Raw genomic sequence first — 144,179 nt, forward strand, 5'->3', positions numbered from 1 at the left:
CATCCAGCCATCTCATTTTCTGTCACCCCCTTCTCCTTTTGCCTTCAATCTTTCCCAGCATCAGGATTTTTTCCAATGAATTGGCTCTTCACATCAGGTGGCCAAAGTATTGGAGCTTTAGCTTCAACATCAGTCCTTCCAGTGAATATTCAGGGTTGATTTCCTTTAGGTTTGACTGGTTTGATCTTCTTGCAGTCCAAGGGACTCTCAAGAGTCTTCTCCAGCACCACAATTCGAGAGCATCAATTCTTCAGTGCTCAGCCTTCTTTATGGTTCAACTCTCATATTTGTATATGACTATTGGAAAAACCATAGCTTTGACTAGACAGACCTTTTATGGCAAAGTGATATCTATGCTCTTTAATATGCTGTCTAGGTTTGTCATAGCATTCCTTCCAAGAAGCAAGCATCTTTTTATTTTACGGCTGCAGTCACTGTCCACAGTGATTTTGAAGCCCAAGAAAATAAAATCTGCCACTGTTTCCACTTCTTCCCCTTCTATTTGCCATGAAGTGATGGCACCAGATACCATGATCTTAGTTTTTTGAATGTTGAGTTTCAAGCCAGCTTTTTCACTCTCCTCTTTCAGGCTCATCAAGAGGCTCTTTAGTTCCTCTTCACTTTCTGCTATGTTAATGAGACTGGAAAGAAAGCATATAGTCCAGTGCCTGACACATATTAAAAAGCTTAATATATTTCTTTCTGATGACTGAAGAGTAAACTGAGTAGCATGTGAATGAAATGATTTGCCTGCAGTCAGTGAGTGTTGTCTTTGCTTTCCATTAAATTATATTAGAATTCTTTGAACTCTGAAAGCAATATACCCTAGTTTTTAAATGGATATAGTCATTATTCAGTAGGCCAGAGTTCAACCTTTAACTTGTCACTGCAAAAGTCTTTAAGCTCTGGTGTTTCTTCAATTATTCATTTTCACTAAATTTTTAATAAAAGAAATGTAAATACAGAACCGGCTTGACCGAATTATAGTGCTTATGTTTTGTACCAATTATTACGTGTAGGTTTTAAATATTAAACAACAGGATTACAGAGAAGGACTTTATGAAATCAGATCTTACTAGAGGTTTCATCTGCCTTGAGTTCTTAGTATAGATTCTAGATCAAAGTCCTGTTTTCTCTTAGCAGCTCATACTTTTGTGTGTTTTGGAATACTTTCAAATACGACTCTTGGGTGAAAATAACCGTATCCTTAGACAATAGTTAGTTCACAACTCGCAGAATAAGAAGCATTCCATAGGAAATGGAGACTAGTTCTTGACACGCAACCAGAACCAGCTGTGCACTTGAGGAGGCCACCTTCCACGTCACATGGCCACACTAGTGATAGCGGTGGACAGTCCCTGTCGCCCATTGGCGACCATTGCCACCACTGCCAACAAACGACTTCCAAAACTAGATCCCAGCCTAGAACTCTCTTCTTTCTTCCCACACCCACCTGCCCATCTCGTTGATTGGCTTTTCCACCATGATGTCACAGGTGCCTTGATAACATGCTCCGAAACAAACACGGTCTTTCTCCCAATATCTGTTCTTTCTTCTGTTAGGATGTAAATGGCATGACCATCCATCCACTATGCAGCTAAGCTCTATTACTGGTATTAGTTAGTGGTTTAAAACCTAGACTCAAGGGGAAAACTATTCATTCATGGGATGTGGGCCTTGGGTAAAAGACTTATCCTGTCTGTGTCATATTCATCTCATCCATTGCATAGAATAGGATAATAATTCTAACATTGTAGTTTTGATGTGATGATTAAACAAGATAATATTTTTGAGGGCTTAGAATAGGGCTTGGCACATAGTAAATGCTATGTAAATGTTTGTTAAGTAAATAAATCACACATCACATTCCCTGAAAGGCTGTTAACTTCACACATTCCTCTTCATCTCCATGGAGGCTGCCTTCATTGACTCTAACTCCTCTGGCATCATACAGTGATCCTTGAGCTCCTGCCCACAGGCCTGGGCTCCTCCTGGCTATAGTCCCTAGGGTAACCAGAGTGACATTTACTGAATGCAGAGCTAATCATTTTTCTCCCCTGTCTACAGCTCTGAGTGACTTTTGGTCATCTCACCCAGGCTGACTTGGCTCTGCATAGCCTGGCTCCTGCCTGCATCTCCAGGAGCCATTGCCCTTTCTCATCATCCAGGTTTCTAAACATTACCAACTAAGTCTGTTTCCTGAAGCCTGTCTTCATTCGTTCTGCTCCCTGTTGGGGGGAAGAGCCCCTCAGCTTTAGTCATCTTTAGATCCAACTTAAGCATTTATTTTTCTCTAAGACTCTCTGACCTTCCACCAGAAAGAATTCCTCCTCTTGCATTTCCCCTCTATAGATGATGATTATTGCATAGTGCATTTATTTGTTTGCACATCTATCTTCCCAACCATAATGTGAACTCCTCTCTGTCTTTCTCACATTTAATTTTAGTTAACATAAACACAATTTTATTCCAGTGTCTTTCACCATATCTGCCATAGGGTAAATGTTCAACCAACGTGCAATGGTTGAATAACCAATAAATGGAATGGCATCTTATTGACCATCTAACCAAAATCTTAATTTTCTAATGCCAGAATAGATCTCAAAGAAGTTAGTCACCTTGTTCTAGGTTACCAATCTGGGCAGTGTTAGGATCTAGACTAAAATAAACTTTTCAGTTTTTACCATTACCACATAGCCTCAGTGATTAAGGCCCTTTTGGATCAATTACACCATTTAGAATTCTAAACTGAGGAAGCCAAGTTCTCTCTAACCCCGTTCTACTCACATATCCCCAGTTAGAGATACCTCTGTGGACCAGAATGTTAGGTGAATTCCCAAATCTCTCAGGACTTTTAGGGTAGGAGTAAGATTTGCCTACTCTCCAGGCACCACAAGTGACCTACCATTTTAGTTTGGGTTGGGGTTGTGTAGCTGACTCCTTTTGAAATTTAAATGTGGGAACTCTCATAGGAAGAATTATTTTGTCTTTGACAAAATGTGTGTGTGTGTATGTGTGTGTGTGTGGTGTGGTGAGCAAGGGGTGACAGGTTACTGGAAAGACTGGTTCAGAGATGAGAACATGGGGCTGCTTGAATTTTGCCTTCCAGTTGAAAAGTCATCAGAAAAGTGTAAGGTCAACTCTGCATTCTGCCAAGTTTTGCCTTTAGTTCTACAGAATGAAATGAGGTAATGTACTTTATGAGCTGTGAAGAGCTGCAGAAATGTGAGGCATTTTTAGAAGTGTTGATTTATGGAAGAGAAAGGCATTTAGAAATGAGGTAGCCCTCCCACTTCCTTACTTCACAGAGAGGGGAAGTGACTCTCCCAAGGTCATTGCTAAGAAGGTAGAAGAGCTGGGCCTTGCTTCCTTTTTGGCCCATAGCTCACCCCTCTCCCCAGGCACTCTCTTCTTTCACCAACTAACACTTTGGTGGGTCACTCAAATTTTCTGTGCTTTTGCATTTCCCAATGCTGGGATATTATTTCTTTCATAGCTGCTTGGGATACCTCCTCATCCACTGAGATTCTGCCTCATCAGATACCCATCTAGTCTCTCAGTTCTGTACTCTGAAAGCCTGGTCACAATATAATCATCCAAGTCAGGGGAGTTTAAAAAAAAGCAGTTACCTTGGGGTCTTATGACCTTTAAGCTTCTATCTGGCTCTGAGGTTCTTGATTCAATGGCAGAGCGCCCATCCCATCTCCAGTTCTGGGTCCTGATCCCACACAGTGAAGAAGGGTTTTTCCTGTGGACCTCCAGAAGAATGGTGTTTTAATCAAGATTGGAATGACAAAGTGAAGGTCCTTTGAAATGTGAAAAGTCATAAGTGTGGTTTATATATGCATCTGACTATGGTTATATAACTTTTATCTCCCTCCTCTTTTCCAACCATTGACAATTCTGTGAAAACCAACTCAACACACATATATTGAGCATACCTTCTGTATCTCAGTCTCTAAGCTAGATACTGGGGCTACGGATTAAAAGATGAATAAAATTTGGACATTGTTCTCAATTTTCTCAGCTTAGTGGGGAAAGAGAGCCTCCTCACCTCTCTCAGGCAGCTCTGAGCTGGTTTAACACCTCAATATGTCCTTGTCAAAATAGCCCTAACAAAATATATTCATTATTCCTGCATCTAAAAATGAATTCCCATGTCAACACACTTATTTAGAGTTCCTTGACTCATTGGAAAAGACTCTGATGCTGGGAGGGATTGGGGGCAGGAGGAGAAGGGGACGACAGAGGATGAGATGGCTGGATGGCATCACTGACTCAATGGACGTGAGTCTGAGTGAACTCCGGGAGTTGGTGATGGACAGGGAGGCCTGGCGTGCTGCGATTCATGGGGTCGCAAAGAGTCGGACACGACTGAGCGACTGAACTGAACTGAACTTGTAGGACCGACAAGTTCAGAGTTCCAGAAAGAATAGATAGTGTACTCAAACCAAGTGATTATAGAAGAATTGAATCAAAGATTCATTTACAAAGGTGAGGGGGGTCTGTTGTATGGAAACCACAAGATAATATAGGTCCTGGGGCTTGTAGCAACTGCCTGTTTTTATCCTGGTATGTGAGGGATAAAAGGAGGGGGCTGCTACCAGGATCTAGAGATATGGAAAATGGAGAGAGAGGGCCACTTGGCAGGAGTTGTGCCCTTCTGCCAAGGGTGTGGCAGCCCAAGATGACTGCAGAGGAGGGAGCATAAACTGACTCTTGTGTCTGATCTATGATGTTCTTTGTTGTGGGCCCTAGCTAGAACTCAGCAAGGGAGCTCTCTGTTAGAGTCCAAACAGGCCAGTCTCCCAGGACACGAGGCTGGTGACAAGGGGTCATGAGTGGTTCTGGGGGAACAAATTGGAGATGGATAGTTCATTATATTAGATTAGGCAAGTCTTCAGTCTTACAAAGACACACACTCAGGGGCTCTTCTCTGATCATACCCAGACATATTCTCCAATGTCTCCAAGTTGATGAAAACTTGGTGTCAGATACCATTTGAAACGCATCATCCATTTTCTCATTTCACCTTCTTAATCATGCCTCAAAGTAGATGAAGAGACAGGAAAAAATTGGGAGAAAAGTTGTCTGACTCCAAAATACATGCTGCATGCTGAGTTTCTAAGTAGTATGAGCACGTTGGTTTTGGACAGCGTCTTTGGGAGACAAAGTCCCTTCTGTCTGGATACCCTTCCAACCCCACTCTCCTTGATCAGCCATGATTCTTCACCCGACCCAGGTTGGTTTTGTCTTCTAGGAAGCTTTTCTAGAAGTTCATCGCTGGCGGCGCGTCCCTCTTTCGTGCTCCCTGTGTCCACTGACCTCACTTCCCAGGTGACACTGATCGTATTGAATTTAATCACTCTGATTGGTTTTCTTGTGAGACTGTTAGGTCTCTGGCATCAGGGCTCATTTCTTTTCATTTACATGTCTGTACAAAGCACAGTGTCAGCCGTGCACTAGGGCTCAGTAAATATTTCTTAACTAAGTGACTAAAAAATAAGGACTTTGTCTCTAACTAAAAAAGATCAGGTGCAGGGGAGCTAGGAAGATAAAGTACAGAATATTCTGAATTCCTCAATGTTACAGGAACATTCAAAACTCAGGAAACCTAGCAGGTTCTGTAACCAGATAGACCAAAGTGATGTTATGAAAATCCCACTATTTTCACCCATGAGAACACCACTCTATTGCAGTTAATGGAAATAAGTGTACCATTTAGTACTTTAAATCACAAAGCAGCATAGTTGCTTCCTATTTGTGGTGACCTTCTGGTGCCCTCATTGTTTCCTCACTGGGGATGCCTGTACCTGATCTTGTTGATTCAGCACAAGGGGGTGCATCATAAGGTGATTCAGCATAAGCTGAGCTTCGAGAGGTGGGAGAGCGGAGGAAGGAGGGATGCAGAGTCCTTTGAGGAGCCATGAAGGACCACCCATGCTCCCTCCATCTTCACGCGCATGCATCCATCCCAGCTTTCAGCACATTCATTGCAGGGTTTTTCATGCGTCCCCACTGGATTGTGAGCATCCTGATGGCTGGTATCACATTGAACTCATCTCTGGGTCCTCAGGCTCTGCATTGTGTGTTGGGGAAAGGAGATGTTCGGTGTGTATGCTGTGTAAATGACAAATGAGTGAGAAGATCAATGGTTAGAGGAAGGACTAGGTTCTTTCTAGCCTTTACTAAAGGTTCAGAAGAATGGCTGAAAGTGTGAGAGGGAGTTAAGACTCTGTGAAGAAGATAACTATTGAATTTGGGGGGAGCCCCCTAACAGGGAGCCATTTGCTCTTCTCCTGGCACCCTTCTCTTTCTCTCTGACAGCCCCCTTACTCCTTGGTGCTGACGTCTACCAGTGTCAGATTTGGCACCGTAAGCACCGCAACTACTTGGTTCATTGGACTCTCACTGCTTTGCACAGCTGTACACAGTTGTACATTCCAATTGTACATTTCATTCCAATCCCAAAGAAAGGCAATGCCAGAGAATGCTCAAACTACCGCACAATTGCACTCATCTCACACGCGAGTAAAGTAATGCTCAAAATTCTCCAAGCCAGGCTTCAGCAATACGTGAACTGTGAAATTCCTAATGTTCAAGCTGGTTTTAGAAAAGGCAGAGGAACCAGAGATCAAATTGCCAGCATCCTCTGGATCATCGAAAAAGCAAGAGAGTTCCAGAAAAACATTTCTGCTTTATTGACGATGCCAAAGCCTTTGACTGTGTGGATCACAATAAACTGTGGAAAATTCTGAAAGAGATGGGAATACCAGACCACCTGACCTGCCTCTTGAGAAATCTGTATGCAGGTAAGGAAGCAACAGTTAGAACTGGACATGGAACAACAGACTGGTTCCAAATAGGAAAAGGAGTATGTCAACGCTGTATATTGTCACCCTGCTTATTTAACTTATATGCAGAGTACATCATGAGAAACGCTGGGCTGGAAGAAGCACAAGCTGGAATCGAGATTTCCGGGAGAAATATCAATAACCTCAGATATGCAGATGACACCACCCTTATGGCAGAAAGTGAAGAGGATCTCAAAAGCGTCTTGATGAAAGTGAAAGAGGACAGTAAAAAAGTTGGCTTAAAACTCAACATTCAGAAAACGAAGATCATGTCTTCTGGTCCCATCACTTCATGGGAAATAGATGGGGAAACAGTGGAAACAGTGTCAGACTTTATTTTTTTGGGCTCCAAAATCACTGCAGATGGTGACTGCAGTCATGAAATTAAAAGACGCTTACTCCTTGGAAGGAAAGTTATGACCAACCTAGATAGCATATTCAAAAGCAGAGACATTACTTTGCCAACAAAGGTCCATCTAGTCAAGGCTATGGTTTTTCCTGTGGTCGTGTATGGATGTGAGAGTTGGACTGTGAAGAAGGCTGAGCGCCAAAGAATTGATGCTTTTGAACTGTGGTGTTGGAGAAGATTCTTGAGAGTCCCTTGGACTGCAAGGAGATCCAACCAGTCCATTCTGAAGGAGATCAGCCCTGGGATTTCTTTGGAAGGACTGATGCTAAAGCTGAAACTCCAGTACTTTGGCCACCTCATGTGAAGGGTTGACTCCTTGGAAAAGACTCTGATGCTGGGAGGGATTGGGGGCAGGAGGAGAAGGGGACAACAGAGGATGAGATGGCTGGATGGCATCACTGACTTGATGGATGTGAGTCTGGGTGAACTCCGGGAGTTGGTGATGGACAGGGAGGCCTGGTGTGCTGCGATTCATGGGGTCGCCAAGAGTTGGACACGACTGAGAGACTGAACTGAACTGAACTGACACAGTTGTAGCTCAACAAATATTTTTTAAAAATAAAGTTAAAACCTCCCTCTTGGGGCCTTCATTCCTCCTTTCTGTGAGAGGAGTCCATCCTACCTTCCCTGTCTCCATCTGCAATACTGAGTGGACACCCCGAATGACCTTGACCAGTGGATCTTCTAATGCAAAATAGGAAGAAAACTAAGCTCTGATGGCATTACACTTTCCATTTTACAGACAAAGAAAATGAGGCCTAAAAGCGAAAAATACTCACCCCAAGTCATAAGTAGCAGACAGCATTAGAAAATAAATCTGCTTTGTTTGCCATCATATGTTATAACACCCAAGTTCAGTTTTGATTTAGTGGCTTTCAACCTTGTTTTTTTATTAAATGAGGGAGCTCTTTTTTCAAAGAAAATCTTATCTAAAGCTCAGTATGTTAAACAGGTAAGATCAGTGCTGCTTTGGTTAGAGGAGTAACAGAGACTCCTCCAAAACTCAAACACAAATGGCTCCTAGGGAGCTTGCAAGAGCACAGTTGGAAAACCAGTGATGTAACAGGATGCATGAATCTTTATTCAGAGCATTCTGGTGTGGGCAAAAGGAAAGGTCGATTGAGACTGGGTTATTCTGCATAGTTTCTTGGGAGCCTATGTAATCACAGTGGCAGATATGAAATAGCTATGCCCAATAGAGGGGAATCAAGCCAATAAGGACCTGTTGTGTTGCACAGGGAACTCTGCTCAATGTTATTTGCAGTCTGGATGGGAGAGGAGTCTGGGGGAGAACAGATACATGTATATGTGTGGCTGAGTCCCTTTGCTGTCCACCTGAAACTATCACATTTGTCACGGCTTATGAAAGTGAAAAGTGAAAGTGTTAATTGCTCAGTTATGTCCGATTCTTTTCAACCTCATGGATTGTAGACTACCAGGCTCCTCTGTCCATGGAGTTCTCCAGGCAAGAATACTGGAGTGGATAGCCTTTCCTTTCTCCAGGGGATCTCCCTGACCCAAGGATTGAAGCCAGGTCTCCTGTGTTGCAGGTGGATTCTATACTGTCTGAGCCATTGAGAAGCCCTTTGCTAACTGCTTATACTGCAATAGAAAATTCAGGATGGGGAACACATGTATACCTGTGGTGGATTCATTTTGATATTTGGCAAAACTAATACAATTATGTAAAGTTTAAAAATAAAATAAAATTAATTAAAAAACAAAACAAACAAAAAAAAAAAAAAAGTTCTTTAAAAATAAATAAAATAAAAGATTATTTAGGTAATTAAACCCCCCTCCAAAGGTGATGGGGAGGCAGGACAACTTGGAACAGAGGTTCCAGGTTCAAGGCTCAGAACTATGAGTTACTAAGGGCAAAAGTTCTCTTTTTTTCCTCCAATTCATTCTTGATTTCTTCAAGAAGATATAAGTGAAACTTCGTAATATCAGTGGTGAAAAGCTATTCATCTTCTAATGCTGATTAATTCAGGAAATAAAAAATGTTTAAGTGCCACTTATTTTAAAAAATCCAAAGTGAAAATAACTTTATTGAGTTCTACAGAAAAATTATATTCTTATAGCCTATATTGCCTCCTTTATTAAATAGGAGACTTTCAATGAGAAACTTGAAAGCTCTTTAAACCACTAAAATTAAATCTTAGCATACTTGAGAAATGGCAATATAGAGACAAGTTCGTAATATTCCATCCTGAAGTTGTAATTTAGCATTCACATTTGTTCATATGCATTATCTCTATTCATTAACGAAAAATCCTGCAATGGTGGTATAATGGATAGGAAGACTTGGAGAGATAAAGTGATTTTCTCTAAGTCATCTAGCAAGTTTACCACAGAGCCAGGACTCAGAGTAGTTAATTCCAGTTAATGCAATGTTTACTAACATTATTAATGAAGGCAGATATAACATGTGTAATAAGTAAACCTCCAAAATTTAATGCTTAACACTATATAAGTGTTTTTTCCCCCTAATCTGAGAGCCCATCATGTGTGCTTGTGGTTAGTGGGTCTCTTTAAGCCGTGATTCAGGGAGCCAGGCTCCTTCCATCTGTGGTTCTACAATTTTAAACACATGGCCTCCCAGTTACCTGGGGGGCCATCTCAGTTCCATTCAGCTGAAAGGGGAGAAGCACACAGAGGATTGCATGAGAACATTTTAATGGAGCAGGTCTGGAAATGACACACCATTTTCCAGTAGTTATAAGTCAATCACATGACCATTGCTAACCACAAGTAATGTGGGAAATACACCCTGACTGTGTGTCTAGTAAGGAAAGGAGCATGATGATCTGCCACACTGTTACTGTGAGAACTTTAAGGACTAGTGATGGGGGATCTTATCCACCTCTCAGGCTTGCATATAAATTGTTCTTGCATGTAAATAATGTGTCGAAAGGGCTTCCCTGGTGGCTCAGCAGTAAAGGATCTGCCTGAAGTACAGGAGATGAGGGATTGATCCCTAGGTCAGGGAGAGATCCCCTGGAGGAAGAGACAGCAACCCACTCCAGTATTCTTGCCAGAAAAAGTCCCACGGACAGAGGAGCCTGGTGGGCTATGGTCCATGGGGTCTCAGTTGGACATGACTGAAACAGCTGATCACGCAGGCACCCTATGTGTTGCAAATCTTCCCATTGTCAAAATCTCTCTCTGCCTTTGTTGAGGGGTCTTATTTCTGTTGGTGAGATAGAGTGTAAAATCCTAAGTCCTCTCCCTTCTTCTAGTGGTACTCCCCTCTTTTCACAGGGATCTAGTTGGGGTTGCCATACCATTGAACATAACGCTTTTCCTGTAGACACAGTTGTTTGGTAAAGGGGTAGGCACCACCCCACTCTCAACCAAGCAGAATTCTCCATATACGCCTTCCCCTGGAACTTTTTTCAAGTTATAAACTTACTTCTCTGGAGGTAGGACCTGTTGGTGGCTGTGTTTTTCACCTTGCAGCAGAAGGCAGTCTGCAGTGATTTACAAGGAAACTAACAGTGCAAAACCAGGGAGGTACAGAAAAGAGAGGAGACACTTCCTTCTGGTTCGTATCCCTGAGTCCAGCTGCCCCACGGCCCAGCTACAAGCACACGTTCCTGCCATTTGGTCCAACACTTCCATCCACGTGAAATAACCCCATTATCCTTCCAATAAATTCTCCCTTTGCTGACCTAGTATGAGTTGGGCATATATCTAAGCAGTCCCTAGAGGCCTGATCACCAGGCAGGTGATTTTCCAGCACAGCTGTTTTCCAGAGAGGCTTTTTCACTCTAGTGGGCAGCAGTGAGCTCATTCCCCTTCCTGCAGGCCTTTCAGCCTCAGCAGGGAAAGCCATTGTCCCTCCCACGGCCTCTCAGGATGATGCGTGCCTGACAATCCTAAGAAAGTGTTCTGTGCAATTGCCTGGGAGGTTTCCTTTTCTGTTTCATCTGCTTTGTACAACTGTAATGGACAAGTTTCCAAGTAGACTGAAGATCTGTGGAAGCTAGGTGGGCTGAGGGTGGAAAAAAAAGAGTGATTTCTGAAGTGTCTCTTCTTACAGAGCAGTTCCCCCATCCTTTTCTCTTTTATGCCTCTAAGGGGATAAATGACTCCATCACATATGAGCTTGGTAGTCTAGTGACCTTTAGGATTTCTGTCTTCTCATTTGTGGAATTAGTGATTAGCAAGTATTACCTTGTATGAATATATTCAAAATACTCAGCACAGGGACAGGAACTTGCAATGTGCCAGTTTCTCCCTCTCATCGCACATACCTATCTCTACACTCAGGGTTCTGAGCAGTGGAGAGAGCGTAAGACAAGAGGGTTACAGTGGTTTTGCCTAAATTCTCTCGTGAACCACCTCTTATCCCCCTAACCCACTCCCCTTGGCCCTCCTTTCCTTCCTCCCTCCACAACGCCTCTTTTTCTCCTGTCCTCTCCTTGCAGTGTCCTTGTTTTCTCCCTGGAGCTCCTTCCCCGTCTCCCCCGCGACCCCCTCCTCCCACCCACCCGCCCCAGCTGCTGGTGTGGCTGGCTGTTCTGAAGCTATTGATTTTGCTCTAGAAAAGATTGCTCAATTCATTTTCCCCACTGCGGCCCAGTGCCAGACCTCAGGGTAGGGCCCACAATGACCGAGTGGATTATGCACACTGCTTCCCCTGAAGGGCAGCAACCACATTCCCTCTCCATGCCCAGGCCAGATAAGACAGTGAAGGTGAATGTGATTCATAAACTCCAAAGAGCCAAACAGAGCAGTGGACCCTGACCTCTGCATCTCCATATTTGCAAGGTTAGCAAGGGACTGGCACCCAGTCGCTGTTGATAATGTTGGTTGAAATTAAATGAATCTTTTAGCTTCATAGCATTCAAAAGTGAAAAGAGTCTCTCCATTGACTTCTGATTGCCTGCAGCAGTGATTTGCAGCCCTGGAGGCACACTGGAATCACCTGCTAAGCTGCTAAGTCACTTCAGTCGTGTCCGACTCTGTGCGACCTGATAGACAGCAGCCCACCAGGCTCTGCCGTCCCTGGGATTCTCCAGGCCAGAACACTGGAGTGGGTTGCCATTTCCTCTCCCATGCATGAAAGTGAAAAGTGAAAGTGAAATCGCTCAGTCGTGTCCAACTCTTTGCGACCCCATGGACTGCAGCCTACTAGGCTCCTCCATCCATGGGATTTTCCAGGCAAGAGCACTGGAGTGGGGTGCCATTGCCTTCTCCAGGAATCACCTGGGGAGATGTTAAAAACACTCATGACCATGTCTTACTCAAGACCAATTAACTGAGAATTGCCCCGTGCATTGGCAGCTTGTCAGAGCTGGACTGGTGACTCTGACAGGCACCCGTGTGGGCCTCCAGGATGAGACTAGTTTCCCTGGCCTGGCACTCCAGGCCTTTCGTGCCTCAGCGCCTGACAGTCTCCAGCCTCACCTCCTCTCACTGTGTTCTAGGCACTCAAGGTCCCAGCTACTTGATTTTCTTACTCTTCACTTCGGACATCAATGTGCATTTGCCCACGCTCTTTCCCCTTTCAAGACATGCCTCTCAGGACATCCCTTCCCTTGCCTCTCTTCCTTGCAATTTCCTCCTCATCTTTTAAGACCAAAATCAAACACCATCTCAGCTGAGTAGAGTTTTCCAGCCTTTTCCAGACTCCGGTACTCCAGACTGTCACTCTGCATTGTGTTCTCTCTTCTGATTGGGTTTTGCCTGATACCTCCAATTTCTGTCCTGTTGCCCTGGATTTAGTTTCTTTCACTATAGCCCCTCCTGCCTGATAGTCCAGGCAGATCTGATCTGTCACTTGGCTTTGTACTCCAGCTTTAGTCCCTGGACATGGCTCATTGGGAATCTTCTTCAGCTCTAAGCTTTGAAGTCCACTAGCTGCCCTCCTGTCCCCTCATCCCTTCTCTGCTTCCAAAACTCCTGCCTGGATGCAGTGGCTGGGACCCTACAGCTCTGGGAGAGGTATTTGAATACAAAGTGTGCTGGGTAACAGTGGTCCAGATTTATTGAGTGTTTATCACACGCCCTGTTACAGTGCTTCACTGCAGTATTTCACATAACCTTATACCAATGAATCACTGGGCCTTAAAGATCTTAAATGAACTGTCCAAAAGCAAACAGGCAGCTGGATTTCCCCGAGGCTAAGTCTCCCAAGTCCACAAGCTTCATGCCTGTGTGATACTTTAATGCTGCTTCTTTTGTGCACTTGATTTTTAACTCTGCTCCTACGCTCTCAGTGCTGTATTGTAATTTATTGGTTTGTATGTCTTGTCTACCCCACTAAACTATGACCTTCTCAAGGTGAGAGATTGAGTTGTTCAGGTCTATATTCTTAGCACTTAGCAAATTGCCTGGCATGGAACAGAGGCTCGGAAAATGCTTGTGGCCTGAATAAATAAATGGCCATTATAGCCCAAAGGGAGACTGGTAGGGAAAAGGAGACAGAGCCATCTAGATCACGGTCTGAAAAAGCCCGTTCTCCTATGGCCCTGATTAGGGAGATCTGTGCCAGCCAGGGAAGGCAGATGGGTGGACGAGTAGGGGCAACAAGCCCCAGGGCGCATTTCCCTGGTTTCCTTGAAATCCGGCGTCTGCCCTGTCCTGTCACCCAGCAGCCAGAGAACATTTGTTCCCCAAAGGGCCGGCACTGTGCCAGCAGCAGGTGGTGGCCCGTCCACTGGGAGGGAGGGAGGCAGCCGGCGGGAGCACTGATGTGTGCTGGAGACAAGATGCTGTGAGTCTGCTGCGGCACGCTGGTGACAGCAGCTGGGCCAGGGCTGCGAGTCACCATTCTGTAACCATTAAAAACCAGTTGCTGTCCCTCTCATAATAATAAATTAAAACATAACTCCATATCGTGCTATTTTCAGGGAGCAAAAAGAAAAAAAAACCCAAAAGACAGAAAAAAAAAGGAAGAAAAGAATAGGAAACAACAATGTTGGACAATATGTTATCAGTCGGGTTGTCTATAAAACTGATAGATTTCTAGGTTATTACAGAAAAGCTTCATGGCTGCTTTTAAGATGCATTTTTTTCATTTCTTTACAGAAAAAAGAAACGACAACCTATAAGCAACCAACAGCATATACATTTGGAAATAAGAAGATGAGGAGAACAGAGGCAACATATTTCTGTCTGCTTATCTGGTTGCTCAAAGAACTTAAGTGTTATTATGAAGCCGAGTAATCAGTATCCTTCTTCACAGCTGTATGAAAACATGCAGGTTTGATATCAGCCGGACCTGAATAGAAGCCTGTGATGTTGACCTTGATAGACCCTGTGTATTGGCCTTCTGCAGGCTACTTTTTACTTTTATGACCAGATACAGTGACCTGGAGCAGCACTTCCCTCTGTAATGGGCAATCCAGTGCCCTCAAGAAGATTGAAGAGGATTCATGACACTCACCCAATGATCTCTTGGAGCCTCTTGCTGTGAATTTCGGCTTCTTGATCGACCAGCTCACATTTTTGTCTCTTGTGGCTGTCCTGCTGCCTCTCTCCCATCTGTCTCATTCATTGATGGGAGTTTTCTCCTTCATTCTCGAAAGCATCACTGACACAAGGAAGTTATATGCAACAGACTTTTACTAAAAATTTAAGGATGGCTCCAGGGATTAGAGCACAGAGCAGGAACCAACCCAAAATGCAAAACTAGATTACTAGACATCTTGGAAACTGCCAGCCCTCCTTCCTGCAGGGAAAGCCTCACTTGCTCTGTTTATGTTCAGGTCCTGCTTGTAGACTTGTCTCATTAGACCACAGCTACAAAATTTCTATTCCTAATCATATCCTTTTTTATTTTTGTAAATTATTACCCACCCAGAACAATATAAGAGGCCTCGTTGTATACAAGGCTTGTTTTTGTTTTTTGTTTTTGTTTTTTTTAACAGTACACAGTCTCTAAATTTTATTCTCAAATAAATGATTGTTGTTTAGTCACTAAGTTGTGTCTGACTCTTTTGTGACCCCATGGACAATAATCTGCCAGGCTTCTCTGTCCTGGAATTTTCCAGGCAGGAGTACTGGACAAGGTTGCCATTTCCTTTTCCAGGGGATCTTCCCAATCCAGGGATCGAACCCATGTCTGCTGCCTTGACAAGTGGATTCTATACCACTGAGCCACTGGGGAAACCCCAAGAAATAGGAATCTAGCTTTTATCATACTAAGAGAGAAAGTCTAATTGGTTAAGTTTGATATCAATTCTTACTATAAAATATTGATACTACTCTTACTATTAAAACTACCATGACTGTAAATGAAAAAAATTGAGAAGTTTTTTGCCACTTTAGCTTTGAGGCTCTGAGCTCATGCTCTGAGCCCTGATCCAAGCAGTCTGAGGAGGGCAGCAGGGTAGCACTGTGGCTATCATTGAAATGTCATGCACGATGTGCTTGGAGTGATTTCCTTAAAAGGGGCCCTGAGGATGGCAGATATTTAAATCTTCAGCCTGTTCTCAGTAGGGTAAACCTGGGCCTTTGAGTGAAGTGGTGGACTGACATCCTGGCTGTGGGCTTAATCGTTGGTTTAAGAAATGGAAGGAGGAGCATTACTTAGTGTCTAAAAAGGCCTATTTCACATTTGAAATCATGCCAAACATAGATTATTTATGAGATTATTTGTGAGGTCTTGTTCTTGATGGATCAAAATAAGTTATCCGAGGCAATGGCAGTAGACTGTGGGGTTTTGCCTTATCTCTACAGAGACTTGCAGAATACATCCCATGGAGAAGGAAATGGCAAGCCACTCCAGTATTCTTGCCGGAGAATTTCATGGACAGAGGAGCCTGGTGGGCTACAGTCCATGGGGTCGCAAAGAGTTGGATATTCCTGAGCAACTAACACTTTCTGGCACATACTGGGCACTCTTATTTGCTAACTCAGTAATGCAGCAAATGGGGTTATTCCACCAAAGAATAACCCTGACATAGGTTATTGCTGCACCCTGGAATGCCTCCTGTGAATATCTCTGTCAGGGACACACACACACATAGACATACATACACATCTTTCTAGCTTAACTTGGTTGATTTTTACGCGCCTAGTTCCTTGTTACCTATGTCATAATAAATTGTTAAATTTACCCCTTGCACCCTCTGCTCTCATCACATTTGCAATGGTATTGTTTAAATACATGTGTTCATGATTAGTTGTTGAAGCTCTTGATTTTTCTTCATACTTTTGGCTTCCCAAGGGAGGCCACATCTGTGTTGTAACTGCTTTCTTTTCAGTGCATGACCCAAAGCCTGGGACCAAGTAGGCACTTCTGGCAGAAACAAAGTAGCTTTCACTGAACTTGTTTCCTCTTATTCATGGGCATGAGCCAGCTGACACTTCCTCATCTCACTTGCTGATAAGAATGGCAATCTGATGGAGTTCCGGCCAGTGGAACGAGAGAAGTGTGTACCCCTTCCTAGGCTTGCCTTTTAAGACCCCTGTGTGAGACCGTCCATGCTTTTTCCTCTTACCACTGGCTTATGGGAAACAAGGGAAGTGATTTGGGCAGCTGCATGTGGAGGTTGGTGGGGTCCACAGAGGGCAGGAAATACCTGAGATTTGGGGGCTTTTCTCCTACAGTAACAGCCTGGCCTGCACTAATCAGTCAATTTTCAAAACTTGCCTAGTTCACAAAACCAACAATTTGTAAAGCTGCTATTTAATCTTTTCTATTTTCATCAGTGTTCTACTGAACCCAGTTTGTAATCACTCCATATGGTTTTCTGCTTGATGCTACTGATGGCCCTCTAGGAGAATCACCTGCCACAACTGTATTCTTAAAAGCTGAAGAAGGAAGCATTGATTTCCAGTTCTGTGGCCACCTTGGTGGCAGGGCTAGGTTGTCATGGTACTCCACCTGTTTCCAGCCTCTCATGTTAACGCGACAGCTCCTGTTTTGTGGCTTCCTTGTTGCTGTGGAGATAGGGAACAACACAGAGCTCTGAGCTTCTGAGCGATGCTTATGTGCTGGCTCGCTGTGGCTCAGCTCCCCCAGTGGGCTCCTTCCACTGTCCAGTGACTCACAACCCAGCTACTGCTGGGAGCTGGCTCCCTTGAGGTTGCCAAGGGGCTGGGTAATGCAAGTTGTACTTCTGAGACAGTTGCCCCCGTGAGATTAACTGCACCAGTGGGATCATTCTCTCTTTTCCTCCGTATTTGGCTTGCATGGAGAGGAAATACTTCCATAGGATCTCTCCAAAGACCAGGGATGGGGTTGGGAACAGTAATGCCTTCCTCACACTTGATTTTCTTTCTTCCCATCCCCACTTCCCTTTTCCCCTCTTCTGCTTCCTCAAGACAGTACTGTCTAATAAACCTTTCTAAAAGGCTTTTATCTGGATCTGAGACTTAAGGAATCCAGACTAAGATAAAAAGCCTCATGTAGGCTAAGAGTATGCAAGCCTACCTATATTGGGATATTTGAGCTGCCTGAAAAAAATGAATATAATTATCAGAATACTGGGGTGAAAATGTTTAATATATTTATTTTTTCAAATTATGAGAGTAATATATTTTTATAGAAAATTCAGAAGATAGACTATTAAAATGGATTCATTTTCTCTCTCTCCAACCTTTCCTCACTCACTCACAAATTCAAGCACTCATTCCTCTTATTAATGAAGGAAAAGTTTGAGAAATTCATTCCTAAAGAGGCATTATATAATTTCTTCATTACCTTTTTCAGGGAGAAGCTCAATCTGTTTAGAAATACTAACCTCTAGAACTGGAACTGAATCTGTCAGGTAGAGAACGAGAGTAAAGGATTTCTTGAATCATGAGAATAGAACATAGGAATACAGATGTGGGGGACATGGAGTGATTTGTTTGGAGCATAGAGAGGTACCCAATGGAGTAGGTGAGATTATTGGGCAGATGCAAAGATGGGCAAGAACCATGCCATCAAGGACTAGGGAAGCAGTGTTGGCACCCAGTGTCTTGTACTGGGAAGATGCTGACCACTGGTGCAGAACTAGCCCTCCAAAAGTCTGTCTCCAGACTTGTTATCTTCAAATCTCAGAGGTGAGCATATGATTCCCCAGATAGAGCTCTCCATGTCTCTCCATTTCCACAGGACAGTAAAGGACAGAAATGGTATAGACCTAAAAGAAGCAGAAGATATTAAGAAGAGGAGGCAAGAATACACAGAACTGTACAAAAAATATCTTCATGACCCAGATAATCACGATGGTGTGATCACTCACCTAGAGCCAACATCCTGGAATGTAAAGTCAAGTGGGCCTTAGGAAGTATCACTATGAACAAAGCTAGTGGAGGAGATGGAATTCCAGTTGAACTATTTCAAATCCTGAAAGATGATGCTGTGAAAGTGCTGCATTCATATGCCAGCAAATTTGGAAAACTCAGTAGTAGCCACAGGACTGGAAAAGGTCAGTTATCATTCCAATCCCAAAGAAAGGCAATGCCAGAGAATGCTCAAACTACCGCGCAATTGCACTCATCTCACACACTAGTAAAGTCATGCTCAAAATTCTCCAAGCCAGGCTTCAACAATACATGAACTGTGAACTTCCAAATGTTCAAGCTGGTTTTAGAAAAGGCAGAGGAACCAGAGATCAAATTGCCAACATCCGCTGAATCATCGAAAAAGCAAGAGAGTTCCAGAAAAACATTTCTGCTTTATTGACGATGCCAAAGCCTTTGACTGTGTGGATCACAATAAACTGTGGAAAATTCTGAAAGAGATGGGAATATCAGACCACCTGAGCTGCCTCTTGAGAAATCTGTATGCAGGTCAGGAAGCAACAGTTAGAACTGGACATGGAACAACAGACTGGTTCCAAATAGGAAAAGAAGTAAGTCAAGGCTGTATATTGTCACCCTGCTTATTTAACTTATATGCAGAGTATATCATGAGAAATGCTGGGCTAGATGAAGCACAAGCTGGAATCAAGATTGCCAGGAGAAATATCAATAACCTCAGATATGCAGATGACACTACCCTTATGGCAGAATATGAGGAAGAACTAAAGAGCCTCTTGATGAAAGTGAAAGAGGAGAGTGAAAAAATTGGCTTAAAGCTCAACATTCAGAAAACTAAGATCATGGCATCCAGTCCCATCACTTCATGGCAAACAGATGGGGAAATGGTAGAAACAGTGGCTGTCTTTATTTTTCTGGGCTCCAAAATCACTGCAGATGGTGATTGTAGCCATGAAATTAAAAGACGCTTACTCCTTGGAAGGAAAGTCATGACCAACCTAGACAGCATATTAAAAAGCAGAGATATTACTTTGCTAACAAATGTCCATCTAGTCAATGCTACGGTTTTTCCAGTGGTCATGTATGGATGTAAGAGTTGGACTATAAAGAAAGCTGAGCACCCAAGAATTGATGCTTTTGAACTGCGGTGTTGGAGAAGACTCTTGAGAGCCCCTTGGACTGCAAGGAGATCTAACCAGTCCATCCTAAAGGAGATCAGTCCTGAGTGTTCATTGGAAGGACAGATATTGAAGCTGAAACTCCAATCCTTTGGCTACCTGATGTGAAGAAACTGACTCATTTGAAAAGACCCTGATGCTGGGAAAGACTGAAATCAGGAGTAGAAGGGGCCAACAAAGGATGACATGGTTGGATGGCATCACTGACTCGATGGACGTGAGTCTGAGTGAACTCCGGGAGTTGGTGATGGACAGGGAGGCCTGGCATGCTGCGGTCCATGGTGTGGCAAAGAGTCAGACTCTATTGAGAGACTGAACTGAACTGAAAGCCCAAGCCCTTAGCATGGCATCCAAGGCTCTCGTGATAATTCCAGGACCCTGTTTGTCTCTGCTGCCACAGCTGCGCTGCAAAGAAACAAATTTCCATTCCTGCTGCTTTGTTTCTCCAGCTGTAGTCAGAGCCTTGGAAAGGGAAAGCGACAGATGGAGAGCAGGTTATGTGTCAGCACCTCAGCTGCAGGCAGCTGGGAAAGGGAAAACCTCCATTCCCATCTTTCAGGAAAGCATGAGATGTGAATCACTTTTTCCATATTCCAGCTATAAATGGTGTTGCCCTTTCCAGGGGTGCTTGTATTTGAATGAAGCTGGAAATTTTTGCCACGTTGTATTGGCTTCACAGATATTTCACCTCCTTTTGTTTCCTATTTGCCTTTACAAAGGAATAAAGATACATTATTTTACATCTAATTTATATGGAATCTTAATTTTAGAAGTAATAAGAACTTAGCAGAAAATTAGCAATGACTAAGACTTTGTATGATTAAATATGTTCGGTTCAGTTCAGTTGCTCAGTCGTGTCTGACTCTGTGACCCCATGGACTGCAGCACACCAGGTTTCCCTGTGCAACACCAGATCCTGCAGCTTACTCAAACTCATGTCCATCGAGTTTGTGACACCATTCAATCATCTCATCCTCTTTCATCCCCTTCTCCTCCCACCTTCAATCAGGGTCTTTTCCAGTGAGTCAGTTCTTCACATCAGGTGGCCAAAGTACTGAAATTTCAACTTCAGCATCAGTCCTTCCAATGAACATTCAGGACTGATAGGATTAACTATGTTACAGGTAGAAAAATAGGTAAAAGTGCAAATGTAAACATTAACTGGGAAGATAATAGTTTCCAGAAAAATAACCCCCAAAGCCATCACAGACGGAAACTTGCTAATGTAAAGATGTTATCAAGATATTAATGGGTAAATAAAATAATTTAGGCAAAATTTATAAATGCAAAATTAAGAAAATTAGACTTTATGGAAATAATAACCCCTAAAGAAAACTTCCCATGGCAGAAGTTATTATGATCATTCAATTTAGTGTGGATGAGAAAGTTAAATAACTACAAATTCTATTATAAAATATACATGGAACATGGTGGATACTCATGAAAATCATTGAAGTAATATAGAAAAAAAGATGGAAAATATGAGTAAATATAAAATTGGTCAAAGAATTAAAATGATTGAATCATACCAGAGAACTATACATTTTCCCCTTAAAGAAGATTCATCGATATTAGTATAGTTCTTGGGACATGTTTGTATTTGTGAATATTGACTTTAATTGAGGGTTGCTACAATTTGACTGAATTGTCAACCAGAAATTATAGCACTTATTTATTGGCAATGGCACTGTAAAACTACTTATTAGAAAAACAACTTTTGGCTGAAATATTTCTCTGAACCCAAGGTAGAAGGCAAGGACTTAGGCATTTCTTCTGAGTTGATAATTAGATTCTAGGAGCAAGCTGCCATGCGATGTACTACTAATCTGAGACGGTTCTCATTGGGGAGGACAGCAACTGTCACTCTGTGCTTCATGGAAAAGTCTGTGCTCATCAAAGGCACCGGCTGGTGAACAACCCAATACAGCTCAGATTGAGCTTCTCAGAGTGCCCTCAAGGGGTCTCCAACTCTCATAGTCTCTTTTGTTATCTCCGCAAATAATTTCCTTTCTCTGTTTCTGGGACATGAACAGGACTAAGGGATCCCAGGTCTTGCTTCTTACACTTGGCAATGCCTTGCCATGCATTTAATGTGGGGCTTTACTGTTTAGAAATAGGCCATGTGGGATATTTCCTCAACGTAGCCCCATGGATGCTATCGGCTGAGATCTGTTTCTGCATCCGTTATCAGCAACTGAGAGCATCACTAAGATCTCTCTGTGCATGTTTCACTGTGACACTGGATGCAATAAGGGGAACAGATGTGGTGGGCTACCTCCAGGGGTTTGTAATCCAAGGCAGAAGGACAGACAGTGCAAACACAGATGAGCGCTCAGGCATAACCTGCGAGCCAGGACACAGGTATGACAGTTGGGACTGACACAGCCCTGGAACCTCCCTTTACATAAGGATGCTTCTTCTTATCACAGGGGTCTCTCTGGGGTGCCTTTGAACAGCCGGCTCTCTTTGTGCATTTCTAATAAGATCTGATTTACAGAAAGTCTCGGAAACAACTTATGCAGGAACATATTGACTGCATACAGCTTGTGATGTTGATGCAAAGCCAGTATCAGACAGGAAGGTAAAGAAAATGTAAACTTGCATTTACATTATAAACAATCTGAGGGGCTCCTTCCGATGTGTATGAACAACAAAAACCCTGGTTTATTCCTGTGCCTAGTCTAACGCCTGGTATGTGGTGGATGGTCAACTAATATCTATTAAATGAATGGATTTAAAACAAATACACCATTGTGTCATAGGGAAGATAGATACAACTCATTTCCATTTTCTGCTTTTTTTCTTCTCCATTCTCTTCCCCTTTCTCTGGCTTTCCTCCTCCTCTTCTTTTTTTCCCCCTATTTCTCTTAACACTTATTTTACTGTGTGTGTGTGTCTGTATGCATGTATGTGTACACTCAGTCATGTCTGATTCTTTGTGAACCCATGGGCTGTAGCCTGCCAGGCCCCTCTGTCCATGGGATTCTCCAGGCAAGAATACTGGAACAGGTTGCTATTTCCTCCTCCAGGGGATCTTCCCAACCCAGGGATCAAACCCAGGTCTCTTGTATCTCCTGCATGGACAGGTGTGTTCTTCACCAGCTGAGCCACCAGGGAAGCTTTGTCATTTTACTAAATATGTCATTTCTTTTGGTATAGGCTATCAGGAGAGCCTTTATATATTCTCCCCAGAATATCAATAAATTCCTAATGACATTCACTAAATAGTCCTTCCTTTGCTTGCTAACTTAAGCTCCTTCAGGACACTGATCTTTACTGATCTTTATGTTTCTAGAGAGGCTGCAGGGCCTGTAAGATATTATGCTTTTATTAGGTGTATGATGTATTTGTATGCCACACTTAGCACCTGTTATGAGCTGAATTGTGACCCTTCAAAATTCATATGTTGAAACCCTAACCCTTTAGAATGGGACTGCATTTGGAGATTGTGTCTTGAAGAGGCAACTAATTTAAAATGAGGTCGCTAGTCAGTCATTTCAGTCACTCAGTTGTGTCCGACTCTTTGCAACCCCATGGACTTCAGCATACCAGTCTTCCCTGTCCATCATCAACTCCCAGAGTCTACTCAAATTCATGTCCATCGTGTTGGTGATGTCATCCAACCATCTCATCCTCTGTTGGCCCCTTCTCCTCCTGCCTTCGATCTTTCCCAGCATCAGGGTCTTTTCAAATGAGTCAGTTCTTTGCATCAGGTGGCCAAAGGATTGGAGTTTCAGCTTCAGCATCAGTCCTTCCAGTGAACATTCAGGACAGATCTCCTTTAGGATGTACTGGTTGGATTTCTTTGCAGTCCAAGGGACTCTCAAGAGTCTTCTCTAACACCACAGTTCAAAAGCATCCCTTCTTTGGCGCTCAGCTTTCTTTATAGTCCAACTCTCAGATCCATACATGACCACTAGAAAAACCATAGCTTTGACTAGATGGACCTTTGTTGTTAAAGTCGGTAAAAAACTTGGACCTTTGTAGATAAAGTTGGACTTTTGTTGGTAAAGTCCAATATGACTGGTCTCATTATAAAAAGAGGAAATATGGACACAGGCATACATAGAGGAAAGACTATATGAAGACAGAGAGATCATTATCTACAACCCAAGGGGAGAGGTTTCAAAAGAAATCAATCCTCCATTCACCTTGATTTTAGGAAAAATCAAGCCTCCTAGACTCCAGAACTGTGAGAAAAGAAATTTCTGTTATTTAAGCCACCTAATCCATGCTCCTTTTTTATGACACCCTAGGAAACTAATAAAGTGCCTATAAAAGTACATATTTTTATATTAGGAACTATTTATGGGTTATCTACCTTATTACTTTGAGCTATCTGAATTATTGTTCATTTCAAATACGTAACATATATGTAGGAGAGAAAACAATGGAGATTAGTCAAATTTTTAACCAGAGTTATCTCTGGGTGTAGATTTTAGGTTAAAGTATGCTTTTTCTTTGTGTCTTTTAATATTTTCCAGAACTTGTGTAATGATCATGAGTTACACTTCTACCTAGGGAACTGTGCTTAATTGCTCAGTAAAGTCTGCCTCTTTGCGACCCCACGGACTGTAGCCCACCAGGCTCCTCTGTCGATGGGGATTCTCCAGGCAAGAATATTGGAGTGGTTTGCCATGTCCTTTTCCAGGGGTCTGCATAGGGAAAGAAGCCATTTAAAATTTTTATGAGCGTGCTAGTGTGATTATAGATTGATGATCCTGCTGTGATACCCAGGTGAGGTTTGTGTGTAGATGAGTTTTGCAGTTTCTGATGCTCCTTATCTATTTTTGAATTGCTGTATCCTAGGCTTATTCTGGAAAACATGCTTGTTTCTGAAAATAATGATTTGTTTGCATGATCCATTTGCCTCTTTTTGTCTTTTGTGCAATTGTAGTGAGAAGGCATTGTTCGCACAGACTAGCAGATTTCATACTATTCCTGTCACTGACAGTATTATTTGCAACTGCTTTTTTTTTTCGCCTCTTCTAATTTCCATGCTACCACTTACTGTATTTCATTAAAACTGGTTTAGAAATGCAAGGCATATAATTAGATTGAGAAATATGCTATCGATTTAGTTTTCCATTATGATGTTATCACATGCACCAAAAAAAGCCATTTGGTACAATTGTTATGATTAAAACCACAAAAGAGATCTATTACATCAGACTTAGTTTTCAGTGCTTGATGCAGTGTAAACTATGAAAGAGAGGGGTTAATCTGTTTTTATTAGAGCTGCATATGTCATGTATCCATAAATGCCTATAGGCTAATAATTTCAATTGAATCTTCAGTAGACCAGAGGTTTTTTCAGGAAGTCATATTAAATAAAAATAAATCAATAGTTAAGTACTTCATTTTTAAGGTCGCTGGGGATCATAATCCTTTTCCAGCTCTGCACTGCACAAAAACACATGGGCCAAATCTACACAAGATGGCTTTCTATTTCAGGAAGGCTTACAAAGGGCAAAGAGCATGGATTTTAAAGTCGGACAGAAGTGGAGTCAAATCACAGTCCCACTGCTCTCTGGGAGAAAGTGGGATCACTGTTTAAAAAGTATGTACCATGTGCCAGGCTGATGGAGACATCATTTTAGTCAGTTCCTACAGAGCTGTTAAATTACTGGTTCAAGTTCATAGCCAGTAATTTATATGATTTTAGTTCGTTTCACCTCCAAATCCATGCACTTTCTGCAGTAATATTTCTCCTTTGCTAAACAAGGATAATAATGTTTCTTCATAAGGTAGTTTTAATGATCAAACAAGTTAATATCTGTATAAAATTGAGCATCCTACTTGGAATGTAATGCCAGTGAACACACTTACCCTTTCCCACTGATAATCTGAGTGAACCTAGAGGGTGTGCTAGTTTGGAAGAGAGATACTGTTACTCCTTACCCTCGCATGCATAGGTAAGGAAAATGTGGGTTGAAAAAAGTTATGATTACTGATATAGAAAAATCTTACTTATTAGAATAGCTTGGGAAATAGCTATAAATATTATCATATGGTAATTTTTAAAGTTTTTGTTAAAATAATCTTTATTTTTAGAGCAATTTTAAGTTTATAGCCAAATTGAGAATTGGTACAGAGTTTTCCTGTATTTCCCTTGCCCCAACACATGCATAGCTTCCCCCATTGTCAACACTGCCCACCAGAGTAGTACATCTGTTAAAAATGATCAACCTATATTGAACATCATTATCACCCAGAGTCCATAGTTTTCATAGTTTACTCTTGAGTTGTACATTTTATGAATTGGGAGAAATTTACAGTGACATGTATCCATCATCACAGAACCATACAGGGTAGTTTCACTTCTCCAAGAATCCTTTGGGCTTTATCTATTTATCACTCCCTCCCTCTTAACCCCTAGTAGCCACTGATATTTTTATCTTTTTTCTGTTTCCACAGTCTCACCTTTAGCTGGATGCCATGTTGTTCAAATCATATAGAATGTAACCTTTTTAGATTGCTTTCCGTTACTTAATAATATGTGTTTAAGGTTCCCTCATCTCTTTTCATGGCTTGATAGCTTATCTCTTTTTAGTGCTGAATAATATTCCATTGTCTGTATGTAACATAGTTTATTTATCCAGTCACCTACTAATGGACATCTTGCAAATTCAGTTATGATAAAAGCTGCTATCAACATCCATGTGCAGGTGTTTACATGAACATACTTCAACTCCTTTGGATAAATACCGAAGAGTGTGATTACTGGATCGTTCGATTAGAGTATGTTCAGTTTTATAAGAACCACCAAACAGTTTTCCGAAGTGGCTGTACCATTTTGCACCCCCACCAGCAAGGAACGAGAGCTCTTGTTGTTCCACATCCTCACCAACATTTGGTGAAGTCAGTGTTCTGAATTTTGGACATGGTAATAGCTGTGTAATGGTATTTCACTGTTGTTTTAATTTGTGCTTTTCTGATAAACCATAATGTGGAATGTTACATATGCTTATTTGCCATCTGCTTGTTTTCTTTGGTGAGGTGTCTTTTAAGGTCTTTGGTCTATTTTTAATTAGGTTGTTTATTTTCTCATTATTAGGTTTTATGTCTGTTCTTTATATCTTCTTTGTATATAGTTTGTATATTTCTGACAACAATCCTTTATTAGATACGTATTTTGCAAATGTTTTCTTCCAGTCCGTGGTTTATTTTTTCATACTTTTGACAGCATCCTTGGTTCATGATCTATTTCTGGGGAATCTAACTTAGGATATTTCATTGGTCAACTGTTGTTGCAATAGTCCTAGATAGAAGAGGTCATCATAATCTCAGGGGCTTACCACATCAAATATTTTATTTTTACTAACAAGTTGGCTAGAGAAGCTCTACTTAGTCTACGGATTAAGTATAAGCCTCATGTCTTCTCCTGTGGGACCAGGAGTTATCCAGGGCATCCCCTTCTCAAGACAAAGCCAAGCCAAACAAGCACATTCAAAGCCTTTGCTCACATTATATTTATTGCAAAACATTTCATTTACCAAAGTAAATGACCTGTACCAAAGGCTGAAGAATATCACTCTTTTTCTTTAGACACATGGCAAAAAGCATGGATAGAAAATTCTATCACCAGAGCAGGATAAGGAAGAGAGCAAAGGATATGCTGTGCAGGCAAAACCAACAATTTTGTACTCAAATTTACAATAAGCCAGGTGTGATACATTGAATAATGGCCCATTAGGTGGCCATGTTATAATTCCTGGAACTTCTGAATATAGCAAAAGTGACTTTGCAAGTGTGATTAAATTAAGGGTTTTGAGATAGGGAGATTTCCAAGATTATATAGGTAAGGATAATGGAATTACATGGGTCCTTATAAGAGGCAGGAAGAAAGTCAGAAAGTAGAGAAGATGCTGCTCTGCCGACTTTGAAGATGTAAGCAGCCATGAGCAAAGGAATATCAGCAACCTCTAGAAGCTAGTAAAGGCAAGGAATGGATTAACCCCTGGAATATCCAGAAGGAAATAGTCCTGCCAACATTTTGATTTTAGTCCTGTAATATTCATCCGATTTCTGACTTCCAGAACTGTAAGAGAATAAATGCATGTTGTTTAAAATTACTAAGTTTGTGATAATACTATCTGTATGAAACTAATATACCGTATGATTTATTTACGTATTTTTCCCTAACACTTTAACCCTATACAGTATGCATTGTTCTTCCTATTTTTAAAGAGGAGCATCCTGAAGTTCCAAAACATTAAATAATTGGCCCAAGATCATACAGCTGACAAGTTATCAGAGTCACCACTGAAGCTTGGGTCAAACTTCAGTATCAATGTCCTTGCTGTCAAAACATTAGTTCAGCTTCTGTTTTATGTTAATGGATAAATTAAAGAATAAACACAATAAATGCTAGATCCTTCATAATTCAGCAGGAGGAGATGGAGAAAATAAAGTTTCTTTAACAATTGCCTCTCCCCACTGCAGCTTTATTGATGTATAACTGACATATAACATTCTGTAACTTTAAGACACACACATTTATTTCATATACATATGCATTACTAAATGACTTCCCCAAAAACATTAGTTAACACAACCATCAACTCACATGATTACTGTTTTGTGGGGGAGTAAGAAAAATTAAGATCCACTTTCTCAGCAACTTTCAAGTATATTATATAGTATTGTTTACTGTGGTTACTATGCTGTCCATTGGATCCCCAAAACTTATTTATCTTATAACTTGAAGTTTATATTTTGAGACCAAAATCCCACTACTTCCCCCACTATCCATTCCTTGGCAACCATCATTTTACTCTCTGTTTCTATAAATTTGAAGTTTTTAGATTTCATGTATAAGTGATATTACACAGTATTTATTTTTCTCTGACTTATTTCACTTGGCATAATGCCTTTAAATTCCATCCATGTTTCAAGGGGCAAGATTGCATTCTTTTTTATGGCTGAAGTCCATTTTTATATATATATATATACATATATATATCAGATCAGATCAGATCAGTCGCTCAGTTGTGTCCGACTCTGCGACCCCATGAATCGCAGCACGCCAGGCCTCCCTGTCCAACACCAACTCCTGGAGTTCACTGAGACTTACATCCATCGAGTCAGTGATGCCATCCAGCCATCTCATCCTCTGTCATCCCCTTCTCCTCTTGCCCCCAATCCCTCCCAGCATCAGAGTCTTTTCCAATGAGTCAACTCTTCGCATGAGGTGGCCAAAGTAGGAAGCAACCTTAGCCTCCATCAGTAAATGAATGGATAAAGAAAATGTGGTATATATATCCATTCATTTACTGATGGAAACTAAGGTTGCTTCCTCGTCTTGACTATTGTGAAAATGCTGGAGTGAATTTGGGGATACAGATGTCTTTTTGAGATAATGATTTAAGTTCCTTTGTATATATTCCCAGAAGTGGGAACATACAGTAGTCCAACATTTGATTTGTTGAGGAACCTCCATATTGTTTCCATAGTGTATTTCTCCAAGTTTGTATTCCTTCCAACAGTGCATCCACATTCTTGCCAACATTTATCTATTGTCATTTTGACTATAGCCATTTTATCTGGTGTGAGATGATAGCTTATTCTGGCTTTAATTTGCATTTCCCTGATAATTAGTTATGCTGAAATCTTTTCATGTACCTGTTGGCAATTTAGGTGTCTTCTTTGGAAAAATGTCTATTTAGGTCCTCTGCCCAGTTTTTAATCAGATTATTTGTGTTTTTCTATGGGAATTGAATGAAATCCTTCATCAGATACGTGGTTTCCAAATATTTTCTCTCATTGCACAAGTTATCTTATTATTGTTTTCCTTGTTTGTTTCTTTGGCTAGGCAGAAGCTTTTTAGTTCTATGTCCTGTTTTACTTTCATTGCTTTTGCTTTTGGTGTCATAGCCAAAAAACCCATTGCCAAGACCGTTGTCAAGGAGCTCTTTTCCTATGTTTCCATCAAAAGTTCTACAGTTTCATGTCTTCCATTTAAGTCTTTAATCCATTTGAATTAATTTTTGTGTTTGGTATAAAATAAGGGTCCAGTTTCATTTTTTAGTTTTTTTTCCTGCCTGAATACCTAATTTTCCCAGCACAATTTATTGAAGAGACTACCCTTTCCTCATTCAGTCTTCTTGTCTCCCTTTAAAAATGTAAGTTGAACATATAAGTTTGGGTTTATTTCTGGGTTATTGATTCTGTTTCATTGGTCTATGTGTCTGTTTTTCTATGCCATTAAATGCTGTTTTCAATACTGCAGTTTTTGTGTTATAGTTTAAAATACAGATTGCAATGTCTTCATCTCTATTATTCTCTCTCAGGATTAATTTAGTTATTTCAGGTCTTTTGTTGCTCCCTATGAATTTTAGGATTGTTTGTTCTATTTCTGTGAAAAATGCCATTGGAATTTTGGTAGGGATTCAACTGAATCTTTGGATGACTTTGGGTAATATGACACCTTAACAATATTAATTCTTCTGATCCATGAACATGGATCTTTCCATTTATTTATATCTTCTTATTCATAAATTTCTTTCACCACAGTCTTAAGAGTTTTTAGGTTACAAATCTTTAATCTCCTGGATTCAATTTATTCCTTTTATTGTTTTTGATACGACTATAAACAGGATTATTTTCTTTCTTTTTCAGATAGTTTGTTGATAGGGTATAGAAACACAGCTGACTTTTGTTTCATATCCTGTAACTTTACTCAACGTTTTATTAGTTCTAACAGGTGTTTTTTTTTTTGTTGTTGTTGTTGTTTTTTATCTGTATAAGATCATGTATCTGCAAATATAGACAATTTTACATCTTTCTTTCCAATTTGTATGTTTTAATTTCTTTTTCTTGACCAATTGCTCTCACTGGAACTTCTAGTACTTTGTTGAATACTAGGTGTCTTATGGGCAGCATATAATAGGATCTTATATTTTATCCATTTAAAGTAGACATCCTTGTCTTATTCCTGATCTTAGAGGAAAATTTTTTAATCTTTCAATTATGAGTATGACATTAGCTGTGGGCTTGTTTCATATTTGGTCCTTATTTTGTTGAGGTATGTTCCTTTTGTACACAATTTATTGAGAATTTTTATCATGAAAGGATGTTAAATTTTGTCAGATGCTCTTCATGCATCTATTGAGATGATCATACATTTTTTTTTGATCATACATTTTAATATTTCATTCTGTCAATGTGGTGTATCACATTTATTGACTTGCAGATATCAAACCATCTTTGCATCTCAGGGATAAATTTTACTTGATCATGGTGTATGATCTTTTTTTTTCTTTCATTTTATTTAGTTTTAATTGAAGGATAACTGCTTTACAATATTGTGTTGGCTTCTGCCATATATCAACATGAATCAGCCATTGGTATACACATGGCCCCTCCCTTTTGAATCTCCTCCACCTCCCACGCCATCACACTCTTCTGTGTTGTTATAGAGCACCAGTTTGAGCTCCCTGAGTCATGCAGCAAATTCCCACTGGCTATCTATTTTACATATGGTTGCTGTTGAATCTGTTGCTAGTATTTGTTGAGAATTTTTGCATCTATATTTATCAGGGATATTGGCTTTTATATCAGGATAATACTAGACTCATAAAATGAGTTTGAGAGTGTTTCTCCTCATTTTTTTTTTTATGAAATTGGTGAAAATCTGTTAGCATTTGCTTAATATACTTAGGTGCTTTGATGTGGATAAATATATATTTACAACTGTTTATTCTCTTGATGAATTGACCCCTTTTGCATTACATAATGACCTTATTTCCCCTTTATAATTTTTGACTCAAAATTTATTTTTATGATAAATATAGATACTCCTACTCTCTTTTGGTTTCTATTTGAATGGAATATTGTTTTTACATCCCTTCACTCTAAGTTTAAAGGTTAAGTGGGTGTCTTGTAGGCAGCATATAGTTGGATCTTATATTTTATCTATTTAGACACTCTGTGTCTTTTTATTGGAGAATTTAATACATTTACAGTTAAATGGATTATTTAATGTAATTATTTAAAGTACTTACTATCAAGTGAAGAGTTGCGGTGAGATTTTACTAATTCTTTTCTGGCTGTTTTGTAGCCCCTTATTCCTTCCTTTTTGAACTGATGATTCTCTGTAATAGTTTGCTTTGATTTCTAATCTTAATCTCTTGTGTATCTGCTATAAATTTTTGCTTTGTAGTTAGCAAGAGACTTACATAAAACATCTCAAAGATGTAAGTCATTTTAAGCTGATACCAACTTAACTTTGATCACATACAAAAACCTTATCATTTTACTCCCCTTTCCACATTTTATGTTTTTGATATCACAATTTACATGTGCATCAACAAGTTATTGTAGCTAATACTTTGCCTTCTAATTTTATACTAGAGGTAAGTGATTAATATATCACCATATTACTCTATTAAAATATTCTGAATTTGACTGTACACTCATTTTATCATTGTGTTTTATATTTTCTTATGTTTTCATGTTACTAATTAGCATTCTTTCATTTCAGCCTGAATATTTCTTGATAAATTTCTTCAGATTTTGTTTATCTGAGAAAGTCTTTATTTCTCCTTCATTTCTGAAAAATAGCTTTTCTGGGTAAAGTATTCTTTGTTGGACACTTTTTCCTTCCTTTCAGCATTTTGAATAAATCATCCTACTTTTTCCTGGCTTGCAATGTTTCTGCTGATAAACCAGTCTTATGGGGGTTCTTTTGTATTGGAGAAGTTTTTTTCTCTTGCTGCTTTAAAAATTCTCTTTTCATCTTTGATTTGACAGTTTTATTATAATATGTCTTAGAGAGGATTTCTTTGAATTGAATATGTTTAGAAATCTATGAATTTCATTAATTTGGATATCAAGTCTTTCCCTAGATTTGTTTAGTTTTCAGCCATTATTTCTTTAAATAAACATTACTCCCCTCTCTATTTACCTTCCTTTTCCCCTTTCTCCTCAGACTTAATAAATACATAAATTATATCTTTTCATGATATCCCACAGTTTACATAGGCTTTTTTTTCCCACTCATTTTAATTATTTTTTTCTTTGATCTCTTTTGGTAAGATAATTTCAAATTATCTTCTACCTTATCATTTTTTTTTCTAATTTTATTTTATTTTTAAACTTTACATAATTGTATTAGTTTTGCCAAATATCAAAATGAATCCGCCACAGGTATACATGTGTTCCCCATCCTGAACCCTCCTCCCTCCTCCCTCCCCATACCATCCCTCTGGGCTGTCCCAGTGCACCTACCTTATCATTTTTTGGTGTGTGTGTGGTTAATCACATCTGATGTTGATTTTTCAGTTTATACATTTTATTCTTTAGCTCCAGAAATTCTGTGATTTATTTTTTATTTTTTTGGTAATAATTTCTACCTCTAAGTTAAACGTCTAATTTTATTTGTGTATTGTTTACTTGATTTTGTTGAATGGTATTTCTGCATTTTCTTAGCTCACTGAGCTTTCATAAAACAACTATTGGGCAAATGGCAGATCTCCATTTCTTTGAGGTCAGTTACTGGAAAGTTAACGTGTACTTTTAGTGTGTCATGTTCCCTTGAATTTTCATGCTTCTTGAAGTCATGCATTGTTTTCTTTACATTGAAAACAGAGTCACCTCCTCCAGTCTTTATAGACTGGTGTCAGGAGGGAAATATCTTCCATGAGCCCTGTTGGGGATTCTGAAGTGAAGTGAAGTGAAGTGAAGTCGCTCAGTCGTGTTGGACTCTTTGCGACCCCATGGACGGTAGCCTACCAGGCTCCTCCCTCCATGGGATTCTCCAGGCAACAGTACTGGAGTGGGTTGTCATTTCCTTCTCCAGGGGATCTTCCCAACCCAGGGATTGAACCCTGGTCTCCCGCATTCTAGGCAGACACTTTAACCTCTGAGCCACCCTTCAAGCCTTTCCAATATGCCTACTCCATACTTCTTATTCCCTCTTGTGAAGGAATTCTTAGGATTGTGTATGTTCTCTTGATCCTGCAGAACCAGCTCAGGAGCTGATGGGCTCCCTCCCATTTGTTTCCCTAGAGTGGTGCTCAGTGCTCAAATTTGTAGACTTTCTCCCAATCTTGGGGAATTTGGCTAGCTTTTTATACACACTCACAGGCTGCTTGCAAAGGCTTACTCTTTTTCTCCTCAAGGACCTGCATCAGGAGCCAACCATGTGGTGGGGGTGTGGTAGGTGGTGGATGAGACACACGGAACATTGGGGGAGTTTAGGCTTCTTGATGGAGTCTGCTTTGCAATTACTCAGATCTACATCCCTTTGATGTCCTCTGGCTGTTGTTCTCCCAGTGGTTCTCCACCCCTTAGTTGTGCAGCACACAATATTCTAAGTGGGGCAAGAGACAAGTGGGTATTTTTGGCAGCGTCTTTTACAGCTGAGGAAGCCAGGTGCTCACTGACATTCTCTTACTTTCTTTTGCGGGAGAAATTAAGAGCCTAACTGGTTTTTTTTTGAGGTCCGTTATTAGAAAGTTGGGCATCCCTGGTGGCTCAGATGGTAAAGAATCTGCCTACAATGTGGGAGACTTGGGTTTGATCCCTGGGTTGGGAAGACCCCCTGGAGGAGGGCATGGCAACCCACTCCAGGATTCTTGCCTGGAGAATCCCCATGGACAGAGGAGCCTGGTGGGCTGCAGTCCATGTGATGGCAAAGAGTTGGACATGACTGAGCAACTAAATATATTAGAAAGTTATGTTTCTTTGGTACTAAACTCTACCACCTTTAGTTGAGGGTGATGCAGGTAAAGTGGAATTGTTTCTCTTGCCCTCTTCAGTATGTCCAGAATTATTTTTCCCCCAGTTTTGTGCTAGAGTTTCTCTGCTGGACTACTATATTGTCTAAAGACACTCTTTTCCATGGACAGTTGTCAGAATCAAGGTTCTTTGTGGGTGAGATGGTAGAAAATTCCTATTTTGCCATTTTGATGATGTTACTTTCTAACAATCACCTTTGCTTTTGTGGTAGAGCTATAGATTTCACATCAACCAGTTTAGCAGACACAGTGATGGGCTCCTTGGAATAAAAGTATCTTACTGCTGCTTCTTCTTTTTTTAATTTATACTGAATTCTCAGTTTATTCATCTTACAAATGATAGTATTTACCCTTTGAACAGTATATCCCCATATCCCTCCTCACACCTCTCACAGCCACCTTTTTGTTATTAGGAGTTCAACTCTTTTTTTTTTTTTTTCTGTTCTTGAGTAACTAATAATTATCAAAGATTATAACTGTACAGTATTGAGAAGCATAGAACAAACTATTCTGCTATAAAAAAGAACACATTTGAGTTTTTCCACCTAATGAGATGGATGAACCTAGAGCCTATTATACAAAGTGAAGTCAGAAAGAGAAAAATATTGTATATTAATGCGTATACATATGGAGAAGGCAATGGCAACCCACTCTAGTACTCTTGCCTGGAAAATCCCATGGACGGAGGAGCCTGGTAGGCTACAGTCCATGGGGTCACTGAGAGTTGGACACGACTGAGCGACTTCCCTTTCACTTTTCACTTTCATGCATCGGAGAAGGAAATGGCAACCCACTCCAGTGTTCTTGCCTGGAGAATCCCAGGGACGGGGGAGCCTGGTGGGCTGCCGTCTATGGGGTCACTAGGAGTTGGACACGACTGAAGCGACTTAGCAGCGGCAGCAGATACACATGGACTCAAAAAGATGGTACTGATGAACCTATTCGTAGGGCAGCAGTAGAGACGAAGACGTAGAGAACAGACTTATGGACGCAGTGGGGAAAGGAAAGATTGGGACAAACTGAGAAAATACCATGGAAACGTGCATTACCATATGTAAAACAGGTAGCACGTGAGAATTTGCTGTAAAAGAGGGAGCTCAATCCAGTGTTCTGTGATAGGTATTGTGCTTCTAAGTATGATGTTGTGGTCTGAATTGTGTTCTCCTCTTAAATTCATCTTTTGAAGTTTTAATCTCCAATGTAATTAGATTCTGAGATAGGATCTTTCAGGAGATAGTTAAGACTAAATGAGATCATCAGGATGAAGTTAAATTCAGTAGGGACTGGTTTCCTAATGAGAAGTGGAAGACACTAGAAGCATACACAGAGAAAATGCCATGTCAAGACACAGTGAGAAGGCATTTATCTGAAAATTAAAGAGAGCCCTCAAGAGAAAACAACACTGCCAGCACCTTGATCTTGAATTTCTAGCCTCAAGAACTGTGAAAAAATTAATGTATGTTGTTTAAGCTACCTAGTCTGTGGTATTTTGTTATGGCAGCACTTACAGACTAATAGAGACAACATCTGGCCTCTTTTACCTTTATGGAGGCTTCAAATAATATTTGATTTGTTGTCAAAAGTTTCAATAATTCATACCTTTTATAATGGTAACTAATAATTTTTATTTAAAGAAACAGTTGTTGTGTAAATTAAGCTGTTGGGATTTAAAAGCAGTATGTCTTTTTATACCATACAAAAGATCTAGAGAAGAAGAGTTCTGAAAAATGGGCAGGCAAGGAGGAAAATTTGCAGTTGAGCAAGTCCCAGGTTTTTCTTTCCGATGCTAAGTGCAAACCTGATATATTTTCTATTATGCACATACATATGAATAGCAGCAGAGCCACAGTCACAGCCTGAGGACCTCTGAAAGAAAATGTGTAGGGAGTCATTTACTCAGAAAGAAAATCACACACTCACAAAAAGGACATTAAAGAAATTGCAAATAGGCAAGCATATATTATTTATTGAACTCTAAGCTCTATGTTATGCAAGATGCTGAGCCATTTATAGAGTTACATACATTATTTCACAAGTTGGATTTCATTTTACTGCACTCATTTATTTGTATGTTGGTCTTCCTTCTTGAAATGTGAGCTCTTGTCCTCAGGATTCGTGTCCAACTTGTTCCTGTATCTTTGGTGCCTGGTACAGTGCATGACACATAGCAAGGGCTAAGAGTCTATTGACTGAATACATGCATGGACAGGTAGATGGATAAATATCAGTTGGTATCAGTATGGTTAGGCACATGACATATGGAGCAGAGGGGCAAAACAGAGTAGAAGAAAGAAGGGTTTGGGAAATAGATGTATATTCTAGGTAGGAGATAGGCTAGGTGCGAGATAATAAACTGATCTTCAGTTCAGTTCAGTTCAGTTGCTCAGTCATGTCTGACTCTGCAACCCCATGGACTGCAGCATGCCAGGCCTCCCTGTCTATCACCAACTCCCGGAGTTTACCCAAACCCATGTCCATTGAGTCAGTGATGCCATCGAACCATCTCATCCTCTGTCGTCCCCTTCTCCTCCTGCCCTCAATCTTTCCCAGCATCAGGATCTTTTCAAATGAGTCATCTCTTTGCATCAGGTGGCCAAAGTATTGGAGTTTCAGCTTCAACAGAAGTTCTAGTTAATAAATTCAAGGACGGATCAGAAATGTTTGGGTTGGTGCTATACTTCAAGCAAGTGGTGAGGAGTTCTCCAGAGTTAAAGGATCTGTGAGCTGTCCTTCAGATGTTCTAGGCAGGTACTCATGATCTGTTGGGCTAGACATTTCTGGTCTACAAAGTTGCTGATTTAGTAAAACAAAAAAACAAACCAAAAAAAACAAAAACAAAAAACACCCAAGAAAAATATGTATCTAAAATGTTTAGTTACCTAAGATTGAAGAGTAATCAGAATTTTCTGGCTAATGTCAGCACTTTTTTTTTTTTTTAATCAACAGATGCACAGGTTTCGCTAATCATCCTCCTCAGTCTGGTTGACTCTCATCATCAGACTTTGTAGGTGCCCTTTTTCCTTCTGTTAATTTTTGTACTCTCTCCCTTCATTCTCTTTCCATACCCTACTGTTTTTCCTCCCTCTCCAAGTTACCACACAAATGGTGTATTTGATATATGCCCTTCTGAATCCCCTGCCACACAAGAGGCAACATCACACACTGTTTAAGAATGGAGGCATTGGAACCTCAGTTCCATCCCTCACTCTACCAGTGTGACCTTAGCAAGCTGTTTAGCATCTCCATTCTTCAGTTTCCTAATTTATGTCTCATTATTGGGTGATTAAATTAGTTGATATATAATACAGCATAAAATTAGTGCCTGGAATAAAGTAAGTGCTTGTAAACCCTTGAAAACATACATACAGTCTGTGTTTTAAACGGATATATTTACAAACTAGTAAAAAAGCAAAATGGCTGTCTGGGGAGGCCTTACAAATAGCTGTGAAATGAAGAGAAGTGAAAAGCAAAGGACAAAAGGAAAGATATAAGCATCTGAATGCAGAGTTCCAAAGAATAGCAAGAAGAGATAAGAAAGCCTTCTTCAGCGATCAATGCAAAGAAATAGAAGAAAACAACAGAATGGAAAAGACTAGAGATCTCTTCAAGAAAATTAGAGATACCAAGGGAACATTTCATGCAAAGATGGACTCGATAAAGGACAGAAATGGTATGGACCTAACAGAAGCAGAAGATGTTAAGAAGAGATGGCAAGAATACACAGAAGAACTGTACAAAAAAGAGCTTCACAACCCAGATAATCACGATGGTGTGATCACTGACCTAGAGCCAGACATCCTGGAATGTGAAGTCAAGTGGGCCTTAGAAAGCATCACTACGAACAAAGCTAGTGGAGGTGATGGAATTCCAGTTGAGCTATTTCAAATTCTGAAAGATGATGCTGTGAAAGTGCTGCACTCAATATGCCAGCAAATTTGGAAAACTCAGCAGTGGCCACAGGACTGGAAAAGGTCAGTTTTCATTCCAATCCCAAAGAAAGGAAATGCCAAAGAATGTGCAAACTACCACACAATTGCACTCATCTCACACACTAGTAAAGTAATGCTCAAAATTCTCCAAGCCAGGCTTCAGCAGTACGTGAACTGTGAACTTCCTGATGTTCAAGCTGGTTTTAGAAAAGGCAGAGGAACCAGAGATCAAATTGCCAACTCAGCTGGATCATGGAAAAAGCAAGAGAGTTCCAGAAAAACATCTAATTCTGCTTTATTGACTATGCCAAAGCCTTTGACTGTGTGGATCACAATAAACTGTGGAAAATTCTGAAAGACATGGGAATACCAGACCACCTGATCTGCCTCTTGAGAAACCTATATACAGGTCAGGAAGCAACAGTTAGAACTGGACATGGAACAACAGACTGGTTCCAAATAGGAAAAGGAGTTCATCAAGGCTGTACATTGTCACCCTGCTTATTTAACTTATATGCAGAGTATATCCTGAGAAGTGCTGGGCTGGAAGAAGCACAAGCTGGAATCAAGATTGTTGGGAGAAATATCAATAACCTCAGATATATAGATGACACCACCCTTATGGCAGAATGTGAAGAGGAACTCAAAAGCCTCTTGATGAAAGTGAAAGAGGAGAGTGGAAAAAGTTGGCTTAAAGCTCAACATTCAGAAAATGAAGATCATGGCATCTGGTCCCATAACTTCATGGCAAATAGATGGGGAAACAGTGGAAACAGTGTCAGACTTTATTTTTGGGGGCTCCAAAATCACTGAAGATGGTGACTGCAGCCATGAAATTAAAAGACGCTTACTCCTTGGAAGGAAAGTTATGACCAGCCTAGATAGCATATTCAAAAGCAGAGACATTACTTTGCCAACAAAGGTCTGTCTAGTCAAGGCTATGGTTTTTCCAGTGGTCATGTATGGATGTGAGAGTTGAACTGTGAAGAAGGCTGAGCGCCGAAGAATTGATGCTTTTGAACTGTGGTGTTGGAGAAGACTCTTGAGAGTCCCTTGGACTGCAAGGAGATCCAATCAGTCCATTCTGAAGGAGATCAGCCCTGGGATTTCTTTGGAAGGAATGATGCTAAAGCTGAAACTCCAGTCCTTTGGCCACCTCATGCGAAGAGTTGACTCATTGGAAAAGACTCTGATGCTGGGAGGGACTGGGGGCAGGAGGAGAAGGGCATGACAGAGGATGAGATGGCTGGATGGCATCTCTGACTTGATGGACATGAGTTTGAGTGAACTTCGGGAGTTGGTGATGGACAGGGAGGCCTAGCGTGCTGTGATTCATGGGGTTGCAAAGAGTTGGACATGACTGAGCGACTGAACTGAACTGAACTGAAGTTATATTTAGTTTACTTTCATTGCTGTTAAGGTCTATGAGTATTGACAACTCATGGTGGCAGGAATCTACTACCATAGTACCACACACAAAAGTATCATTGCCCTAAAAATCCTGGTGCTTCCCCTAATTAACGCTTTTCCTCTACAACTCCCTCATCTGTTCTCTATCTCTATCATTTTGCCTTTTCTGAAATGTCATATAAATGAAATTATAGAGTATGTAATCTTTTGAACTGACTCCTTTCATATAACAGTATGCACGTAAGATTCATGGGTGTTGTTGCATGAATTAATAGCTTAATTCTTTTCTATCACTGACTTGTGTTCCATTTTATGAATTGGCACAATTTGGTTACCATTCATCTATTGAAGGACATCTTGGTTGCTTCCAAGTTTGGGCAATTATAAATAAAGTTTCTAAAAACATTTCCATGCTGCTTTTTGTGCAAACATTGTTCCTAGCTTTATCAGGTGTAAGATGGATACAGCTTACAGCTGGTAAGAAGTTGCTGTGTACCATAGGGAGCCTAGTCTGGTGTTCTGTGATGACCTGGAGGGATGAGATGGGGGGAGGGGAGGGAGGGGATGTACGTATAATTATGGCTGGAGGCTAGGAGGAAGGGAATGTATGTATAATCATGGCTTATTTGCACCATTGTGTGTCAGGAATCAACACAACAGTGTAAAAAAATTTTTTTTTAATGTATTTAAAAAGAGAAAACGAAAAATGAAATTGGCTAGTATTTTATTTTCTCATGTTGATATGTGAATTTGGTAACAAGTATGTATTAGTTTCCTAAAATGAATAGAGTTGTTTTACTGTTTTATTTTTCTATCCATAAAAGTACTTGTTTAAGATTGGAATATTTATTTCTTAAAAATTTGGTTTATTTCATCTGAAAATCTGTCTATACTGTGGCTATTTAGGTAAACAGAGGTTTTTGGTTACCATTTCATTTTTAAAAATATTTACTGATTCATTAAAATTTATAATTTTAGGTACCAGTTTTAGCATTCTATATTTTTCTGGAAACACATACATTTTGTGTAGGTTCTCAGAAGTATTATTGTTTTATAAAAACGTCTGTTATATCTCTATTTCTCTTTTTCCTTCTCTCCCTGTGTGTGTCTGTACGTGTGCCTGTACATGTATTTTCTTCTATGTCAGTTTGTCCTTGATAGAGATTTATTTATATTATTGATATTTTTTAAAAATGCAGTGCTATTTATCTGTTTTTTTCTTTTTCATCTATTTCTGTTCTTTATTATTATTTTTTTGTTTCTTTGTGTTTATCTTAATATTCTTTTTCTAACTTTTCTTTTTTTGTAATTCTGCAACAAAAATCCAGGTAACATAGCATTTATCCTCTTAACATATTTTTAAACTTATAGTATAGTACTGTTAGCTATATGCATATATGATATGTATTTGCATATTCTTGTACAGCAGATTTCTAGAACTTTTTCATCTTGCATGACTAAGATTCTATACTCATTGAGCAGCAACTCCCCAGTTCCCTCTCTCCCTAGCCCCTGGCAACCACCACTGTATTTACTGCTTCTATGAGTGACTAGTTTAGACACCTCATTTAAGTGGAATCATATAGCACTTGTCTTTTGTGATTGACTTTTTTCACTTAGTATAAGGTCTACAGTGTTGTAGTGTATGACAGAACTTCCTTCTCTGTTAAGGCTGAATAACATTTCATTGTGTGTTTATATTACATTTTTCTTATTCATTCATCCTAATGGATATTTACATTTTTTCTACCCTTGGCTATTGTAAGCAGTGCTGCAATGGGCATGGAGGTACAAATATCTCTTCAAGATAGTGTTTTCAATTCTTTTGGGTAAATACCCAGAAATGAGATTGCTGGATCATATTGTAGTTCTATTTTAATTTTTTATAGAAACTCTGTACTATTTTCTGTACTGACTGAAACATTTTATATTCCCATCAACAGTGCACAAAGGTTTCAATTTTTACAATCCATGTCCAAGTTTGTTATATTTTTCCTCTCTTTTTTCTTTCTTCTCTTTCCTTTTAATAATGGCCACCCTAAGAATGGTAAAGTAATATTTTATTGTGTCTTTTATTTGCATCTTCCTGATGATAGGTTATGTTGAATATCTTGTTATATATCCATCGGCCACTCGTATGTCATCTTTGGAGAAATGTCTATTTAAGTTCTTCGCCCATTTTTTAATCGATTTTTTTTCCTGCTATTCAGTTGTAATTTTTTTTTAAAGCTTACTGTTGAATGATTCTTTTATTTGTTTTCAGTCTTCTTTATTTTTTAATAAATGTATTCAGAACTAAAATTTTCCTTTTAAATACTGCTATAATTGTATCTCACAAAATTTGTCATATAGTTCTTTTATTATTTTTCAACTCTAAATTGTAATAGTTTCCTTCTGCTGTAATTTTAACCCATGGATTATTTAGTAGTATTATTTAATTGTTAGATATATGAAATTTCAAAGTTATCTTTTTATTTAACTATGACATTACAGTATGGCAATTAGAAGACCTAATTTGTTTAATTTCTATTCTCTGCTTCCTACTGGGCATTCAATATTTGTCTGAATTCTGTGAACATTTCAAGCATGTTGAAAAACAAAAATGTAGTCTTTATTCAATCAGTGTAAAGCTATTTACATTAGTTCATATTGGTCATGTGCTTTTTTTCCCCAGAGTGTATTAAAAAATATTATTTTACTGAAGTTTAGTTGATTTACAATGTTGTGTTATTTCCTGGTGCACAGCAAAGTTTTTTCTTTTCCATTATGGTTTATTATAAGATATTGATATATATATGTATTTTTTTTCCAGGTGGTTGAAAACACTTATTAAAAAAGAAAACTTTGACACTCTTAGAAGAAAAATGTCACAAAGGATAAGAACTAAAACTAAACTAAAATATTACAATTCATAAAAGAAAAAATGGATATATTTGAATGCACTAAAATTTTAAAACTTAAAAAACACCATAAACAAACCATAGACACAGGAATAATACATGCAACACAATAAAGAACAAAGAATTAATATTTAGAATATATAAAGGAAACAGTCAAAAATATACACAAAGATCTATTTTCAAGGATGTTCATATTAGAACCTTTTCTTATTGAAAGGAAACTGGCAACAACTTATATGTCAAAGGCCAGATTAGTCAAATAATTTATAATATGTGCACTCACAAAAATGCTACAGTGCAACTAAAAACCATGTGAAAGAAATTTTATTAAAATAGGAAAGTACTCATAACATACTACTAAATGAGGAGGTAAAAAAATTTCATCTCAAAAATTAACTTATGTTAAGCAAATACAAGCATAGAAGACAAGGTACACATAGAGCTAAATAGTACTAATAACCATTTTTTAATTTTATTTTTTAACTTTACAATATTGTATTGGTTTTGCCATATATCAACATGAATCCGCCACAGGTATACACGTGTTCCCCATCCTGAATCCTCTTCCCTCCTCCCTCCCCGTACCATCCTTCTGGGTCGTTCCAGTGCACCAGCCCCAAGCATCCAGTATCGTGCATTGAAGCTGAACTGGCGACTCGTTTCATATATGATATTATACATGTTTCAATGCCATTCTCCCAAATCATCCCACCCTCTCCCTCTCCCACAGAGTCCAAAAGACTATTCTATACATCAGTGTCTCTTTGCTGTCTCAAAAAACAAGACCAGGAGCTGACTGTGGCTCAGATCATGAACTCCTTATTGCCAAATTCAGACTTAAATTGAAGAAAGTAGGGAAAACCACTAGACCATACAGGTATGACCTAAATCAAATCCCTTATGATTACACAGTGGAAGTGAGAAATAGATTTAAGGGCCTAGATCTGATAGATAGAGTGCCTGATGAACTGTGGAATGAGGTTTGTGATATTGTACAGGAGACAGGGAGCAAGACCATCCCCATGGAAAAGAAATGCAAAACAGCAAAATGGCTGTCTGGGGAGGCCTTAAAAATAGCTGTGAAATGAAGAGAAGTGAAAAGCAAAGGACAAAAGGAAAGATATAAGCATCTGAATGCAGAGTTCCAAAGAATAGCAAGAAGAGATAAGAAAGCCTTCTTCAGCGATCAATGCAAAGAAATAGAGGAAAACAACAACAGAATGGGAAAGACTAGAGATCTCTTCAAGAAAATTAGAGATACCAAGGGAACATTTCATGCAAAGATGGGCTCAATAAAGGACAGAAATGGTATGGACCTAACAGAAACAGAAGATATTAAGAAGAGATGGCAAGAATACACAGAAGAACTGTACAAAAAAGAGCTTCACAACCCAGATAATCATGATGGTGTGATCACTGACCTAGAGCCAGACATCCTGGAATGTGAAGTCAAGTGGGACTTAGAAAGCATCACTACGAACAAAGCTAGTGGAGGTGATGGAATTCCAGTTGAGCTATTTCAAATTCTGAAAGATGATGCTGTGAAAATGCTGCACTCAATATGCCAGCAAATTTGGAAAACTCAGCAGTGGCCACAGGACTGGAAAAGGTCAGTTTACATTCCAATCCCAAAGAAAGGCAATGCCAAAGAATGCTCAAACTACTGCACAATTGCATTCATCTTACACGCTAGTAAAGTAATGCTCAAAATTCTCCAAGCCAGGCTTCAGCAATACGTGAACTGTGAACTTCCTGATGTTCAAGCTGGTTTTAGAAAAGGCAGAGGAACCAGAGAGCAAATTGCCAACATCCGCTGGATCATCGAAAAAGAAAGAGAGTTCCAGAAAAACATCTAATTCTGCTTTATTGACTATGTCAAAGCCTTTGACTGTGTGGATCACAATAAACTGTGGAATATTCTGAAAGAGATGGGAATACCAGACCACCTGATCTGCCTCTTGAGAAACCTATATGCAGGTCAGGAAGCAACAGTTAGAACTGGACATGGAACAACAGACTGGTTTCAAATAGGAAAAGGAGTACGTCAAGGCTGTATATTGTCACCCTGCTTATTTAACTTATATGCAGAGTACATCAGGAGAAATGCTGGACTGGAAGAAGCACAAGCTGGAATCAAGATTGCCAGGAGAAATATCAATAACCTCAGATATGCAGATGACACCACCCTTATGGCAGAATGTGAAGAGGAACTAAAAAGCCTCTTGATGAAAGTGAAAGTGGAGAGTGAAAAGTTGGCTTAAAGCTCAACATTCAGAAAACGAAGATCATGGCATCTGGTCCCATTACTTCATGGGAAATAGATGGGGAAACAGTGGAAACAGTGTCAGACTTTATTTTTCTGGGCTCCAAAATCACTACAGATGGTGACTGCAGCCATGAAATTAAAAGACGCTTACCCCTTGGAAGGAAAGTTATGACCAACCTAGATAGCATATTCAAAAGCAGAGACATTACTTTGCCAACAAAGTTCTGTCTAGTCAAGGCTGTGGTTTTTCCTGTGGTCATGTATGGATGTGAGAGATGGACTGTGAAGAAGGCTGAGCGCCAAAGAATTGATGCTTTTGAACTTGGTGGTGTTGGAGATGACTCTTGAGAGTCCTTGGACTGCAAGGAGATCCAACCAGTCCATTCTGAAGGAGATCAGCCCTGGGATTTCTTTGGAAGGACTGATGCTAAAGCTGAAACTCCAGTACTTTGGCCACCTCATGCAAAGAGTTGACTCATTGCAACAGACTCTGATGCTGGGAGGGTTTGGGGGCAGGAGGAGAAGGGCATGACAGAGGATGAGATGGCTGGATGGCATCACTGACTCGATTGACGTGAGTCTGGGTGAACTCCGGGAGTTGGTGATGGACAGGGAGGCCTGGCGTGCTGCGATTCATGGGGTCGCGAAGAGTCGGACACGACTGAGCGACTGAACTGAACTGATACAGGGTTATTGTTACCATCTTTCTAAATTCCATATATATGCGTTAGTATACTGTATTGGTGTTTTTCTTTCTGTAGTTCCCTGTGCTACACAGTATAATTTTGTTATCTATTTTATACATAGTAGTTCATGTATGCTAATCCCAATCGATCTCCTAATTTATCTCTCCCCAACCCTCCTTCTCTTTGGTTACCATACATTTTTTTCTATATCTGTGAGCCTGTTTCTGTAAATCAGTTTATCTGTGTTATATTTTAGATTTCACATACAGGTGATATCGTGTTGTATTTGTCTCTCTCTCTGACGTGCTTCACCTAGTAGGACAAATCTCAGTCCATCTATGTTGCTGCAGATGGCATCATTTCACTCCTTTCATTACTGAGTACTATTCCACTGTATATATGCACCACATCTTGCTTATCTACTCAATTGTACGTGGACATTTAGGTTGCTTCCATGTCTTGACTACTGCATATAATGCTGCTGTGAATATTGGGGTTCATGGATCTTTTTGAATTAGAGTTTTCTCTGGATATATGCCCTGGTGTGGGATTGTTGGGTCATATGGCAAGTCTATTTTTACTTTTTTAACTAAAAAAACTATTTTCCTTCATACTGTTTTCCATAGTGGCTATACCGATTTACATTTCCGCCAAAATGTAGAATGGTTCCTTTTTCTCCACATCCTATCCAGCATTTGTTATTTGTAGACTTTTTAACGATGGCCATTCTGACCCATGTGAGGAGATACCTCATTGTAGTTTTGATTTGCATTTCTCTAACAATTAGTGATTTTAAGCATCTTTTCATGTGCCTATTGGCCATCTGTATATCTTCTTTTGGAGAAATGTCTATTTAGTTCTTCTGCCCGTTTTTTGATTGGGTTCCTTGTTTTTTGTTATTGAGTTGTATGAGCTGTTTGTATATTTTGGTAGGGTATCTTCTAATCCCTGCTAGTTTTCAGGGATTAGGGAGATGAAAACACAGTGAGGAGATCTTGAATTTAAGAAAATAAAACAGGCAGAGGAAATACTTAGAATGATCACAATGCCACTAGTAGTGCCGGGTATATCAGAACAGACCTGTGGTTGGCCTTTGGCTGTGGCTATTTCCCAGCCCAATTTTTCACCCAGGCTCTCATGGGAGTCTGTGAACCTTGTTTTATCTGTTTATCATCTAATCGATCATCATCTATCTAATTTGTTTGTTTAGGAAAAGAAGAGTAATTATCTTTTGAAAGCACCCATAAATTCTGGCTAGAACACTATGTGCTTTAACCTTTTAAAATGTACTAAATTTATAAATTAATGAGAACATACACTCCATGGACTTGTCAAATCAAATAAATGTTTATATGCTGTAAAAGATTAAAACGTAGTTTTTTATGCTGTAAAAGAAGGAAACAATTGAATTTGTGAATCTAGTGCTGGCAAATGATGATTTTGAGTAAGATATGAAGAACTGATTATAAATAAGGTTTTAGGAACAAATGTTATTTCGAAAGCAGATGTCATTTACCACTCCTTTCCCTAGTGAGTACAATTACTTGGTTTCCAGTGGAGCTTCTGCTTCCCAAGTGAAAAGTGAAATTTAAGACATTTTAAAGAGTTTAGCTGTTTATTTTATTTATTTACCTCTTGGTTGTCTTTCCTAATCATGGAGAAACCTCTTTCTGATTAATGAACAATTTCTGGCTCTGTTTCAGTATCTGGCTGCAGTACATTTGCTATTTGATATCTGAGAGATGTACAACATGTTCACAGTGAATTCTCCAACTGAAAACAGTAGAGTTCAAATAAAGTCAATTAATTCACAGAGTGAATGGATTGAAGCCCAGAATCGCGTGTCTTGTGGAGGCCTTTTTGATTCACTTGCCAAAAGATATCTGTTTATAAATGCAGAAACGTAACTCTTTGGTACTATGGCAGTTACAACCTGATCTGATTCCCCCCTCCCCCACCCTGCATGTGTGGTGGATGATCTCAGACAATTAAGTTATATTTCACCTACATTTCAAACATTTGTTGCATCCTCTCTCTCCCAATAATTCAGTCATGTCTTCTGCTTTAAGATATAGATCTTCGCCTCATTTTCTGTCAGTCTCTTCCACACTTCCAGTTTCCACTTTTATTTCCTTTCTGTTTTCTTCCTTTCCCCCTACATTTTCTTCCAGTTCTCCTACTCTCCATGGTTTCTTTCTCTCTCTTACCTGCTTATTCTTCCTGAGACAGGCTGGGACCTTTGCTGCAGCACTGTCACCTGGACAAACATCTCCTTGAGCAACAAAATACAAAGAAACTATAATGAACTATAAATAACTATGTGCTCCTGCAGTTGGGGTAAATTATGGACAAGATACAAAAAGACCAATAACCCAGCTGTCACTTCTAAAGAGCCAGGAGCAAAAGAAGGGGGTTGGGAGCAAAAGCAGGGTACAGCACATGCCCCCCTGCACACACGACCACCAAACAGGCGGGTAAACCACCAAAGCCACCCCTCCGGCCGACTCCTGGACCCACCCCTACACTCATCCCGTGTAGAACCAGCTTGCCTTGCCTGAGGAGCGAGAAAGCTAGCAGGGAAAACTGTTACTTGTTTTCACTCCCTCCTACTATAGCAGGAGACCAAATAAAGCCTTGCATTAATTTCTTGTTTGGCCTCATCAATATCTATTGATTAAGGAGGCCAAGAGCCCTGGCAGGTAAGGTTTCCTTTCCTCTTTCTCTCCCTTCCTTCTTCCAGCCCCCTCAGCCCGGATCCCTGAGATGGCTTCTCTGCAGGCTCGTGAACACAGTCTCTCCCAGCAATTAGGAGCCTCATTCTCCTCGCATTTTGATTCCATTATTCTCTCACACAGTGTGTCTGGGGACTGGCTGTCAACATTGAAGCTCTCGCTCTCGCCTAACTTGCCTATAGATCTTGACCCTGTACCTTTAGTTGCTTTGTTGCTATTTATTTTACACTGGATTTCTCTTTTTTGCTCGAGTTCTATGCTGTATGCTCGCTCTGGCTTAACTCAGCTTGGCTAGTGATCAAACATCTCTTTTTAGGTCTCATGTTTTAAATTGGGTGCAGTCCCTGATACAAAAAAATAACGAGTAGTATCATATTCTGAAAGGTCTGGTAACCAGGATTCTGAATAAGACTTTACTTTGACTTCAAGGATAACAACCTAACTGGGGATTCCCATAGCTGTGTTCTTCCCATGATATTGCATGAGATTGGATACCATCTTATATATCAGGTCTAGCCCCCTCCTGGCCTTGTTACATCCTGTCAGACACTCTATACTGAACTGTGGGATACTCTACCTAGAAACTACTGAACAAGATGTTTCTGTTCATTCCTGCATTAACAAAACCCTATTTCCCTCCTTTAACAAATTATGTTGTCCATATTCCTTCCACCCTGTTTTTAATCTTGAATGTTGTGTGCTTCTTCCTCCTTCAGCAGGGGGATTAGAATTTTCCAGAGAATAATTGACCCTCCTTTCTTGAAATACAATTTTCTTTTGGTGCTTTGACAAAACTTTATTTTTTTCCAACCTCATTACTCTTTTCTTTTTAGTATTGCTTACACACACCTTTGTGTGGATCACAATCAACTGTGGAAAATTCTTGAAGAGATGGGAGTACCAAACCACCTGACCTGCCTCCTGAGAAATCTGTATGCAGGTCAGGAAGCAACAGTTAGAACTGGACATGGAACAACAGACTGGTTCCAAATAGGAAAAGGAGTACGTCAAGGCTGTATACTGTCACCCTGCTTATTTAACTTATATGCAGAGTACATCATGAGAAACACTGGACTGGATGAAGCACAAACTGGAATCAAGATTGCCAGGAGAAATATCAATAACCTCAGATATGCAGATGACACCACCCTTATGGCAGAAAGCAAAGAAGAAATAAAAAGCCTCTTGATGAAAGTGAAAGAGGAGAGTGAAAATGTTGGGTTAAAACTCAACATTCAGAAAACTAAGATCATGACATCCAATCCCATTACTTCATGGGAAATAGATGGGGAAACAGTGGAAATAGTGACAGACTTTATTTTTTGGGCTCCAAAATCACTGCAGATGGTGACTGCAGCCATGAAATTAAAAGACACTTGCTCCTTGGAAAGAAAGTTATGACCAACCTAGACAGCATTTTAAAAAGCAGAGACATTACTTTGCCAACAAAGTTCCATCTAGTCAAGGCTATGGTTTTTCCAGTAATCATGTATGGATGTGAAAGTTGGACTATAAAGAAAGCTGAGCACCAAAGAATTGATGCTTTTGAACTGTGGTGTTGGAGAAGACTCTTGAGAGTCCCTTGGACTGCAAGGAGATCCAACCAGTCTATCCTATCCTAAAGGAAAACAGTGCTGAATATTCATTGGAAGGACTGATGCTGAAGTTGAAACTCCAATACTTTGGCCACCTGATGTGAAGAACTGACTCATTTGGAAAGACCCTGATGATGGGAAAGATTGAAGGCAGGAGGAGAAGGGGCTGACAGAGGATGAGATGGTTGGATGGCATCACCGACTCAATGGACATAAGTTTGAGTAAACTCCGGAAGAAGTTGGTGATGGACAGGGAGGCCTGGCGTGTTGCAGTCCATGGGGTTGTAAAGAGTTGGACATGACTGAGCAACTGAACTGAACTGACACACATCTCATCCTTACTGGAACTGGTAAACCTATTGATCTCCATGAGAACTTGGAGCCCTATTCTCACTTACACTCTTTCTTGTACTGATCTCATCCCATCTTAATGGTAATTTTGCCTAGTGATTTTCTCAGAACATCTGGCTTTGTTCATTCTATATGCCTAATGTTAATGGATATGTGTTCATAAATTAGTAAAAGTTGTATCTTTTTCAAGTGTGGTTGAGAGCTTTCAATGATATAGTGTTTTCAAAATTTTCATGTAAAAATAAACACTAAATGTGTTTATTATTATTTATTTTTTTATTTATTATTTCATGTAAAAAAAAACACTAAATAATAATGGCAAACATTTATTAGGAAAAACAGATATTTCAGGAACACCTGTAAACATTTTATGTGCCTCCTTTAGTTGAATCATTACAGTTTCCTATAAGCAGAAATTGCTATTTTCTCCATTTTATAGATGAGGTAACTGATGCTAAAGAGAATGTATTAGTCTCAGTACTGATATGTCTGATTTAAACAAAAGGAATTTACTAAAAGAATGGATGGGATGATTGAAAAGCCAGGTTCAGAAGATACTCCCAACAACGCAACCTAAAATCAACTCTATAAAACCAATTCATGAAGGAAAATATTGCTGCTACTGGCATAGAGCTAGTAATCAGCGGACACTAGAGACCAATGTTAGACCTGGAGTGTTATTTTTCAATGGTAACCTTTAAAGGTGAAGCTTCTCTATGACTCTGAATCTTTGGGCTATGAGCTTCTAATTCAAAGCCCATGGAGAATGCTGCTGATGTGCCAATTCAAATGCTCAAATATTGTCTGCTGAGGAGACTAAAGAAGTAAGCACCCAACTTCTTTAGCTTCTATGCTGAGAATTAGGCTATGCTCTAAGCAATACTTGTAAGGTAGAAAAGATCCCAAATGTATGAAAGGAGTTAAGATAATAAGTATCTAAAAAGAATGGCAAAAGTCCAATATAAGAATTTGCCCAAACTCACAATGCTGAGGTGTTGAAGGAGGGTTTGCTAAGATCCAGGAATGAACTATGCTACTATGCTGCCTCCCAGGCTAGAAATGGGAGCTAGTGAAAAAAACTGTTTAAGCAAAGCATATAATTCTAAAATACAAGTATTGGGGGACTTCCTTGGTGGTCCAATGGTTGAGAATCTACCTGCCAAGTCAGGGGACATGAATTCTACCCCTGGTTGGGGAACTAAGATCCTACATACTGTGGGGCAACTAAGCCAATTCACCACTACTACTGAACCTGGGCTCTAGAGCCCCTGTTCCACAAGAGAAGCCACCGTCAGCATACCACGATGAGTAGCCCCTGTTCACCACAACTGAGAAAGAAGCTCGTGGCAGCAACAAAGACCCAGCAGAGTCAAATAATAAAATAAAATACAAGTGATGGAAGGCTCCTTAGAGGTGACCTAGACTAGAATTCCTTGTAGACTCCCCTCTTCACCCCCTTCAGACACATTGTCTTCATTAACCCAAATTTGGCTAATTCTGCTCCTATAGAGTGGTACTGTGCTATCTAACTGTCACCCTTGCTTCCTAATCTTGGTATTTGGGTTTCTGGTTTGGCATCTCTCTCTTAGATTTCTGAGTTTTGGCTCATGCTGCCTTTGGCTCCTTTTGCTGTTTCCTGATAGGCTTCTTTTTTCTAAGTAAATGTGTTTTGTAAATAAACAGAGTGAACTCCTCTTATATCTCAGGATCTTTCATGTATATTATCTCATTTCTCCTTCTTAATCCTTATGACACATTTGTAAGGAAAGCACAATTATTGCCTTGTTGCAGATAAAGACACTGAGGTTTAAAGAAATTAATTCATCCAAATTGCCACATCCTAAAAACGGAAGATTTGGGGTTTAAACCTGGCATGGTCAGACATCTGGGGGTGTCGCTAGTCCAACATGCTATCTCCCTGTGTCTCCTAGTTACTCTATTTCTCTGAACACTATTTACAGATCCGGGAGTTACTTCATGCTCAGAGGGCTCCTCTCAACTCCATTTCCTTTGACAATTATTTGACATATTGCTTTTTTTAACCTTTTGTGTTCTTACACATTCTTATATCTGAATGATGAACATCTCATTTTTTATCTTCCTTTTGGATAGCAACTGAGGAAATGGGATTTTTCCAGAAGCTGATTTTGAAATAGAAATGCTAAATTCCAGGTGTGTTAATAAAAGTTGCAATTCACCCACTTTTGTATTATTATTAATTATTAAGTTTATCAGAAAAATATATGTGAAACAACTACCATATTATAAACATAGAGATTTCATGTTGTTTCACTTTAGGTATTTTTAGTATCCATTCTTTTTTTTCTATTTTTTTAATTTAGATATAATTGCTATATAATATTTTATTATTCTCAGGTATAACATAATGATTCAACATTTGAATATATTGTACAACGGTCACTACACTGTCTATTATCCATCTTCACACATAGTTTCAAGTATTTCTCTTGTCATGAAAAATTTTAAGATTTGCTCTCTTAGCAACCTTCAAAAATATAGTATTACTAACTACATGCTTGTACATTGAATCTCCAAGACTAATTTTTACAACTGGAAGCTGAAAGCTTGTAATTTTGGACTACCTTAACTCATTTTGTTCATTCTTCAACCTCTATCTCTGGTAATCATCAATCTATTCTATCTATGAGTTCTTTTATTTTTATTTTTTTTAATTTTTAGATTCCATTATGAGGTCATATGGTGTTTATCTTTCTCTGATTTATTTCACTTAGCATAATGCCTTCAAGGACCATTCATGTCATTGCAAATGGCGAGAGTTTCTTCTTTTATATGGCTGAATTATATATATATATCATCTTTTCTTTATTGATTCATTCATCAATGGATATTTAAGTTGCTTGCGTGTGTTGGCTACTGTGAATAATGCTGCAGTGAATGTGGGAGTGTAAACATCTTTTTAACCCACTCCAGCCTGGAGAACCCTGTGGACAGAGGAGCCTGGTGGGCTGCTGTCCATGGAGTCGCTCAGAGTCAGGCGCGACTAAAGCGACTTAGCATGCATGCATGCATTGGAGAAGGAAATGGCAACCTACTCCAGTATTCTTGCCTGGAGAATCCCAGGGGCAGAGGAGGCTGGTGGGCTGCTGTCTATGGGGTCACACAGAGTCGGACACGACTAAAGCAACTTAGCAACAGCAGCAGCAAACATCTTTTTGAGTTACTGTTTTTATTTCCTTTGGATAAATACCTAGAAGAGAAGTTGCTGGATCATATAGTGGCCCTATTTTTAATTTTTGAGGAATGTTCATAGTATTTTCCATAGTGGCTACATCAGTTTACATTTCTACCAACAGTACACAAGGGTTCCTTTTTCTCCATATCCTCACAAACTCTTGTAATTTTCTATCTTTTTGATAATAGCCATTCTAATAGGTGTTAGGTCATATCTTACTGTAGTTTTGATTTGCATCTCCCTAATTATTAGTGATTTTGAGCATCTGTTAATCTTTGGAAAAAATTTTAATCTCCTTGATTTTGTTATCTCCACTTTATATAATAAAAAGCCTGAAGTTCAGAGAAATGATGTGCTTGCCTAAGGTCACACAGCTAGAAAGTAATAGTGCTTGTATTTTATCAAAAAGATTTTTGGTAGTATACTGATTAAAATCCAAAGGGTAGAGAAACAAGAATATGTGCTGGGCTCAATATTAGTGAGAAGTCCATACCCAAACACAATGCTTATCTAAATGTGAGGTTTAGAAGAAAAGGGTCTTTAGAAGACCCACATCCTAAACCATTAGACTTAAAAGCAGTGAGTAGCAAGTAATGTGCAAGAGATATACCCTCTCTGAGGTGCAGTGTGAAGAGAAAATCAAATTTGAGGGTGGAGTAAACACTGAAAAATAATCTCTCTGGCAGACCAATCCCCATTGTCAACCAAACAGGATAATCAAAAGGAAACAATCTTCCAGCCTAAAAGAATTCACCTTGGCATGTCATATTCAAACTTTTAAAACAAAGAAAAATGAGAAAATCATGCAGTTAGCCAGAGAAAAATAGTCACATTCAACATGGAATAAAAAAATAAGAATTATAGCAGACTTCAGAAACCATGCACACTGGAAGATAATGGGGTGACATCTTTAAGTGAGAGAAAACCCAAAGAATACTTCTATTACCAGTCACGAGAATAGGTTTACTTTTCCACTGAAAATGATCAGAGAACTGGACAATATACATAAAATAATTTTTCACACATTGAACAACAAACACTGCAGAATAGTAACCTCTTAGAAAAGGGAAAAAATGTGAGTTCTGTAACGTCCTGATGGCTTTATCTGGAGGAACTTCCTGGGCTGCATGTGGGGAGGGGGATTCTACACAGAACATAACATTCTCACTGAGTTCAAGATACAGGGCTAAGAGTTTGGAAGGATAGAAGTATGAAATGAAAGAGCAGATTGGAAAACCGAGAACAAAATTCCAATGGACTTGAAATATCCAAATATAACTGTAAAGAGGAAAAGTGTTTTAAAAATGAACAAATATAGACTCTACTTCTTCCCAAGATGGAGTAACAGAAACTAGATTTACTCCCATCTGAAACTACCAAGAAACAAACACCACCTCTCCCTGCAAAAAAAAAAAAAAAAAAACTCAATGAATTTTAAGAAAGATGGGGAAAAATTAAGTTGGACCTATAATCTTCCCATCTTGCTGCCTTGAGGGGTTTTTCAGGCCCTGAAACAGGGGACAGGAATCAAGGACACCTTGAGTTGGGGAGATAGGGCTGACAGTCTGAGGATACCATGACAGGTTTTCAGGTCAAACTACTGGGGAGGAGAGAGCTGTACAGAGAGAGAACTCCAGAGATCTGTAGAAGATTCTCCTTGAGTCTTCAACAGAGAAATCAGCTCATACTTGTAGGAACAGTATCTGAGGATGTTGAAAGAACCACCTGAAAGTATACAGAGACGAGTGCCCATGCAGGACTGGGGATAGTGCCTGTTTCTACCAGGCAGTCAGGAAAGCCTCATGAATCACAGGAATCTGGGTAGAGCACCCAAAGAACTAGCCTCGGTAGTGGAGAATAAACAGCTTCATACTAGGCAATGCTCTGATCCTCCCTAGTAAATCTTAAAAGCATGATCTGAAGGGATCAAACTGTGTCCCATTAATGGCATCGAAGAAGAAAACTCACAACTTTGTGGGAATACAAAAAAGTATCCAGCACAAAATAAGATAAATTCAATATCTGGCATTAAATTTAAAAAATAGCAGGCATATAACAAAGGAGAAAAGTGGACTCATAATGAGGCAAAGAAGATCAATCAGTTGATACTGATCCAGAGCTACCAAAGAAGCAGAATTAGCAGACATCATGTTGGTGATGGATAGCAAAGCCTGGCTTGCTGCAGTCCATGGGGTCACAAAGAGTTGGACATGACTGAGTGACTGAACTGAACTGAGCTGATGTTAAAACCATTATAACATATTCTATATGTTCAAAAAAATTAAGTATAGACATGGAAGATATATAGAGGCCCAAATCAAAGTTCTAGAGATAAAAATCACAATGTCCAAGGTAAAAAACACATTTAATGGGGTTATTGGTAGATTAGATACTATACAAGAAAAGATCAATGAACTTGACACATAGAAATAGAAGCTAACAAAAATGAAACATAGGAAGAATTTTTGTTTTAAAAAGTGAAGGGAACATCAAAAAACTGAGTCAACATCAAGTAGCCAAATATAGACAAAATGAATATCAAGGGTTCCTTGAAGCACAGAAGAGAGGAGAAATTGAAAATACTTGAAGAAATAATCACTGAAACTGCTCCAGTTTGATAAATTTTATAAACTCACAAAATCAGGAAGATTTATGAACCTCAAATGCAAAAAGAAAATGAAAAAAAATCACACCAAGGAATATCTAATTATGTTGTTCAATACCAGTTATATAGAGAAAAATTTTAAAGCAACCAAATTTAAAAAAAAGAGACAGAGAAACAGATTTTAAAATGACAGCATATTTCTCATCAGAAATCCAATGAGAAGACAATGGAACACAATTTTAAAGTTTTGAAAGATATCAATTCTACTAAAAATGACCTAGCAATGTCACTCAATATCAACCAAAATATAAGCAGGTTTTAAAAAATCTAGCAGTTGGTAATATAAATCTACCATTTATATGAATATGTAAAGGGATCTAAGCTAGCCAAAACAATTTTGAAAATGAACAAAATTGGAGTACTTACACTCCTAATGTCAAAGCTTGCTATAAAGCTATTGTAATCTAGACAGTGCGGTATTGGTTGGTATAAGGAAGACAGAATAGTATCCAGAAATAGACCTACCTTAATACGTCAATTAATTTTTGACAAATATCCTAAAGCAATCCGCTGGGGAAATGGTGGTCATTTTGCAGATTGTGTTGGAGGAACTAGAAATCTAGATAGAAAAAAATTTGGTTTTTAACTCATACTTTACCCAAAAATTGGACAGAGAAGCCTTGCAGACTATTGTCCATAGTGTTGCAAAGAGTCAGACATGACTGAAGTGACTTGACACACATTAGAACAGATTAGATCAGTCGCTCAGTCGTGTCCGACTCTTTGCGACCCCATGAATCGCAGCACGCCAGGCCTCCCTGTCCATCACCAACTCCCGGAGTTCACCCAGACTCACGTCCATCAAGTCAGTGATGCCATCCAGCCATCTCATCCTCTGTCGTCCCCTTCTCCTCCTGCCCCCAATCCCTCCCAGCATCAGAGTCTTTTCCAATGAGTCAACTCTTCGCATGGGTGGCCAAAATACTGGAGTTTCAGCTTTAGCATCAGTCCTTCCAAAGAAATCCCAGGGCTGATCTCCTTCAGAATGGACTGGTTGGATCTCCTTGCAGTCCAAGGGACTCTCAGGAGTCTTCTCCAACACCACAGTTCAAAAGCATCAATTCTTCGGCGCTCAGCCTTCTTCACAGTCCAACTCTCACATCCATACATGACCACAGGAAAAACCATAGCCTTGACTAGACGGACCTTTGTTGGCAAAGTAATGTCTCTGCTTTTGAATATGCTATCTAGGTTGGTCATAACTTTCCTTCCAAGGAGTAAGCGTCTTCTAATTTCATGGCTGCAGTCACCATCTGCAGTGATTTTGGAGCCCAGAAAAATAAAGTCTGACACTATTTCCACTGTTTCCCCATCTATTTCCCATGAAGTGATGGGACTGGATGCCATGATCTTCGTTTTCTGAATGTTGAGCTTTAAGCCAACTTTTTCACTCTCCACTTTCACTTTCATCAAGAAGCTTTTGAGTTCCTCTTCACTTTCTGCCATAAGGGTGGTGTCATCTGCATATCTGAGGTTATTGATATTTCTCCCGGCAATCTTGATTCCAGCTTGTGCTTCTTCCAGTCCAGCATTTCTCATGATGTACTCTGCATATAAGTTAAATAAACAGGGTGACAATATACAGCCTTGACGAACATGGATATACACAAAAATTAACTCAAAGACCTAAATGTAATAGCTAGCACTTTAAGAAGTAAAAGTAGAGAAAATTTTTGCAAATTCAAGGTAGGAAAAGATTTCTTAACTAATACCTCCCACATTTAAAACAGTAAGAGGAAAAAAAAGGATGTGAGGTTTAATCAAAATTAAAAATCACTGCTTTTTGAAGAAAATGTTAAGAAAATGAAAAAGCAAGTCACAAATTGGGAAAAAAGATATATATATATATATATGTTAAAAGACTTGGCATGCAGTATATATAATAAACTACAGCTTAATAACAGGAAGACAATCCAACTAAACATGGGGAAAAGACTTAAACATATACTTCATCATTTCATCAAGGAAGATGTATTAATTGCTAATAAGCATATGATAAGATTCTTTTTTAATTAAATTTATTTATTTTAATTAGAAGTTGATTACTTTACAATATTGTATTTGTTTTGCCATACATCAACATGAATCCGCCACGGGTGTACACGTGTTCCCAATCCTGAACCCCCCTCCTACCTCCCTCCCCATACCATCCCTCTGGGTCATCCCAGTGCACCAGCCCCAAGCTTCATCATTAGTCATCAGGAAAATGCAATTTAAAACCAAAATAAGATACCACTACCTCACTCCAGTACTCTTGCCTGGAGGGTCCCACGGATGGGGGAGCCTGGTGGGCTGCGGTCCGTGGGGTCGCTGGGGGTCAGACACGACTGAGCGACTTTGCTTTCACTTTTCACTTTCATGCATTGGAGAAGGAAATGGCAACCCACTCCAGTGTTCTTGGCTAGAGAATCCCAGGGACGAGGGAGCCTGGTGGGCTGCCGTCTATGGGGTCGCACAGAGTCGGACACGACTGAAGTGACTTAGCAGCAGCAGCAGCATGCTTCTATTAGAATGCCTAAAATGAAAAAGACTGTAAGATCCAATGTTGGTTAGGATTCAGAACAATTGAATATCTGGTAGGCTGCTGGAGAGAAGTATAATATTACAACTATTTTGGAAAACAGTTTGATAATTTCTTAGAAAATGCTACATGCACTAACCATACATACCCAGTATGTCCACTCCTAGTTATTTACCCCCAAAGAAATGGAAAATGAAAGCACATGTGCCCAGAAAGCTGTGTAAGGGGATGTTTATAGCAGCTGTATTGGTAATCAGGCTGGAAACAACCTAAATGCCCATCAGCAGGGGATTAGATAAACAATTTCATTATATATACACACACAAGGAACATTACTCAGCAATGAAAAAGATTGATATACTTTTTAATGCATGACACAGATGAATTTCAAAAACATTATTCTGAGTGAAGGAAGTTAGACACAAAAGAGTATATACTGTATAATTTCATTTATATAGAATTTTAGAAAATTCAAATTAATCTATAATAGCAGAAAGCAGATCAGAAATTGCCAAGGACAAAGGATTCATAAGATTGGCCATAAAAAAGCATTAGGCAGTTTTTTTGAGGGATGCAAATATTCTATTTCTTCATTATTACCAAGTCTCTCTGGATGTACACATTTGTCAAACTCACATCTGTCAAAACTCATTAAACTGTACACTTTTAAGTGGATGCCTGCACACAGGGCTTCCCAGGTGGCGCTAGTGGTAAAGAGCCTGCCTGTCAATGTAGGGGACTTCAGAGACTGGGTTTGATCTCTGGGTCGGAAAGATCCCCTGGAGGAGGAAACGGCGGCCCACTCTAGTATTCTTGCCTGGAGAGTCCCATGGACAGAGGAGCCTGGCAGGCTATGGTTGATAGGATCTCAAAGAGTCGGACATGCGTAAAGTGACTTAGTATGTGCTATAATCAATTAAAACATAGTCAAGGAAGAGATATTTAAGGGGAATGCAGAACAGAGTGTATCTGAGTGAATCATATAGAAGAAATCGCTATATTTGAGTTTAAAAGATGTAATACCTGTGCAATACAAAACATTTGGATTTGTTTTACAGCTTAGTAAAAAATTAAAACATATATCATTTGTTATCTATAACAGTAAATATATTCAGAACTAAGTCAAACACTTGATAATGTAAATGCCCAAACTATCAATCCCAGTTTTGCAATCTATATGAAAATCTGCCCCATATTTTCGATGATCTTGAATGACTGGATAGGTTCATGAGGTTTGATGAAATATTTTGGGGAGAGTAGGAAAAAACTGTCATCTACCTAATATTAAATAATATTGCATAGGTGAAAATGCATGGTTTTCTGCAGAAGCCATGCATGCATTTGCAGTCTCTCAGTTGTGTCTGACTCTTTGTGACCCTATGACTATAGCCCACCAGGCTCCTCTGTCCATGAAATTTTCCGGGCAAGAAATACTGAAGTGAGTTGCCGTTTCCTTTTCAGGAGATCTTCCTGACCCCGAGTCTCTTGCCTCTCCTGCATTTACAGGTTGATTCTTTACCACTGAGTCAGAGTGATACCTATTGTTAATAAAGAAAATGATGAATCTTGTATAAGGTGAATGGAAGATGAGAGAGTTGTGTAGGCATCATTGTAATGTCGCTGATGGGAGATATCAAACACTGGAACTAGAATAGTGGTGGTGAGATTGAAATGACCCAGATACATTCTGAACATACTATTAATATAAAATCTTCTAGAATAAAGCTTTTTGTTGTTGGCTATTACACCACAGAAGAGCCTTTTATTTGTCAGCCAAGAAGCTACATTTCTAGCTTCCCTTTTCTTTAAGACTCTCTAATTCTGTACAGGCCACCAAACCAGGGATAAGGAATTGCCTTGGTAGAGAAAGACTTGAAATTACTTTGACTTTCAGACTGAGCACAGAAGCCTTGCTCAAACATCAAAGTTCAGCTTAGTAAAGATGAAGAGTCATTTGTAGGACGTTAATCAGGGCACGGTGAGTATTTGGTTAGTTGCGGGGGTACAAGAGTTTGTCTGATCTCAAGGTACTCAGGGACAAGTGGCTACGGCCACTGTCACACTGGGCTAAGCTTAGGGGCTGCAGGAGTACAACTGAAGCTTCCTAACTTCTACTGGTAGAAAAAATAAAGAAGGCTTTCCAGAAATTGTGCCTGAATGCTGAGCTGAGTGCTCCAGTGAAGAAAATGGAAAGGGTACCTCATGGAAGGCATCATCCTGTAGGCAGGGATTAGTCAGTCCCTGGAAGATATCCACAGAAACAATTGTTTGACAGTATCATTCTTGCAGCCTCTGTACTTCCCAATTTGAATTCATAAGAACACTGATGTTTTGAGAGGTACTCATAGGTGTTATATTTTCAAAAGAAAACAAAGAGAACAATACTCAAAGGTAATGAACAAATTTTTAAAAGTATATTTGTTATTACAGGCTTTCTCAAAGCATTTGATTTACTATTGTGAATTACTATTATTCAGGACAGATGTAAACACTTCAGTCGTGTCCGACTCTGTGTGACCCCAGAGACGGCAGCCCACCAGGCTCCCCTGTCCCTGGGATTCTCCAGGCAAGAACACTGGAGTGGGTTGCCATTTCCTTCTCCAATGCATGAAAGCGAAAAGTGAAAGTGAAGTCGCTCGGTCGTGTCGACTCTTAGCGACCCCATGGACTGCAGCCTTCCAGGCTCCTCCATCCATGGGATTTTCCAGGCAGGAGTACTGGAGTGGGGTGCCATTGCCTTCTCAGATGTAAACACAGCATGTAGCATTTTCTAGACTTGTCTGACTACAGAACACTATTTTTTGGTGGAACCCTTATAAATGTCTCAAATGGTTCTGGGAACGATTTAGGAAACATTATTTTATGCTACATGTTACTTAACATTTCTTTTGGCATCTGTCAAGGACATTGAAAAGACATGTTCATGTTCAACTTCTCCTGGTTCTCATTCAAGTTCTTTCTCAAATGACCAAAATCTTATACTGAATTAGTTTCAGATTTCCGATAGTAGAAAACCTATCATTTTTTCCCACAATGCTGCAGTAAACACACAACAGCCTGGATTTGATTAGTCTGTCCAGTGCCACAGTCTCCCCAGGGCCAGGATGCAGCCTCGGGCATTCCAAGAGGACCTCAGGCTGAGAAAGAGTTCAGTCTCTTCTTGGCTCAGCCAGCTTCTGCACCTTAACGTCTCAGAGCCCACACATGAAGCTTACCCTTTACCTCCTAGATCCCAGCATAGAGTTTTTGGAAAAATTTTGGGCACCTACCATGTCATTAAGGACCCTGACATTTGTCCTCTTGCAGCCCCAAATCTTGCTTGAGAAGCCGAGCAAACCCGAAGACACACATTAGACTCCACTTGTTACTGGGTGACTTGTCTCTGAGGTTATGAGCTACTTACTTCCCATGAGAAACAGATTATTAGCCACCTTAGCAGATGAAGACACTAAAGCTTAGAGAGATTTGATGATTTGTCCCAGGACTTAGAATGGCAAAACCTGCCCCCAGACCTGGAGGTAGGTAACCCCCAAGCCTGCAGCCTTAGATCCTCACCCTCTATGGTCACTCGGTGCCAAATGCACATGGTAGCTGGCTTTCAAGTCCTGGTTTTGAGAGAAGTCTCTTGCTTCTCCTTGTTTGAATGCTTCAGAAGGTAGTTCAGAATGTCTCTTTCCTTTTTTCTTTTCCTTTTAAAACAGAACACATTCCAAGATATTCCCTTGAGGATATCTCACATAATGGCCGGTCCAAATTCTAAATGAAGAAACCTTTTGAGATTTGGTGATTATTTTCAGCACAACATTAAGATATACCCTCTAAACTCTGTGTGTGAGGCGGAAGTCTCCAAGCACACATTCTGAACATCGATGAAGCATTCCCCTGAGGACACTACTATTCCCTTACAATCCCTATGCACCGCTTCTCAGATATTCTAAACTTTGACTCAAATAATTACCTTGTTGGATGGCTATTAGCATTACACACTTGATAAAAACCATGTCTGCCCAGCACTTTTGCAGGCTGTCATAACTTAGTTTATTATTATTTCAGATAATAATAACTTCTGATGGTATGAATGAATACATTCTTTATGTGCTTCTAGGTCAGAAACTTCTGCTGTTAATAAGATCCCTCTGAGTATTTCACATCTAATTTTGATCCCCACGCCATATTTTTACACACACACAAAGCATGTAGTTTTAATTTGATCATGACGGTTACTGTTTGAATAGATTTTTTTTAGACTTTGAGCATTCTGGTTATTTAAATGGACTCAGACAGTATAAACCAGACTCCCAGTGGCTTCTGGCAACCACCTGCTCAGTTCTCTACTGAGCCTTAATTAAGTCAGCTCCAACACAACAGTTCTTTAGAATTACATGCAAGGTCATAGGATTTCAATAAAGAATATTTCAACATGAGACCAGAATACCTATGTATATAACCTACCCTTGAATAAATTTTCTCCCCATTATGCTTTTCTGGAACACTGTTATCTTTTCATAGATCTTGGTCTTTTGCAATCATCTGGGTTTCTATTGGTTGAGTGACTGCTTTGTATCAGCTATCTTTAATTTCTTTTATTTTTATATCTACAAGGGAAATAACATAAACTCCAGATAAGGAAACTGTGGTTAGGACAGTGGTGACTTACTTTTTTGCTGCTATTAAATGATATAACTAAGGTTTAAATAGGCATTCATCGTTTACACAGAATGAAGATTCACTCTTAACCTAAATTGAGCATTTACTATATTTCTAATCACAGTTACATTGGTTTGAATCACATTAAATTGCTGATCTTTTACCTACAAAATAGCAATATCATGTGATTTAAAGTCAGACTTGATCCTAACAATATCTTTACAAAGCAACTATTGTTAATGTTATTTTGCAAAAGAGGAAATTGAAGCTTAGCTAGGTTATATACTATGCACAGGGTTAAGCAGTCAATAACTGGTGTGTTTTTCCTTTTTCACCGAGGCAATTCTTCTCTGTGAACTGGTGACTATGACGAAGTAACGTGACACTTTTATTGTCCCCAGTGGTGGCAGTTCTGAGTTTGTTACTTCACTGACTTCATTCAATATATTGAGCACATGCTGTTTATGTGAATCACATATATTCAACTTTTGAAGAAACAGTGAAGTGGGAAATTAAGCTAGGCAGTCCAGATTTGGGTTAAAAAAAAAAAAAAAACAAAGCAATCTGAATTAGATTTAGTTCAGTGCCTATTAGGTGGACCTGGAAGACCATTCCAAAAAAAATTCAGATATGGGTTATTATTGGAAGGGTGTGTAGCCTTTCAGAGTTTTTACTTTGGAAGTAACTACACCATTTGGGTATTGTAACTACACCCTGTGGATACTGTAGGTTTGTTAAATAGTCACTTTTATTGTTCTTTATGCTTGGAATGCCCTGTCCTTTATCACAAGGTTTTTGAAGTCTTAGCTCAACAGCCACATTCTCCATAAGAGTCCTCCAGTTTTCCCAGCTGCAAATGATCTGTGCCTAATTTTGGTTCTCATTGCATTTTGTCCTCACTTTTCATGTTACCAGTCAGCGGTTCCCAACCTTTTTGGTACCAGGGGACCGATTTCATGAAAAATTATTTTTCTACAGACCAGGGAGTTGGAGGGGATGGTTTCAGGATGATTCATACGAATTACGTTTTTTGTGCACTTTAATTCTAATCTAATGCAGCCAGTGATCTGATAAGAGGTACCAGTCTGCAGCCTGGAGGCTGTGGCCCCTGTTACCAGTCACCTTTTCCTCCGATGTTTATTTGATTATTTATCTATTCACTCTTCCATCTATCATTTACTATATGTCTATAAAGCTTTAGTCACTGTAATGCCTTAGGATACAGGGACAAAAAGATCCTCCTCAAAGACTTGGAAAAGAGGCAGATAAGTGAACAGAATATTTCAATACAAATATAGTTCTCTTATTTTTATTCCAGCTCAACATATGTGAAAAATGCATTCCTATCGGTAAGCGTTACTCATGATGGCTATGGTTCTGGTGGATGGTGTGGAGTGGTGGGAAGGAGAAGGAACAAAAAAGAGAAGAGCTATCCTCCCTTCCCCCCCCTCCCCTTCCCCACTCCACCCAGGATGGAGATAGGGAACACATGATATATGTCTCCCTAGCTCAATCTCCTCAGCTGGGCACCAGTGTGTGAGGTTAGCACAGGTGTTCCTGCTACAGAGAGGAGGTATGTTTATCCCGCATTTGGAGCATCCTCATGGTGGGTGAGTTTTTTGAAGGGAAAACTTCTGGGAGCTAAAGTTTGAACCAAATTATGAAGATGAGTTAACTACATGACTAAAGGAGGAAAGTCAAGTCAGATAGAAGGGATAGTTAATGCCTGAAAAAGCCTGAAGATAAAATACAGAATGCTGTGTGTGTGTGTTTGAGGAGGTGGGAGGGGAGATCTGATATAGCTATATGAGAGGGAATGGTGGGCAAGAATTGAGTGGTCAAGAGCAAGTATTCAGATAACAGGGTTTTGAAAAGGTCACACTTAATGGCTTGGAGAATATGTATATATTTTACATGCATCGTTAGACTGTGGTCTACCTGATGGCAGACTTTCATGTTGTCCATATCCTGGTATGCCAGACCTCTAGAACATGATTCCAGATATTTTAAAATTAACTTTAACTACATTGTAGCTCCATCTTCGATCTCACCTCTGGTCTTTCATTCTGGGTTGGCCAACTTGCAAGGCAGTGAATTTCAGGAGAATATTGTTAGTTTTGGGTGGACACTGGGAGACAGAGGCGCTGAGCTGTAAGTGAGAGCGTCTGCTTGGAAGAAATAAAGAAGGCATAAATCCATTATCACAATGACTTCAATACAGCATTCCTTCTCTGAATGGTATTTGTTCCTGTTTACTTTCTTCCTTGTGGCATCGAGCTGGGCTGCATTTGCCATTGAGGCATAATTACTATTTTATTATTATTTTTTCACAGATAAGTGGAGCATTTGAGCACAGCTGAATTGCTGGGAGCCTCAGTGGAAGAAATCTATTAGTGGTATGGCTTGAAACAATACACAAAAGGCCCCTGCGTGTGGTCTGCCCTCCACGCTTTCAACTTCCTTGTGTGGAACAATAAATCTCCAAGTCAGCTAGAATGCAGAGACTCCCATCCAACGAGAGGGGAGCCACATTTTATCTTTTATTCATTGGCAGGAACATTAGCTGTAGGAGGTATTCAAATCACACTTTTATTTAAACAAACACAGCTGGATCGCAGCCTCTTAATATAGCAATTCTCTAATGAAAAATAACAACATAGTATTTATCTCTTTTCTTTTGTGTGACTCTCAATTTGCTAAAATTAGGCAGACTTCAATCCCATACAAAATTGGCATGTTTTCATGACCAGAGCTCATCGCAACTAACTGCAAAATTATAATGGGGATGTAATTATAGGAGGGCATGTGAAATACACATCCTTTTGCTGCTGTAAGCTATATGGGGTTATACAATTATGTTGTAATAACATCATTTATCTTAAAGGAGTCAGACAGCTGACTTCATTTATTTAACTTGAGCACTCCAATTATGTGCTGTGTCAGTTTAACATAAATGTCTTGCCCAAAGAACATGGTGTAATAATAATCATAATAGCAATAATAATAATAATAGCACACGTTTGTATAGGGCTCTATGGAACACAAAGCATTTTATCACTGTGATCTTGCTGAGGCCTCATCACTGCTCTGTAAGGCAGGAATCTAGGACTGTGATTCATTTGCCCCATTTTTCTGGTGAGAAAACTGAGGCTTGGAGACATGAAGTGAGGTTGTCACAATTGAATGTAAGTGGTGAAATAAGAGTAAATTTCCTGATTTGACATTCAGGGATGGTTCTGCTGATGTACCCAAAGGTACCAGATTTTGGACAGTGTCACACATTTATTCTCATTTCTTAGGCTATTTTATCTCACAACCTTCATTTAAGGCCTATAGACCAGTGGTGGTGGGAATCACAGGTGTTAATTCTGTGATGTTGGGAAAATTTAATTTTGCAAATCCAAATTCTTTGTTAGGAAAAAAAAATGCATTATAATGCCTACTAAGCAGATAAGTAGAAGACGTAAAAATTAAGTATGATAATGCTTGTCAAGACTATGGGTAGGCTCAGAAAATGAGTTTGTTCTCTTTCTCTGTAAGATAAGATTTTTTTTTTTCATTTTATACACGATGAAATTGTCTGTTTTGCTTAATCTGCTCAAGTCACCAAGCTAGTGTTAGGGCAGTGACAGAAATCCACACCCTACTCTTTCCTATCTCCTTGCCATTAGCTTCAGTCAAATTGTAATATCTTTAAATGCTCACCATTGTTTTTCAGCTCTTTTTCAGTTCTTTACAAAATTCATTTCCTTAAATACCCACAGATGGAATAAAATCCTTGTCTTTTATTTGAACTAAAAGCTTTGGGCCCTTTGTCTGAGTGGAATTGACCACACGTCGGGAGAGAGCAGGGTTTAGAGTCAGGAAGTTCCATTGAGCTTTTAGGCAGTGGTTGCTGCTGCTGCTAAGTCGCTTCAGTCATGTCCGACTCTGTGTGACCCCGTAGAAGGCAGCCCACCAGGCTCCCCTGTCCCTGGGATTCTCCAGGCAAGAACACTGGAGTGGGTTGCCATTTCCTTCTCCAATGCTTGAAAGTGAAAAGTGAAAGTGAAGTCGCTCAGTCGTACCCAACTCTTAGTGACCCCATGGACTGTAGCCCACCAGGCTTCTCCGTCCATGGGATTTTCCAGGCAAGAGTACTGGAGTGGGGTGCCATTGCCTTCTCCAGGCAGTGGTTACTAGCTGTGTGAATTTAGGCCAGTCTTGTGACTTCTCTCAGTTCAGGTCAGAGATAAATGCTATTTCAATTTGAACTTCCTGAGAATAAACCGAAGTACATGGTATTTCTAGGAGAGAAACACCTAGAAAAAAGAGCTTAAAATAAAAGACTTAGCTTACCTCATCGTGTGTGTGTTAGTCCCTCAGTCGTGTCCAGCTTTTTGCCACCCCATGGACTGCAGCACACCAGGCTTCTCTGTCATTCACCATCTCCCACAGCTTGCTCAAACTCATGTCCATTGAGTCAGTGATGCCATCCAACCATCTCATCCTCTGTTATTCTCTTCTCCTCCTGCCTTCTATATTTCCCAGCATCCGGGTCCTTTTCAATGAGTTGGCTCTTTGCATCAGATGGCCAAAGTATTGGAGCTTCAGCTTCACCATCATCCTTCCAATGAATATTCAGGGTTGATTTCCTTTAGGATGGACTAGATGGATATCCTTGCAGTCCAAGGGACTCTCAAGAGTCTTCTCCAACACCACAGTTCAAAAGCACCAATTCTTTGGCACTCAGCTTTCTTTATGGTCTAGTCCAACTCTCACTTCTGTGCATGACCACTGGGAAAACCACAGCTTTGACTATATGGACCTTTGTCAGCAAAATAGTCTCTGCTTTTTAATATGCTGTCTAGGTTTGTCATAGCTTTTCTTCCAAGGAGCAAGCGTCTTTTAATTTCATGACTGTAGTCACCATCTGCAGTGATTGCTCTGAGAAAACCATTCCAGGTAGGCAGGAGGGGAAGTCAGGCTATATACAAGTTTGCAACACATGGAGCAGGCAGTCTGAATATTAAAGATCATGTAGCAAGTTAAGGAATTTGCCATTCTATTTATGGGAAGATACAAGCCTCTGGACTCGCTGAATTCATTCCTTTTATACGCACTTCAGCTCTGGGGCCAATCCTCTTTCCTTGTCCACCTTGCTTCTCAGTTCCCCAGAGCTCCTCAGCAATCTCCTTGGGGGGTGGCAGCATCACTGTTTTGCAGTTTATGGAGCCCTCATTCATGGCCAGAAATCACCAAAGGCTGTGACATTTCTTGTTTATTAATATGGCAGGAGATATTTTCATTTCACATAGGCAATGTGAACACACTGGTCAAACAATTGTCTCAGAGAACTCATAAGATGGTAAGTTACAGATCAGGAACAGATGACAAAATAGAAATTAAAAGATTTGTTGAAGAGTTATAAAATTTATACTTGATAGTGTGGGGGACTTAATTTTCAAGTTTCTTAAAATGGAATGAAGGTGGGAGAAGGTAGGTGGTTCTCTTTGGAGGCCTCAAATCTACAAAACGGAAAGTTTAATAAACTTCATCTTATTCCTAGAGAAATACTATAGATATGGTTTCTGTTTCTAAGTGAACTGGCAAGGATGGAGTTTCTTAGGAAAATTTTACTTACTAAAGGCATTTTAAGAGTCACACTAGGATGAACCTAGAGTCTATTGTATGGAGTGAATAAAGTCAGAAAAAGAAGAACAAATATTATATATTAATGCATATATATATATAATGTAGAAAGATGGTGTTGATGAACCTATTTTCAGGGCAGCAAGGCTTCCCTGGTAGCTTAGCTAGTAAAGAATGTGCCTGCAATGCAGGAGACCCTGGTTCAATTCTGGATCAGGAAGATCCGTTGGAGAAGGGATAGGCTACGCACTCCAGTATTCTTGGGCTTTCCTGGTGGCTCAGCTGGTAAAGAATCTGCCTGCAATGCGGGAGACCTGGGTTCGGTCCCTGGGTTGGGAAGATCCCTTGGAGAAGGGAACGGCTGGCTACCTACTCCAGTATTTTGGCCTGAAGAATTTCATGGACTGTATATACCATGGGGTTGCAAAGAGTCGGACATGACTGAGCAACTTTCACAATGGAGACCCTGATTTAGAGAACCCACTTGTGAATAAGTCTGGGAAAGAGAGAGTGGGATGAATTGAGAGAGTATCACGAAAACACATTCCATACCATACATACAATAGCCAGTGGGAATGTGCTGTATGACTCAGGGAGCTCAAATCCGGTGCTCTGTGACAACCTGGAGCTGGGGGTTGGGGTGGGGGTGGGGTGTGTGCGGGGAGGTTGGGATTAGAGGTGAGAGGGCTGTTCAAGAGGGAGGAGACATATGTACACCTATGGCTGATTCATGTTGATATATGGGAGAAACCAACACAAAATACAATATTGTAAAGCAATTATTCTCCAATTAAAAGTAAATTTTAAAAACGATTCTCACCTAATTCACTCAGTCTAGCATGAGTGGATGAAGGCACAGAAACATTAAATGACTTACCCAGAAAGGAATAGAGCAAGATTTTATGTCTATGTCAATGGCTTTTTTTCTTCTTCATTCCTTCTTCTTCCCCTACCTATATCCATTCATACATTTAATTTGCTAAAGTTTAAAACAATGGTTCTATTCTTTCACTGCTTTCGAAGAGCTTGTGATATATTGGGGAGACTTCCAGGTGAGAAAGCCTTAGAGTGTGTGTGATTGCAGTAAGGCAGAGGCTGTGCCAGAGGTGAGTGGTAGGCCTAATGTTGTCTCAAAGGTGGGCTATCAATTCTGATTAAAGAATGGAGCTAGGGGGCTTCACAGATGAGGAGTCCCTTGAGGAGAATTTTATTTTCAGATGCTTTGAATTGCAAATGATAGAAAACCTATATAAATGATTTTATCTCAAAGGCGCTTTTAATAAAGATCTCATCACAATCAAGTATAGCAACATGATTATGTAAACTTGGATCCATTTATTTGAACATTAATAAGATGTCTCTGAAGAAGGCAATGGCACCCCACTCCAATACTCTTGCCTGGAAAATCCCATGGATGGAGGAGCTTGGTGGGCTGCAGTCCATGGGGTTGCTGGGAGTCGGAAACGACCGAGCGACTTCAATTTCACTTTTCACTTTCATGCATTGGAGAAGGAAATGGCAACCCACTCCAGTATTCTTGCCTGGAGAATCCCAGGGACAGGGGAGCCTGGTGGGCTGCCGTCTATGGGGTCGCACAGAGTCGGACACGACTGAAGCGACTTAGCAGCAGCAGCAGCAAGATGTCTCTTCCTTCTAATCTCTGTTTTGCTCTTGCTTCAGACTGGCTGTCTCTGTTTCCTGGTGTCTTTGACGGGGAGTAGTATCACTGACACTTCAAAATTTTACATCTTACATCTTCAGACACTGGAAAGAAGCTGCTTTAATGAACTGTCCACATTCCAAAGTTCTCTGTCCAGAATTTTAGAGAGGAATTCATTGGTGTACTTCTCAGCCAATTGGATGTATCTCTAAGATAGTTACTTAGAAATAGGCAACATCCACAGAAACTATATCAGAGGACTTGCAAGAGTCAGTTTCCAAAATAGGGGAAGTAGGATCAGATTCTATAGACGAATGGTTCTCAAAGTGTTGTTCAGGGGACACGGGTTTTGAGGCCATTTTAGAAGATCCATGAGGTTAAAACTACTTTCTTTGTAATCCTAAAATGCTTTTTACCTTTTTCCCGCTATCTTGACATTTGCACTGATATTACAAAAGCAGTGTAATGTTACAAAAGCAGCAAAACTGCAAGCACCTCAGTATGAATCATAGCACCAAAACTTTAAAGTCGTCATTGTATTCTTTACATTGTACTCACAGCTACAGAGGCCAGTTTAATTTAGAATGCCCTTGAATAAACAGTAAAACTATTGATTTCATTAAATATTAATCCTGTTTACATGCTTTTTAATATCGATGTACCAAATTAGTTCTGCCATAAAGTTATTTCACTGCATACTGTAGTAAAATGTCTGCCTTGAGGAAAAGTAGTTGCACAGTTGTTTGAGTTGCAAGCTGAACTAGCTGCCTTTTTTCATGGAATGCAGTTTTTACTTCGTAGAGTAACTTACAGAAAAATTATGACTATTAAAACTGGTGCTTTTGGAAGACATATTCATGAACAAAGTAAGGCTGCTATTTCAAGGGAAACAACTACAGTACTTGTTACCAATGATGAAATTAGAGCTTTCAAATAAAAATCAGAATTTTAGAAAGCTTGTATCTACTATTGTGAACTTGATGGTTTATAATACTTAACTGTTTCTCTGATGGAATATGAGGGGAGAGTAACAAATATGACTTATTAATATTATAGAGTCAACATATCAACATTTGGAGGATCTACATGACTAAACTAATATTCTTAAAATGACTCATGCACTGATGCTACAAAAGTGAAGTTGCTCAGTCATGTCCGACTCTTGCGATCCTGTGGATTGTAGCCTACCAGGCTCCTCCATCCATGGGACTGTCCAGACAAGAATACTGGAGTGGGTTGCCATTTCCTTCTCCAGGGGATCTTCCTGACCCAGGGATTGAACTCCAGTCTCCCGCACTGCAGGCAGATGCTTTACCCTCTGAGCCACCAAGGAAGCCCAATGCTACAAAGATCATTGATAAAAATCCATACAGGGTTGACCAATAGATGTCAGTGTAACAGAGTATAGAAAATTTATTTGTATGTTTTCAGATTCTACATTGCAGCTTAACCTTTAAGATATCACTAATTAACTGTTCGCTTAGATTCAAAGAATAAAATCCATAAAATTATCCAAATTTTTACATACTTCGGTCAAAATAGTGTATCAAAATAGATTGACTATAGATGTGAAAAATGTGGAAAAAAAAGATGTGAAAAATCGTTTAAGCCAGAAAAGTCTTCTATTAAGCTAGACATTAGAGAAATTTTCAGAAATGTAAAATAATGCCACTCATCTTATTAATTTTTTGAAAATGTAGTTTTTTTTCACAAACTATTTTATATATTGCTGCTGCTGCTGCTGCCGCTAAGTCACTTCAGTCGTGTCCGACTCTGTGCGACCCCATAGACGGAAGCCCACCAGGCTCCCCTGTCCCTGGGATTCTCCAGGCAAGAACACTGGAGTGGGTTGCCATTTCCTCCTCCAATGCATGAAAGTGAAAAGTGAAAGGGAAGTCACTCAGTCGTATCCGACTCTTAGTGACCCCATGGACTGCAGCCTACCAGGCTCCTCCATCCATGGGATTTTCCAGGCAAGAGTACTGGAGTGGGGTGCCATTGCCTTCTCTGATTTTATATATTAGCATATATTATTTGTAAATATGTTAATACATAGATATTTGAAATTGTTCTCATTTAAAATTTCTAAATGGTATTAATGTATACAACTGACACAAGCAAATGACTTTGTGGTCCTCAATAACATTTGATTAGACTGATTCTGAGATCAAAAGGTTTGATCATTACTGCCATATGTATTCACTATAGTCTTTAAATATGGATCAGAGCAAGTAAGGTGGATGAGAGATGATAGCACATTCCAGTGGGATGACAAGAAGACATGAAGCATTGTGTGGCCTATTCAGGACCTTAAGAAGACATGCAGATGGAAATGGAGTATGTGGAACAGATTATGGAGAGAAAGTTTGAAGAAGGAAAGGACTCTGCCAGTCAGTCAGAAGACTTTAAACTTTTAAAGTAAGAGAATAATGTGATTTTATTTGGATTTAGACATGGCACTTTGTTGGCAGCATGGAAAGTGGGTGTGTGTTGTAATGTCTGCATTCCCCCCAAATCTATATGATATTATGGTAATGAGATTAGAGGGTGGGGTCTTTGGGAGGTGGCTAGGTCATAAGGGTGGAACCCTCATGAATGAGATCATTGCCTGATCAAAGAGGGTCCAGAGAGATATTTTGTCTTCTCTACCATACAGAGACATAGCGAAAAGTTGCCATCTATGATCCAGGAAGTGGCCTTTATCAGACATTCGATCTGCTGGTAGCTTTTGGAGTAACTCTTGCTTGGAAATCCCATGGACAGAGGAGCCTGGTAGGCTGCAGTCCATGGGGTCGCGAAGAGTCGTACACGACTGCGCAACTTCACTTCCACTTTTCACTTTCATGCATTGGAGAAGGAAACGGCAACCCACTCCAGTGTTCTTGCCTGGAGAATCCAAGGGACGGGGGAGCCTGGTGGGCTGCCGTCTATGGGGTCACACATAGTCAGACACGACTGAAGTGACTTAGCAGCAGCAGCAGCAGCTTCTAGACTGTGAAAAATAAATGTTTGCTGTTTATAAGTACCCAGTCTATGGGACTTTGTTACAGCAGCTGGAGTTAAGAGAGTAGGCAATGGTATAGGATATGGGGTTAGCAAATGAAGATAGGAAACAAATTAGAAAGTTGTGGCGATATTTCAATATATACAAGATGAGAAACTGAATTAAAGCAACGGTTCAGTTCAGTTCAGTTCAGTCGCTCAGTCGTGTCCGAGTCTTTGCGACCCCATGAATCAAAGCACGCCAGGCCTCCCTGTCCATCACCAACTCCCAGAGATCACTCAGACTCATGTCCATCGAGTCAGTGATGCCATCCAGCCGTCTCATCCATTGTCGTCCCCTTCTCCTCCTGCCCCCAGTCCCTCCCAGCATCAGAGTCTTTTCCAATGAGTCAACTCTTCACATGAGGTGGCCAAAGGACTGGAGTTTCAGCTTTAGCATCATTCCTTCCAAAGAAATCCCAGGGCTGATCTCCTTCAGCATGGACTGGTTGGATCTCCTTGCAGTCCAAGGGACTCTCAAGAGTCTTCTCCAACACCACAGTTCAAAAGCATCAATTCTTCAGTGCTCAGCCTTCTTCACAGTCCAACTCTCACATCCATACATGACCACAGGAAAAACCATAGCCTTGACTAGACGGACCTTTGTTGGCAAAGTAATGTCTCTGCTTTTGAATATGCTATCTAGGTTGGTCATAACTTTCCTTCCAAGGAGTAAGTGTCTTTTAATTTCATGCAGTCACCATCTGCAGTGATTTTGGAGCCCAGAAAAATAAAGTCTGACACTGTTTCCACTGTTTCCCCATCTATTTCCCATGAAGTGATGGGACCAGATGCCATGATCTTCGTTTTCTGAATGTTGAGCTTTAAGCCAACTTTTTCACTGTCCTCTTTCACTTTCATCAAGAGGGTTTTTAGTTCCTCTTCACTTTCTGCCATAAGGGTGGTGTCATCTGCATATCTGAGGTTATTTTTCCCGGCAATCTTGATTCCAGCTTGTGCTTCTTCCAGTCCAGCGTTTCTCATGATGTACTCTGCATATAAGTTAAATAAGCAGGGTGACAATATACAGCCTTGACGTACTCCTTTTCCTATTTGGAACCAGTCTGTTGTTCCATGTCCAGTTCTAACTGTTGCTTCCTGACCTGCAACGGTAGTGGGAAGCAAAGGGTATGTTTTTAAGATTTTTAGAAAACAGAATTGAAAACAATATCATCTTGAGGGAGGCTATTTGGAGTAGATTTCATAGCTGGGGCCCTGTAGGAGGTGGGAGTTAGGCTAGATATTATCCCTGGAATTCTTTAACATGATGGTCCCCTAGTCATTGCTTTTAAAGGACTTGTGTCCAAATCCAAGGTTCCCAAGGTTTATTTTTGCAAATTTGCATTATCAGTTAAGATTGGGTTCAGCTGTACATAATAGGAAATACCAAACAATAATGACTTAAGAGTGGAGTTTATCTCTCATGCAAAAGATATTCAGGGCCAGGTGTTTTCTACATCATATGGCTTTCATTCTCAAGGTCACCTGATTGTCCAAAATAGCTGCTGGAGTAATAATCACATCTGCATTCCAGGCTGGCAGCAGGAGAAAGTAGTACAGGTAAAATGGACTCCGTTTCAGCTGAGTTAGCTTCCTTAAGCAGCTTTCCTGCTTTCTACTCACTTTTCATTATCTAGATCTTTTCAACTTTACCGCACTCAGCTGCAAGAAGGCAATCTTATAGCTTGGTTCATTGACATCTCAAATAATAAGATTATTTTACAGTGAAAAAAGGTAGAAATGTTTATTAGATGACATCCAACAATCTCTGTCACAAAGGTTTGTGTTCCCACCTTCTTTTCCCAGAGATGCTGTTATCTAGAATTCTTTATCTTTTCCTGTTACTATGAGATCTTCAGTGAAAGTGAAGGAAATCTACTTTTTATTTAGAGGTCTCTTATCTGGCTACCCCAGATTTCCATAACATAATCTGAGAACTAAGAGTAGAATAATTCTACTGAGTCTATACTATACAGTCGACTGGACTGTAATATAGTTTGCACTATATTATCATCTTTTAACTGCTTGTCCTGTTTATTTGCATCTTTCAGTCCAATTCCTTCTACACACAGGCAAGATTAATTTTTCTAAAGGATATTTCACATCATGCTATTTAATTTGTCAAGAATATTAATTTCTCGTAGCCTCCTGAAGATTTACAAATGCCTGCAAAGCCTTCAAAGCTCTCTTGTAATTTTACCAAAAGCAACACTTCCAGGCATACTTCCCATATATAAGCTTGAGCCTAATGGGATCTAACCTGCTTTAGGAAATCTAACTTTTGTGGTTTTGTTCAAGTTGCTTTACTTTTTAGAATTCTAGCTGTGTACCTATGTGGGCCAGTGAAATCTACAGAGGATACATAGTATTCCTTGAACTCCAGTCCCCTCTCAACATCTCCTTTGATGAAACATTATAAGACCTAACTCTGCTGCTAAGTCGCTACAGTCGTGTCTGACTCTGTGCAACCCCACAGATGGCAGCCGACCAGGCTCCCCCATCCCTTGGATTCTCCAGGCAAGAACACTGGAGTGGGTTGCCATTTCCTTCTTCAGTGCGTGAAAATGAAAAGTGAAAGTGAAGTCGCTCAGTTGTGTCCGACTCTTTGCGACCCCATGGACTGCAGCCTACCAGGCTCCTCCGTCCATGGGATTCTCCAGGCAAGAGTACTGGAGTGGGGTGCCATCGCCTTCTCCGAACTCTGTAAATATTATATTCCACATTTTATGCTTTAAGAGCATGTTCCTTCAGTCCATGCCCAACCATCTGTAATAGTCTTAAGGAAGGAAAGGTTCTTAGAAGTGCAAGAGTCTGGGCATGTGCGTAAGAGTTACCTGTATGTCTCTTACACAGAATTCTATTGTATGTTACTAACCTGAGTCCTTTACTTAGTAAATGGACAGTTTCTGTTGTTGTTAATGTTAATTGTGTTGTTTTTCACTATTATTATTATTTTTCCTTTGACCTTATTCTTAACCACCCAAACGCTTTTCTAGCTTTGAGAGAAGTATTGTCTGCACACACCTTTCTCTTTTATTTGGCATATAGAATTAACCTTACAAACTAACCACCAAAATAAATAAAAGACCTTGGAGGAGTACCAAGTACCTCCTTAGTATCAATACAGACAACTTTGTGTTCACATTGGTAAACTGTTTCTCTCCTTGACTCTGTGGGCGTTTTTGAAAGATGTCAGGATACACAAGTCCTTTAAAACATGCCTTTCACAATTTCTTCCTATCTGCTGCCACTGGACTTGTTCTGTGAGAACACAGTGGACTAGAATGAGAATACCTGAGATCTCTTCTCCACTTTTCCCCAAGTGTAGCATAAATTGTGCAGGTGGTTGATTAAGAGTCTTATTCAACTGTGTGCTATTCAATTTGTAGGACATTGACCCAGTGGTACATGGTCCCATTAAATGGTATATTTTGAATCTGAATTTCCTCATCAATATATGGAAAATAGCACTTCTAGAATAGTTTATTTTTACCCTGGCATCAAGAAAGTTAGGACATTTACCATTAATTAGCACCATTTAAAAGATTCAGATGTATTAAATAATTTGCTTAATATTGTTTTCCAGTTGAAGGTAAATCGATATCCATTCTGAGATTCCATTCTATCTCTCTTGGTTTCAGTTTAGTTCTCTATGGAATAGATGTGTAGTAATGTTCCTGTATCACTAGTCAATTTGCAGCACTAAGTGAGATGAAAGATGTGAAAAATTCTGGCATGTGGTAGGTTCTTACTAGGGACTGATCTTGAGAAATGTAGCTCCATCCTTTACCATCCTAGACTTTCCAATCACTGTTGGCCAGTATTTTAGTCAGTCTGGTTAGTTTCCTGGTGGAGAAACACAGACCTTCATCCCTGATGGGAAGGAGCCCTTAACTGCCTAACTCTTATTGGGTTGGGGTTGCTGCCATTGCCCATCAGCAATTATTACTTGCTGTAATATAAACTTACAGCAATTATTAAAAGTATCTTTAGTGGATTTCTTTACTTACACATACTGTTTTCCCTGCTGACCTTACCTTGTTGTAACATTTTTTTTTCTTTCTCCTGTTAGTCCACTGGAAGGATGTGCCTAAAGTAGCCAAGTCACAGTCACAGGTTTTCCTGTTCAGTGGAATCCTCATTGACTTCCTTGGTGGATATGTTCCCTATTCCTAGGAACAAAGTTGTGAGGGCAAGAAGCACAATTCTGTTAGTGAACCACTGGAGTTAAGAGAGGCCACATCTACATCCAGTTCTTGATAGCTGACTCTTGAACTCTAACAGTTATAGACACGGTACCATAAACTGTGTTTTGATTCAATGCATATTCCATATTCTGGAAGTTGGAAAACAAGGCAAAGTGCTATATTCCTCATTATCCATTACAAATGACACAAATATGAACTTCAACTATCAGCACTTGGCTTTACTTGGTCTCATGAAACATTTCCCATCAGGCTATACAAAGATCTGAGGCCTCAGAGCATTTCAGAAGAAATGAGAAGGAGTGAGACTATTTTCTTGGCTCATTCCAATTTCCTTTATCTCACTGGTTAAAGATAACCTTACTGGGAATTAACACATGCACACTTCTAGGCTGTATCATCCATTCACTTAATACACATTATTACTAGCAGAATAGTCTTATTAGTATTATTATATGATCATTATCATTAATCTATGTTGGCTGAGAGAGGGGTACATAAATGTACATATATGTCTATGTATCTATTATCAATCATCTATATATCATAGCAAATACAATGACAAATGTATTTAATGGGGATATTAGAACACTAAGCAGGAAGAATTAATCCTCTTGTGGGATTAGAGGAGTTAACTAGGAAAAGGAAGATGACTGGCCTGGAAAGTGAATTTCAGTCACAGAAATAGCATGAACAAAGACTGAGTCAAGATAGAGCATTAAATGTTCAGGAAAGCAGTTTAGCACTATTGAAACGTAAGTTTTACTAAAATTTAAATAAAGGTGGTCAAGTAGGGAAAATATTGTATACAGGGATGTATAATTCTCTTGAGAAAGACAAAATCATTTCAAATATTGGTAACTTGCTAAGTTGTTACCCTTTCTGTGCTTCAACTTTCTCATTTGCATGATAGGAATAATAACAATACCTACCTAACAGATTTGTTGTTAGGCAGGTAGCAAGCATTCAGCAGGTGGCCTGCTGAATGTTAGTAGGTGGCCATGAAACATTTTCAGTGACAGAATGACATGGGCAGATTTATGACATTAGTATAGAAAATAGATTGGAGGGACTTAGGGCCAAAAGCAGAGATATGAGTTATTTGCTGATAAGATATTATAATAATCTAAGGGGTAATGGTGGCCTAAACTAGGCTAGAGTTAGTGGAAATATAAAATATTTTAAAAGTATATGGTCAGGCTCTTCAAGATGGCTATTCTCTCTCTCTCTCTCTGTACATCGGTTGCTTCACCAGGCCCTGCTTCACTCACATGACTATCCAATCCTCTTAATTATAGGACTTAATTAGTCTCTGGCAACTGGGAAGCCCACCTGATGTCAAATCCTCCTATAAATTGTAGGCTTCGTCTCCCCCAAGGAGCAAAGACTGCTGGCACGTCCTTCATGCTGTCTGCTGCACACAGTGGGGTGTTGCTCCAGGACTTTTCTTCAAGTATGTAAGATCCCCCTGTCCCATAAACCACTGATGTCACTGCTGCTGTCTCCAGGCTCTTCAGTCTCAAGGCCAGGCAACCACAAGGCAGTCAAGCCTGTGAGTTGCAGCCCAATAGAAGGCTAAGTGTACAGAGGACTTAGTAGTAATTGGAAATGGTGGATAAATGGGAAGGCTGACTCAAAGGTCACATCCAAGATTTTGGTGTGGGTGACTCAGCAACTGTGATGAAAGTAAGTAAGATAGGAAATACAAAAGGAAAGAAGAGAGCTGAGAGTTTTACTGAGGATATTATCAATAGTGCTGAACTGGAAAGGGCAAAGAAAGAAGAGGACAGAATGCACTCATTGTATTGGTATTGTGATCCTAATGATAGTACTTTTGGGGAAGTATTCATTATTATCTCTTCTTTACAGAAATGAAAACTGAGGCTCAGATGTTGTGAGAATGTATCTCTTAAGGTCACACAGCTGTGTAGGTCCAGCATCCAATGTGGGGTATTCATTCTCTAAACACAACAACAACTCTAAATCCTTAGTAGGTGGGACTGTGGGTAGCTTTCTTAATCTCATCATCACAGAGTTCATGCCAGTAAAATAGAATGATAATAATCATAGCTATGATAATCATAGCTAATCTCACAGTATTATTGTATCAGATGAATTAAGACAAGTGCTTAGAACTGTCTTGTACATTCTGTATTCCTTTATGTACCACAAAGAAGGAAGAATTCTGACAATTAAACTATGATGCATCATCAATTGTAAATTACATTGCTATTTCAGAAATTTTGGAATATGAAAGAATGTATTTTAGAATTTATGTAGTATGGTAATGAATACTCAAGAAGCGTTAGGTAGTACATCATTATAATTACAGTTATTATTTGTTAGAGTTGTTATTGTTATTTGTGAAAATCACCAGGAGATGATGAACCGAACAAAATCAGGGCAAGGTCAAAGATGACTTCCCTTTACTGATAATATGACATGTTTTATAAGATGACCCCTGATTCTCCTATTCTTCTTTCAGTCCATATCAAATTCTGGGATAACTGGACCTAGACAAGGGGGTAGAAGACTGTGTATTCAGGGCTTCTTCTATGGTTGTGCAGATTGTGTACTGGACAACACAAGGAGAAGGTCCTATGGTATATTGTATGAATCCAGCTCTCCAGAGTTGAGCATTCTATGTCCTGCTTGGATCTATGTCATTGCCTGCATGAATCTCATAACCCAGCCTACCTCTGACTCTAACACTGATAAGCAAGGGTCAGAGCCCAAAGCTTAGTTGGAGAAAAGGAAAGAGATGGGTTTCCAATCAATCTTGAGATTAAAATTTTAAACTGTGCTCTCAGTTATGAAAAATAACTAGAAATAAATCTGCCCAAGATATCTGTAAGGAAATCAGAAAGGGTGATCTGTCAAAATTGGGTTGAAAGTATTAATGACAAAAAAGCTAAAACATATGCACGTTTTTACCACACCATATTGAGAATCCTCAATAGTCTGGTTATGTAAAATTGAAAAGAAGTGGTGTTTTGACCCAGAGAAACATCTACTTTTCCTAAGGGAAACAGAAAAGTGATAATGAGCTAAGTGCTATTGGAGAGGAAAGTTCTAGCAGATGCAAAGAGAAGGCAGGTGTTAGTCCTGCAGGAGCAGTAGAGAAAACTTCTTTCAAAAGTTTTAAACCAGGCTAAAATATATTAAGTGGACTCTAAAGCCATGTCTGATTTCCATGAACAGTAAAAGAATACACCTGTGGAAGAAAAGTCCTTAGGTAAAACCTGTGTGCTATGGACTGAATGCTTATGTCTACTCCTCACCACCAAAGTCATACCTTGAAGCCCTATCCCTCAATGTGACTGAATTTGGAGATAGTGCCTGTGAGGTGATGATGAGCATTAAATGAGGTCATATGGGAGGGACCCACATTTGATAGGACCGGTGTCCTTATAATGGAGAAGGCAATGGCACCCCACTCCAGTACTCTTGCCTGGAAAATCCCATGGATGGAGGAGCCTGGTGGGCTGCAGTCCATGGGGTCGCTAAGAGTCAAAAACGACTGAGCGACTTCACTCTCACTTTTCACTTTCATGCATTGGAGAAGGAAATGGCAACCCACTCCAGTGTTCTTGCCTGGAGAATCCCAGGGACGGGGATCCTGGTGGGCTGCTGTCTATGGGGTCGCACAGAGTTGGACATGACTGAAGCGACTTAGCAACAGCAGCAGCATCCTTATAAGAAAGGGAAGAGACACTCCAGAGCTTTCTCTCCATCTGGTCTGTCCATGCTTAGAGAAAAGACCATGTGAGACCAAAGAGGTGATCTAAAAACCAGAAAGAGAATGTTCATCTGAAAGAAGCCCAGCAAGGAATTAATCTTGGACTTTCAGTCTCCTGAACTGTGAGAAAATACATTTTTGTTATTTAAGCCACCAATATTTGGTATTTTTTTATGGAAACCAGAACAGAATAATACGCCTTGTCTACTCTAATTCAACTAGTTCTAGCCCTCAATTATAATTTTAATCCATAATTCTCCAATCACGCAGGCTAGTTTAGCTTTTGCTTTGTTTTTTTGTCCGTCAGATTTCATTAGATTCTTACCACAGTCCAGTGAAAATAAGCTATTAGTTTCAGCTTATATAAGTTGCTCTAAGTGAGTTTCTGTTGCTACTCAAATCCAAACACCATTTTAATGTCAGGGAAAGGGTCAGGAGCTTGGCAACCCTAGATCATGACAGCCACACCTCCTCTCTTTGGCTGTATGCTGTGGCAATTTCACAGTAAAAAGACATAAGGATCTTTTACTAGAAGAGCAAAGCTTCTAGAGGCTTTGAAAAATTTTCAAGCCTAAATACTGTAAGATTGAGTTTAGGGGGAGGAAGAGTCATAGGGAGAAGCAGTTATCCCATGACTGCAAAGAATTAGCCTAGAACATATTTGATTTATCTTCTAACTAATCTTTCCAGGGATGTGTTTTCCAAGACATTATACTAAAACATCAATTAAGAGCCTTATCAGGTATGGTAATACCTCAGGTGCAATTCACAAAGTGCAATTCTTAGAGTATGAAGGCAGCTTTAAAACCATCAAGCAATCACGCTCAGCCAGTGATGGTGCACAAGCAAAAATAGCGCAGTTGGCATTTGGAACTATTACCTGGAAACTCTTGTTTGGGTTGATTCAAGAGTCCAATTTCTACAGCAGAATTGAGAACTCCATTTGCAGAGTGCCCTCCCACCTGCCAGATTACTCATCATCTCCAATCTAACCCACAGTCCATCTTCCCAGCACTCCTGCGGAATCTCAGCAGGGTCCTTAAACATCCTATGAGGCCACAATTCTGGGGGAAAACTCTCCACTAATCCTCTCCTACTACGTTTTTTTCTTGCCATTCTTCAAACTGTATTTAACATTAATTTGTCATCTGGATTGGTTATTGATCACACTAGAGCAGTTTGAGGAACTGGCTAAAAGACTTTACTCTTTAAAAAGTTTCCTCGCTTGAGTTTACAAAGAATGTTAGTGGGTTGGAACTGCCAGAGTAGAAGAATTTAAGGAAACAGTCTTGCCCAGGAATAGCCAGCCAAGCACTTCAGCATTTTCCTGGTGAAAATGAACAGAGCTCCTTAGAGTCACACAACTATATGCTATTACAAAATACCTTCTCATATAGGATCATAGTTTTTCTCCTGCATCTTTTTTCCTTCCCTTTTCAATTGCCTCCTCTTCTCTTCCTTCTCCCTCTTCCTCCCTGCTTTCTTTCTACCTTCCCTCTCCTCCTCTCCCCTATCTTCCCTTCTTCCTTTCTTTCCCTTCTCTTCCCAATCTTTTCTTCTGCAAATATTTAATGATTGCTGGACACTGTACATAAAATAATGTGAATTTAGAATCAAGTCTTAAAGAGCTAAATGTTTGTGGAACTGACAAGTAAAGAGGTGATTCTAATCTAAATTGATAGGGTCTATAGTTGGAAGTACGAAATGTTTCTTAGACAAGAAGCCCCAAGTAAGCTGGGTGCCAGGGTGAGGGTAAAGTCAGGAAAGATTTTCTGCAAAAGGTGACCCCTGAACTACTTCTCAAAGAAGGAATTCAATTTAGGTCAGTGACAAAGGGAAGGAATAATTTTCTAGGAAAAGGGACCAACAGAGCAAAGGACTACAGATTATGTTTCCTTTCGGCAAAATCCAAATAGGTATATCTGACATTTTTGAAGGTGAGAGAAGTGGCCAAGGCAGTCAAGTTGAAAGTCAGAGAATGAGAGGATGAGAATCTCTTCAGATAGGCAATGGTGAAATCATGAAAGCTTCTGTATGTGTGACATAAAGGAGCCTAGATTTAATCTTGAAGGGAATGGAGTATTCTAAGAAGGGAAGCGTGGCAGTCTGCTTAAATCCTAATCAGATTTTTAAGTCCCTTGTCTGCCTTCAAGGTTCAACCAGATGTTCACAGTGTGGTTGCATTCTTACACTTCGCCTGACCTCTACGTTGCTGTTGCTTCACAGAAGTAGGAGAGGAGTTGCTGAGTCAGTGCTGCAGGGAGGCGTGTGGGAGGAACATGGATTATTCATGGCGGCCTGCGCAGTGGTCCAGGTGCAGCCACGATTGCTGTGGACTGGGACCATTTGTAATGCAAAAGCATGGCAAGAAAATCCATTTTCTCATTTTCAGAGCTGATTTTATCTCCACGCTTCTGCCCATGTTACAAATTTAGGCTGATGAAGTGGAACAGGAGACAGAAGAACAAAATGGAATTTCTAACTACCATTTGCCAAAGGATTTCTTAAATGTCAATTTATAAACTCATTTATTTGGGGGAAAAAAAAAAAAACTAATTCAGGGAATATATCTTGAGGCCTTGTGGTATAAAGCAAGGTAGAATGAGTTTTGAAGTCAGACAAATCTGAATTTGAGTTATGTAACTTTGGGCAAGTCAGCTAGCTTCTCTGTACCACGATTTCCTTATCTGTGAAATGTGAGTAATGATGCAATGGAGGGTGGAATTATTGGTGGAATTATTGGCCTTAATTCTTCACTTCTTCCTGCATCCTTGACTTTTTTTACCTTGTGCAGTCACTCCTACTAGAGGAAAATCTAGTGAGATACATATTTTCTTGTCCTTTTATTTTCGGCTTATTTATATGACTTGCTTTGGGCAATGGGATATGGAGGAGGAACAGATACAGTGTGATGAACTTAAAAGTAGCCCCATAGTTCTTTTACCTTCTTGCTTTTATGTTATTGCCAAAAAAAGAAACTTCCCTGGGATTTTGCAGCCTCCTCTGTCTGGGCTCCAATGAAGCATACTTACACTGAATCTGCAGCAAGGATTCAAGGTCAGCAGAACCTGTAGCTTGAATCGGATGTGCCCCATTAACTCATAGGCAGGTAACCAAGAGTGAATAATTTTCACTTCAAGTCACTGAGCTTTGTGGTGACTTGCTAGGTGGTAATAGCTAACTGATACAAACACTGTGGTAGGCTGCTTCTGAAATGGCTCCCATGATCCCTTCCTCATGTAGTCATTCTTTGTGGTCCTCTCTTTGTGTGTGGGCTGGATATATTGATCTAGTCACTTCCTTTAAGCTAGCAGAATATAGCAAAAGTTATGGCATGCCATCACTTCTGAAGTTATGTTGTACAAGATTATGACTTCTATTTTGCTGACACTTTCACTCTCTCTGCTTTCTCACTTTGAAAAAGAAAGTTGTCATATGGAAAAACCCACATAGACAGGAACTGAGACAGCCTCTGGCTAACAGCTGAGTGGAACTGGGGCTCCTAGTCAACAGCCTATGAGGATGTGAATCCTGCCAGTAAACATGTCATAAATCTGAAAGCAAATCTAATCCCAGTTGACCCTTCAGATGAGACTGAAGCCTAAATGGATACCTTGATTACAGTTTTATGAGAGACTATAGCTGAGCTTCAGCCAGATTCATGATTCTGTGAGAAACTGTGAAGTCATAAATATCATTTTATGTCACTTACTTCTGGGGTAATTTGTTATACAATAGTTGATAATGAATACACTTGCCTTGGGGGTTTCCCAGGAAGAATAAATGAAATCACATATTTAGGTTGTCCTATGGACAGTGATGGGGCTTCCCTTGTGGCTCAGCTGGAAAAGAATCTGTCTGCAATACAGGAGACCTGGGTTCGATCCCTGGGTTGGGAAGATCCCCTGGAGAAGGGAAAGGCTACCCCCCCCCCCCAGTATTCTGGCCTGAAGAATTCCACAGACTGTATATCCATAGAGTTGCAAAGAGCTGGACACGATTGAGCGACTTTCACTTTCACTTTCATGCAGAGTGATGGCACCTAAAGATGTTCATGCTCTAATGATGGGAAACTTACATGGCAAAAGGGACTTGGCAGGTGTGATTAGTTTTACAGACCTTAAGATGAGAAGATTTTCCTGGGTTGGCCAGTTGTCCTGATCTAATCTCATGAGTCCTTAAAAGTAGAGAATATTTTCTAATTGTGGTCAGAGAGAAACAGAAAGATGTGACAATGGAAAGAATGTCAGAGAGATGCAAAGTTAGAAGTATGAAACCCACTTTTGCTTATTTTGAAGACAGAGAAAGGCGGGGGGCAGGGGCGGGGCATGAGCTAAGGAATACCGGTGGCCTCCAGAAGCTGAAAAATGCAAGGAAACGGTCTCCCCTAGAGTCTCCAGAATGAAATATAGTCATGTTGATATCTTGATTTTTTACCCCACTGAGACCAGTGCTGGAGTCTGACCTACAGAACTGTAAGATAATGAATTTACACTACTTTCCATACTAAGTTAGAATTCAAAACAGCAGCAATAGCAAATGAATACATAGGATAACCTATCTGGGCTTAATGAATGAATTTTCTTCTCCATTTTGCTCTCTTTATTCACATTTAAAACAAGTGGATTCAGCTCTGTGTAAGAGAGCTCTGTATGTAAACTTCATAGCATTATTTAAGGATTACTGGGAGATTATCTGTAAGCCCTTAGAACAATGCACATAGGAAGCAGTGAAATGTTAACTATTATCATCATTATGATTGTTATGGTTAGTGTTATTGTTCAGTCTCTGGATTCAGTTCTCTGCCTCAGGAGGAAACACAGTGCTCTCCATTCCATTGAGGAACTAGGATATAGGCAATGGTTGCTGCTGCTACTGCTAAGTCACTTCAGTTGTGTCCGACTCTGTGCGACCACTAGGCTCCTCTGCCCCTGGGATTCTCCAGGCAAGAATACTTGAGTGGGTTGCCATTTCCTTCTCCAATGCATGAAAGTGAAAAGTGAAAATGAAGTCGCTCAGTCATCCCCTGGTGACTCTTAGAGACACCAAGGACTGCAGCCTACCAGGCTCCTCCGTCCATGGGATTTTCCAGGCAAGAGTACTGGAGTGGGGTGCCGTTGCCTTCTCCGATAGGCAATGGTATTGGACATTAAAACTATTTTTTCTGGGAATCTCAATGCTTAAACTTAAAACTTTGCTGCAAAAAGTTTAGAATCACTTGTTATAAACTTGTATTTTCCTGAAAAATAGTCACAGTGTAAACATTTCTTTTGTTGCTAAAAAGAAGTCTCAGGACGTGAGAACTGTCCTCAGATATCTCACGGGCTGTCATAAGGAGGTAGAAGCAGATATTTTTTCTTTCTGTGTGATCTCATTTGGTGGAAAGGGCAATGGGTAGAAGGTTCAGGAAAGCAGAATTACTGAAACTGCCTAGAACCCCAGACCCCCTAAAAGGAGGCTTATGAACTAGGAAATGAGCAAAAATTAGAATATGAAATGTTATCATAGATATGATGAAATGCATACTTTTAGTCCCCAGAAGACATTTATTCTACAATCCCTTTTCCTGAAATAAAGGTACAGACATAGTTTACACAAATCATTTTTACTATAGCATTAGTTAAAGCAGCCAAAACAAAATAAAACAACAAAAAGAAAAACCATTGCTCTTTGGCTATGGAGAAAGGTTGAGTCAATCAACACACATCCACTTACTGATTTACTTGTTGCTGTTGTTCAGCTGCTAAGTCGGGTCTGCCTCTTTGTGACCCTGTGGACTGTAGCACATCAGACTCCTCTGTCCATGGCTCTCTCCAGGCAAGAATACTGGAGTGGTTGCCATTTCCTTCTCCAGGGGATCTTCCTAGACCAGGGATGGAACCCACATCTCCTGCATTGGTAGGTGGATACTTTACAATCGAGCCATTAGGGAAGCCCATTACACAGACATGATTCAATGTGAAGAGCTTAAATGACATGGAAAATGTGGTATAATTTTAAGGCAAATAATCAGCAGAAGGAACTGTATATTCAATTAGATAACTACCAAGAAAAACAAACCAAAGTATGCTCAAAGAGTAGAAAACTATAATGGAATATATATATCATTGATAACAGATATTTCCTTTGAGGAGTGAAACTCTGATTAATTCTCTTCTTTCACTTTTCAATTCCATTTTTTCAATATATTTTCATAATGTGCAAATAATATTTTTGGATTGAGAATATAATATACTTCATTTTAAAAATTAGATTAAAGGTGATTTCAGAAATTGTTTTTCCCTATACATTTTTATTGTCCCCAAGGGGCTCTGGAGACTCCTCTGTGTTCACACATATGCCCACTTGAAAAACTCTCTGTATAAATTATTCAAAATAATAAATGTATACATAAACCAATAAATAGAAATACCAAAGAGGTTCCATCTTTATCAAGTACTTACCAAGTATGAGTGATGAGAGTGTTAATAATGAGATTTTCCTTCATTATTGAGCAGGAGAGATAGATGATCTATCATTTCCTGAATGTTTACTATATGCTGAACAATTTACATATGTTCTATTTATCCTTGAAATTGACATGCAGATTAAGTATTATATTCTCAATGCTAAGGTATATAAGTTAAAGTTTACCCAAGGTTGCCTAAATAGGAGCCTACCCAGACAGGTATAAACCATGTCTATCTGTTTCCGATGCCTTTGTTCTTCTCACTATCCCAGACTATATAAAGACTGCATACTTAATGCATCATTTTCTCTACTCTGACCAAACCACTGCCTTTGTCTTATTATGAAAGTGATTGAGCCTTCTCATTTCTCAGTTACATTATATTCTCTTATGATTCCTTTGGCAGTTCTATGGTGGATTAGGCCCAAACTGAAGTTGAATACTCTATTCTTCAAGGTGTTGGGATTTCCACACTATTTTACTCTCCTGGCTGATTTTCTTCTAGACTCCATGTAAATATATGATTCATAAGTCAGATATTCTCTACCTTATTTTTAATTTTATTGCAGAAGAGTTTATGAAGCACTGCTTCCTCATAATATAGTCTCCCAAGTGATCTTAGTAGGTTGGTGCAGCGGACAGAGCCGATCTTCTAGGTAACTGGCTCAAGGGCAGTCAAGGGCCTGGCATTATAAATCCATCCTACAGATATTTTAATCACCAAATGAACCACTTGGAGCTAACTTCAGTGAACTTGAATATAGCACATAGAGAGAAATAGCAGTTGGTTGTGAGGGGAGAAGCCATAATGCAGATAGGAGTTATTGGAAGTTTGAGGTGACAGAGACATAAATATGAAAGTGTGAGTAAACAAAAAGACTAGCCAGGAATGTGTCGGTAGCAGCAAGAGAAGAATGGGTGATTCACATAATGGCAGACATCAGATAGGGACACTGGGCATTTACTTCCAGTGTAGCAGAGGCTGGTCACTGGAATGGCCTCCCAGTTCTCGAACAATATTCCATCCACCTGGAGGATGGGATCTGCAGCAACTGAAAATTTTTCTCCGCATCTTCTTAAATAAATAAAAACTCGAAGCAAACCAAACTTATTAATGTGCGTACATGTTTATTCCTAGTTATTTGAAGAAAACTAGCCATCAAGTTACATCTCACTGAAGGGTATAAGGTCTTTTACCCAGAGCCCATAAGACTCACCATTAAGGAATGGATAAATGATAATGCATAGCCAGGAGAACTCCCTTCAAAACCCCCAATCCTGGAATCCATCTTGCTTAGGGAAGAGAGGGAAGAAGAAGAAACACTAAGATTATTTCCTATTCTCAATTTTTTTCTAAACCTTGGACTTTCTTTTTTGTTTTTTTTTTTTTTTTAACTAATACAGTGAACAGCTGATGTAGGTAATAGTGCAATACCTCAGATTATGGTCCTATCTATATTCCACACAGGCTTGGTGATATGGGATTCAAAAATTGAAAGCCATGCCCTATTTGTGTCCATATTCACTGTGTGATTTCTGGAAAATCACTAAACTCTCTGGACTTCAATTTCTTCATCCATTAAAATAAGAATAATAACAGTCTTTGCCTTCCTAATCTTTAGGACTGCTCTGCAAGTTAAAAAAAAAAAAACACAATGAAACTGACAACTGTAAAATAATTGAAAGAGCTAGTATTTTTGTCAATACCATCAAAATGCTAATAAGTCATTTTTTGAATTTTAAGAGTTTTAGTAAAAATTACTTAAATATATAAACTTCATTGTTTAGCCTTGTGGACCATTTGCTAGCAGAGCTATGTCAGTCTCCTTAATATACTATTCACGAGCTAGAAGTAGTATCTTGAATAGGTTAAAAACTTCTGAAAACAGCTTTTGATGGTGTGTGGTTTGCTAATGATCTAATCTGTCTTCCATGTCTCTTTAAGGGTTTAACAGAGAGAAAAGGGGCTCCAAGCCATTGCTGACAAATGTGCTTGTAACATCTCGACAGCCAACCCAAGGTAAAGGTCAGGAAAGGTGGTTGCCTCTTTTATTTTGATTATAAAAAGTCAAAGGCCTTTTTTTGAACAGACATCTAAGAACAAGAGTGATACACATATACTCCTTACTTCTTCTCAAAGTCTTTGGTCACAGCGTTGGTTTATTTTAACCATCTACCCACCCCAAAGACCAGTGCTGCCAAAAAGTTTTTCATGATTCTCCTTAAGTCTCTTTTACTTTTAAAAATGTTTAATGCTTTACCTGGTCTTCCTTTATGGCATTTAGCCCTTTTTGCATCGAATTTAGCATACTCTAAGCAATGGCAACCCACTCCAGTACTTTTGCCTGGAAAATCCCATGGATGGAGGAGCCTGGTAGGCTGTAGTCCATGGGGTCGCGAAGAGTCAGACATGACCGAGCGACTTCCTCTAAGCACATTTAATGTCTATCACTAGATTGGTATGTTACATGAGTGTAAGCCCTATTTCTGATTCATCTTTTTGTGCTCTGGAATGCAAAACTTCTACCTGACACATAAGTTTCTCATAAAATGATCAATGAATGGGTATAGACCCACAACAAGTAAGAAAATAGAACAAGCAGAATCTAACTTAACAGTCTGTTTTGAAAGTACTCTACAAGTCAGCTTCCCATAAACAATAAGTGGAAAGTAGATTTTTATATTGGTACTTTCTCTCTTGGGCTAAAAGAATTTCAACTTTTGCATCCATTTCTCTCATCCTTTTATTGTAATACCTCTTTATTCTTTTCGAATTCAATTTTCAACTTTCTTTGAAAGCCCTGGAAATCAGCTTAACTCTTTAGACGTGATCTATTGGCCAAGTTATATGCAGAGTACATCATGAGAAACACTGGGTTGGAAGAAGCACACGCTGGAATCAAGATTGCCAGGAGAAATATCAATAACTTCAGATATGCAGATGACACCACCCTTATGGCAGAAAGCGAAGAGGAACTCAAAAGCCTCTTGATGAAAGTGAAAGAGGACAGTGAAAAAGTTGGCTTAAAGCTCAACTTTCAGAAAACGAAGATCATGGCATCTGGTCCCATCACTTCATGGGAAATAGATGGGAAAACAGTGGAAACAGTCTCAGACTTTATTTTTTTGGGCTCTAAAATCACTGCAGATGGTGACTTCAGCCATGAAGTTAAAAGACACTTACTCATTGGAAGGAAAGTTATGATCAACCTAGATAGCATATTCAAAAGCAGAGACATTACTTTGCCAACAAAGGTCTGTCTAGTCAAGGCTATGGTTTTTCCAGTGGTCATGTATGGATGCGAGAGTTGGACTGTGAAGAAAGCTGAGTGCTGAAGAATTGATGCTTTTGACCTGTGGTGTTGAAGACTTTTTTTTTTTTTTTTTTTCAGATTCAACTTCTTTATTGTAAAGTTTTTCTTTTTTTTTTTTAAATTTTATTTTATTTTTAAACTTTACATAATTGTATTAGTTTTGCCAAATATCAAAATGAATCTGCCACAGGTATACATGTGTTCCCCATCCTGAACCCTCCTCCCTCCTCCCTCCCCATACCATCCCTCTGGGTCGTCCCAGTGCACTAGCTCTTGAAAGTCCCTTGGACTGCAAGGAGATCCAACCAGTCCATTCTAAAGGAGATCAGTCCTGGGTGTTCTTTGGAAGGACCGATGTTGAAGCTGAAACTCCAATACTTTGGCCACCTCATGTGAAGAGCTGACTCACTGGAAAAGACTCTGATTCTGGGACGGATTGGGGGCAGGAGGAGAAGGGGACAACAGAGGATGAGATGGCTGGATGGCATCACCGACTCAATGTAGATGAGTTTGGGTGAACTCTGGGAGTTGGTGATAGACAGGGAGGCCTGGTGTGCTGCATGGGGTCTCAAAGAGTTGGACACAACTGAGTGACTAAACTGAACTGAACTGATTGGCCAAGTGTTCTGTGGATAAAGCAGTGTGTATGAGCCTCCACATCATTTCCCCTTGCTTCTCCTCAGGTTGACCCTCCTATACCTTCAGTTCAGTTCAGTTGTTCATTCGTGTCTGACTCTTCATGACCCCTTGGGCTCCAGCACACCAGGATTCCCTGTCCATCACCAACTCCTAGAGCTTGCTCAAACTCATGTCCATCGAGTTGGTAATGCCATCCAACCACCTCATCCTCTGTTGTCCCCTTCTTCTCCTGCCCTCAATCTTTCCCAGCTTCTGGGTCTTTTCCAATGGGTCAATTCACATCAGGTGGCCAAAGTATCAGAGTTTCAGCTTCAGCATCAGGCCTTCCAATGAATATTCAGAACTGATTTCCTTTAGGATGTACTGGTTGGATCTCTTTGCAGTCCAAAGGACTCAAGGCTCTTTTCCAACACCACAGTTCAAAAGCATCGATTCTTCAGTGCTCAGCTTTCTTTATGGTGCAGCTCTCACATCCATACATGACTACTGGAAAAACCATACCTTTGACAAGATGGACCTTTGTTGGCAAAGTAATGTCTCTGCTTTTGAATATGCTATCTAGGTTGGTCATAGCTTTTCTTCTAAGGAGCAAACATCTTTTAATTTCATGGCTGCAGTCAACATCTGCAGTGATTTTGGGGTCCCCCAAAATAAAGTCTCTCACTGTTTCCATTGTTTCCCCATCTGTTTGGCATGAAGTGATGGGACCAGATGCCATGATCTTAGTTTTTTGAATGTTGAGTTTTAAGCCAACTCTTTTACTTTCCTTAAGAGACACTCTAATTCTTCTTCACTTTCTGCCATAAAGATGGTGTCATCTGTGTATCTGAGGCTATTGATGTTTCTCCTCACAATCTTGATTCCAGTTTGTGCTTCATCCAGCAAGGCATTTTGCATAATGTACTCTGCATATAAGTTAAATGAGCAGGGTGACAATATATAGCCTTGACATCTTTCCCAATTTGGAACCAGTCTGCTGTTCCATGTCTGTTTCTAACTGTTGCTTCTCTACCTGCATATAGATTTCTCATGATGCAGAAAAGATGGTCTGGTATTCCTATCTCATTAAGAATTTTCCATAGTTTGTTGTGATCCACACAGTCGAAGGCTTTGGTGTAGTCAATAAAGCAGAAGTAGATGTTTTCCTGGATCACTCTTGCTTTTTCAATGATCCAATAGATGTTGGATCCCATACCTTACTGGGCCCAAAGATCCTTCTACCAGTTGACTTGGTCTTGCTCTAATTCTCAATAATAAGCCAAACTAAAATAGTCTCAGCTTCAGTTAAAGAAACAGCCTCTTATTTTTATAGTCACTGATCCTTTATTTTGTTCCAGCTAATATATCAGTCCTGGATATTCATTGGAAGGACTGATGCTGAAGCTGAGACTCCAATATTTTGGCCACCTGATGTGAAGAACTGACTCATTGGAAAAGACCCTGATGCTAGGAAAGATTGAAAGCAGGAGGAGAAGGGGACGATAGAGAATGAGATGGTTGCATGGCATCACCAACACAATGGACGTGAGTTTGAGTAAACTCTGGGAGTTGGCGATGGACAGGGAGGCCTGGCATGCTGCAGTCCATGGGGCTGCAAAGAGTAGGAGATGACTGAGCAACTGAACTGAATATATCAAGTATTAGTAATATGAAAGCTGTCATATATTGAATACTTTGTGTACTCAAGCACTTTGTATACTCTGTTTAATTCTAACCACAAACCTTGAAGTACATAATATTAGTGTTCCTATTTTACAGAAGAAGGAACAGACTTAGATTAAAAGACTTTTTTGGCTTCTTGGTATAGTCCATGTGTATGTGGTGGTATAACCAGTCTTCAAATCTAGGCTTGTCTGTCTCCAAAAGACATGTTTTTAATCATCATTCTGGTTTATAGCAGATGGACAGTAGTCTTTGTATGTGGGGTAAGAAAGGGGTAAGAAAATTGGATAGAGGTCATGTTTTCAGGTCTGGCAGAACTGGACTGGGGTTTGAGTTTTTGGTTTCCTACCACTGCGATCCTGGACAACTAATTTAATCTCAAGGAATTGGTTTCCGTTCAAATGGGATAACTTAAAACCATTCCATTATGAGTAGGAAATGAGATGTTTTTAAAAGTCTAGGTCTTTGCTTGGTGAAACTATTCTGCAAATAATTTATTTCTCTTCTTTCAATCTTTTCCTCTTACCCTTCTGTTTACTTGAAATGTGGTGACAGTAAATGCCTGTTTTTAGTACACATAGGTGCACTCCCCTTCACACTTTAAATGATCCCCCTTCAGACGTAACAAACTACATGGTCATGCTCTGGATATTGGTAGCATTCTCCTTACCTTCGTTCTCTGCATCCAGTGAAATCTTTCCAGTTGCAAATGTGATTGCATCATTCCTTTGCTTAAAACTCCTTACTTCATTGCCCTAGAGATAAAATGCAGCACCTTAACCATGGAGTGTGAGGCCTTTGATGATCTAAGGCTGCTGCATCTGTATCCCTTCTCATACTCACCCCAGACTTTCATTCTAAGTGCTGTTCATAGCAAACTAACTGCAGTTTGTTGAAATATCTTTGCTCTTTATTGCTTCTATGTCTTTGCAAATGTCTTTCTGTGCCTGGAAAATTTTTCATCCCTGTCATTGTTTATCTATCAATAGAACCCATTTCTAAGTATAGGGAAACTTCCACTTTGTGATCATTGTGGGACAGATAGTTTTACTGCGTAGGGGATGAGATATCGTTGGTTCATTACAACCCTCTCTGTAGCTAAGACATATGCATATGATTTAGGCTCTGTCAAACATAATTTGGCTCAGGGAATTGTGACACAAGTAGGAAGGAACAGGCATTGTCTCTTATTTTCTGACAGAGACAGCAACAGTAGAAGCTTCAAGGTCAGAGAGACTGAGTCCAAATACTCTCTACCTTAGTTATTAGTTATGTAACCTTACTCTAGCAAAATAACTTCTTTACATCAGTTTCTTCATCTCTAAAATTGGCTAACAGTAGTGCCTACTTCAAATAGTGCTTGCAAAGATTAAACATAACATACAGTATGGTTGAAACAATGCCCGGCTCATGGTATCTGCTCAAAATGTTACGTCTTATTACTATTGTTGTTGATAATAGTAATAATCATAGCAAGGAGATCAAACCAGTCAATCCTAAAGGTAATCAAGCCTGACTATTCACTGGAAGGACTGAAGCTGAAGGTCCAATATTCTGGCCACCTGATGTGAAGAGCTGATTCATTGGAAAAGACCCTGATGCTGGGAAAGATTAAAGGCATGAAGAAAAGAGGAAGACAGAGGACGAGATGGTTGTATGGCATCATCAACTCAATGGACACGAATTTAAACAAACTCTGGGAGACAGTGAAGGACAGGGAAGCCTGGCATGCTGCAGTCCATGGGGTTTCAAAGAGTTGGACATGACTTAGCAACTGAACAACAACAACAAAACTGAAAGAAGAAGAGTAGAAGGAGCAGGGGGAAGTGGCGGGGGAAGAAGAAGAGAAGCAATAATGGTAAACTACTTTCTGTAGCATTAATTTTTATTTTTCATGCATCTAAAAATTGTGACCAATAACATTTCCCTCCAACTAGATTAACCTGGGCTCAGAGTTAACATCTAACTTAAGACTTTTTTTCCCTCCCAGAAACTTTTCCTGAATCTACTGCTGCATTAGAGACCACTGCTCTGGACTCACATTTTGTTCTTATTAGGAGCAGAACACTTAGCATACTTTATCTAAATGCCTGATCCTCGCCATTCTCCCCAACTAGACTGTGAACTTCTAGGCAGCCCTGGCCACTCCCTCAACCTTGTATCCCTAGGATCTAGTGTAGGCAGTACCTCGACACTTTGTATGTGTTCAGTAAACATTTGCTGGATGAATGAGCAAATCTCCTGCCACCCTTTGAAATCCTGCCATGGGAGAGTCAGCCAAACAAGGGAATCACTGATTTCTATTCACATGCTCCAGCTCTTCCTCTGGGTTCTCTCCCTGTAACCCCATTTAAGATCATGCCAATCAACATTCATATCTACTCTAATGATCCTGAAATGTCCTTGACAATCATTATATTTCATTGCTGAAGTGCTCCTGCCTCCCAGGTTTGGTTTAGGAAATGGAACTCTGCCCAGAGATTTGATCCCAATCAGTGCTATTGTGCTTCCCTTGAAGAGCTTCTTATTAAAGTCAGGAGGATGCAAAACAGTTCTCCAAATCTGGGAGTTGAGTGTGTAATAAGAAGAAACTGGGTGATCCCCTTTGTTCTTTTTTGAGTCAGTGACCTGAGGTAACACCATGCTATCTTCTTTTAACCAAATAGGATTACTTGCTGTTCTACTTAGATCTGGGCTGAACATCTTCTTGCCTTTGTGTATGCTGTTTTATCAGTTTCCTGTGCTTCCTCACTAGTTAAGGTTTAAAGCCATAATGACCTAGCAGGTCATTCAAAGCTTCTCACAAATAGCCCCATCTACCTTTCCAATATTATTCCTACCACATCCTATTAGATCCTCTAGCCTGTAGTGCAGAGAAGGCAATGGCAACCCACTCCAGTACTCTTGCCAGGAAGGTCCCATGGATAGAGGAGCCTGGTAGGCTGCAGTCCATGGGATCACTAGGAGTCGGACATGACTGAGTGACTTCACTTTCACCTTTCACTTTCATGCATTGAAGAAGGAAATGGCAACCCACTCCAGTATTCTTGCATGGAGAATCCCAGGGACAGGAGAGCCGGGTAGGCTGCAGTCTATGGAGTTGCACAGAGTCAGACAAGACTGAAGCGGCTTAGCAGCAGCAGCAGCAGCCTCCAGTGATTAATCTTTCATTCATTCCTTTTTATATCTTTAGCAATAATTTACAGATTACACAGTGGGCACAGTAATGACCATCATGGCATTGCAGTCTAATGATAGAAATAGATATTTAATGTGGAGAAAAGGGAACCCTCTTACACTGTTGGTGGGAATGAAAGCTAGTACAGCCACTATGGAGAACAGTGTGGAGATTCCTTAAAAAATTGGAAATAGAACTGCCTTATGACCTAGCAATCCCACTGCTGGGCATACCCACTGAGGAAACCAGAAGGGAAAGAGACACATGTACCCCAATGTTCATCGCAGCACTGTTTATAATAGCCAGGACATGGAAGCAACCTAGATGTCCATCAGCAGATGAATAGATAAGAAAGCTGTGGTATATATACACAATGGAGTATTACTCAGCCATTAAAAAGAATACATTTGAATCAGTTCTAATGAGGTGGATGAAACTGGAGCCTATTATACAGAGTGAAGTAAGCCAGAAGGAAAAACACCAATACAGTATACTAACGCATATATATGGAATTTAGAAAGATGGTAACAACAACCCTGTATGCGAGACAGCAAAAGAGACACAGATGTATAGAACAGTCTTTTGGACTCTGTGGGAGAGGGGTGGGGGGATGATTTGGAAGAATGGCATTAAAACATGTATAATATCATATATGGAACGAGTCGCCAGTCCAGGTTCAATGCAGGATACAGGAAGCTTGGGGCTGGTGCACTGGGATGACCCAGAGGGATGGTATGGGGAGGGAGGTGGGAGGGGGTTCAGGATGGGGAGCACATGTACACCCGTGGTGGATGCATGTTGATGTATGGCAAAACCAATACAATATTGTAAAAAAAAAAATAAAAAAACATAAAAAGAAATAGATATTTAACAAATAGTAAAAAAAAAAAAAAAAATATATATATATATATATATAAAGTAAAATTATAATCAGTCCCCTGAAGGTAAATTATAGCAGGGGCTAAGGATGGCAGGAGACTGTACAACAGGAGACTGTACCCTGGACCATGACGGGTTCTTAGAAATTAAAACACCTTCAGAAAGCCCTTTAGCAGTTTATTGAATCCAGACATTGTTCTGTGTCATTTCTGTATCCTCAGGACTTAGCACCAGACCCAGGGTAGAGCATGCATGCAATAATCAAATATATGTGTGAATTAAAACATTGATATTGATAAAGGAAAAGTTAATCTGTAGCCTGTTTCATAACTCAGAGGAATAAATCTGGCAGGTGGAACCCCTGGTCATCCAGGAACATCTGCAGATTCAGGCAGAAGCAGCTAAGAGGTTGGCATGTGAGGTCCAAGGCCCACTGTGGATGGGGAGTCACAGTAAATCAGTTATTAAATTGGGAACTCAAAGGCCTCTACTCTCTGGGACAGAGAGCCAGAAATAGTCAGGCTCTCTAGAGACTCAATCACTATAAACGACCTGAAGTGAAGTTGTCACTGAGAGTGCCCCTAGCCACTGCCAGAGGCAGAACTAAATGCTCCTTGGAGCAGGAAACATCACCTAGATGCTGATTATTCCTGTAATTATTTTAACATAAACTATTCAAAACTCAGTAAAAGATAACCTGAAGGGTATCTTTCTTGAATAAGCTAAATTTTATCTCTCACTGTTTTGTCCATGGAGTTTCACTTTACATGGGGACTGTTAAAGGAATTTAAGGAGGAGACTGAAATTTTGGATGCATTTTCTAGAGAGAAAACTCTGAAAGTGAGTTTATGAAACCCACTATATGAAAGCTATATGAAAGTGGATTTAGTGTTCAGTTATTATTTATCTTAGCCCGCTTCCAGTCAACCATTTAGCTAGATTAATCAACTTGCACAATTAAATGCTGTTCTTCCTCTTCCTGACTTAACAATATGTACATCCTGAAAGTTGAGAGTGAAGTTTTATTCAGTGGAAAATTTTAGGACTTCAAGCTTGGTAAGAAGCATATCAAGTAACCCTGAGAGAAATGCTTTGAGGAGGTGAGGGTGGTAGGGCGGAGTCAGGTGATACAGAAGTTTTGCAACAAAGAGCAGGTAGTCTGAATGTCAAAAGATTATTGTTAATTAGAGGAAAACCAGATATCTCAAGTTACGAAATTTAGTGCTTTTCTATGTATGAGAAGATGCAAGAGTCTTGGCTCGCTGAAATCATTCCTTCCATAGGGACCTCACCTATCTGGGGCCAGTATCCTGTGTCTTCATATCCTGAGTTTCCTCAGGGTTCACCATGGGGAGTGGCTGCAGTCTAACTGCTGCAAGCATTCTTTCTTGGCAAGTATTCTTTCCTTCCTGAGTTTCCTCATGGCTTACCACCTCACCATTAGCAGTGGTTGCAATCACTGATGACTTGTGACATCCTTTGTTTACTGATGTGGCAGGAAATCTTCCGTTTCTCACTCTCCATAGTAAAGCATTGTAATGGATTCTACAGCATACTTGTGGCCAGTAGGCAGTACTCTGATACTCAATTGTACTTCTGCTCCAATCACTGACATATGTGTTGCAGAGTCACTTGTGTTAGTTACCAAATTCTTCATACCATTGGAATTCTCACTGTGTGTGTGTGCTGAGTTGCTTCAGTCATGTTTGACTCTTTGTGATGCTATGGACTGTAGCCCACCAGGCTCCTTGTCCATGGGATTTTCCAGTCCATGGGATTTTCCAGGCAAGAATACTGTAATGGGTTGCCATGCTCTCCTCCGGGGGATCTTCCCAACCCAGGGATGGAACCCACATCTCTAAATATCACCTGCACTGGAAGTGGGTTTTTACCACTAGCACCACCTGGGAAGCCCAGAGTTTTCACTATAGATATATAATTTAAGTAAATATTACGCAAGCTAACAAAATGTTAGGGGCTTCCCTGTTGGATCAGTGGTAAAGAATCCACCTGTAATGCAGGAGACCCAGGTTTGATCCCTGGTCCATGAAGATCCCCTGGAGAAGGAAATGGTAACCTGCTCTAGTATTATTGCCTAGGAAATTCCTTGGACAGAGGAGTCTGTCAGGGTATAATCCTTGGGGTCACAAAAGAGTCAGACATGACTCAGCAACTAAGCAACAACAACAATAAAATAATACTTAAAAAGAAGGATAGCTTTTGTTTCAATGAAAGTATGTTGAAAGCTTTAGAAAAACTCAGTAAAGGCACATACTAAAGAATTAGCATCAAATAAGGTGTGAACAAGAAAAGTATGATTGTGGGAAAGTGCAACCTTTCAGAAGGATTCCATATTTAGAGTATTTTTTCTTATTTTAAAGACTTTAAGCATACTTGCTGTCATAGAAATTGTGTCCTAGCTTCCAATGGAATTGTGATAAGGGAAAGATTGGCATGCCAAAAAGTATTTATTAAGTATGTGCATGCTAATTTTCTTAGTTGTGTCCAGCTCTTTGCCATCCTATGGACTGTAGCCCACCAGGCTTCTCTGTCCATGGGATTCTCAGGCAAGAATACTGGAGTGAGTTGCCATGCCTTCCTCCAGGGGATCTTCCTGACCCAGCAATCAAACCCTTGTCTCCAGCATCTCCTGTTACTATTATTAATCAATAACATGGGGTCAAATAAAGTTATTTCCATATTATTAGTATGACATGTAAGATTACATCATAATATATTATTGTATTTATTACAGTAGCAATATTAGATGATTTTTGTTGTTGTTCAGTTGTGATCAACTCTGCAACCCCATGAATGGCAGCATACCAGGCTTTCCTGTCATTCACTATCTCCCAGAGTTTGCTCAAAATCATGTCAATTTATGATTAATATTATGTTACTATTTATATGTATTATTAAAGAATGCCATAACATTTTATTTTAATAACAATGGCAAAATAATGAGTTATATATTCAGTTTTTTTTAGCTGTTACCTACAGCTAAGGAAACAGTCTGTATCCTTAATGACTAGCCCAAGGCTTTTAAAGAATAGGCACTCCAGACTACATAATGAATGAATAAATCAGTGTATAATCTTTCAGTTTCATAATCATTTTTCTCAGGTATCACTCAAATTTGTCAACATTAGTTGAAAAATGTGAATCCCACAAATCAACACAATAATTATTGGTGTGCTCTCACTAGCAATAGCCCCATTTTGTCACAGAACTGACTCTTATGGCATTTATCATCCAATAAACCTATGCATCTATTATTGGTTTTTATAACCTTTGTATACAACCACAAGCATTTATAGAATGCCTACTGTGTGTCAGGTGTTGGCCTAGTCACCTCTATGAATTATCACTTTATTATCATCTTTTCTTAAATTGCTTGAGTTATTCTGGATTCTTGAGTGTATCATTTAAAATAAGAGCTATTTATACTAGCTGTTTGTCACCTGCAAATTTGACAAGCATGTTGTCATGTAATTATTCAAGCCATTGAGGGAATATATTGAATAAATTTGAACCAAATAAAGAAGATAGTAAAAACCATTGAAATATTTCTTCTAGGTTGTCATTCCTAGGAAAATTCTCATTCTCATTCAGCAGGAGTTGAATATGGAACAAATCTGACAAGGTAGAATTTCAGATAACTGGTATGATTTAGGGATGATTTGGGTGACTTTTATAATGTTTGAGGCTATACAATAAAATAAGCATGAAGTTTCTGTCCCAAAGGAGAAAAGGTCAATGCCTAAGGGACATCCAAAAGAACAGTTCAGTTCAGTTCAGTTCAGTCGCTCAGCCGTGTCCGACTCTTTGCGACCCCATGAATCACAGCACGCCAGGCCTCCCTGTCCATCACCAACTCCCGGAGTTCACTGAGACTCACGTCCATCGAGTCAGTGATGCAATCCAGCCATCTCATCCTCTGTCGTCCCCTTCTCCTCCTGCCCCCAAACCCTCCCAGCATCAGAGTCTTTTCCAAAGAGTCAACTCTTCGCATGAGGTGGCCAAAGTACTGGAGTTTCAGCTTTAGCATCATTCCTTCCAAAGAAATCCCATGGGGAGAAGAAACCAGGGGAAGTCATAGTTAGGTTCATAGAGATAGAAGGTAAACTTTTAGGAGTTCCCGAGGGAATCATGTGACCTTGACAGATTTTTTAGACCATCCTGTACCATTGTGCCAACTACACTTGCTGCTGCTGCTGCTGCTGCTAAGTCGCTTCAGTCGTATCTGACTCTGTGCGACCCCAGAGATGGCAGCCCACCAGGCTCCCCTCTCCCTGGGATTCTCCAGGCAAGCACACTGGAGTGGGTTGCCATTTTCTTCTCCAATGCATGAAAGTGAAAAGTGAAAGCGAAGTCGCTCAGTCGTGTCTGACTCCTAGTGACCCCATGGACTGCAGCCTACCAGGCTCCTCCGTCCATGGGATTTTCCAGGCAAGAGTACTGGAGTGAGGTGCCATTGCCAACTACCCTTAATGGGAGTAAAACTGAATGGTTATAGGTTGACATCAATCTATCATCCCTCCTTTATTCTGGCAAAACTGGTTGGGTCCTTACTTTATCCCAGTTAGTGGAAAAGAGTGTGAATCACTTACAAGAGTAGGGTTCCTTGACCTCCAAACCAAGGAAGAGACAACCAGCCATTATATCAGTACCTTTCTAGAACTGAAGATGAAGAAAGAGAATTGGCACTTCCTGGTCAAATGGTTAAAGGGCTTTTCTGATCCTCTCATCTGGCACCTGGTCCAGATTTCCCCTGTTCTCAGATTTTGATCCTTTTGCTTGTATTTCTTCAGTAGCAGAAGCTTCTCTGTCTTCATAGGAGAATGCAGAGCTCTCATTGTCTTAAATCTAGGATATGGGGAAAAGGTGAATGTGAGGAAGGTTCTAAACTGCATTAGTTCAATAAATATTTATTGACTGCTATGTTCCAAGTACACTTTTACATGTTTGAAGTATATCAATGAGAAAATGGATAAAGGACTTTGTCTTCATGGAGTTACTGTTCTAGCAGAGATAAATAGGTAATAAACATTAAAACCAACCAACAAGTAAATTAGGTAAATTATGAGATCATAATTACAATGAAAAAAGGGAAATAGAAGTGTAAGAGATGAGAGTTTCATGGAGTGGGTAGACAGATTGTTGTATTAAGCAAACTGTTCAAGGAGAACCTCCAGGAGAAGGTGAAATTTGAGTAACTTTTTGACAGAAGTGAGGAATTGAATCACTTGGTTATTGGGGGTAAGAGAATTCCAGGCAGAAGGAATAGAATTCCAGGTAGACTCTGAGCTGGGAGGGAGTCCAGCATCTTTGAGAAACAGCAAGGAGCAAGGTCACAAATGGGGGAGTAGTAAAGGACACAGAATTAATGGAAAACTAGGTTATAGTGGATTTGGTAAGCATTGAGTGACTTTGGCTTTTACTCTGAGTGAAATTGAGAGCTATTGGCAGGTTTTGAAGAATGTAATGAAATGATCTTTAAATTTTAAATGAATCACTGTGGCATTTTTCCTGAGAACATATTGCAGGGAAACAAGGTTATATGTAGGAAGACCTAGTAGGAAGTTGTTGCAAGAGTTCAGGGGAAAGTTTCAGTACTTTGGCCTGAAATAGTAGCAGTAACAAGAACCAATCAGATTCTAGATGTATTCTGAAAATAGATCTAATAGAATTTCCTGGCAGACTATGTATGCAAGGAATAAAGAGAGGAGTCAAGAATGATTCCAAGATTTTTCGCCTCAGCAACTGGAGGGAGCAAGTTGCTAGAAATTGAGATGGAAAAGACTGTGGATGGAGAGAGTTTCAGAGAGAAAACAGAGTTTAATTTTGGATTTAATCTCTACTAGACATGAAAATGGAGATGTCGAGTAAGAAGTTGGATATATGAATCTGGACTTCAGGAGAGAGGTTTGGGCTAGAGATAATAATTTGAGATGTCAAAATATAGATGGAATCTCAAACCAAGAAATTGGATGAGTTCTCTAGGGTAGTGAGTGTACATAAAAGAAGACAATGAAGGAGTTGCTTCTGGGCTACCTCAATATTAAGACAAGGGGAAATAAGTGAAGGAGAGTGACAAAGAGTGGCCAGGGAGGTTGCTGTCCTGAAAACCAACAAGAGCTTGTAGTGCATAGGGAGTGTTGCTGATACACCAATAAAGATGAAGATGGAGAATGGAAACTTTAATAATGTGGAGGTGATTGGTGATCTTGTTGAGCAGTGTCTATTACACAGGGTTAGCTTTTCTGTTTAATCCTGCAGCAGTTTTCCCCTGGTGAGAGGGGTGACAGTACAACCTGCTTTTGTCTCTTGTACTTTATTTCTGAGTGGGATTCCTGGAAGGACTTATAATTGGAGTGGAATCATTTGCCTTCTCTATTCTATGCTTCTGAAGCTATAGAACTGCCCAGTCCTCAAAGATATTATTTCTCTGATTCTTGACACTGGACTGCACTGAATGGACATACCACTCTTTGCATGTAGCCCCCGATGCTGCTAGTTTCATTCTATGTTTTTCTATTTTCAAAGACTCTTCCCCCTCGTTGCTGTCTCTCTTCATTTCCAGGAAAACAAGGTCCATTGACCTAGTGGTTATGGTAGCAAAGAGTTAACATCAATAATTATAATTGTTCTACCAACTATTATTCAGTATTACAGCTAATGCTAATGACCTCATCTTGTCCATAAGGATATCATGAGAGATTTTGTTATGTGCTACTAGACTTTGCTGCATTACAGATTTTGTGACATTCTGTTACTTGTCAAAGATAATGTCGTATTAACTTTAAATGTCATATTAACTTTATGAGGTTTGTTTGGTAGACTCTTTCCCAAGTGAACCCATGATGACTCCATGTGATCACTTTGCTTTTCTCACATGCTAACAAGAAATCTGTTTATGACCAGTTATCTTTCCAGGGGATAAATTCATACATAAACATCTTAATTTCCTGGGATGCGCTTATTTATCATCTTTGGAAATGATACCAGGTTTGCCCTATCTTTGAGGTTCTGGCATATATCCAGATATCTGTAATTTTTCTCATGCAAATATGAATTTGAAAACACTTTCTCCACAGCTTTTCATTAACACTTTACGGAATTCAGAGTTGGCACTGATGACATTTTGAGAAAAAAACAAGAACTTTTCTATTAAGAAAGAAGGTTTTATTTACCAATGAATTTATAAAACAGAGATCAGTTTATAAATTTGGTTTAGTATTTCCATTCTACCCCATTAAAGTTTTAATTTTCTTATGCAAATCACATAGGAAGCCATATGATTTCTAGTTGTGGTCTAGCTATAAAAATACACAACAATGTCTTTTCTATTGGTTGTGTGATTTAGTGGAGAGATGGTAGCTTTGGATCAAAAATCTGAAGTTTAATCTTGGTTACTACAGATTTAACTCTGCTACTACAAATTTTGTAACTTTGAAGGTCATAATGATTCTTTCTTGTAAATTTCTTTTTATCATCTGCTACATAGAGTAATTTATATATCCTTTATAGTATCTGATAATACTAAAGGTAATTTCAGTGTCTGATAACACTAAAGATAATTCAGGATATATGTTTAGTATTTTTTCCCAGCCAATCAAAGAGTTTTACCTAAGCCTCTAGAAAGGAAGCTAAAGTAGACTCTTAACGCCCCTTTTTAAATGCACACAAGGCATTTGTTGGCTGCTGCACACAGCACAGAAAAGCTCAACACTGTAGAGTCTAAAATCTGGTGGACCTGGCCAAATCCAGAGAAAATGTCCTTGGAAATAGGTGCATTTAGTTAAGTGAATGATTTCCTGCTAACCAGATCCCATTTACTTAAACTGCTTTCTAGTCATTGTTGACTTAATTCTAGTAAGAAGAAATAAACACAAACCAATGAGAAACACTGGTCAATCCACTGTAATATTCTAAAAGGTTTGAGTGATATAGGTGAGCCATTGATGATGTAGACCAGTGATTTTCATACTTTTCTCCATAAACTATTAGGGTTTCTTAAAAATGCCTTACAGACTATGTAAACAGTAAGGAAGATGAACTGAATGGCATCTCTCCAAAATCTGTATGTTAAAGCTCTAACCTCCAGTGTGACTGTATTTGAGGATAGGGCCTTTGAGGAGGTTATTAAGGTTAAATATGGTCATATGGATGGGGTCCTAATTCACTAAGTGAGTGAAGTCGCTCAGTTGTGCCCGACTCTTTGCGACCCCATGGATAGTAGCGTGCACCAAGCTCCTCGATTCATAGGATTTTCAAGTCAAGGGTACTGGAGTGGGTTGCCATTTCCTTCTTTTTTTTTTCTTTTTTAAAAATTTTATTTTATTTTTAAACTTTACATAATTGTATTAGTTTTGCCAAATATCAAAATGAGCCCACCACAGGTATACATGTGTTCCCCATCCTGAACTCTCCTCCCTCCTCCCTCCCCATACCATCCCTCTGGGTCGTCCCAGTGCACTAGCCCCAAGCATCCAGTATCATGCATCGAACCTGGACTGGCAACTCGTTTCATACATGATATTTTACATGTTTCAATGCCATTCTCCCAAATCTTCCCACCCTCTCCCTCTCCCACAGAATCCATAAGACTGTTCTATACATCAGTGTCTCTTTTGCTGTCTCATACATAGGGTTATTGTTACCATATTTCTAAATTCCATATATATACGTTAGTATACTGTATTGGTATTTTTCCTTCTGGCTTACTTCACTCTGTATAATAGGCTCCAGTTTCATCCACCTCATTAGAACTGATTCAAATGTATTCTTTTTAATGGCTGAGTAATACTCCATTGCGTATATGTACCACTGCTTTCTTATCCATTCATCTGCTGATGGGCATCTAGGTTGCTTCCATGTCCTGGCTATTATAAACAGTGCTGTAATGAACACTGGGGTACACGTGTCTCTTTCCCTTCTGGTTTTCTCAGTGTGTATGCCCAGCAGTGGGATTGTTGGATCATAAGGCAGTTCTATTTCCAGTTTTTTAAGGAATCTCCACATTGTTCTCCATAGTGGCTGTACTAGTTTGCATTCCCATCAACAGTGGAAGAGGGTTCCCTTTTCTCCACACCCTCTCCAGCATTTATTATTTGTAGACTTTTGGATCGCAGCCATTCTGACTGGTGTGAAATGGTACCTCATAGTGGTTTTGATTTGCATTTCTCTGATAATGAGTGATGTTGAGCATCTTTTCATGTGTTTGTTAGCCATCTGTATGTCTTCTTTGGAGAAATGTCTATTTAGTTCTTTGGCCCATTTTTTAATTGGGTTCATTTATTTTTTGGAGTTGAGCTGTAGGAGTTGCTTGTATATTTTTGAGATTAGTTGTTTGTCAGTTGCTTCATTTGCTATTATTTTCTCCCATTCTGAAGGCTGTCTTTTCACCTTTCTTATAGTTTCCTTTGATGTGCAGAAGCTTTTAATTTTAATTAGGTCCCATTTGTTTATTTTTGCTTTTATTTCCAGTATTCTGGGAGGTGGGTCATAGAGGATCCTGCTGTGATTTATGTCGGAGAGTGTTTTGCCTATGTTCTCCTCTAGGAGTTTTATAGTTTCTGGTCTTACGTTTAGATCTTTAATCCATTTTGAGTTTATTTTTGTGTATGGTGTTAGAAAGTGTTCTAGTTTCATTCTTTTACAAGTGGTTGACCAGATTTCCCAGCACCACTTGTTAAAGAGATTGTCTTTAATCCATTGTATATTCTTGCCTCCTTTGTCAAAGATAAGGTGTCCATAGGTGCGTAGATTTATCTCTGGGCTTTCTATTTTGTTCCATTGACCTATATTTCTGTCTTTGTGCCAGTACCATACTGTCTTGATAACTGTGGCTTTGTAGTAGAGCCTGAAGTCAGGTAGGTTGATTCCTCCAGTTCCATTCTTCTTTCTCAGGATCACTTTGGCTATTCGAGGTTTTTTGTATTTCCATACAAATTGTGAAATTATTTGTTCTAGCTCTGTGAAGAATACTGTTGGTAGCTTGATAGGGATTGCATTGAATCTATAAATTGCTTTGGGTAGTATATTCATTTTCACTATATTGATTCTTCCAATCCACGAACATGGTATATTTCTCCATCTATTAGTGTCCTCTTTGATTTCTTTCACCAGTGTTTTATAGTTTTCTATATACAGGTCTTTAGTTTCTTTAGGTAGACATATTCCTAAGTATTTTATTCTTTCCGTTGCAATGGTGAATGGAATTGTTTCCTTAATTTCTCTTTCTGTTTTCTCATTATTAGTGTATAGGAATGCAAGGGATTTCTGTGTGTTGATTTTATATTCTGCAACTTTACTATAGTCATTGATTAGTTCTAGTAATTTTCTGGTGGAGTCTTTAGGGTTTTCTATGTAGAGGATCATGTCATCTGCAAATAGTGAGAGTTTTACTTCTTCTTTTCCAATTTGATTCCTTTTATTTCTTTTTCTGCTCTGATTGCTGTGGCCAAAACTTCCAAAACTATGTTGAATAGTAATGGTGAAAGTGGGCACCCTTGTCTTGTTCCTGACTTTAGGGGAAATGCTTTCAATTTTTCACCACTGAGGATAATGTTTGCTGTGGGTTTGTCATATATAGCTTTTATTATGTTGAGGTATGTTCCTTCTAGTCCTGCTTTCTGGAGAGTTTTTATCATAAATGGGTGTTGAATTTTGTCAAAGGCTTTCTCTGCATCTATTGAGATAATCATATGGTTTTTGTTTTTCAGTTTGTTAATGTGGTGTATTACATTGATTTTGCAGATATTGAAGAATCCTTGCATCCCTGGGATAAAGCCCACTTGGTCATGGTGTATGATCTTTTTAATGTGTTGTTGGATTCTGATTGCTAGAATTTTGTTAAGGATTTTTGCATCTATGTTCATCAGTAATATTGGCCTGTAGTTTTCTTTTTTTGTGGGATCTTTGTCAGGTTTTGGTATTAGGGTGATGGTGGCCTCATAGAGTGAGTTTGGAAGTTTACCTTCCTCTGCAATTTTCTGGAAGAGTTTAAGCAGGATAGGTGTTAGCTTTTTAAATTTTTGTTAGAATTCAGCTGTGAAGCCGTCTGGACCTGGGCTTTTGTTTGCTGGAAGATTTTTGATTACAGTTTCAATTTCCGTGCTTGCGATGGGTCTGTTAAGATTTTCTATTTCTTCCTGGTCGAGTTTTGGAAAGTTGTACTTTTCTAAGAATTTGTCCATTTCTTCCACGTTGTCCATTTTATTGGCATATAATTGTTGATAGTAGTCTCTTATGATCCTTTGTATTTCTGTGTTGTCTGTTGTGATCTCTCCATTTTCATTTCTAATTTTATTGATTTGATTTTTCTCCCTTTGTTTCTTGATGAGTCTGGCTAATGGTTTGTCAATTTTATTTATCCTTTCAAAGAACCAGCTTTTGGTTTTGTTGATTTTTGCTGTGGTCTCTTTTGTTTCTTTTGCATTTATTTCTGCTCTAATTTTTAAGATTTCTTTCCTTCTACTAACCCTGGGGTTCTTCATTTCTTCCTTTTCTAGTTGCTTTAGGTGTAGAGTTAGGTTATTTATTTGACTTTTTTCTTGTTTCTTGAGGTGTGCCTGTATTGCTATGAACTTTCCCCTTAGGACTGCTTTTACCGTGTCCCACAGGTTTTGGGTTGTTGTGTTTTCATTTTCATTCATTTCTATGCAAATTTTGATTTCTTTTTGATTTCTTCTGTGATTCGTTGGTTATTCAGCAGCATGTTGTTCAGCCTTCATATGTTGGAATTTTTAATAGTTTTTCTCCTGTAATTGAGATCTAATCTTATTGCATTGTGGTCAGAAAAGATGCTTGAATGATTTCTATTTTTTGAATTTACCAAGGCTAGCTTTATGGCCCAGGATGTGATCTATCCTGGAGAAGGTTCCATGTGCGCTTGAGAAAAAGATGAAATTCATTGTTTTGGGATGAAATGTCCTATAGATATCAATTAGGTCTAACTGGTCTATTGTATCATTTAAAGTTTGTGTTTCCTTGTTAATTTTCTGTTTAGTTGATCTATCCATAGGTGTGAGTGGGGTATTAAAGTCTCCCACTATTATTGTGTTATTGTTAATTTCTCCTCTCATACTTGTTAGCATTTGTCTTACATATTGCGGTGCTCCCGTGTTGGGTGCATATATATTTATAATTGTTATATCTTCTTCTTCGATTGATCCTTTGATCATTATGTAGTGACCTTCTTTGTCTCTTTTCACAGCCTTTGTTTTAAAGTCTATTTTATCTGATATGAGTATTGCTACTCCTGCTTTATTTTGGTCCCTATTTGCATGGAAAATCTTTTTCCAGCCCTTCACTTTCAGTCTGTATGTGTCCCCTGTTTTGAGGTGGGTCTCTTGTAGACAGCATATATAGGGGTCTTGTTTTTGTATCCATTCAGCCAGTCTTTGTCTTTTGGTTGGGGCATTCAACCCATTTACGTTTAAGGTAATTACTGATAAGTATGATCCCGTTGCCATTTACTCTATTGTTTTGGGTTTGAATTTATACACCGTTTTTGTGTTTCCTGTCTAGAGAATATCCTTTAGTATTTGTTGGAGAGCTGGTTTGGTGGTGCAGAATTCTCTCAGCTTTTGCTTGTCTGAAAAGCTTTTGATTTCTCCTTCATACTTGAATGAAATGCCTGCTGGGTACAATAATCTGGGCTGTAGGTTATTTTCTTTCATCAATTTAAGTATGTCTTGCCATTCCCTCCTGGCTTGAAGAGTTTCTATTGAAAGATCAGCTGTTATCCTTATGGGAATTCCCTTGTGTGTTATTTGTTGTTTTTCCCTTGCTGCTTTTAATATTTGTTCTTTGTGTTTGATCTTTGTTAATTTGATTAATATGTGTCTTGGGGTGTTTCGCCTTGGGTTTATCCTGTTTGGGACTCTCTGGGTTTCTTGAACTTGGGTGATTATTTTCTTCCCCGTTTTAGGGAAGTTTTCAACTATTATCTCCTCAAGTATTTTCTCATGGTCTTTCTTTTTGTCTTCTTCTGGAACCCCTATGATTCAAATGTTGTAGCGTTTAATATTGTCCTGGAGGTCTCTGAGATTGTCCTCATTTCTTTTAATTCGTTTTTCTTTTATCCTCTCTGATTCATTTATTTCTACCATTCTATCTTCTAATTCACTAATCCTATCTTCTGCCTCTGTTATTCTACTATTTGTTGCCTCCAAAGTGTTTTTAATTTCATTCACTGCATTATTCATTATATACTGACTCTTTTTTATTTCTTCTAGGTCCTTGTTAAACCTTTCTTGCATCTTCTCAATCCTTGTCTCCAGGCTATTTATCTGTGATTCCATTTTAATTTTGAGATTTTGGATCAATTTCACTATCATTATTCGGAATTCTTTATCAGGTAGATTCCCTGTCTCTTCCTCTTTTGTTTGGTTTGGTGGGCATTTATCCTGTTCCTTTATCTGCTGGGTATTCCTCTGTCTCTTCATCTTTTTTAAATTGCTGAGTTTGGGGTGTCCTTTCTGTATTCTGGCAGTTTGTGGAGTTCTCTTTATTGTGGCTTTTCCTCGCTGTGTGTGGGTTTGTACAGGTGGCTTGTCAAGGTTTCCTGGTTATGGAAGCTTGTGTCGGTGTTCTGGTGGGTGGAGCTGTATTTCTTCTCTCTCCTTTCGAAGAGTTGGGTTGCTTTTCTGGGTGCCTGATGTCCTCTGCCAGCATTCAGTAGTTGTTTTGTGGAATTTACTCAATGTTTAAATGCTCTTTTGATGAATTTGTGGGGGAGAAAGTGTTCTCCCCATCCTACTCCTCCGCCATCTTGGCGCCTCCCTGCCATTTCCTTCTCCAGGGAATCTTCCCAACCCAGGGATCGAACCCAGGTCTCTCACATTGTAGACAGACGTTTTACCATCTGAACCATCAGGGAAGTCCTAAGACTGGTGTCCTTATACGAGGGAGAGACATCAGGAAGGTATGTGCACAGAGGAAAGGTCATGAGAGGACACAGTCAGAAAGTAACCGCTGTCAAGGGAAGGAGAGAACTCTCGCCAGAAACCAACACTGTTGATGACTTGATCTTGGTTGTCCAGGCTCCAGAATTATCAGAAAATAAATGTCTGTCGTTTAATCCACCCAGTCTATGGTAGTCTGTTATGGCAGCCCTAGTAGACTACTACAGAGGCCAAGAAAAAAGTCTGGTCTGCATCTTCATTTAAACTGGATATACTCTACTTCTGCTATTCATATATTAGAGTTTTATGTAAGATTTTTTCCTTTCTTTTGTTTTTTAACACTACATGATTCTATTTTAATACACAACTAAAAAACAAAATACCATAGCAAATTGATGGCAATAAAATATATTTCATTTGTACTACATGACAATTGGTTAACATCCTTAGTTATAAATGAATTCTTAGAAATTGGTAAAAAGACATTGATATTCCACAGGAAATGCAAAACAGAAGAAAATGAAATAACACAAGTGACTAGTAAAGAGTAAGCATATATGAAGATGACTGAACTGAATAGTAACAGGAGAAAAGCAATTTCTTTGTGACATTACATTACCAAAGATTACAAATCTAAGATTTGTGTGATTTTAGGAAATAGACCCACATAGACACTGGGGGATAAGATTGATGAGGTCCTGTCCATATAGTAGAGGGAAATCTAGTTTGGAAATCCTAGCAGTTCCAATTCAATGGAATTATTTAAATTATATATTAATTCATTCATGTATTGCAACAGAGACATATCTTCTAGTCCCATATTGTATCTAATTAGAAAGCTTCTCCCCTACTAATTCCATTAGTCTCCATCCTTTGCCTTCCAGACACACAACTGGCCACCATTGGAAGAGGTTATTTTGATGGCAGAGTGAATGTATCACTTGTCTGTGACTTCACCTTACACAGTGCTATGGACTGAATGTGTGTCTTACACCTCACCCAAATTCATCTGTTGAAATCCTGACGCCCAATGTGATAGAGATGGGGTCTTTGGGAATTTGTTAGATTTAGATTAGGTCTTGAAGATGAAGTCCTCAGAATGAGGTTAGTGTCCTTAGAAGTAAAGATCAGGGAGCCAGTGCTGAAACACAGCAAGAAGACTAAAATTCAGGAACCAGATCACCTGGCACATTGATCTTGGACTTCCACCTTACAGAATGGTGAGACATAAATTTCTGTTGTTTAAGCCACAAAGTTTGTGGTATTTTATAATAGCAGCCAGAGCTAGCTGATGAAAGCTGTCTCTCTTGCCCCATTCTGTCAATAGCACACATATGGGTGTGTACTTAGTAGCATTAAATATGTAAGTATATTTGACACAAACCCACTCAGAAATGGTCCCCTTATCCTTCTAGACAATATATAACCCTATGGTAGAAATTCTCTAGTAACAGAAAGCACATTAGAGTGCAGGCTTTAAAAATACTTAAAAGATTTCTATGAAGACTTTGCTTTTTATAATTATTCTGAATCATTTTTATCTCCATACAAATTTCTGTGAACTCTTAATTGCCTAGATTATTCTCTATTCAGAGATTTTACAAGAGAATATTTACTTGATGTTGGCACACACAATAAATTAGAATTAACTAGCTGTTACTGGATATCATTCCTGCTCATTTCCCACTATTATTATAAAAACTACTAACGCAGATTTCTGTTTATACATCTCAACTGATCTTTGCACTATCCTGTGGGACTGGTAATTCTATTCTCACATTTCATATGAGGAAACTGGAGCATGAGGAGTTAAAAATAACTAAAATTGTAATGATAAGGGCATTTAAGTTTTGAATTACAGATTTTATTCCATACCATTTCCTGTATTTTATATGCTTAACCTATATAAAAAATAAAAGCCAGAGAAATATATATTTGTAGGATGAATAGTCAGATATGAATCCGTATGGTCAGTTATAATCAGGTCCAGATGGTTAGTGCTCTGAGCTACTAGAGACCCCATTTGATGCCCCAGTTACCTACCATCATCAAGATTAGCATGGGCATCAGCCGACACTTCATAAAGGAGATGGCATATTTTGGTGAAAAGAACATGAGCTTTGAAATCTGCCCTGGAATCAGGTTTCAGCTCTGCCATGTACTAGCTATGAGATGTGGAACAATGAAGAGTTAGCAGCTCTGAATCTTCGTCTGTGTGTGTGTAAATTGTGAATAAGAGTAATATCTGTCTTAGGAGTAAAGGAGATGGTGAGGAAGCAAACCATTGTCCTTGACGCAGAGCAGGCATGTTGTAGGCATGCAATAAGTATTAGCTGAATCTAATTCATATTTTATGCAATAACACAGATTACTGCAAAATTTAATCTCTCCTGTGGGGTTTACAAGCTAATTGGTGAGACGCTGAAGAATGACAGCAAAAAGGTAGCAAAGATGGAGTCCTATGTGCATGAAACCATGGCAGGTCAATAGAGGAGGAGATTCTCTTGAGGGCTAGGATGGTTAAACAACTAATTTCTTTTAGGATCAAGCTTCTGAAGAAAGACAAGCTCTTATTTAGACAGCCAGGGAGGAGGGGGCATGCATGTGGCAGAAAGGGAGAAAGGACATGCAACAGACATGTGTATGGTTATATATGGAGGAAGAGTTGATCATTGTGGGTGGAGCAAAGATATTGCAAGGTGGTTTGCACATTGTACTTTACTGTTTATAAAATTTTTTGCCTTACTTGAGCTCCTCCTCAGATCTAAGGGAGGAGAGAACAAATTCCATTATCTCCTTTTAAAGAATAGATAAAGATAAAGCAAACTCTGAGGGGCAAAGTGACTTGGTTAAGGTAACACCTCTACTCTATAACAGTGGGGGCCTCAAATTCCAATCTTCACCTCCCAAAATTTGGGAAAGTGGCAGGGTGAGGGATAAGACTAAAGAAGTTTGATAAAAATTTGTGACTTCGAATGACAACTTTAGGGATTTGGAATTTTTATTCTGCAAGCATAGAAAAACCACAAAAGCTTTTGACCAAAGTGCATGTACAAAGTAATATTTTTGAAAATCAGTCTGGCAACAGGACTTGGGGTAGGTTTCTATTCTTCAGACAGGACAATGTTCTTCTAGAATCTCTCTTCTAGGACCATCATCCAAATGAATTTTAGGCCAGTGAGGGCTTTATTCTTTATGCCATCTTGGAGAGAGCCCTCTTAATCAGGGAAATGGAGCTATTAGCACACTGGCAGTCTTTTCTATTCTGCATTTTAAATTAATTCAATTTATTTCTGGATAAAATATCTGTATAAATCAAGCTAGTTTGAAAAACTGACAGCCCCATGAAAAAAATGTTTGGGGAAAAAAGATCATATGCATGACTAAGCTATATATTAATTTAACCAAGTGTTCTGATTAAATCAGAAAGAGAATAAAAATGGCATAATGGGACCATCGTCACTCAACAAATTGGGGTCAGGATCCTCTCCCCACACAGCACCGTTGCAATGAAGTACTGCGTCTGGATGAAAGATGGAATTTTCAGAGCAGGTCAGATCTGAGTTCAAATCTTGAATGTAAACTCCAAGCAGTCAGGCATGTTTTGCCCACCCTTATAGCCCTGGTACCTATGACAGTATCTGATTCAAAGTAGGTATCTTATAAATCTTTGCCAAAATCAAAATCAAAAGAATTCAGACCTACCACTTAGCCAACTGGAAAATACTAGATGAGTGCTTTCCACTTACTGCATCTCCATTTCTCATCTGTAAAAGAGAGAGAAAAATATTTACTTTATAGATGTAGTATAAGGGTTAGTGGGAGAAGGCAATGGCACCCCACTCCAGTACTCTTGCCTGGAGAATCCCATGGATGGAGGGGCCTGGTAGGCTACAGTCTATGGGGTCTCTAAGAGTTGGACATGACTGAGTGACTTCACTTTCACTTTTCACTTTCATGCATTGGAGAAGGAAATGGTAACCCACTCCAGTATTCTTGCCTGGAGAATCCCAGGGACAGAGGAGCCTGTTGGGTGCTGTCTGTGGGGTCACACAGAGTCGGACACGACTGACTCAACTTAGCAGCAGCATAAGGGTTAGTGATAATGAAAGTAAGAAAGATATGGACATGTGAAATGGGATATTGTAGATACCCATTCCTGAACCCAGATGGAAAGCTGGATTTCCCTTTCAGGTGCTTCCCAGCATGCTTTGCTAGGATGGGGCTTTGTCCTAAAGGGTCCTAACTGAGCCAGATGTTATTCAGGGTTACGTCTTTCAGAGGGGTTATCAGAGTAATTTTACTAGTGGATGCTCAATTGTTGAAATTAAATTTTCCAAGGTAGTAGAACTTTGAACTAAATTATTCCTACTTAGCAATTAGTTCATCTAGGAAGATGATGGTTGCACACATAATAGGCATTTAAAAAATTTAAAGATGATGGATGCCCACATTTAAAAATTATTTGTATTATTCTATGACTTCTCACACCAAGAGATGCTGGGTTTTTCTTCCTCGTCGTTTTAGCCCCTACAACAAAGTCCCTTCTAAAGTATTCCCATTTTGAATATGAGGAAATAGACTTGGGAGAAATTAAGTGATAAACTCACAGTCACACATTAAGTAAAGAGCAGAGCTGAAATTTGATCCAGGACTTTTGGGTTAAAAGCCATTGAACTTTATGGAGGTCTTCCATATGTATTTGGTGATTGAATTAGTGGGCAAAGGCCAGTCACACTCAACTTTAAGTTTCCTTCAGTCACAAAATGTTCTTAGCTCCCACCATGAAGATATTAAAAACAAGAAATCTGGCTTAGGTTCAGTTGCTAAAAGCATGTGTAGTCTGGAACTGTTAGGTTTTTGTTAGACTATTCATAAGTATATATCAGGCTTTCAAGAGCAAGGGCATCCTTTTGATTTATTATGTACTCTCCCTTCCACCAAAGAAAGAGAAATGAAATAAAATATAGAAAAGGCCAAGGTAAAGAGGCTGTGAATTTAATGGACATCACTGTGGTAGCAAACATTTATTGTGTACCAATTATGTAAGAGGCCTTCTGCTATGTGCTTTACATACATTATTTCACAAGGGCCCTCTGAGAGCATATTGTTGTCCACATGTTGTAAAAGAAGACACTGCTCAAAACTCTCCACTGGCTTCCTATTCCACTAGGATAGTATCTAATGTTTGCACCATGGCTCACAGAGCCCTCCAGGACCAATCTGATTATCATAAATTGAGTGTAAGGAACAGTATCATGAGGGAGGTGAACACCTGGGATGTCTGCCCTACTGCAGATACAGGGATGCACTGAATTGCACAGAAATATTATGGTCTCTGTTCTTCTGTTCCAAGTAAGGAAACCTGCTTCAGTTCAAGCACCAGCCAGGAGACAGAGTGGGCCAGGTCAAACCTTCCCAGCTCCATGGTGACATCACACTCACAGAGAAAGTGGGATTGTGGAGCCACCAAAAGATGAAGGCCCTCCCCATGGAACAAATGCTAAGATGCAATTACTGTTTGTGGCATACGTGAAGACACAGACTTCCTTAAGGAGATTTTGATTAAAAACTGAAATAAATTATTTAGTTAAAATGGAGAGTGAACAGTTAAAGAGATAAAGGCTTGCCTATGGGACAAGAGACAGAGGGACGCCTTGGACTGTGATGTGTTCACATCCCTATAGGATGTCAGTTTCACCTTCCAGAGGATCCATCAATCTCTTTGAGAGATGATTCACTAATTCAGGAGTTAGCATTCCATGGGATGCTTGCTTTGAACTCAGTTTACTCTTACTTGCTTTGATGACCATGGAAAATGGATATGGAAGATGGAAGAGAATTATCTCATACTGCTGGTGGAAGTTGTGCTTATCTAAGCCTCCTGGGTAATGAAGATGGCAGGTCTTTGACCTGGGCTCTGCAAGACTATCTCTGTGACAACTAAGAACTGTGCCAGACAGTCATCAGTTCTGGACATGGCCTTCCCACCAGCCCTCTATCACTATCCTTTACCCACCCCTGACAGGTAGAAAGCAAATTTGCATAACAAACTGTTTAAACATTCCATTGTGATCCACCTTCAAGGCACTCTTTGTCCTCGACAGCTCTAATGGTTAGTGACCCCTTCAAATTCAACATCATTTGTCAAATCAAATTAGGCTTGTTACTAATTGTAAGGCAGTGACATTCATCTTTTTGATGCTTTCAAACCAGTCTGAGGTAAAGTTCTCATATGGAATCAGGCTTGGTATGCTGAATGAGTCACTTCCTCAATGAGGCAATTGTCAGAAAAATAGGAGACTTAGCTTGAGGGTAAATATTGTTGGGTCACTTGAAATGTATGCAGATTTGACATTTCCCTTCTGATTAGCATGTCTACACATTAAAGTTTTTTGTATGTCACATCGGATAGTTCAGATGCCAGAGTAATGTCAGTGAGCACTTGATAGAAACTTAATTTTGTTCTTGATAATGAAAATGGGTGGATTAAGGAGGAAACGTAAGGTAGGAACCTCGTTAGGTGACACATGAAATGTATAGGAGGGTATTCAGAATAAAAAGAAAATACTGGAGAGGAAAGTAATATTATCCACTGTGTGCCAGTAGATCTCTCTCTCTCTCTCTCTCTCTCTGTCTCTCTGTATATATATGGATGTATATGTGTGTGTGGCATATATATACACTAATATAGGGCTTCCCTGGTGGCTCAGGTGGTAAAGAATCTGCCTCCAGTGCAGGAGACCCAGGTTCAATCCCTGGGTTGGGAAGATCCCTTGGAGGAGGGCATGGCAACCCACTCCAGAATTCTTGCCTGGAAAGTCCAAGGGACAGAGGAGCCTGGCAGACTACAGTCCCTAGTGTTCTTGCCTGGAAAATTCCATGGGCAGAGGAGCCTGGCAGGCTACAGTCCATAGGGTCACAAAGAGTCAGACATGACTGAGCATATGAACATGCCCATGTGTATGTGTGTGAAAATATATATGTGCACTAATATATTTATACATACACACACACACAGTGAAGGCAAAAGTCGCTTAGCCGTGTCAGACTCTTTGCAGCCCCACAGATTATATAGTCCATGGAATTCTCCAGGCCAGAATACTGGAGTGGGTAGTCATTCCCTTTTCCAGAAAATCTTCCCAACCCAGGGATCGAACCCAGGTCTCCCACATTGCAGGCGGATTCTTTACTAGCTGAGTCACAAAGGAAGCCCAAGAATACTGGAGTGGGTAGCTTATCCCTTCTCCAGAGGATTTTCCCAACCCAGGAATCGAACCAGGGTCTCCTGCATTGCAGGTGGATTCTTTACCAACTGAGCTATCAGGGACTTATTTATTTAAAGAGGATCATAATCTTTAAAAGGATTAAATTAATTATACACACAATAATTTAATCCTTTTAAAGATTATGATCCCCTTTGAATAGATAAGAGACATGAAACACTTAGCCTAATGTCAAACAGTAAAATAGCAGAACTGGAATTTCAAACTTAAGCCTGTGTGATGCCAAAGTCCAAGATTCTCCTAACATAGCATTCTGTCTCCTTAAGATACAAAATGTTCAACCTTGCTCTGACAGGAAACCTTAATTGAAAGTGGTAAGCATACCATATAAATTCCATATATATATGTGTTAGTATACTGTATTGGTGTTTTTCTTTCTGGCTTACTTCACTCTGTATAATAGGCTCCAGTTTCGGGGGGATGATTTGGGAGAATGGCATTAAAACATGTATAATATCATATAAGAAACGAATCACCAGTCCAGGTTTGATGCAGGATACAGGAAGCTTGGGGTTGGTGCACTGGGATGACCCAGAGGGATGGTATGGGGAGGGGGGTATGGGAGGGGGGTTCAGGATGGGGAACACATGTACACCCGTGGCGGATGCATGTTGATGCATGGCAAAACCAATACAATAAGGTAAAAAAAAAAAAAAAAGAGAAAGTGGTAAGCAGCATCTAGGTATCCTGATTCTATCCTCAGTTTGCAAATATAAAATCAGAAGTTCAGAGGATTTCCTGGTTTAATTTTTACAGATAATGAATATCCAGTCTCCACTTGAACACTTTCAGTGGCCAGGAGATTTTTCTTTCCCTATTCATCCATCCATGTCTATCTTGGTTCCCATACTGCTATGTTTATTCATAAACCAATATCTCTACCTATGACCTTATATGTTTAAATGTACAATTGTATTCCACATCTAATTATGACTTGAGAATATTTGCTCTGCTAGAGACTGTAGTGCCTATCATTTATTTTATAATTTATTCATCACAATAAGCCAATAATATATGCCCTATTTTTACCCCTAATTTACTGAAGAAGAATGTGAACTTATGAAACTAAATAACTTGTCCAAGTCACATAATTAAGGGTAATAATACATCAAAGTAGTGCAACAACTTCCAGTTTCAACCTTTTCCTAACATGATAGCAATCCATAGCATGCAATATGCAAGGACAGCATGATCAGGAGAAGAAATGCAGCCATAATCTTCAATTTGAAGTTGGCTATGTAATCCTACGCTTTTATTTCCTGCTGCCAAAATTTTATAGAATATAGCACCGAAGAGCAATGAAAAGGTGGTCCAGATAAATCCCAGCTTTCACCATCATCTGTGTACACACTGTACCACTGGAGACCTCTCTCATATCTCACACCATACATTAGATCAGTGGTTGTCAAACTATGGCCCACAGCCAAAACTTGTTCACTTTCTGATTTTTAAAGAAAGTTTTATTGGAACACATCTACAACCTTTAATTTACATATTGTTATGGCTGTTTCCTCACTACGAGGGCAGAGTTATAGTGTCTCCAGAGACCGTATAGTTCACAAAGCCTAAAATATTACTCTCTGACCCTTTTAAAGAAAGTTTGTCAGCTCCAGCATTAGAACTTTTGCATAATTTCTTCATTTTACTTATATAGAATGTATACAGAGGGAATGATAGGCTGTCATAGGGTGGCCACATGCACTGCATGAGAAATTGCAAAGTAACAGCCAAAATAATTTGGCAATTTTGAGTTGGAGAACTGAGACAAAGAAATGTTATCCAAACTGTATTTTAGTTCAAGCCCTCTACTGTTAACACAGCAATTCTGAAATGGCTTCTCTAATCCTCAGTGAAGCACCAGAGGATGTTAACTGTATTCACTTATCGTGACACTGCCCTTAAAGCAGTAATTCTCAATCTTGATTCACCTGAGGAGATTAACAAAAGACATACACATAGTTGGTTGCACCATGGATAGAAATCCCAGACCTACTAAGTCAAAAATGCATGGAACAGAAACAAGACATTTGTATTTTCAAAATATTTTATCAAGCAACTAGTATCTGATATCATTGCTGGGCAACAACTGCAAATAAATCTACTTCATCTTTCTGTGGGGCTTCCCGGGTGACTTACTGGTAAAACATCCTCCTGCCAATGCAGGAGCTGCCAGAGATGCCCGTTCAATCCATGGGTAGGGAAGATCTCCTGGAGGAGGAAGTGGCAACCCATTCCAGTATTCTTGCCTGGGAAATCCCATCTACAAGGAGCGTGGTGAGCTACAGTCCATGGGGTCACAAAAAGTCAGACATGACTGAGAGACTGAGCATGCACACATCTTTCTGTAAGCACTTGAAGATAATTATAATTCCATGGCTTTGCATATCATCTATGTGTCAAATACTCTACCTTAACCTTTCTCTGAACTACAGTCACTTTTTTTTTTATCACTCTCTATTTGATATTTCTAGGTGATATCTCAAACTTCATCTGCCCCAATATGAAGTGTTGATTTTTCCACTAAAGTCCTCTTCATCACAGTTAATGGCACCACCTATTCATTTGTTTAAGCCTAAATTCTGAAGGAGATCAGCCCTGGGATTTCTCTGGAAGGAATGATGCTAAAGCTGAAACTCCAGTACTTTGGCCACCTCATGCGAAGAGTTGACTCATTGGAAAAGACTCTGATGCTGGGAGGGATTGGGGGCAAGAGGAGAAGGGGACGACAGAGGATGAGATGGCTGGATGGCATCACTGACTCAATGGATGTGAGTCTGAGTGAACTCTGGGAATTGGTGATGGACAGGGAGGCCTGGCGTGCTGCGATTCATGGGGTTGCAAAGAGTCAGACACGACTGAGCTACTGAACTAAAATGAACTGAAATTCTAAAATAGTTCCATGATTTTTTTTCACCAATCTCTCATTGGTAAGTCCAAAATAAATCATTTTTCTTTTCAATTTGAATTTTTAACTCCTCTCGTTCATAATTTTTTCTCTCCATGGCAATTATAGTGATATTTCTAAAATTATGTCAAGCTGCTTCCCTGCCTAACACCCTCCAATGATGTTCTGCTACATCAAAAAAAAAAAAAAAAAAAAGAAAGAAAAAACAATGCAAACTTCTTCCTGTGTCCTAAAAATTGTACATGTTCTGGCTGTTGCCAGAATCCATCTTTATCACTTTTCCTCTCTGTTCTCATGACAGCCTCATGAGTCTTCTTTCTTTTCCTTGAACACTAACCTCATTCATTTCTCAGTACTTTGTATTTGCTATTTCTTAAGCTTCGACACTTTTTCATGTCTAGCTCCTTCTTATCAGGTAAGATACAGCTCAGAGAAGCCATTCCTAACTACCTTATCTAAAGAAACCAAGTTAAAGCACTGGATCACTTTTACTGAATCATCTTATTCTATTTTTCACATAATTCATCTATGTGAAATTTTCATATTTGTTGATTATCCATAATCCTGCCAAAGAATACAAAATCCTCAGGAATAAACCAAATGCCTAGAATGATGTGTAATGCACAGTGGTTGTGTACTTATTAAAGTACTGTTTTTCTATTTAATTTTTTTTTAAGCTAACTTCTCCTATTTTTCAAATACTTAGTACACGATGACAACAATGTGAGTTCATTAACTATAATCTATTCCATGTTCACAAACAATCTATTCTAGTTACCTTGCCCTATATTTGCTCTGAGCAGAAGCTGGTCTTCACCTTTCTTTGAAAGCGTCCTATGCGTTTTTACAATATTTGTGTACATAGTAAGTATTGAATAAATGTTGATGAATGGACTATATAATGGGCTTTTGGCTCCATACATCAAGACTTTCTTGAAGGACAGATAATTACTTCTACTTTATATCTGACATTTTAATATAACTGGCTGTGGTCATTATCCTTTGGAATTGCATTCTAGTCAATTCTTACAAAAAAGAAGAAAATAAGGCACAATTACCTTGTGAGCAATCCACAATTGGATTTGCATTTAAAAATTGCTGAGTGAGCACTCCTGCCTGATGGCCAAATGAAATTAATCTCTTGTAACTCAAGGTCTTATCTATTTGGAGATGCAGGGGTAGGAGGGTTAAGGAAGACTGAAGGATTCCTGAATGGTAAAAGTCGTCTCTCTCATTATTTATGTTTATGGGGTGCTTGCATTGATCTCTCACTGAACTACCCAAGGGGAATATAAAGGTGGTTAAGATACTGTCCCTATTCCTGAGAAGCTCTCCATCTCTAGGTTACATGGTCACATCCCTGTCCAGCCTGCACATGACTTCTTGGAAACATCCCACATCCCTGATGATGGAAAGGGTCAGGTGTTCACGTTGATAATAGCTTATTCCCTCTTCTGGGCACTGCTGTTGGTCTATGGGTAGATACTGTGAGTCAGTTTCATAAAAATTTAAATCAAAGGAACAAACTCTAAGGGAGTTGGCCTTTGAATTGTATAAATGGTAGAATACAGATGTCCATGAATTCCTTTTGCTTTGGTCCTTGGAAGGGTCTCAATCCTGACCTGAGCCCTATTTATTCTTTTTTTTTTTTTTTATTTCAACATGGCCTTAAGAGAATTTGAATAGGCTTCTGTTTCTTGCAGCAAAATTTCCATTAAAAAGTTATTTAGATAAGAACTATAAACCAAAATCTATACTTTAGCATGACTGGTGCAATAATACAGTTTGGTCAGGTTACTATGTACAAAGAGGGGATGCCTTCAGTTTGGGCTAAGAAGGTCAGAGAAATCTTACAGGAGATAACACCTAAACTGAATTATGGAAAGTAATAATTAACTTGGAGAAAAACAGTAGAGGAAAAAAAGGGAGGTTTTTGTAGCCTGAAAAAATTCAGGGGTGTAAAACAGCAGGTATATTTTGGGAAATGCAAGTTTAGTGTAATTAGCTCAAAATACAAGCTGATGAAGCATCAAGGAAGGTATCTGGAAAAGTAGGTAGGAGCAAGACCATGGAATGTCTTTGATAAGATTTGTCAGCTGAAAAAATGGACAATGTGAAGAGTTTTTATTTTAGTCTTACTCAGGACAAAAGGAGGACTATGGCCTTGGAGACAGCATTTTAGATAGCTCTGGGGAATTCCTCCAAAGAGGTAGAAAGTGAAAGCATTAATCCTCACTTGTGTCTGACTCTTTGAGACCCCATTGATTGTAGCCTACCAGGCTTCTCTGCCCATGGAATTCTCCAGGTAAGAATAGTGGTGTGGGTAGCCATTCCCTTCTCCAGGGGATCTTCCTGATCCAGGGATTGAACCCAGGTCTCCTTTATTGCAAGTGGATTCTTTACTGTCTGAGCCACCAGGAAAACCCCCAAAGAGGTAGAGGGAAAGGTCAATACATATGATTATAGTGAAGAGGGATAGATACAGCCAAGCACACATTTTTGCAGAAAGTTGCTGCTAGTCATGAGGAGCAGGAATCTTCATTAATGATTTCAGTGATTTCCTAAATATGAGGAGATATAGGAATTTGGGCTCATAAAATCATCTTCTGAAAATATCTGACTGTCTGAAGGCCTGTTCTGCCACTTTCCCCAAAAACAGAGTGCCTCATTCCTGATCTCCACCTTGAACTCCTTTCCAGGTATGTTGAAGGTCAGCAACTAGGATGGCTAATGACCTAATCCTTCTAATGGCAGGTGACATTTTTTAGTTAGCAGATGCTAAGTAGTTTAAGTTTTGCCTTGTAGGTTCATAATCTGCTGAATGACCAGATTTGATCCTTTTTCTGGGGACATCATAAATAAATCCTCAGGGACCCTCTGATTATTCTACAGCTCCTTTTGCAGGGGCAGCCCCAGGAAAGCTTTTGAAAAGAAACACAGAGCATGTGGAAAGGAGCCAAGATTCAAAATCAGTAGTCCAGCGTTTGAGCCTCTGCTCAACTGCTTCCTATCTGAGCAATATGGAAGAAGGAGTTTAATTCAATTGAAACTGTTTCCTTATCTAGATATAAAGTGGAAGTTATAAAATAGCTACCTCCCAGAGTTGTAGTTTAGATCCAATACATGTGTTCTTGAAGGTGAGATGTGTTAGTCCATCAGTCGTGTCTGACTCTTTGTGACCCCATGGACTGTAGCCTGCCAGGCTCTTCTGTTCATGAAATTCTCCAGGCAAGAATACTGGAGTGGGTAGCCATTCCCTTCTCTAGGGGATTTTCCCAGCCCAGGGATCAAACCTGGGTCTCCTGCTTTGTAGGCAGATTTATTACGGTCTGAGCCACCCGGGAAGCCCACATGTGTTCTTGTTGTTGTTCAGTTGCTCAGCTGTGTCTGACTCATTGTAACCTCATGGACTGCAGCACGCCAGGCCTCCCTGTCTTTCACCATCTCCCAGAAATTGCTCAGGCTCATGTCCATTGAGTTGCTGATGTCATCCCACCATCTCATCCTTTGTCATCCCCTTCTCCTCCTGCCTTCAATCTTTCCCAGCATCAGGGTCTTTTCTAATGAGTTGGCTCTTTGCATCAGGTGGCCAAAGTATTGGAGTTTCAGCTTCAGCATCCGTCCTTCCAATGAACACCCAAGACTGATCTCCTTTAGGATTGACCAATTGGATCTCCTTGGAGTCCAAGGAACTCTCAAGAGTCTTCTCCAACACCAAAGTTCAAAAGTATCTTCTTTGGTGCTCAGCCTTCTTTATGGTCCAACTATCACATCTATGCATGACTGCTTTAAAAACCATAGCTTTGACTAGATGGACTTTTGTCGGCAAAATAATGTCTCTACTTTTTAATATGCTTTCTAGGTTTATCATGTATTTTCTTCCAAGGAGCAAGTGTCTTTTAATTTCATGGCTGCAGTTACCATCTGCAGTGATTTTGGAGCCCAAGAAAATAAAGTCTGTCACTGTTTCCATTGTTTTCCCATCTATTTGCCATGAAGTGATGGGACCAGATGCCATGATCTTAGTGTTTTGAATGTTGTGTTTTAAGCAAGCTTTTTCACTCTTCTCTTTCACTTTCATCAAAAGGCTCTTTAGTTCCTCTTCGCTTTCTGCCATAAGGGTGGTGTCATCTGCATATCTGAGGTTATTGTTATTTCTCCTTGCAATCTTGATTCCAGCTTGTGCTTCATCCCACCCAGCATTTCACATGATGTACTCTGGATATAAGTTAAATAAGCAGGGTGACAATATACAGCCTTGATGTACTTCTTTCCCAATCTGGAACCAGTCTGTTGTTCCATATCTGGTTCTAACTTTTGCTTCTTGATATGCATACAAATTTTATAGGAGGCAGTCAAGGTGATCTGGTATTCCCATAAAAAAACTGCCTCACAGTCAAAGGCTTCAGCATAGTCAATGAAACAGAAGTACATGTATTTCTGGAATTCTGTTGCTTTTTCAATGATCCAATGGATGTTAGGAATTTGATCTCTGGTTCCTCTGCATTTTCTAAATCGAGCTTGTACATCTGGAAGCTTGTACATCATGTGTTCTTAATGTCCTGCTATAAGGTCATTTCTGACCTTACTCTTTCACAGGCAGCATCTCGATAAATTACAACCATATATTTAAGTAAATATTATTGTCTCATTTGAAATGGGGACACTGAGGCTCAGGGAGGTAAAGTGTCTATTTAGTTTCACACAACCAGTCATAGAGGTGCTGATATTCAAAATCACATTTTAAGAGTGGAAACCTATGGGACCTTCTCAAGACAGACTCCTCCCCCATATCCTCTGCTTTAGCTTCTCTTCTAAGTACTTAGATAATAGCATCTGATGCACATTTCCTGAATTGTTTTACAGGTGATAAAGCCCCCTCAAATGGAAGAAATTAAGTACTTTTTAAAATTTAACTTTTATTTTATATTGGAGTGTAGCTGATTTACAATATTGTGTTAGTTTCAGGTATATAGCAAAATGATTCAATTTTATATATGTATATCCATTTCTTTCAGATTCTTTCCCCATATAGGTTATATATTATGATTGCTCAATTGCATGGTGATTCTACTTTTATTTATTTATTCTTTTAACTTTTTATCTTGTTTTGGGGTGCCTGGGCTTCCCAAGTGGCTCAGTCATAAAGAATCTGCCTGCCAATGCAGGATATGTCCTGAGATGCAGGTTCAATACCTGGGTCAGAAAGATCCCCTGGAGGAGGAAATGGCAACCCACTCTGCTCTTCTTGCCTGGATAATCCTATGGACAGAGCAACCTGACAGGGTACAATCTATGAGGCTGTAAGTCAGACGCAACTAAGCAACCGAGCATGCAAGGATATCCGATTAACAATCTTGTGATAATTTCAGGTGCACAGCAAAGTGATTCAGCCATACATAGACATGTATCAGTTCCCGCCCCCCACTCCCACCCCGCCAAACGTCCCTCCCATCCAGGCTGCCAGCTAACATTGAGCAGAATTCCCTGTGCTCTACAGTAGGTTCTTGTTGGTTATCCATTTTAAATATAGCAGTGTGTACATGTCGATCTCAAACTCGCTAACTATCTCCTCCTCCTCTTTCCCTGCCCTGGCCCCATAACCAAAAGTTCTCTGTCTGTGAGTCTGTTTCTGTTTTGTAAGCAAAGTCATTTGTATCATGTCTTTTAAAATTCTGCATATAAGGGATATTATTAACATATGAATTTCTATTTCTCTGTCTGACTTACTATGCTAATCTCTAGGTCCATCCATGTTGTTGCAAATGGCATTATTTCATTCTTTTAAATGGCTGAGAAATATTCCGTTGTATGTATATATTACATTTTCCTTCTCCATCTCTTTGTTGATCAACATTTAGGTTGCTTCCATGTCTTGGCTGTTGGAAATAGTGCTTCAATAAACACTGGGGTGTAAGTATCATTTCAGACCATGTTTTTCTCTGGATATATGCCCAGGAGTGGGAGTCAGAACTTTCATTCATGTGGGAGAACCTCTGTGATGTCATCATTTTCCAGTTTGTGGGTCGCCCACCTGGCAGGTATAGGGTTTGATTATATCATAGAAACACTCCTCCCAGCATCTCGTTGTGGCTTCTTCTTTGTCTTTGAATGTAGAATATCTTTCTGGTAGACAAAAAAGGTTTCAATCTTTTTTGTCAATGGTCATTCAGCAGTTAGTTGTGATTTTGATGTCTTTGTGAGACGAGGTGAGCTCAAGTCCTACCCTATCATCTTGTCTCCTTGCCTAACCCAGAAATTAATGATTTGATGACCATGAACATGTTGCCTACAGATTTCTGGTGCCCAAGGATTGATAATGTCAGCCCCTGTGACACCACTCTGTTACCTCACCATCAACCAACCAGAGAATTGTGCATTACTCTTGGATGCCACTCACTTACCTGACCTTTAAAAATGTTTTGCTGAAACCCATTGAGTAGCTTAGGCTTTTTGAGTATTAGCTGTCATGGACTCCTAGTACGAGACCCCACAACAACTGCCACACTTTCCTTTACCACAACCTAGTGTTAGTAGATTGACTTCACTGTGAGTAGGTGAGGGGACCCAAACTTACTTTAGCAACAGTACATGTTGGACTTTATTTTTTTTTAATTTAATTTTATTTTTAAACTTTACAATATTGTATTGGTTTTGCCAAATATCAAAATGAATCTGCCACAGGTATACATGTGTTCCCCATCCTGAACCCTCCTCCCTCCCCATACCATCCCTCTGGGTCGTCCCAGTGCATCAGCCCCAAGCATCCAGTATTGTGCATTGAACCTGGACTGGCGACTCGTTCCATATATGATATTATACGTATTTCAATGCCATTCTCCCAAATCATCCTACCCTCTCCCTCTCTCACAGAGTCCGAAAGACTGTTCTATACATCAGTGTCTCTTTTGCTGTCTCGTACACAGGGTTATTGTTACCATCTTTCTAAATTCCATATATATGCATTAGTATACTGTATTGGTGTTTTTCTTTCTGGCTTACTTCACTCTGTATAATAGGCTCCAGTTTCATCCACCTCATTAGAACTGATTCAAATGTATTCTTTTTAATGGCTGAGTAATACTCCATTGTGTATATGTACCACAGCTTTCTTATCCATGCATCTGCTGATGGACATCTAGGTTGCTTCCATGTCCTGGCTATTATAAACAGTGCTGCGATGAACATTGGGGTACACGTGTCTCTTTCAATTCTGGTTTCCTCAGTGTGTATGCCCAGCAGTGGAATTGCTGGATCATAAGGCAGTTCTATTTCCAGTTTAAATCCAGTCCTTTCCCTCCAAAACACTGAATCATAAAAATAACAATGTTTTAACAATAAAATATTTTGCACATAATAATCGTCACCACTTTCAGTGGATAAAGTCAGTATTTGCTGAGCTCCCATCTCCTTTTTTGGGATAGATTCTGTCACTCAAGTGCTCTGAATCTCCTTGGGCTTTCTTCTTATTATATGCAAAATGGGCTTCCCATTTGCATGGCTTGCTGGTAAAGAATCCATCTGAAATACAGGAGACCAACTGCCATGCTGGAGACCCAGGTTCAATCCCTGGGTTGAGAAGATCCCCTGGAGAAGGAAATGGCAACCCACTCCAATATTCTTGCATGGAAAATCTCATGTACAGAGGAGCCTGGTGGGCTACAGTGCATGGGGTCACAAGAGTTGTACATGACTTAGCAACTAAACTACCAACCACCAACCACCATAGGCAAAATGCCTCTAGGCTGCCCCTAAAGCATCACCTGATTGCAAGGTCATCACTGACTGCCTGTCCAAAATGATTTTTTTTCTGATATTCTATTCCATTACAGTCTTGCTAGGAACCTAAAAATTCTTGTGATTTATTGATTTATTCCAAAGCGTAGAAAACTTTTTTTTTTATTGTTCCTCCATTTCAACAGAGGTTCCTTGAAGACTTAGTTCCTTAATCCATTATGTGTTAAAACTGTTTTTAGGAACATTGATGCGAAGAGATGGTCCATTAAAAAAGAATTCATGAGAATCACTATATTGATTAACATCTTAGATGTCACCTTATTTCTCATGCTCATGAGCTTTATTTTTTTAATGAGGAAATAATTGTCTTATTGATGTTAATGGTATAATTAATGAGAAAGTAAATATTTTTTAAAAAACTATCATAGCCATGTAGCTCTATACAAATAGAAGTTATGATTCCGATGCAAATTAATTAATGTTAGGTACTATACAATGTTCTTGCCTGGAGAATCCCAGGGACTGGGGAGCCTGGTGGGCTGCCGTCTTTGGGGTCACACAGAGTCAGACACGACTGAAGTGACTTGGCGGCAGCAGCACTATACAATGTTAGCAATCATTAATGTTATTGCTATTAATAATATATCAAATAAAAAGCAAATATGAACTAAAGTAAGGAGAGACTTTATTCAAAAACAATATTATAGTAAGGAAAGTGAGACTATTGCAATAGAGAGAATTCTTTGACTATAAGATCTGAAAGCATCTTAATCTGAAAAGGGATTTTCTTTTAGAGGGAGAGGTAAAAACCATTAAAATCAGCTGATTCTCAGAAAATTTTCAAGAAGAATTATTTCAAGTTCCATGCTCAGTAGTGGGGCAAAGTTTGGAGATCTGGGAGAAGTAGAAAACCCTGAGCAAAACTTGGTCAAGTCAAGTTTTGGGCTGTTGGCCAAACTGGTCAGCAGAAAAAGACAGTTCAGTTAATCACAAATGAGACAAAGATGGGAATTTGGAAGTCTGGGTCTGGTCTTGTCATAAGCAAACAAGGTGTCATACGTGAGTCATATATAAGTCACATAGAGAATGGTGGTTCTTTGCAGTAAGACATTTAGGGTGAAGAGAATTTCTTAATTATTGCTGTTTTCCAGGAGCACAAGGCTTAAATAAATTTCAACACTGTCAGACATCATCTTTATCATTGCTTTTCTTGTGTGTAGTTAGTCACTTGAAATATATTATCTTTAGGCAAGTTGCCTAGTCTTTCAGACCTTCAGTTTTCTTATCAGTAAAATGGGAATAATTATAGTAACAACTAATTTGCTAGATTTCTATGAAGTTTACTGACAAGTGCCTAACAGCTATAAATATTGTATAAATGTTGGTTTTGTTTGTTTGTTTCATTTGTGTTATTAGTGGTTCCATGGACTCTGCTTCCTTCTCTTGTTCTTTTCCTTTTCCCCCTCTGCCCCCTCCTCCTTCTTCTCTTTTTCTTCTTCTGCTTTAATAAGGATAAATCTCACCTCATGCAGCAAAGAAGGGGAAGGGAGCAGGCATTTCTAGAATGAATTTTAGGTTCCTGATACAGGGCAACTCATTACTCACAATAAAATCCCAAACTGTCTCTTTAGTGGCCTCATATAAAGATCGAGGAAACTGAGGCTCAGCAAAGTTTGCCTAAGTTCATACAATTCACAGGTGAGGGAAAGAGATAATACAGGTGTGAGGTATCTGACTCGACTCTTTCTCATCAGGTCTCATGGAACATGAAATGCTCATGCACGTGAAACAGCCCAATTTTAACCCAGGAATATGGAAAAGAGATGGAGAAAAAGACACCTCAGCTGTATGAAAGTGAAAAGTGAAAGTGAAGTTGCTCAGTTGTGTCCAACCCTTTGTGACCCTGTGGACTGTGTCCGTGGGATTTTCCAGGCAACAGTACTGGAGTGGGTTGCCATTTCCTTCTCCAGGGGATCTTCCCTACCCAGGGATTGAACCTGGGTATCCCTCATTGTAGGCAGACGCTTTACCATCTGAGCTACCAGGGAAGTCTCAGCTGCATAGGCATGTGAATAATTGCTTTTCTTTTGTGATGGAATCAATGAGCTTTTTCTTCTGTATAATTGTCTTTGAAAAAGGCAGAGAAAAAGTTAAAGGGGGAAAGAGAGAGCTAGAGAGAAAAAGAGAGAGAGAACCCCAACCCATCAAGCCCATATTGCACATTGGCTGCCAGCAATGTTTCTTTTAAAATAAAATAAAAATGTTCAGTTGTAGATTTTTTCCCTTTTGGAGAGATGCAGGAATTGCAAAGACAGTGCCAGACAGCACTAGCATATGCTTATTTTTCTAGCTCAATGTGGGCAGCCTTTCTTAAACATTTTGTATAAATATATTTATTCTCCCACTGAGACCTTGCCTGCCAGGTTCAGGAACAACTGAGTAAGCAGATGCATTATAAATCGAGGAAAGAAAAGAAAGGATTGCCATGGAAATGCTGATGGCCCCTTTATTCTAGCTGAGTACATTGCCCTGGTATAATAAATTACTGGTTGATGCATTGATGATAAATCTATAGTGGTTTTCATATTCAAAGTAAAAGATATTTCACTCTGTCTTTGCTGGAGATGTAGTCAGAAGGCAAGGAAATGTTGACATCCGGTGGGCAGGATTGAAAAAAAAACACACACACACACAGACCCTTTGGTGTACAACCCACATTTGCAAGCTGTCTGCGTTTCTTGTATTGGCCTCAGCTTTGACAAATGTAAAAAAGTCACTAATATTTTGACACTCTGCCTGCCCAAGTCTGATACCAGCTGGCTGTGAAGCCACATACTCATTGTTCTGCTGGATTTTAAAGACTGGGTCCCAGCCAAAGGACTGGACTGGATCCATTCATTCATTTTCAAGATTGAAGTTGCAGCTTAACTGTAATGACCATTTCTCAACTCAATCTGGAAACCTCTTCCAAACCCAACAGATGCCTGAGAGGCAAATGTGCATTTGGATTAGAAACGATTCTCTCAGATAAAGAAACAAACGGTGATCTTTGATTCAGGAAAGAATTCTTTGCTTTGAGAGCAATTAATACTTTGTATATTGATTATGTCTTACTTTATAAAATGCTCATGCTTTTGGAACCTTAGTAAAAATCCTTATCTTACCATTTTAAATTAAATGAGTATTGAAATTGCAGAGAAATTATGACCCCAATTATGAAAAAAACATGCCCAGAGAAACACTGGAAGAAAACACCCCAAATGTCAAAAACATTAACAGTGGCAAGGGGGAAATGTTTAAGGTTATGGTGAGTTTTTCCTTTTTACTTTTATATGGTTTTCTTCTACAATATGTTTTAAGTTTATAATTGGAGAAAGAAAATAAACTATTCATTCTTTTGAAAACATACTGTTTCTTTTACTGTATTTTCAGCTCCAGTGACCATATTGTTCTAGTAATCATAAGCAACTATTGCTAAAGTGTGCTACAGCCATGGAAAATAAAACCACTCTATAATCTACAATATCTTTGCTTTCTACTTCTAAAAAAATGCTCCCCTGCTGTGTGTTCCTGCTGTCTCATTTTTCCAGTCACTTAATAATTGGAGACATTAACCCTGATCACTTGCAAATTTTCCATTTAAATTTATTTTCAGGTAAGCAGATGCTTGGGAAAACTGCCATCAAAGGGCTGTAGGAGAAAGGGAGTTATAACTTGATCCTGAAATCATTTGAGGGAATTATTTTCAGGCCATGATGAGATACCTATATACTTTAGTGTCAGAGTAATCTTTGAGAAATAATTTGTATTAACACTTTTTATATAAATCAATTTCTTGTGTCCTTCTATGGGCCAGATTCTGTATGAAGGACTTGTATGTGCTATTTCATGTCACCCTCAGACAACTTTATGAACTATATACCTTCATCATATACACTTCAGTTGAGGAAACTGATCTTATAAAGTTGAAAATTTTGAATCTATTGATATGTTAGTTTGATATTAGGTCATCCATAGGGTTGCAAAGAGTCAGACACAACTGAGCGACTGAGCACCCAAGCATTGTTTACCCTTAAGTTATGGAATTTTATATCAGAAAGACTTTGCTTTTGGTCTCAGTGCCTTGACTTAGAAGCTGGGGACTCTAGTCAATCAGTGTGCCTCTTTAAGGCCCAGTTTCTCTGTCAGTAAAATGGGGATAATAAAAAATTCGAAGACACAGGGCAACTGCAAAGACTAAAGCAATGTCATCAGCATCTATTGGAGAAAAGTGCTCTCATTCCAGCGCATCCCTTCCAAATAAAATCTGCTGAAAATGAACATAGAGATAGGCTTCTTTGGAAATGTTTCTTTATCCTTCCTGTTAAAATTTGACAGTATTTCTCCACAGCCTGTAGCCACATTCATCTCTTTGGCTCGTGCTGCATTGATTAAAAAGTGGATTGCCAGCAGTCATCTGTGATCGTGTACCATGGAAGGGCTGCTCTTCTCTTCCTCCACCCAGTTGTCCCATGCACTATTCATGAGTTCTACAATATTCCAAACTTTAATTTCTACAGATTAATTCTCACTAATTATTCACCATATGAACCTTTGCAGGAGAATTCCAGTGAATGCTCTTCCATCCTGAGGCAGGGAAGGCAATGTCGAATCGTTTTCTGATTTCAAGTGGAAAACAAACTAATTATGTGGAAATATGATAATAGATTGCGCTGCAGGGACCAGTCCTCTGCAGGCTTCAAAATGTTTGCTTATGATCGGCCCTTCGTGTTATTTCTTCCAGGAGGATCTGCCCTTTCATAATGCATCAACATTATTGACTGGCCTGTGATTCCTTACTTGGAGTTAAGATAATTTGCATAATTGTATATTACTTCCGTCTGGTGGAAACAAACAAGATGTTCGGGTGCTAATCATCAAGCAGGCAGCAGTGACTGCTGGGAAAAATAGCATGAGTCAAGCCCCAAAACAACGAAGAGCAGCTTCTTTCTTTGGCATCTTTCACCAGCTTTTCTAGACCCAGCTTTCTATGCCACTTGGCCACAGGCATTGTTCTTTCCTGACAGTCCAAACTTAGGAGGTTGCTGGGGTTAGTCATATGTACTCCAAATCCGTAAAATTATAAAACATCCTTAGGTTGTGAATTTTCATATGCATTTGTGTTTGTTCAGGTCATTTCTTCTACTTGAAATGTCTTCCTTCTTCTGTCTGGCAGCAAGTTTCTTGTCCTTCAAAATCCAGCTCAAATGCCTTTCCTACTCAGTGTGCATTGTTCTCTAAGCGAATAAATACCAGATGAACACAATAGGTATTACACAAATTAATTCTCATTGCTTTGCTTAACAGTTTTTGACTTTCTGGTTTTCTAGTTCTACTTTAGGCATTCAGGATAGAGTAACCAAATAAGAAAACAAATCATGCTCCTTTTCTTCAATTATTTAATGTTCTTCTTCTCTGTAGTAATTCATATTCCTATTTAGCAGTATTTATTCTGCCTTGTCATGCACCTGATGAACACCGTCATAGCTTACTTATATCTATAAACCCTTGACCAAGTACGTAGTAAGTGCTAAATAAATGTCCATTATACTTGAAGTTTCAGGAGAGTGGATCATGCAAACTGATGAATTACATCATAGATGCAAATGCTTGCCAGCTCCAGGTGATTTGTAGTGGCTGCATGAAGTGCTGAGAAAAGAATTTTGAGTCTGCTTATGCTTAGTGGAAAAGTTTTCTGTGATTGATTAGTCATGTCTGCAACGGGAGACCAGCAAACCATATATCATGTATTTGCATTCTTATAGTAGAGGTTTAACCTTGGGCATGTTCCAGATGATCAATGTAAGTATATACATTTAGTGAGTGAAATTGATGAATATCAGGGTTAAATTGGTTATGATCCACCAAGGGGATTTCAGCATTGTGATTTTGAACATTAAACTCTTGAAACAAAACATTTTGATTTACTTTTTATGGAAATCAAGTGTGTGTGCTAAAGTTGCTTCAGTCATGTCTTACTCTGTGCGACCCTATGGACTATAGCCTGCCAGGCTCCTCTGTCCGTGGGATTCTCCAGGCAAGGATACTGGACTGGGAAAAAAAAAAAAAAAGAATACTGGAGTTGGTTGTTATGCCCTTCTTCAGGGAATTTTCCTGACCTAGAGATCAAACCCATGTCTCTTAAGTCTCTGCATTGATAGGTGGGTTCTTTGCCACTAGCACCACCTGGGCAGCCCATAAAATCTGTCATTATTGGGCTAGGCACTTTCCATTTACTATGTCATCTAATTTGTCACAGCAACACTGTTTATTAGGTCATTAAAAAATATTTATTTATTTGGCTCCATCAGGTTTTAGTTGTGGTGTGTGGGCTCCAGAGTACACAGGTTCAGTAGTTACGGCATGTGGTCTCAGTTGCTCCATGGGATGTGGGATCTTAGTTCTCTGACCAGGGGTTGAACTTGCATCCCCTGCATTGGAAAGTGGATTCCTAACCACTGGACCACCAGGGAAGTCCCTTATTAAGTCATTTTAATCCCAGGTGGTGCAGTGATAAAGAATTCACCTGCCAATGCAGGAGATACAGGTTTGACCCCTGGGTTGGGAAGATCCCCTGGAAGAAGAAATGGCTACCTACTCCAGTATTATTGCCTGGACAATTTTATGGACAGAGGAGCATGGTGGGCTATATAGTCCATGGGTTGGAAATAGATGGACATGACTGAGTGACTAAGCATCTTTATACAGTAATCCCATTTTACAGATTTAGAAACTGAAGCTCAGAAACTCAACCTGGATGAAAAAATTATGAATAGAAAATCTAAAATTCAAGTTCAGTTTGTTTTTATTTGAAAGTTCATGGTTTTTTTCATCATCCTCAATACAAATTGCCATTTAGTTCTAGTCTAAAGCATTTTGTTTTACTCTCCTGAGAAAGGAGCCACATTTACCTAGTGGGTAATGAGCCAACTATATGTGAAGTGAAAGTCGCTCAGTTGTGTCCAACTCTTGGCAACCCCATGGACTAATCTGCTAGGCTTCTCTGTCCATGTAATTCTCCAGGCCAGAATGCTGGAGTACTTAGCTGTTCCCTTCTCCAGGGGATCTTCCCAACCCAGGGATCGAACCCAGGTCTCCTGCACTGCAGGTAGATTCTTTACCATCTGGGCCACTATGTGTGAGGAATTCCAATGATTGTGATCTTTGTGGGTATTAGAGGAGCAGGGACCTCATGTAAGAGTGTGAGTGCAGACAGATTGAAGAATAGAAGTGGCTTAAATGGTTAAGAGGTTGAAAATGCTGAAAATGAAAGACAACTCCTTTTCTTGAGTGTCTTGCTTGCCAGGCATTGTGTTTCATGCTGAATGATTTTCTTGAACACTTTATGGTGAGCATTACTAGTGCCATTTCTAAAAATAAGGGAAAATAGGCTCAGAAAAATTGATTAACTATATTAATGACCAGAGAGATATTATTTATTTTACTCATCAAGTACTGTATCCGTAATTCAATATTGAGTTTTCTGTCTAGCACAAATCAGACTGTAAAGAAACAAATAAATACATAGAAATATATTTTTGTAATGGTTAGTAAAAAAGTAAACCGGATTTTAAGTCTGAATCTGTTCACATCTAAAGCCTACACTATTTCTATTATGTCATGCTGTCCTTGAGAAGTTTGAAATGTGCTTGTGACTTTGAAGCCAGTTCCATTTTTCAAGGATAACTTCTTACACAGTTGCCTCAATGCAGCTGGTCCTTTGGAAAAAATGTTTATAAGACGGCTTGGCAGGTTTCTTGGACATTAAATATCTCTTACAAAATAATATTTTGATGGATTACATGTAAATGAATCAGAAACATATGGCTTCCATTCCCTTTAGAGTGCACACACAGAATGATTTTATGTGTTTGGCAAAATGGATTTTCCTGAATGCCACCTTTATGTACCCCTCCCTTTCCATTCCCCAGTGCATTATGTCCAAGAAGACTGAGAGATCTTCTATGAATCCCACAGAAACTTGGATCCTTCCATCTCTGCTTCTGACTTCATACTCATATGAAGGTCATTTTACCCTTATATTTCCTAGAGCAGTCATGGTGGTGGTGGGTTAGTTGATAAGTCATATCCAACTGTTGCTACTGCAAGGACTATAGCCCGCCAGGCTCCTCTGTGAATGGAATTTCCCAGGCCAGAATACTGGAGTGGGTTACCATTTCCTTTTCCAGGGGATCTTCCTGACTCAGGGATCAAACCCACATCTCCTGCATTGCAGGTGGATTTTTTACTGACTGAGCCACAAGGGAAGTGGTAGCTGCTACTCAGTGAGACAAGCTAGTAGCTTGCTTAGGCCTTCCCTAGAAGATAAGACTATCATCACAATTGATACCTGTTTAGCTTCTTTGGAATGTTGAACATTCCACTCAGTCATTGCAAATAAAGAGACTTCCTCCTCATGTACAGTGTTAAGTCATGTGAACTTTATATTATTAATGTGTACATGTTTTGAGCTTTTGTGCCATGGGGCATTTCATCTGAAAATCTGGACTGTGCAGCATCAGATATTTATTTTGAATAGATTGAGGCTATTACCTTGTCTGTGGAGTATAAAATGCACCCATCATGACCTCATATCAAAGGTTGTTACCACAACATACACACTAGTGAAGCTGCAGAACAGACTGATGACCAGCTGGACCACAAAGAAAGTCAGGAGGGCCTATTAGGTTTAGGAAGATGTTTTTATATCCATTCTCAAAAGCCAGTAAGTAAACTATAATGGTTGATATTAATATTTGCCTTCAGTTCAGTTCAGTTCAGTCGCTCAGTCATGTCTGACTCTTCGCAACCCCATGAATCGCAGCTCACCAGGCCTCCCTGTCCATCACCAACTCCCGGAGTTCACTCAGACTCACGTCCATCGAGTCAGTGATACCATCCAGCCATCTCATCCTCTGTCATCCCCTTCTCCTCCCGCCCCCAATCCCTCCCAGCATCAGAGTCGTTTCCAATGAGTCAACTCTTCGCATGAGGTGGCCAAAGTACTGGATTTTCAGCTTTAGCATCATTCTCTCCAAAGAAATCCCAGGGCTGATCTTCAGAATGGACTGGTTGGATCTCCTTGCAGTCCAAGGGACTCTCAAGAGTCTTCTCCAACACCACAGTTCAAAAGCATCAATTCTTCAGTGCTCAGCCTTCTTCACAGTCCAACTCTCACATCCATACATGACCACAGGAAAAACCATAGCCTTGACTAGATGGACCTTTGTTGGCAAGGTAATGTCTTTGCTTTTGAATATGCTATCTAGGTTGGTCATAACTTTCCTTCCAAGGAGTAGCTGTCTTTTAATTTCATGGCTGCAGTTACCATCTGCAGTGATTTTGGAGCCCCAGAAAATAAAGTCTGATACTGTTTCCACTGTTTCCCCATGTATTTCCCATGAAGTGATGGGACCGGATGCCATGATCTTCATTTTCTGAAGGTTGAGCTCTAAGCCAACTTTTTCACTCTCCACTTTCACTTTCATCAAGAGACTTTTGAGTTCCTCTTCACTTTCTGCCCTAAGGGTGGTGTCATCTGCATATCTGAGGTTATTGATATTTCTCCCTGAAATCTTGATTCCAGCTTGTGTTTCTTCCAGTCCAGCGTTTCTCATGATGTACTCTGCATATAAGTTAAATAAGCAGGGTGATAATATATAGCCTTGACGTACTCCTTTTCCTATTTGGAACCAGTCTGTTGTTCCATGTCCAGTTCTAACTACTGCTTTCTGATGTGCATATAGATTTCTCAAGAGGCAGGTCAGGTGGTCTGGTATTCCCATCTCTTTCAGAATTTTCCACAGTTTATTGTGATCCACACAGTCAAAGGCTTTGGCATAGTCAATAAAGCAGAAATAGATGTTTTTCTGGAACTCTCTTGCTTTTTCCATGATCCAGCGGATGTTGGCAATTTGATCTCTGGTTCCTCTGCCTTTTCTAAAACCAGCTTGAACATCAGGAAGTTCACGGTTCACGTACTGCTGAAGCCTGGCTTGGAGAATTTTGAGCACTACTTTACTAGCATGTGAGATGAGTGCAATTGTGTGGTAGTTTGAGCATTCTTTGGCATTGCCTTTCTTTGGGATTGGAATGAAAACTGACCTTTTCCAGTCCTGTGGCCACTGCTGAGTTTTCCAAATTTGCTGGCATATTGAGTGCAGCATTTTCACAGCATCATCTTTCAGGATTTGAAATAGCTCAACTGGAATTCCATCACCTCCACTAGCTTTGTTCGTAGTGATGCTTTCTAAGGCCCACTTGACTTTACATTCCAGGATGTCTGGCTCTAGATGAGTGATCACACCATCGTGATTATCTGGGTCATGAAGATCTTTTTTGTACAGTTCTTCTGCATATTCTTGCCACCTCTTCTTAATATCTTCTGCTTCTGTTAGGTCCATACCATTTCTGTCCTTTATCGAGTCCATCTTTGCATGAAATGTTCCCTTGGTATCTCTAATTTTCTTGAAGAGATCTCTAGTCTTTCCCATTCTGTTGTTTTCCTCTATTTCTTTGCATTGATCGCTGAGGAAGGCTTTCTTATCTCTTCTTGCTATTCTTTGGAACTCTGTTTTCAGATGATTATATCTTTCCTTTTCTCCTTTGCTTTTCACTTCTCTTCTTTTCACAGCTATTTGTAAGGTCTCCCCAGACAGCCATTTTGCTTTTTTGCATTTCTTTTCTGTGGGAATGATCTTGATCCCTGTCTCCTGTACAATGTCACGGACCTCATTCCATAGCTCATCAGGCACTCTTATCTATCAGATCTAGGCCCTTAAATCTATTTGTCACTTCCACTGTATAATCATAAGGGATTTGATTTAGGTCATACCTGAATGGTCTAGTGATTTTCCATACTTTCTTCAATTTAAGTCTGAATCTGGCAATAAAGAGTTCATGATCTGAGCCACAGTCAGCTCCCAGTCTTGTTTTTGCTGACTTTATAGAGCTTCTTCATCTTTGGCTGCAAAGAATATAATCAATCTGATTTCGGTGTTCACCATCTGGTGATGTCCATGTGTAGAGTCTTCTCTTGTGTTGTTGGAAGAGGGTGTTTGCTATGACTAGTGCATTTTCTTGGCAAAACTCTATTGGTCTTTACCCTGCTTCATTCCGTATTCCAAGGCCGAATTTGCCTGTTACTCCAGGTGTTTCTTGACTTCCTACTTTTGCATTCCAGTCCCCTATAATGAAAAGGACATCTTTTTTGGGTGTTAGTTCTAAAAGGTCTTGTAGGTCTTCATAGAATTATCCAGCTTCTTCAGCGTTACTGGTTGGGCATAGACTTGGATTACTGTGATATTGAATGGTTTGCCTTGGAAACAAACAGAGATCATCCTGTCACTTTTCAAATTGCATCCAAGTACATTTTGGACTCTTTTGTTGACCATGATGGCTACTCCATTTCTTCTGAGGGATTCCTGCCCACAGTAGAAGATATAATGGTCATCTGAGTTAAGTTCACCCATTCCAGTCCATTTCAGTTCGCTGATTCCTAGAATGTCAACATTCACTCTTGCCATCTCTTGTTTGACCACTTCCAATTTGCCTTGATTCATGGACCTGACATTCCAGGTTCCTATGCAATATTGCTCTTTACAGCATCGGACCTTGCTTCTATCACCAGTCACATCCACAGCTGGGTATTGTTTTTGCTTTGGGTCCATCCCTTCATTCTTTCTAGAGTTATTTCTCCACTGATCTCCAGTAGCATATTGGGCCCCTACTAACCTGGGGAGTTCCTCTTTCAGTATCCTATCATTTTGCCTTTTCATACTGTTCATGGGGTTCTCAAGGCAAGAATACTGAAGTGGTTTGCCATTCCCTTCTCCAGTGGACCACAGTCTGTCAGATCTCTCCATCATGACTCGCCCGTCTTGGGTTGCCCCACGGGCATGGCTTAGTTTCATTGAGTTAGACAAGGCTGTGGTCCTAGTGTGATTAGATTGACTAGTTTTCTGTGAGTATGGTTTCAGTGTGTCTGCCCTCTGATGCCCTCTTGCAACACCTACCATCTTACTTGGGTTTCTCTTACTTTGGGCGTGGGGTATCTCTTCACGGCTGCTCCAGCAAAGCGCAGCCGCGGCTCCTTACCTTGGACGAGGGGTATCTTCTCACCGCCGCCCTTCCTGACCTTCAACGTGGGATAGCTACTCTAGGCCCTCCTGCGCCCGCACATCCACTGCTCCTCGGGCATGGGGTTTGTCTTCCCAGCCGCTGCCCCTGACCTCGTTCGCGGGGTATCTCCTCTCAGCCGCCGCCCCTGACCTTGGACTTGGGTAGCTCTTCTCAGCCGTTCCTGGGCTGTCGGAGCCTGGCATTCTCGGCCGCTGCCCCTGACCTCGGACGTTGGGTAACTGATTAGTTGAAAAAGTGAGATATCTACAGTAGGTAATGTATTATAAAAGGGTTATTGTAACATTCTAAAGCTAAAGAGTTGGAAAAAACAAGCCGGTGTAGAAAATAGGATCCTAATAAATTGCAAGTGGTAACTTCAAAAGAAATTAAAGTGTACAGGTTTCACCAAAGTGTATAGATGTCACAAACTCACATGCCTCAGGGACAAAGGTCATTGAGTGAACACAGGAAAGAGTCAGTCAGGCTTGTTGGAGGCTGTGAGAAGCAGGATTGAGCACAATCCCCCCTGTAGCATATTCAGATGCATAATTTTAAAAGCCCTACTTGCAGTAGCTATATCTTTGAATCATAGAAATAGATATATCCTTACCTGATTTTTAACCTCTGTGACCAGTCACTTCTGGGAAAATCTATTTCTCTTACATGTGCAAGCATCCCTTCTCCTTATCACTCTCATTTACTTCCTCCTACCTATCTTGATCTACAAATAGGATGACTGGATCAGCAGGCCAGAGTTTGCTTGTAGAAACTTTTACTCTTGAGAAAATTCGCCAATAGTGAATTTCTGCCAGATTCACTTTCTACCCCTTCCTTATCCTTATCTTTCTCTTCTCTAATGCAATTTCTGTATTCAGGAAAGGAATCTGATTCTATTTAAAGTGAAAAAGGGAGTTTAGGTTGAAAGCAAGATAGTACAAGAGTTGTTTTCAGATTGCATGGACAAGGTTAGATTATCACAGAGAGCAAGATGAAAGGTCAATAATAACAGGTGGAGAAAAGAGGAGGATGACATTGAATGAAGTAAGTTTAATATAAAGGGTGTAATTTTAACAGTTTGTTTAGGTAGTTTTCAATTTACTATAGCCCCGCATCAGGTCAATTGGCTCATATTCTCTGTAGCATTCATCTGGAAAAGCGCCACATTCTCTCTCATAGGTTGTCTCAATAAGAAGTATTAATAGTATGTTGTAATGGCTGGGATCATTGGCTTTAAGTCAGACATATGTGTTTGAATCCTGGATCCTCAAATTTTCCTAAGATCACATAGCTTGTTACATCAGAATGTGTTCAGTTCAGTTCTGTTCAATCACTCAGTCGTGTCTGACTCTTTGTGACCCCATGAATTGCAGCACGCTAGGCCTCCCTGTCCATCATGGGGAAGGTGATGGCAACCCACTCTGGTACTCTTGCCTGGAAAATCCCATGGACGGAGGAGCCTGGTAGGCTGCAGTCCATGGGGTTGTGAAGAGTCGGACACGACTGAGCGACTTCACTTTCGCTTTTCAGTTTCATGCATTGGAGAAGGAAATGGCAACCCACTCCAGTGATCTTGCCTGGAGAATTCCAGGGAGAGGGGAGCCTGGTGGGCTGCCGTCTATGGGGTCACACAGAGTCGGACACGACTGAAGCTACTTAGCAGCAGCAGCAGGCCTCCCTGTCCATCGCCAACTCCCAGAGTTCACTCAAACTCATGTCCATCGAATCAGTGATGCCATCAAGCTATCTCATCCTCTGTCATCTACTTCTCCTCCTGCCCCCAATCCCTCCCAGCATCAAAGTCTTTTCCAATGAGTCAACTCTTTGCATGAGGTGGCCAAAGTACTGGAGTTTCAGCTTTAGCATCATTCCTTCCAAAGAACACCCAGGACTGATCTTCTTTAGAATGGACTGGTTGGATCTCCTTACAGTCCAAGGGACTCTCAAGAGTCTTCTCCAACACCACAGCTCAAAAGCATCAATTCTTCAGCACTCAGCTTTCTTCACAGTCCAACTCTCACATCCATACATGACCGCTGGAAAAACCATAGCCTTGACTAGATGGACCTTTGTTGGCAAAGTAATGTCTCTGCTTTTGACTATGCTATCTAGGTTGGTCATAACTTTCCTTCCAAGGAGTAAGTGTCTTTTAATTTCATGGCTGCAGTCACCATCTGCAGTGATTTTGGAGCCCAGAAAAATAAAGTCTGACACTGTTTCCACTGTTTCCCCATCTATTTCCCATGAATAGAAGTGATGGGACCAGATGCCATGATCTTCATGTTCTGAATGTTGAGCTTTAAGCCAACTTTTCCACTGTCCTCTTTCACTTTCATCAAGAGACTTTTTAGTTCCTCTTCACTTGATTGCCAGGAGAAATATCAATAACCTCAGAATGTGTTACTTGGTATTAATTAAAAATATATATGGAATGCTTATTTTGTATATTTTAGATTTTACAGTGCAATTTTATATCCTTTGTTTC

The sequence above is a fragment of the Bos mutus genome, chromosome 3 (genome assembly GCF_027580195.1).
Source record: "Bos mutus isolate GX-2022 chromosome 3, NWIPB_WYAK_1.1, whole genome shotgun sequence".
Classification (NCBI taxonomy): Eukaryota; Metazoa; Chordata; class Mammalia; order Artiodactyla; family Bovidae; genus Bos; species Bos mutus.